This window comes from Saimiri boliviensis, chromosome 1 (genome assembly GCF_048565385.1).
Source record: "Saimiri boliviensis isolate mSaiBol1 chromosome 1, mSaiBol1.pri, whole genome shotgun sequence".
In the NCBI taxonomy this organism is placed as follows: Eukaryota; Metazoa; Chordata; class Mammalia; order Primates; family Cebidae; genus Saimiri; species Saimiri boliviensis.
Window position 1 is genome coordinate 225,472,426 of NC_133449.1, and position 121,896 is coordinate 225,594,321.

The window sequence follows — 121,896 nt, forward strand, 5'->3', positions numbered from 1 at the left end:
AAAGTTGCTAGACTTATAAATCCCAATAGTAAGATCCTCAAGCAAAAATTCAGAAATTGCTCTTAAGGAATATCTAAGTTTTTGAACTTACAATTTTAATGAATTAAATTCTAATTATTGAAACAAAAAATAAATCTTTGGATAGTTTTTTTTTTTTTTTTTTTTGCAAAAACTAAAAATAAGAAAGAAGAAGGAAAAGGAAAGAAAATAAGGATCCTGAAAGACACAAAGACCTTTCACTGTCAGAGACAAGAATGTGACTGTTACACAAAGGATGACAGGACAGGAGGTTCAGAGTTCAAGCAAATGGGCAAGTCATGGGGTCAGAAGGATTTGAGGAGCCAGAAGGAATAAAGTAGGAAGATGCCAAATATAGCAAACACAGGAAGGATCTTGATGACCGCTGAAGTCACCCTTTGTTTTATCCAGGAAACTTAAGTAAGGGTGTGTATGTGTGTGTATGTGTGTGTGTAAGAGAAATAGAGAAAGAGAGGAAGAGAGGGAAGGATAATAAGATTGATTCTATGTAGATTTAGATAATAGAGGCAAGAAACACCACAGCAGTCAGCACTTCTTACTTTTCACTAAGCCAGAGTGTGTGGGATACTGCAATCACATAGCTTGTGAGGGAAAGTGAGAAGCCACAAGAAAAGATTGTACAGGAGTACACTGCTGAAATCCTATAAACCTATCATCATTCATTTTTGGAAATCAACTATTTTGATCCACAGCAGAATGTTAACCAGAGTTTGGAAAATAAAATCTATTCCAAAGTGATAAAGTAAGTAATACCAATAGCGAGATCAATGCAACCTATTCGAGTACTCATTCCTTGAAAAACAAGGAATCCCAGAACATATAACATATAACGTGTACATCCACAGAGCATCTTATCTCTGGTGAGCAAAATACTGTTTTCCCTTTGCCATGAAGGTACTTCAGAAACTTTAAGGGCAATTCTGGTGGGGGCTCAGAAGAAGGGGAGAGCTATAGGGAAAATCTCATTCTTCTTAGAGATTACTTAAGTGACTGTGACCAGAATACTGGTAGAAATATTGACAGTTATTTCTGTCATGGTGACAGTTATTTCTGTCATGGTAGTTCCGATGAGGACTTAGAAATGAGGACTGAGGTCTTCGAAACTGGAGGAGAGTCCAACTCTATTACAAAGTGGCAAAGACCTTGACTGAATTATGTCTATGTCCCAGGACTTCGAGGAAGACAGAACTAAGAAGGATAAAGTGGGATAACTGATGAAGAAATGTTTAATCGGCAAAGTATTCAAGATGCTGTGTCACTTCTTTTAATTGTTTATAATAAAACACAAGAGCAAAGTGATTTAGAGAGGAATTTATAATTAAAAGGGAAGCAGAATGTAAGGTATTGGGAAATTCTCAGGCTGACCATGTAAAGAATAAAAAAGCATGTTTAGGAGAGAAAACCAAGGGTGTGGCCAGGCAACCATTTGATAAGGAGCAGTTCAGCAGGACTGGTTTCACAAGATACAGGTCACAAAGATCCTGCTGATAAATCAGGATGCCGTAAAGAAGCTGGCCAAAATCTGCCCAAAACCAAGATGGCAACGAAAGTGACCTCTGGTCATTTTAGTATGTAGAGAAGGAAGCCAGGTGCTATTCATTCAAGAAAATGGGAGAATGACCCTGAAGATACTTTACAAGCTGTCACAGCCACTCCAGGCCCAGAGTGCTAGGGTCTTACGGGCAGAACATTTTCTGGAAAGAGACCCAGGTCTTCTGTGTGATCTTGGAGCTCACTTCCCAGGGACACTGAGGGTCTCTGCTCTCTGCATTCTGCACAGCACTCCTTCGCCACGGGAGCTCTAGCTCAGCGGGCCCAGGTGTAGCTGGAGTCACCACTCCAAAGGGTGCAAGCAGTGAGCCTTGGTGGCATCCACAGGGTCTAATTCTGCAGATGCATAGAGTACAAGAGCTGAGGAGGCATGGCTACCTCCTCTGAGATTTCGAAGGATGTCTCAGACAGCCTTGGACCTAAGCAGAAAGCTGCCACAGGGGTGAAGCTGTCATAGGGTCAACCCAAAAATTGGGATTCAGCATAGGAGGCCACAAAGATTCTTGGCTTCACACGGAAGGAATTCCAGAGCAAATCGACAGAGAAAAGTGAAAGTAAGCATATTAAGAAAGTGAAGAAATAAAAGGGTGGCTATTCCATAGGTAAGGCAGCCCTGAGGGCTGCTAGTTGGCTATTTTTATGGTTATTCTGGATCTTATACTAAACAGGGGGTTGATTATTCATGAGTTTTCCAGGAAGGAAGCAGGAAATTCCCAGAACTGAGGGTTCCTCCCGTTTCAGACAATGTAGGGTAACTTCCAGATATTGCCATGGCATTTGTAAATGGTCATGGAGCTGGAGGGAGTGTCTGTTGGCAAGGTAATATATTATAATTAGCATATAATGAGCAGTGAGAATGACCACAGGTCACTTTCATTGCCATCTTGGTTTTCGTAGATTTTCCCAGCTTCTTTACCACATCCTGATTTATCAGCAGGGTCTTTGTGACCTTATTCTGTGAAACCAGTTCTGCTAAGCACCTATCTTATCCCCTACCCCCATCTCAGAGATTACATACTACTTACTCCTTCATAATCTTAAGGGGCTATAGAAGGATGAGAGTGTGTTCTCTGTGACTGCTTCATGCTGAACAAGGGCCATTGTCCCTACCTGCTCTGTAGGCACAGAAACTTTTCGTTACTGAATCTAATGACTTCCAGGGATGTGATCTTTTGTGCAGTGGCAAAGGCTGGAAACCTTGGGCCAATTATCACTTTTGTCTGGAACTGTTGCAGCCTTCAAAACATAAACTTTAGCTGTCTGAACCCCTGTTAAATATAGCAAATAATTATTTTTTAAAAAAAATTCAAATAGCTCCTAGTGATAATAAGATGCTTAAGCCCAGATTAGCAATGCTTATAAAAAGAAATAGGGTGCCATTTGAAACCTAAGTGAACAGGCTAGAAAATCAGTCTCCTGTAATCTGAAATACAAAGCAAAGCAGATTCTTAATAAAAGGTTTTTTTTTTTTTTATAATGGAAATAGAAGAAAAACAAAGATTAATGTTGGGCACAATTTATCCAGGTGTTAGAATTAAAGCATCTTTAGTTATAGAGAAGGAAGGCAGTGTCAATCTGTTTCTTGTTTTTCTTACCTGTATCACAAGGAATAAGCTGTAGCTTGCAAGGCCTCAGAAAAAAAGGTAGCAGTAATAATATTGAGTTTAGTCAGAAAGATGGAAGAAAAATTTTAAAATGTTAGTTTGTGGACTTGTAGCCTGGAAGGAATTTATGAGTCAGTCCAATATGCAGAAAATAATAAAAACTCAAAAACAATAGGCCAGAGTAGAATTTAACAAGTGTACTATAATTTTTTTTTTTTTTTTTTGAGACGGAGTTTCGCTCTTGTTACCCAGGCTGGAGTGCAATGGCACGATCTCGGCTCACCGCAACCTCCGCCTCCTGGGTTCAGGCAATTCTCCTGCCTCAGCCTCCTGAGTAGCTGGGATTACAGGCACGCACCACCATGCCTAGATAACTTTTTGTATTTTTAGTAGAGACGGGGTTTAACCATGTTGACCAGGATGGTCTCGATTTCTTGACCTTGTGATCCACCTGCCCCGGCCTCCCAAAGTGCCGGGATTACAGGCTTGAGCCACCGCGCCCGGCCTATAATTTTTTTGAAACATAATTTTTCTCTCTCCTGTCTCTCATTTTTACCAAAGACAAATCATGGTAGGACTGAATTGTCCACAAAATGAGTTTCGTTATTCTTCTTCAAAAATGTTTTCCAAATTCTAGATAAATCAGGCAGGTAGAAAGATATATGCTCCAACATTTTCTTGCAGTAGTATTCTTTACTCAGTTGCTGAAAGCTATAAAGAGCTCAAAAGAAAAAACTTGACTCTGAAAAAGAAAACAGAAAGGATCAGAAACATTTGAAGCAAAAAAAAATTTTTAAAGGATTATTTGATGATTTCAGTCTTTTATTAATTTAGTCCATGCTATCAACTCTTGTTTTGCCCAATATTGGGCCAATAGTTGTTATAAATATATTAGCTTTCTATAAGACTCTTGGAAGTTTTTTTTTTTTCTTTATGCTGATTTTTGGGGTTTTGGAGTTTTTCCCTCTATTTCAATGGCACAATTTTCAAAGTTATTAGAGACTTGCATTTAAGAGTACCCATCAGGCTTAGTGCAGCACTTTATGCCTATAATTCCAGCCCTTTGGGAAGCTGAGGTGGGCAGATCATGAGGTTAGTAGTTCCAGACCAGCCTGGCAAACATGGCGGAACCCCATCTCTACCAAAAATATAAAAAAATAGCTGGATGTGGTAGTGTATGACTGTAATCCCAGCTACTCAAGAGGTTTAGACAGGAGAATCACTTGAACCCCGGAGGTGGAGGTTGTAGTGAGCTGAGATTGTGCCACTGAAATCCACCCTGGGGACAGAGTGAGTCTCCTATAGATAAGTATAAACTGCCTTTTGAAAAGAATTAGAACAAGACAACAATTGTCCCTGGATAACAAAAGCCTTAGTACAGCCATAGTCTTAAGATGTAATTAACAAGGAAATCTGTTGATTTCTGTGGTAAATAACAATTTAACATAACAATGATAAATATTACTGAGACTATATACTGAGACATATCAGAATTATAGAAATTTTATATAATTTTATAATACATACTATTACCATATTTATATAAATATAACTTAAAGAAAGTTAAATGCCATTTTATATTTGAAAATGCTCTTTGTATGATTTTAATATATCAAATAAGCCAAATATTTCTCTTTTGGATGTTAAGGGACCTAATATCAAAGGTGTTAATCAGGTCAAAAAAAACAACTTAATTTAAAATTTGATTTTGGAAAGTTTGTCAAATACTGAAGTTTTAAAACATTTCCTATTACAGAATAGAATCCCAGGTCACTGTAAGTCATTTATTTAGCCTAAATGATAACTCAAAGATTTCAAAAAGTCAAAAATCTTTACTGATTATTAGAGAGCAGGCTCAGCTTTTCAAAGAAGATCCAATAAAAATAGCACAAGCCCAACTGAATCTGTCTCTTTTCCCTCGCCCTTTTTTCCCTATTTAAAAGGCAAACAAGAATATTTTATTGTCTCTCAATATTATGTAATAATCTTATTCAAAAGAGAAAACTGAATTTCATTTTTACATTAGTGCATCATTAATGCTAAAGCTAATTTTTAATAAAATCTTATCAACGAATCTATCCAAGTTTAATTAGTTTACCATAAGATTTTCACAAACCTTTTATAATCCTTTATGATTTTGTATTAAAGAGCAGATCAATGTTCCCCAAAATGCTTTTATTCTGACATATGGGCCCAAATAGTGGACCTGCATCAGTATGCTTTTATTTTAATATTCAATTTATGAAAAAAATGAATAATACTCTTTTAATTTTAGTCAACTTGCTCAAACACAGAATTCTTTAAAATTCTAATTTTTTTCATAAACTTTCTACAACTTGTTTAAACCTTTAGTTTAAATGATTCTTAAACCCTCTAAATTAGACAAAATTACATTTAAAAAAAAAAAAACACATTCTCATACTTTTTTTTTAACCAATAACACACACTTTATATTACTTTTAATGTGAACAATTTTAATTATTTGCCAGGAGCAGAGCCTCTGACTCTTTCCAGATAAGCTCTGACTCTTTCCAGACAGAATTCCAGATGACCTCTGACTCGTTCCAGCATAACTAGGGGGTATTGCTAATCCTATATTTCCCCAGGCCTTCCTTATCTAGTATCTAATGGCTCTAGAGCAGGTAAGTCAAAAATTATCAAAAGTAATAAAAGTGGTTTATATACTTAAAGCATTTAGTAAATCTAATGTGGGACCAGCATAATTTAGACCAAATATCTAAATTTTGAAGACATTTTTATTTTACCAGTAATCTTTAAACTGTCTTTGTTTCTAAAGACTGTTAGAGTCACATGAACTAAAAGACATTAAAGTTTTTATTTTTCTGACAAAATATTTGATTTATGTGATTTTAATAAAAGCCAATTAATTAGCATTCTTTTGTATATTTTGGTAGCAACACATTAAACACACAACACGTAAAAATTCAAAGACAGATGCAGACCTAGTAGATTGATCAGGTTTTTTATTTGCAGTTAAGTTTCTCTTTTTAATTTTAAACCATCAGTCTCTTGATTATCCGTTCCCTGTTCTAAACAACTGTCAGCCAGGTAGTTCCCAATTTATATTTTTAAAGGGGTAAGTTTTAAGGGGAAACTAGTATGGCTGAATGTTTAGTCAAAACAGTCAAGAAAAGTAGATACTCTTACACTTAGAGATTTCCTTAAACATGTAAATTTCTTAATTGGATTATTGATTTTAGGGTGGAGCCTTTTAAGGAACAAGACCAAGAAAGCATGCAGTTTCTGGGGCCTCTTGGTGAGCATAGCTAGAAAACAAAAGGAGATCCCCCAAAAATCATGAATCCCATTTTTAAACTGAATTCTTCGTCCCCGCCAAAGTGGCAAACACCATGGGATAACACAGTGCAATGCTTTCGCTTTTTATTGTAAGGGCATTCCCCCAAGGCTGGTGGGTAACCCAAAACCAGTTAGCCCATTCGATAATTAGCCCATCCCCCATGGGAATCTTACTTCTTGATGGGAACTGAGAATGTTTCCATATTTTCCAGGAGGTCGAAACACACTTTTCTCAGGCAACATGGAAAGTATTCTGTTCTTCAGTAACTGGCATTAGCCATCTCCTAAAGTATATTTTCTGTCTAACTATTATACACCAAGGTTAAAACCTTTTTAAAATGTTAGTTAATTTTTTATGCTCCTGAAAGTAAAAAAGCTCAGATAACACAATGCTAAACAGAGCAAAGCCCTAGATTTGTAGAGGTATCTCTCCAGTCACAATCCCTGTGGTTCTATGAAGAAAACAGAGATTTTTTTTTCCCAAAATGGAGTCTATGGCACCTACACTTTTCTTCCCAAGGAGTCCCAGACTGTCAGAACCTTGGGTTCTCTCACGTGGACCCTGAGGATGGCAAGAAGAAAGACTGCAGAAATAATTCAGTCAACTGGGAAGAAAAACAAACCAAATACATACATATATATATATCTTTTTATCAAAAACACAAGATCCAAGAAAAGAAAAAGCATAAAGATGTTTTAAATATATATACATGGCAGCTTGAATATCCATTTTTAATTAAGCTGGTTTTTAACTATAGCGCTCTTTTTAAAAAATCCATTTAAATCTCTTAATACCAGACTCTTAACAGGACAAGCAGCTGAAAAGCCTTTTTTTTTTTTTTATCTAAAGTATTTTCCCAAGTAAAACCCATAAGCCTTAACTAAGATTATGACTTCACCATAGACACGAGGTGCCTCTGAAGAGATGGCAAGTGGTTTTTACAAGATCTAGAGAGAGCCCAATTACTTTCTCTGCAATTTCCCACCTTGTGTAGCAAAGCATTAAATAAAGTTAAAATAAGAAAAAAATGCTGTAACATAAAATAACTTTGCAGTAGAAAGCAAGAAAAGGAAAGACCAAGATTCACCTTGGGTGGAACTCTTGCCCAAAATCCTAGAGGGAATGCAAATGCTGAAGATACCAGAGCATCCCAGGGGCTGTCAACAGTACCAAAGCCAACGAGGTTCCCCATACCAAATGCCAAAAACCCCAAGGGGGATGGCCAACAGTGACCACCAAAGTTAGTGTAAGACCTAACACAATTTGGGCCACCAAACAACATTGCTCTAGCATGCCAAGGTCAGTAGAACAGGGAACCCCTCATAATCAAGTGTCCTACCTTAAACAAATGCCCAAATAACCAATGCAATGATCACAAACATGACAATGAAATAAGCGTAAGCATGCATTTCAGCACCAAGAGGAAAAAGTAAAATGTCCATTCATTAGAAACTAAAGTGAAAAGGTTCAAGAGATGGACTAACAAGGGGAGTTACAAAAGATGTGACTGACCAGGCATGCTGCTGTCCAGGGTACATAGACAATGGGAGAGGACCAGAGTCTCACATCCCCTTCTTGGTCTGTCCAAAGTCAAAAGAACATAGGAAAGAATAGAGGAGCCAAACTTGAAGGGGAAAAAAGGTAGCTAGTTGAATCTGGACAAAGGGAGACTCATCCTCCTGTCAGATCTAAATGGTGACAATCAGTCATAATCTGGGTTCCTGGTGGAGGTCTCCCTTGTCCCTTTATGGTCACCAAAGAAGATGTCACAGGAGAACCCCATAATTGGTGTTCAGCAAAGGAGGCTACCTGGATTCTTGGCTTCATGCAGGAAGAAATTCCAGAGGAAGTTGATCCAGTAAAGTGAAAACAAGTATATTATAAAAGTAAAGGAATTAAAAAGTGGCTACTCCATAGGCAATACTTTTATGGTTATTTCTCGATTATTTGCTAAATAAAGAGTAGAGTATTTATAAGTTTTCCAGGAAAGGGGTTGGTCATTCACAGAACTGAGGTCCCTCCCCTTTTCAGACCATGTAGGACAACTTCTAGACATTGTCATGACATATGTAAATAGTCATGGCATTGGTAAGAGTTTCCTTTAGTATGATAATTTTATAGTATTAGTCTTGTAATTAGCATATAATAGTATTGTATGTTTTTCATAAATTACCCAGTCTCAGATATTCTGTTATAGCAGCACAAGATGGACTCAAACGAATGGTAACTTGATGGAGGAAGTTGAAAGGCAATTTACATAAAGAACTGGCTTTTAGGAAATGAACATTTATATAAGCAAGAAATAGCTATTTACCAGTCATATATTATTCCTAAAAGCATAGTGAGAAAGTACTTAAACTCTTAAGCCAGAATTATGGGCTCAAATCCACATGCCACCACTTCTGTGATATATAGCATTGAGCAAATTTCTTAAAGTCTTCTGTCTCCATTTCTTTATTTGGTCATATGGGGGAAACAATAATGGTACCAACTTAATAGCCTTGGGAGGATTAAATGAGTCAATGTTAGCACAGAAATTGAGACTATGCCTGATAAAAAGAATTCAATCAGTATAATTAATATAAGCTATTATTGTTATGGTGGTGGTTATTAAAAGAATATGTAGCTTGTTTTTAATTATATTTTTGAAAGTAATAAAAATGCACTTTTCAGAACATGTATGTATTAGTCCTCTCAGACTGTCATAGCAAAATACCATAGATTGTGTAGCTTAAACAACAGAAATTAATTTTCTCACAGTTCTGAAGGCTATCCAAAATCAAAGTGCCAGCCAATTGGATTCTGGTAAGGACTTTCTTCCCATTTTGCAAATGATAACCTTCTTACTGTGTCCTCACATGACCTTTTTTCTGTGCAGATGCAGAGAGAGACAGACATCGTAGTGTCTTCTTCTTCTTTTAAGGTCACCAGTTTTATCAGATTAGGGTCCCCCCTGCCTCGTTGCGGCACTTAACCTTAATTACTTCCTTAAAGGAAGTAATTCTGATTTAATTGTTATATTAAATCAGAATTAATATAATGATTGAATTAACAATTAATATAAATATAACAATTTAATATAACAATTCAGAATTATCATGGGGAGCTTTCTCAAAATATATGTGTCTTTCTCACATGATAATTTCCAACTCAGAAAAGTTGCTTATGGGTATCTTTGAGTACTATTTTTAAATCCCTCAAATTTCTTCCACGCCTTTCCTTTCTTTTCAGAGGAAAATTATACAACTATTTTTCTGCCAGCCCTATTGACTGCCAGAGGAATCAGCTTTCACTTCTCAATGAATATCTGGCATAGCTATTTAGGTTTTTTTGTTTGTTTGTTTTTGTTTTTTTTTGTTTTTTTTTTTTGTTTTTTAACAATTAAGCCAGATACCTCCTTATTCCTCAAGTCTATGATCCAAATTATTTTTCAGAAGATAATTTTAAAAAAATGCATCAGATGGTGTCTAATACATTGACACCATTTTGTTTTAGAAATACTTTGTAAAAATGACTTTATTCCATCTTATGGTTATTATTAGTTTCCACTACTAGTATAAGATCTCTTTGTTCCTTTTCAAAACACATTAAGAAACTGTAATTCTAAGAAAGCAGCTCACTGGCTGTCTTAACATATCAAAATTATAATGATTTAGAAACAGCAAGAAAAGGGGGGAAATTATGTGGATATATGAATGTTGACTGGAGCTGAGAGAGGACACTATTTACTGTTCAATATAATAAATAAGTTACAAAATTAGTTTTGAGAAAGTAGGTATAAATAATAGTACATACATAAAATTAGTGGAGTTGGCTGGTATTGGTTCACCTGAACTGCTAGTCATTTGTTAAACTATGATTAGCTTAAAATTAACCAATCTAGAGGTGTTACACACCACAGAAATCAGCAAATTCTACAAATGGGGACTCTTTCATAAAGTGCTAGTTGTTAAACATTTACCAGCATACCATCGAATGTAACTTATCCACGTTTATGGCTTTAATTATAAACAGGCTATGTGAATACCAGACTTTCCCCCAACTTCCTGCTTATCTATTCATTCTCAGTTCATTCTAGTTCATCTGTGTAGAAATATTCAAAAAACGTTTTCTTAAAGGAGGAAAAGCCTAAATGAAAAGTATATTGGTTTAGCAGATACGTGTTTATTTTGAAGCAGAAATATATTTCTATATTCCTCCGATGAGGAGATATATGCATACCATGGAATTTCTACATCTTGAAATCTATATCTCTGCTTCTTTGCATAAATAAACTCCCATATGTTTGCAAATTAGTGCTACATATAGTACATAGTATTCTGTAAATCAATGATTCTCACATGGTAATGGACCTGAGAATACTACAGTGATTTTAAAAATAGATTCTCAAGCCTCACTCTAAAAGATACTGCTGCTGTAAACTAAGATCAGAATACAGGAATCTGATATTGCAGAGTACTGCAGGTGATTCTGATGCATGTAGTCCTCAGCCTATACCTTGGAATCATTGTCATATGTGGTGTACATGGTAGTGGCAGAGTGTCTGCAGGCTTCTGAAAACATTGCCAAAAATTATGTTCCTGCCTACTGTAAAGAGCAGTATTTGTTTAATCTCCTTAAGTCATGCTCATATCATAGTATCCACTTCTCCCAGTAACCCTGATCAAGTGAACTCATCCTCTAATTTGTCCAGATAACTCTATCCCAACACATTTTCCTCTCTGTCATGTGTACTTTACCTGCCAATTGATAGCCACTAACCAACTACTGTTTTTCTTGGCTAGGGATCAAAGATTTGAGTCTGACTGCTAAGTAAAAGCAAAAGTTTACTGGATTAGGACTTCCCCAAGCACAACTGCTCAGAGTTGTAATTCTCAGTTTGCAAACTTTTCCTCGGAGGCCCTCAGAAATATCAAAGTAGAAATTTAAAACCTTTTGAATTTACTTAGAGGCCTCCTCATGTTTGCCAAAGGAGTAGGGAAAAAATAAATAAACTACTTATCTTCAATCCTTTATTTTCTATTGGGTTAATATTTGCCTAACATCTCCTAAGACAGTGGCTAATCAAAGTAATCTCCTTGCTTATTTGAGTTTGACATCCTAATGGAACACTGTCCATTACCAGTACTAGACCAGTATTTTTCAAAGGTTTGTTTTATACGACTCACTTCAATTAAACAAAGTGATTGTATGTACCACTACTCTAAATGGTTCCAAAATGTTTTTTGCAAATGATTTCTAGTTCATATGGTAATATAATACTTATGAATTTTCATCCGCTTTTGCCTATACACATACTTTCTCTGAACTTAGTGAACTGTTCCATTTGTCCCTCTGGGGACCTTTTCCTCTCCCAAGCACACAAACAGGTAGAAGCAAATCACCTACTGCAGAAACATGAGAGAGAAAGAGAGAGAGGTTTGGAGGCTTATTGGAGAGGAAAATTTTAATTGACACAGTCTATATAGAAGCAACCAGCTGAGAGGAAGGAATAACAAGAGAGACGCTGTGTGGAAAGAGGAAGATTCTGGAGAATGCACAAGCCCTTGGAAGCTAACTTTCCTGGAAGCAAACTCAGTGTGCACTTGTTCCCTTTTAAGGAGCGCTCACTTTAGGGGTCAGCCAGTGATCCATATTACTTTTAGTTTGTATCGACTGGTCTAAACAGCAGGACAGCCCAGAGTGAAATCTTGCTCTGTTTACCTATTTCTCAATTTGTAACACAAAGCACTACCTGTTGACAACCCAGAGGCAGAAACATCCAGATACTTACAAGCTTCAAGAAGAGAAAATAAAGGGCTAAACAACTAACCAATGCTTAGAAAACTTGTGATGATATTAAATAAAGATGATATGAAGATAAATTCTTACCCTCTGACCAATAGCACCAGACTAAAATTACAGTGCTTTTGTATAAATTACAGAAAAGTGCGCCTTCTGAGAAAACAAATATAAAAAGATCTCAATCCTCAACAGAGAAATTATAGAAAGGTGTCTCCTCTGGGCAGATGAATTTCAAAAAAGTACTTGGGTCAAAGTGAAAGCAGCATGGGCTGGACTTCAGAGCATAGCCTGCACAACTGTGCTCAGCATACGAGCCACAGCAGGACTAGAACCAGGCTGAAATTGTTCATGTCTAACTGCCTGAACTACCCCCTGCTTCACTAACTTTTACCTTTGAAGACTCAGTTCAGGTATTAACTTGCCAGACGGGGTCAGTACTCTTTTTCAAAAAAAAAAAAAAAAAAAAAAAAAGCCTTGAATGCTTCTGCCCTAATACTAATGTAAAACTATGATCTTGAAATGATCTCTTTTCTATTTGTCTCCCTAATGTATAAGCTGATCAAAGGCAAAAATCATGTCACGTTGATCTTAGAGCCCCTAACACCTAGCTTAGTGCCTGCTGTATAGTAATATCTTAATAAATGTGGGTTTAACTGTCTTCACCTAGTAAAGCCATGGCACATTTACAATGGTATTTGCTCCTCTGTTAAACACTTCTAAAGAGAAGAGAAAAGCCAGTAGTGCAGAGACTTTAGTGGCATACGGACACACCATTCTACTCAACAGATTCAGTGAAGATCCCGTTTTTAATTAGGCAAATTAGGCAAGGACAAACATAGCATTTTGAATTATTAGTGCATACCACCTGTCCTTTAACCTAAGCACATATTCAGAAGGTAGATTCTTAAATATAAATTCCTCAAACATTAACTCATTTTTGAAGTTGTGTGTTTCAATATATTATTTTGCAATATTATGAAAGGTACTAGCTAACTAGCTAACAATTATATTTACAATGTACATGCAGAGTCTCTGATGATTTTATCCTTTTTTAAAATTAAACTTAAAGTTCTGAGATACATGTGCAGAACATACAGGTTTGTTACATAGGTATACATGTGTCATGGTGATTTGCTGCACCCATCAACCCACCATCTACATTAGGTATTCCTCTTAATGCTATCCCTCCCCTTTTCCACCATCCCCCAATAGGACCCAATGTGTGGTGTCCCATGCATTGTGCCCATATATTTTCATTGTTCAACTCCCACTTATGAGTGAGAACATGCAGTGTTTGGTTTTCTCTTCATGTGTTAGTTTGCTTAGAATAATGGGTTTCAGCTTCACGCATGTTTCTGCAAAGGACATGAACTCAGTCTTTTTATGGCTTCATAGTATTCTACGATGTATATGTGCCACATTTTCTTTATCCAGTCTGTCACTGATGGCCATTTGGGTTGGTTCCAAGTCTTTGCTGTTGTGAATAGTGCTGCAGTAAACATACGTGTGCATGTGTCTTTATAGTGGAATGATTTATAATCCTTTGGGTATATAACCAGTAATGGGATTGCTGCGTCAAATGGTATTTCTAGTTCTAGATCCTTGAAGGGTTACCACACTGTCTTCCACAATGGGTGGACTAACTTACACTCCCACCAACAGTGGAAAAGCGTTTCTATTCTCTACATCCTCCCCAGGATCTGTTGTTTCCTCACTTTTTAATGATTGCCATTCTGGTGTGAGATGGTATCTCAGTGTGGTTTTGATTTGCATTTCTCTAATGACCAGTGATAATGAGCTTTTTGTCATATGTTTGTTAGCCACTTAAAGGTGTTCTTTTGAGAAGACTTCACCCACTTTTTGACGGGATTGTTTGTTTTTTTCTTATAAATTTATTTAAGTTCTTTGTAGACTCTGGATATTAGCCCTTTGTCAGATGGACAGATTACAAAAATTTTCTCCCATTTTGTAGGTTGCCTCTTCACTCTGATGATAGCTACTTTTGCTGTGCAGAAGCTCTTTAGTTTAATTAGATCCCATTTGTCAAATTTGGCTTTTGTTGCCATTGCTTTTGGTGTTCTAGTCCTGAAATCTTTGCCCATATCTATGCCCTCAATGGTATTGCCTAGGTTTTCTTCTAGAGTTTTTATGGTTTTAGGTCTTACATTTAAGTCTTTAATCCATCTTGAGTTAACTTTTGTATAAGGTGTAAGGACGGGTTGCAGTTTCACTTTTCTGCATACGGCTAACCAGTTTTCCCAACATTTACTAAATAAGGAATCCTTTCCCCATTGCTTGTTTTTGTCAGGTGTGTCAAAGATCAGGTGGTTGTAGATGTGTGGTGTGATTTCTGGGACCTACGTTCTGTTCCATTTGTCTATATATCTGTTTTGGTACCAGTACCAAACTCTTTTGGTTACTGTAGCCTTGTAGTATAGTTTGAAGTCAGGTAGCGTGATGCCTCCAGCTTTATTCTTTTTGCTTAGTATTGCCTTGGCTATATGGGCTCTCTTTTTGGTTTCATATAAAATTTAAAATAGTTTTTTTCTTCTTCTATGAAAAAATTAGAAAAATTTCTTCTAGTGGTTGCTTGAAGGGAGTAGCATTGAATCTATAAATTACTTTGGGCAATATGGACATTTTCATGATATTGATTCTTCCTGTGCATGAGCATGGAATGTTTTTCCATTTTTTTGTGTCCTTTCTTATTTCTTTCAGCAGGGGGTTATAGTTCTCCTGGAAGAGGTCCTTCACATCCCTTGTAAGTTGTATTCCTAGGTATTTTATTCTATTTGTAGCAATTGGGAGTGGGAGTTCACTCATGATTTGGCTCTCTATTTGCCTATTATTGGTGTATAGGAATGCTTGTGATTTTGCACATTGATTTTGTATTCTGAAACTTTGCTAAAGTTGCTTATCAGTTTAAGAAGTTTTGGTGCTGAGACAATGGAGTTTTCTAAATATATAATCATATCATCTGCAAACAAAGAAATTTGACTTCTTCTCTTCCTATTTGAATACCCTTATTTCTTTCTCTTGCCTAATTACACTGGCCAGAACTTCCAATACTGTGTTGAATAGGAGTGGTGAGAGAGGGCTTCCTTATCTTATCCTGGTGTTCAAAGGGAATGCTTCCAGCTTTTGCCCATTCAGTATGATATTGGCTGTGGGTTTGTCATAAATAGCTCTTATTATTTTGAGATATGCTCCATCAATATCTAGTTTGTTGAGTGTGTTTAGCATGAAGGGGTATTTAATTTCACGGAATGTCTTTTCTGCCTCTATTGAGATAATCATGTGGTTTTTGTCATTGGTTCTGTTTATGTGATGGATTACATTTGTTGATTTGCATATGTTAAACCAGCCCTGCATCCCAGGGATGAAGCCGACTTGATCGTGATAGATAAGCTTTTTAATGTGCTGCTGAATTTGGTTTGCCAGTATTTTATTGAGGATTTTCCCATTGATGTTCATCAGGGATATTGACCTGAAATTTTCTTTTTTTTTTTTTTTATATCTCTGCCAGGTTTTGGTATCAAGATAATGCTGGCCTCATAAAATGAGTTAGGGAGGATTCCCTCTTCTATTGCTTGGAATAGTCTCGGAAGTAAGGGTACCAGCTCCTCTTTGTAACTCTGGTAGAATTTGGCTGTAAATCCATCTGTACCTGGCTTTTTTTGGTTGCTAGACTCTTAATTACTCCCTCAATTTCAGAACTTGTTATTGGTCTATTTAGGAATTCAACTTCTTCCTGGTTCAGTCTTGGGAAAGTGTAAATGTCCAGTAATTTATCCAATTTCTTAGATTTTCTGGTTTATTTGCATAGAGGTGTTAATTCTCTGAGGGTAGTTTGCGTTTCTGTGTGATCAATGCTGATATCCCCTTTATCAAATTTTTATTGTATCTACTTGATTCTTCTCTCTTTTCTTCTTTATTAGTTTGGCTAGCAGTCTACTATTAATCTTTTCAAAAAACCAGCTCCAGGATTCATTGATTTTTTTTTTTTTTGAAGGGATTTTCATGTCTTTATCTCCTTTAGTTCTGCTCTGATTGTAGTAATTTGTTGTCTTCTGCTGGCTTTTGAATTTATTTGCTCTTGCTTCTCTAGTTCTTTTAATTGTGATGTCATGGTGTCAATTTTACATCTTTCCTGCTTTCTCCTGTGGACAGTTAGTGCTATAAATTTTCCTCTACACACCGCTTTAGCTGTGTCCCAGAGATTCTGGTATGTTGTGTATTTGTACTCACTGGTTTCAAATAACTTATTTATTTCTGCCTTATTTTCATTATTTACCCAGTAGTCATTCAGAAGCAGGTTGTTCAGTTTCCATTAGTTGTGTGGTTTTGATTGAGTTTCATAATCCTGAGTTCTAATTTGATTGCACTGTGGTCTGAGAGACTGTTTCATATGATTTCCATTCTTTTGCATTTGCTGAGGAATGTTTACTTCAATTATGTAGTCAATTATTTTAGAATAATTTCTATGTGGTGCTGAGAAGAATTTATATTCTGAGGATTTCGGGTGGAGAGTTCTACAGATGTCTATTAGGTCCACTTGGCCCACAGTAGAGTTCAAGTCCTGAATATCCTTGGTAATTTTCTGTCTCATTGATCTGTCTAATATTGACAGTAGGGTGTTAACGTCTCCCACTATTATTGTGTGGGAGACTAAGTCTCTTTGTAGGTCTCTAAGAACTGGGTGCTCCTGTATTGAGTGCATATATATTTAGGATAGTTAACTCTTCTTGTTGCATTGATCCCTTTACCATTATGTAATGCCCTTCTTTGTCTTTATTGATCTTTGTTGGTTTAAAGTCTGTTTTATCGGGGACTAGGATTGCAACCACTGTTTGTTTTTTATTTATTTATTTTTTTGCTCTCCATTTTCTTGGTAAATCTTCCTCCATCCTTTTGTTTTGAGCCTATGTGTGTCTTTCCACATGAGATGAGTCTCCTGAATATAGCACACCCATGGGTATTGACTCTTTATTCAATCTGCCAGTCTGTGTCTTTTAATTGGGGTATTTCACCTGTTTACTTTTAAGGTTAATATTGTTATGTGTGAATTTGATCCTGACATTATGATGCTAGCTGGTTATTTTTGCTCATTAGTTAATGCAATTTCTTCATAGCGTCAGTGGTCTTTACATTTTGGTATGTGTTTGCAGCGGCTGGTACCTGTTTTTCCTTTCTATATTTAGCACTTCCTTCAGGAGCTCTTGTAAGGCAGGCTCTTATAAGATGACAAAATCCCTCTGCATTTTCTTGTCTGTAAAGGATTTTATTTCTCCTTTATTTATGAAGCTTAGTTTGACTGGATATGAAATTCTGGGTTGAAAATTCTTTTCTTTAAGAATGTTCAATATTGGCCCCACTCTCTTCTGGCTTATAGGGTTTCTGCAGAGAGATCCACCGTTTGTCTGATGGGCTTCCCTTTGTGGGTACCACAACCTTTCTCTCTGGCTGGCTTTAACATTTTTTCCCACATGTTAAACTTGGTGAATCTGACAGTTATATATCTTGGGTTGCTCTTCTCTAGGAGTATCTTTGTGATGTTCTCTGTATTTTCTAAATCTGAATGTTAGCCTGTCTTGCTAGGTTAAGGAAGTTCTCTTAGATAATACCCTGAAGTGTGTTTTCCAACTCATTCAATACTCCTGTCATTTTTAGGTACATGAATCAAATGTACATTTTCTCTTTTCACATAGTCCCATATTTCTTGGAGACTTTGTGCATTCCTTTTAATTCTTTTTTCTCTAATCTTGTCTTTACACTTCATTACATTGATCTTCAATCTCTGATATCCTTTCTTCTGCTTGATTGATTCTGCTATTAATACTTGTGTATGCTTTATGAAGTTCTTGTGCTGTGTTTTTCAGATTCATGAGGTCATATATGTTCTCCTGTAAACTGGTTATTCTAGTTAGCAGTTCCTGTAACCTTTGATCAAGGTTCTTAGCTTCCTTGCATTGGGTTAAAACATGCTCCTTTAGGGCAGAGGAGTTTGTTATTACTCACTTTCTGAAGCTTCCTTCTGTCAATTCATCGTACTCATTCTCCATCCAGTTTTGTTCCCTTGCTGGCAAGAAGCTGTGATCTTTTGGAGGAGAAGAGACATTGTGATTTTTAGAATTTTCAGCCTTTTTGCACTGATTTTTTTCTCATCTTCATGGATTTATCTACCTTTAGTCTTTGATGTTGGTGACCTTCAGATGGGGTTTTTGCATGGTTGTCTTTTTTGTTGTTGTTGATGCTATTGCCTTCTGTTTGTTAGTTTTCCTTCTAACAGGCCCCTCTTCTGCAGGTCTGCTGGAGTTTGCTGGAGGTCCACTCCAGGCCCTGTTTTCTTGGGCACCAGTGGAGGCTGCAGGATTGCAAAGATTGCTGCCTGCTTCTTCCTCTGGAAGCTTCATCCCAGAGGGACATGTGCCAAATGGCAGCCTGAGCTCTCCTGTATGAGGTGTCTATAGGACCCCTGCTGGAAGGTGTATCTCTGTCAGGACGCATGAGGGTCAGGGATCCAGTTGAGGAGGCAGTCTTTCCCTTGGCAGAGCTCGAGCACAGTGCTGGGAGAGACACTGCTCTCTCCAGAGCTGGCAGGCAGGAAATTTTAAGTCTGCTGAAGCTGTGCACACAGCCACCCCTCCCCCTGGGTGCTATGTCCCAGGGAGATGAGAGTTTTATCTATAAACTTCTGACTAGTGCTGCAGTCTTTTTTTCAGAGATGCCCTGCCCAGAGAGGAGGAATCTAGAGAGGTTGTCTGGCTACAGTGGCTTTGCTGCACTGTGGTGGGTTCTGTACCCAGTTCGAACTTCCCGGCGGCTTTGTTTATGCTATGAGGGAAAACTGCTTACTCAAGCCTCAGCAATGGCAGACGCCCCTCCCCTCACCAAGCTCAAATGTCTCAGGTTGACTTCTTATTGCTGTGCTGGCAGCAAGAATTTCAAGCCAGTGGTTCTTTGCTTGCTGGGCCCTTTGCGGGTGGGATCCACTGAGCAAAGACTCTGGCTCCCTGGCTTCAGTCCTCTTTCCAGGGGAGTATTATGGTTCTGTCTCACTGGCATTACAGGTACCACTGAGGTATTAAAAAAAAAAAATTCCTGCAGCTAACTCAGTGTCTCCCCAAATGGCCACTTAATTTTGTGCTTGAAACCCAAGGCCTGTAGGTGTAGGCACTGGAGGCAATCTCCTGGTCTGCAGGTTGTGAATACCATTGAAAAAGCATGGAATCTTGGCTGGAGTGCCCTGTTCCTCATGGCACAGTCTCTCATGGTTTCCCTTGGCTAGGAGCAGTAGTTCCCCAAGCCCTTGCACTTACTGGGTGATGTGATACCCCACCCTGCTTCTGCTCACCCTCCGTGGGCTGCACCCACTGTCTAACAGGTCCCAATGAGATGAATCAATTCCTCAGTTGGAAATGCAGAAATCACTCGCCTTCTGCATTTGTCTTGCTGGGAGCTGCAGACCAGAGCTGTTCTTATTTGACTATCTTGCCTGAATACCTACAATTTTATTCTTAAGTACACAAAATGCCATCATTACAATCACTAAAATGGCATTGCAATTATGGTGTCAATAATCCTGCATATTCAATTTTTATATTTATAATTTAGAATGTAATAGTCAATAAAGAAATTTTTTAAAACGTCATTATCATTGTTCCAAAAGGATATGTGTTAAGAATTCTTAACGATAGCATCCTTTGAAACCTTAAGATCTGCTACAGTCTATAAAGCCAGGAACATGAGAACCTAGGACTGTTCTGACATTTTCACAGTGTTTTCAGTTTTTGTGAGTAGTCATTTACGACAAAAGGTAATAAACCCTAAACGCTGTGCTGTGGTGGCAGTGGTTTCATAAAACTGCCTCAACAATGAAATTAGTAATATACTGCCTGTTTGATAGCATGTCTTTTTCAGATGTTATCTAAATGCAGCTTTCAAAACCCTGGGGAAAAAGACATTACATTTTAATTTTATGAGTAAACTACAGTAGGATCAGTACACATTAACTGAAATTCCTGTGTGCTTGGTCAACATGATAGCCAATGATTATTCAAACTTAATTTTTTTAAGCTTCGCTTTTTTTTCCTTCATAGACTCTGGGAAGAAAAAATGAAAATATGTGAACAAAAACTTAGTATAAGGTTGATCATCAGATATTGCTCACATAGAAAAAATGGAAAATGTCGTACATGCCCCATAATGGAACATGAGTTATATGAACTATCGTACAGCCATATAATGGAATATACTATGCACTCATGAAACAAATGCTATGAAATATATCTCTCATTTTAAAGGGATATAATTATTTACTGCTCAGTTTTAAAGGCCAGGTTAAGAAAATATTTGTGCTTATATACATAATATGTTTATATGTTAAAAACCTTAGAAATGTAAAAAAAAAAAAAAAAAAAAAGTAGTATTACTAAAAAAGTAAGACCAAGGTGGTTGATAGGAAGTGGGAAAATATATGTGCACCGACTTCCTAATCTCTTACAGCAGTATTTAATAGACACTTTTTAGAGTAAAAGTTTTCTGATTGTCACTGTTTTAAAAATATTTCACTTCTATTTTAGAAGCCTTGAGCAAAATTTACAGGAATAAACTGCATAAACACTCTTTTTATTAATCCCTTCCTGAAATATTGCTTATTTTTACACTCAAATCTTTTAAATTCATGTTTTTTTTCCGATGTTTGTAATTCAACTCAAGGTAATATGTTACTGATATGCTGATATACAAGTCCTGCTAAAGCACCGGTCATAAAGGAATGAAAAAGACCAAAAGATAAAATAAGTAAATAAATGAACTGTAACTACATGCAGAAATAGTTTCAAACTGGCATGAACGAATAGTTTAACAAGGAGATGATACTTGAAATCCTGAAAGGTGTATAATCTGAGGACACAGAATTTTGAAGCCTGTTTAGTTAAGAGGTAGGGGAACCAGAAATAACTCTGCTAGCATGAGCCAAATGTTTCTGCATTTCTTAAAATGCCTTGATTCATTGATTCTCCCCTGATTTGGGCTAGAGGATAAAAATAGTTTGCACAGTACCAATGAAAAAACAGAAATAAAGGGAAGGCAAATCCAGGAAATAAACAATAAATACATAGAAACAAAACTCTATATCACTTGTAATTCAAGGAAAAGTGAATGAAACAGCTAGGCTGAAGCTAAACATTACTGCGAATCTGTGCGGAAGACTATAAACAGAAAGGTAAATTGGGGGTCCATTACAGAAGAAACCTAAAGCTAAGTAGAGTATTAGACTTTAACAAACATGAATAATAACTACTGATTTCTAAGTTATATCTAGATTTTGAAAAGATTTAAATGGTATAAAATAAATTAGAAATACAAAAAGGTAAGTGATGAAACAACCTTTCTGAGCAGTCTACTGTAGTCCAGGCACAGTGTACAGTAATTTCTCATTTAATATTTATAACAACTCCATGAGGCATATATTGTAATTTTCATTTTACAGTTGAAGAAATTGGAGCTCAGAGATGTTATTTTAAAATAACATACCTGCTCCAAGTAGGGAAGAATATTAACTAGTAAAGGACTGTTTAGGAGGCAGGCTTTTAGAATGATAAAGTAAGGACCTCCAAAAATTCACGTCTCCATAAAAGTAATTCACACATTGACAAAATTTTCAGAATCAACTTTGTCAGAACTCTGAAAATGAACTAAAGGCTTGCAAGAATTAAAGGAGTGTCTACTCGAGGAAAATGCCTAAATTTTTGTAAAGACAGAAAGCTTCTACTGTGTTTTAGCTTGCCCTATTTCCATCCCTCACTTCCCAATTCTACAGTAGCCATGAAAATCAGCAGCATTATAACCACGGCAACTATGAAAAACATCAGCCTAGCAGCAACCAGAGGAAGTTGACTAGGTTTGGAGCTCCTTAAAAAGCACTATCCCTTGAGAATTGCTTCTAGTTTTTCTGTCTGCCAGCTCTCTAGAAAATATCTATTCATGGGACTCCATGTTTGGGTCCCCTTCTATGAACACTCTCATGAAAGCCATCTTTCTCTTTCCTAGATTTCCCCTCTGGGGTCCCCTTCCACACTCTCTCGTGGAAGCCTGTCTTCCCCTCCTAAACTCCATCTCTCTCTATTCCCTTCCACTCAGTGTGGAAGCTGCTTTCGTCTCCTGTATCCCATCTTTCTGGATTGTCTCACCTCAGTGTGAGAGTTAGCTGTTTCTATCTCTTTCCTCCTGTTTCTCTCTCTAAATAAATAAATAAATCACTTTCTACCAAAAAAAATAAATAAATAAAAATTTTTTAAAAAAAAGAAAATCTCCATTCACAGGGCTTTTCATTACTTAACTTGACTCAAAACTCTTTCAGTAGGAAAATCCTTATTCATAGAATCTTTGTAAAAAATAATTAGCCACAATTGCTAACAGTGCAACTGCCTGATGTAGTGATGCCTGTTGAAGAGAAGAGGCAGACAAAAAACTTGAAAAAAGTATCTGGGTCATTAAATGCCCATAAGGGTCTTGGAACACCTCCAACATATTCCTGGGAATCTAGGAGGCCATGTTTATGTACAGAGATGGATTCATATCAAGGAAAAAGGCAGAAAGGCACTTATCTCTTACCCCTGGCTGAATTTGGGATCCTGAACTAAAAGTAAATGAAGACTAAGGCAGAGTTGTACATTGCCAAGGCAATGAATATGTAGCCCAACAAACAGACAGCCCCTCAGCAGAGTGGAAACTTATTGGGTAAAGGCAATTAGGGAAACATCTGTATAATCATTGGCTGATCATTAAGCTAACATATCAATGTCTTCAGTGGCTTATGATAGGGAATACAGAATAAGTCCAAGAAGGACATTCAACAAGCAAATAAGAACAACAGCAACAATAACAAACAGCAACAACAATCCAGCAAATGACCAACAACAGCAACAACAGTCATCTATAATGATTTAGTTTTCAAAGATACCAAAGTATATTATTTAAAATGTCTATTTTATAACAAAAATTACAGGACATAAAAAGAAACAGGAAAGTCGGGTGTGGTGGTACACTCCTGTAGTCTCCATGCTTGAGAGGCTGAAGCAGGAAGATTGTTTGAAGTCGGGAGGTGAAAGCTGCAGAGATCCATCATCATGCCACTGTGCTCCAGCCTGGGTGGCAAAGTGAGACTCTGTCTCTAAAAAAAAGAAAAAGAAAAAGAAAGAAAACAGCGAAGTATGCCTATGAATAGAGAAAAAGCAGTCAAATATAAACTATCCATAACAAAGCATAGGTGTTAGATTTACTAGAAAAAAAGATTTTAAATCAGCTATTATAAAAATACATAAAATCTGAAAGAAGCCATATCTAAGGAATTGAAAAAAAAAAAGAATTGAAAACAATGTATTACCAAATAGAGAATATTAAGACAGAGATAGTAATTATTTTAAAAAGCCAAAGATAAATTCTAGAGTTGATTAATACAACAACTAAAATAAAAAATTCATTAAAAGGGCTCAGCATGAGATTTGAGTTGGCAGAAGGAAGAACTAAAGGTAAGTCAATTGAGATTATTTAGTTGGAGGAACAGAAAAAAAAATGAAGAAAAATGAGTACAGCCTCAGAGATCTGTGAGACATAATCTAGCATAACAACATTTTAAGAATGGGAGTTCAGCCAGGTGCGGTGACTCAAGCCTGTAATCCCAGCACTTTGGGAGGCCAAGGTGGGAGAATCACAAGTTCAGGAGTTCGAGACCAGCCTGGCCAACATGGTGAAACCCCATCTCTAAAATTAGCTGGGCATGGTGGTACACACCTGTAGTCCCAGCTACTCAGGAGACTGAGGCAGAAGAATCGCTTGACCCCAGGAGGCAGAGGTTGCAGTGAGCCAAGATCATGCCACTGCACTCTAGCGTGGCGACAGAGCAAGACTCCATCTAAAAAATAAAAATAAAAAAATTTTAAAAAATAACAAAGTGGTTGCTGAAGCCTGGCTGCCTGGGTTTACATCTTGCCTCTTGCCCTTGTTCATTACTAGCTCTGTGATCTTGGACAAGTTATTTAACCTCTCTGCACCACAATGTCTCATCTCTAAAAAGCATATAATAAGATTATCTACTTTATTGGGTTGTCTTGGGGATTAAATGAGTTTATAGGTGAAGCACTTAGATCAGAGGCCCACACAGAAATGCTACTTAAGGGTCTGCCATCATCATCATTATTGAAAGAGTAAGACTGGAAAATTGAGAGCATTTAGAAAGCTTTTGAAATAATAAATACATGATGAAGGCAACCACAGTAAAGACTGAGGCACCTACCACCGATTGAGAGACACTAGGAAATAAATTTGACTGGATTTCAATATGGGGATGATGCAACAGCAGTTCAAAATCATTCTTAGGCTTTCTGGTTAAAGTGAACGGGCAGATGGTGATTTCATAAGCCAAAGCAGAAAAAAAGAAGAGCACATTTGTGATGGGAGTGGTTTGGCTGAGGATGTCCTCCTTGGACATACAGTCAGACAGTTTCCTGAAAATAAAAGGCTGAAATATGGAGATGCAGCTTCAGGAGAGATTGACATATAGATGGTCGTTAAATGGTAGCATCCAAAAGAAATATGTAGAAAGGAAAGAGCAACAGACCAAGGATCAAACCTTAGAAAGCATTAAAGGGATGGCAGAAAAGAGAAAACCTGCAAAATAGACAAACAGTGGCCAGAGATGCATAACAAGGAGAGAATACTCTCATGAAAGCAAATCGAGTGAAAAAATTTAAAAACACATAATGCGATCCTTAGTACCAGAAGCTACAACTATGGACTGAAGATTACCCATTGGCTTAGAGTTGACAGCTATAAATGTCATTAATATCCCCAATGAGAACAGTAAAGTGGATGAGGCAGCAGCCAGCGGCTGGACATTAAAAGGGTACTGCTGAAGGAAAGAAGCCACTGTAAGATTCTAGAGCAATATCTGCAAACAGTGATAAAGTCTGGACTAAAAAACATGAAAAGAAAGAGGTCTGTCTTAATGTGCAAGAAGGAAGTTCAAACAGTGGGTATTTAATTAGTTCTGCCCAGGATAGCTTGTCCGTTGAGCAAATTATCTAGCATGTAGTACTTAAAATTCTCCACAATTATAGTTCAAAGAATTTCTCTAATAACTTTGCGTTAACTTCATGTGAAACATAAACTACTTATGATTCAAATCTTCTAGGAGAGAAACAGGCTCAATAAAATGTCACTTTTGTTACAGATCAAAGGTTTCCTTTTATAACGTATTTGTGCCTGTGAGACAGATATCTCTTATTACAATTGGGAGCCCTCAGGGATGTTGCTTTTGTATAATTACCCATAGTTCAACACCTAGAAGTGTGTTAAACTAGTGTCTCCAAAAACATCTTAAGGATTTCTGGGTCATCATTAATTCTAAGATCATTCCTACTTGACGAAGCTTATGGGGAGGAGAGGGGTGTTTCTCTGAGGAATAACAGCTGACATTTATAGAGCAGTTTGTCAACATGGCATGGGTTATGCTCTCTTCATGCATAAGTTCATTTAACCCTCACATAACGCAGCAGTCAGGAGCCATTATTAACTTCATTTTATAGTGGATTACATTTCAACTTGGAGAGGTTAAATAACCTGCCTGAGGATATAGGAATCAGGAGTGCCCGGATTTGGACAGAAATAGCCACAATCTATACACTATGGTTTGTTCACCCTGGATTCTCCTCTGCATGCACATCATTTATCCATTTAGTGGAGGAAATGTTTCATTAAGAAAACAAATAGAGGGTGGTGGTCAAAGGGTACAAAGTCTCAGTTACACAGGATAAGTAAGTCCTAGAGATCTACAATAGAGCATACTGCCTGTAGCTAACAATATTGTATTGTAAGTACTTATAATTTGCTAAGGGGTAAATCTTAATTAAAAGAAAATAACAGAAATTGACTCAAGTTCTAAATGACTCAAGAATCTGAATACTTATTATGGGAATAACTCGAGTCTATTATTTTCTTTTCTTCTTTCCTGCTTGTGCCTTCTAGCCACTGCAGAACACATTGTCACCTTTGCCAAACACAAAGCAGAAAATAGAAAAGGTGAACTCAAAATAAGAAAGTCATCCTTAAGTAAAATTATGAAACAAGTGAAATCTGTGCCACTCTCAGCTCCGTTTTCCTTTCCTTCCTGACTTAGGTAATGAGCAGATGGTGATCCCATAAGCCAAAGTATCTCTCCTGACAAGGTCTCATTGCTTTGGTGGCCTTTGCGTTGCCAAGCAACTTTCCTTTCTTACCCCCATGTCTTTCCCACACATCACTGCTCATCAAAGTCTAGCCCTGTCATCGTATTTATTCTGTAATCAAAAACATGTAGACTATATTAATTTTCCACATTCCATGGTTCGTCTGTATTTCAGGGATATTTCCTTTTTTCTTTTTTTTTCCTTAAACTTTGCACATAGATTCTCTCTCTCTCTTTTTTTTTTTTTTTTTTTTTGAGACGGAGTTTCGCTCTTGTTACCCAGGCTGGAGTGCAATGGCGCGATCTCGGCTCACCACAACCTCCACCTCCTGGGTTCAGGCAATTCTCCTGCCTCAGCCTCCTGAGTAGCTGGGATTACAGGCACGCGCCACCATGCCCAGCTAATTTTTTTGTATTTTTAGTAGAGACGGGGTTTCACCATGTTAACCAGGATGGTCTCGATCTCTTGACCTCGTGATCCACCTGCCTCGGCCTCCCAAAGTGCTGGGATTACAGGCGTGAGCCACCGCGCCCAGTCTGCACGTAGATTCTAATCACTGATATTGTTTAATCTCTTACCCTCCTATTCTCCTTAAAAAAGTACCTCCTAATCCTTACCTGAAGCTAAACAGATCTTTTTAGAGGTTTATAAGTTTTTCTCTCTCAAATTTTCCAGTTAAAAATCTCTGCCTAGTCAACAAAATAATAGCGCATTGTATGTTATTTTACTAATGAAATGCTTATCTTTCATATAGTAACCCCTAATTACAAGTACTGCCCTATAAAAGGTAAGTCATTTTCTTTCTACAACTACCAGAATAAGTAATCTTAAAATGTCCCCTACCCCCAAGTCACTTTTAACAACAACAACAACAAAACAACTCAGGTGATGGGAATTTAAAATACTGTGGTAGCTAGATGGGACCTGCTTTTGAACAGGCAGGTGTCTTGCAGTTCCTTCAATTATACACTCATGTTGCCCCCTATTCTGTTTATAAGCAGGATCATCCCAGTGCAAACTAATTTAATACAATTTCTTATTAATAGATCTGGAAGAATATTCGTGAGGAGAAATGTGGAGAAAAGGAAAACCTTTTTTTTTCAAGTTTCAATGCCATTCAAAATTTCAATTAAGGAATTTCTGGATGGAAATTCAGTTTTAATGCTGGGGTTTTTACCTTTTAGATTATTTTTGTACTTTGAAAGTATAACTTTATTTTTAAAATATTGCCAAATATTTGTCAACAATTTATCATGCCTCAAGCACCAAAGGCAAAGCAGTGAATTAAAATGGATTTACTAGCTTAAATGCTACCAGAGAAGACAAATATCAAAGAAACAATAAAAATAGACCACGCACAGTGGCTCACGCCTATAATCCCAGCACTTTGGGAAGCTGAGGTGGGCAGATCACTTGAGGCCAGGAGTTCTAGAACAGCCTTGCCAACATGGAGAAACGCTATCTGTACTAAAGATACTAAAATTAGTCAGGTGTGGTGGTGCACGCCTGTAATCCCAGCTACTTGGGAAGCTAAGGCACAAGAATCACTGGAACCCAGAAGGTGGAGGTTACAGTGAGCCAAGATCACACCACTGCACTCCAGCCTGGGCAATAGAGTGAGCCTTCCGCCGCCCCCCCCCCCCCCCCCCGCCAAAAAAAAAGGTATCATTATCTCAAAATCCATTACAGGTTCCACAGTGTATTATTCCTTAAATGAAAAATACCGTAAGAAAATAAGAGTGAAAAATAATTGAGGATATTTTCTGGTTCTTGTTTATCCCTAACTGTACTCTTAATTATAAAAAATGACTAGAATGAGGTATGTAATAATCTTTTATATTACGAATATAATACCTTAATCCAGTTTAAAATATAATTTTGTAGAGACTGAACAGAGATAGCATAACCAACTGTGTTTTATTATCTTGACAAGTGAATGATGTTTCTCAAAAGCTACTTCTTTAGTGCAAATAAAAACAGAAGTGATTGCAGTTGTTTTTGCCTGTGTGCTGGTAAACACATCTTAGGAGGAGAGAATCAAATGATGTCTGAAAATAATCAACAAAAATTTACCTGACAAGGCAATTAGGATTCTGAAGTTACTGCCCCAATGTAACTTTTCCTAGCATCAGTGATAAACGGATCTAAAACTTTCCTTGAAATGACCTGTGTTATGTTGAAAAGGACGATATAAACACTTCTATAATAACTGATTTTACCAATATATAAAAGAATACATGCACACACACACACACACACACTTCAAGTTTAATTATTAGCTTTATCTGCAATGTATGACAAAGAATAAAGTAAATAAGCCCATAATTTTTTATTAATATTTTGTTAGAGGAATAGAAGCTAAATTGATTTAAAACATTAAGAGATTATTGTTTATTTTATTGATCCACTAATTATAGATGCCCAATTCATGCTTTGGAGTAAAATCAGCTTTCACATTGGAATGAAAACCACAAAAACCTTACCCAAGACAGTCATCCCGTCAAAACACTAAACAGAAACAAAACTTTACTTTATCAAAGGATCAGGAATATACTCCTAATACACTGAATGATTTTACCTTAAAACTTTTATTCATATCCTCTTTTTCTGCTTAGCTATATAGAAGCTAGGAAATACATTAAAATATATTTTTGAATAAAATAACATGTATTAAAAGCTCCAAGTTTGTGCTTTTTTTGTGTTTTCTAAGTAGTTGTTAGGACTGTGAGTGTTCATTTGGGATGGGTTATCATGGAAGCCTACTATTAGCATCTTAAATTATCCAGTGGCATTAAAAGTGAAAACTCAGTAAGGCAATGTACACATTTAGGTTTTTTTTTTAAATAAAAAATACTCCGGTTGAGGGAGGGGGCTTCTAAATTCTCTGTACACTAATAATAATATCCAAATGATAAAAAAATACTCAAATAACAGTAACCCTAATAGCTGCAAGAAGATCCAGAGTGATCAGACCATAATACAGTTTCAAGTATATTTTTTACTCTGCAAATATTTGTCTATCATTTCATAAATCTAGATATACAGGAATGAAGCAGAGTGGCTGTCTATGAAATTGGAGTACAAAATTCCATTCAGCAGAGACCTATTTACTTAAGAAGGTTTTATGCATAGTAATTCAGGTAATCAAAAAATGTATTTTAGGAGTTGCCGGAGCCTGATGAACAACTATATTCAATCAAGTTGATCCGAAGATAGTTCCTCCTGCCCCTAAACAGCTTAATTAATTCAAAGAGCAAAGAATGCCATTCTCAGAACAAATATAGTAAAGCAGTGTAGATTTTAACATTTAGGTCAAAAAATAAAATACACATCTCGGGTTTCTTGAGCTCAGCTCTCCAGAAAGTCTTGTCACAGAAGTTTTTCATAAAGGAAATGCTATGTTCAGAGCTAAGACAGAATGAAACAGCCTTATGGGCACGTGGAAGTAGAGCCCCACAGAGGAGAGGAAGGGTCAGGGAAGGCAACCAGGATGCTACTACAAAAGAGTGAGATTCAAGTAAGAACAAAATTTTTTAAATTAAAAAACCACAGGTGTGAGAAACATTCCAGATATCCTTGTGGAGACTGGATTCTGACATGGCAATTTCTAAGTAATAGGATAGGCTAAGCATTTGCATGGCGAAGCATGAAACTGCTGAAAGGGGAAATTCAGAGAAAAGAGGAAAGAACCAAAGGCTGTAAAATGAGTCAAGTTGAGTCCCAAATCAAAACATATTGCAATTTCTTATAGAAGATAAACCTGAACATCTGACTTGAAATCACTTCCCAATTTCTTCGTGCTGACACATATACTCTTATGGTTTTAACGTGATTCAAGTTAACAAATTTGTCTCTGCCCCTCCGTGTATAAGGCACTATGCTTGGATGAGATAAGAAGCAGTGTTCAAAGATTTAAGAATGAATTAGACACGAACAAGCAATATGCTCACAGCATAATGAATGAGACAAATAAATACCTAGCTAATCAATTTAACACTACTAAATTCCATAATATAGATATAATGACTACTTAGGTAGAAAAAATTAACTCCCAGCTACATTCTAGAAGACAAACATCAATTGAAACTTCATTCTAAGTTTTCCAGCATGCAGAAATGGGTGGCTGGGAAAATTCACAGACGTATCAGGATACCAGAGTGACTTTGGAACAATTCTTTAATCTCAGTAGACTCAGTTAATTTATTGGTCTGTTCTCATGCTGCTAATAAAGACATATCCAAGATTGGGTAATTTACAAAGAAAAAAAGTTTGATTGACTCACATTTCCGCATTGCTGGGGAAGGCCTCACCATCACGGTGGAAGGAAAATGAGAAGTCAAGTCACATATTACATGGTGGCAAGCAAGAGAGCATATGCAGGTGACTTCCCACTTATAAAACCGTTAGATCTCACCGGGCGCGGTGGCTCAAGCCTATAATCCCAGCACTTCGGGAGGCCGAGGTGGGTGGATCACGAGGTCAAGAGATCAAGACCATCCTGGTCAACATGGTGAAACCCCGTCTCTACTAAAAATACAAAAAATTAGCTGGGCATGGTGGTGCATGCCTGTAATCCCAGCTACTCAGGAGGCTGAGGCAGGAGAATTGCCTGAACCCAGGAGGCGGAGGTTGCGGTGAGCAGAGATCGCGCCATTGCACTCCAGCCTGGGTAACGAGAGCGAAACTCCGTCTCAAAAAAAAAAAAAAAAAAAAAAACCATTAGATCTCATGAGACTTATTCACCACCACAAGAACAAGAGCAATATGGGGAAAACAAACCTCCTGATTCAATTATCTCCACCTGGTTCCAGGCAAGAGCTCTTGTGGAGGAAGATTCCCATTTATAAAATCATCAGATTGCGGGCAGGGCCAAGATAGTCAAATAGAAGCAGCAGCGATCCGAGGCTCCCATCAAAAAACAAAAACCATAATAAGCATGTCAATCCTTCACTGGCAACCAAGGTATCCAGGTTCTCTCATCAATATTAACTAGAAGGCTGGCCTAACCCAAGGAGAAAAGGAAGAACAGTGTGTTGCAGCGGCCCACCTGAGAGCAACATAAGGGAAGGAAGCCCCTCCCCCAGCCAAGGGAGGCGGTGAGCCAGCTGAGTGGGCTACCCTACCGGGGAGACTGTGCTTTCTCCACGGAACTGTGCACCCCTTGGATCAGTCATCCTACTGCCATCACACTGGTCCCCCTCAAGGTCAGAGGTCCCAGAAGAAGGAGCAGACACCCATCTTTGCTGTTCTCCAGCCTCCTTGAATAACATCTCCAGGCATGGAGTGAGGTCGGTCAGAATGGCAATTATTGAAAAGTCAGGAAACAGTAGATGCCGGCAATGCTGTGGAAAAATAAGAACACTTTTACACTGTTGATGGGAATGTCAATGAGTTCAACCATTGTGGAAGACAGCACAGTGATTCCTCAAGGATCTAGACCCAGAAATACCATTTGACCTAGCATCTCATTACTGGGTATATACCCAAAGGAATGTAAATCATTCTACTATAAAGACACATGCACATACGTTTATTGCAGCACTATTTGCAATAGCAAAGACATGAAACCAATCCAAGTGACAATCAATGATAGACTGGATAAAAAATGTGGTACATAGATATCATGGAATACTATGCACCTGTAAAAAGGAATAAGATCATGTCCTTTGCAGAGCCACCGATGAAGCTGGAAGCCATCATCCTCAGCAAAGATAGACAGGAACAGAAAACCAAACACTGCATGTTCTCACTCATAAGTGAGAGTTGAACATTGAGAATACTTGGACACAGGGAGGGGAACATCACACACCAGAGACTGCTGGGGGGTGGAGGATGAGAGCGAGGGAAGGGAACTTAGAGGATGGGTCAATAGGTGCACTAAACCACCATCACACACGTACACCTATGTAACAAACCTGCATGTCGGCAGAGGTTTCCCAGTTTTTTTTTTTTTTTTTTTTTAGAAGATAAAAAGAGATAAGTATTAAGAGTTTGGCACTTGAGAAATTCATACACACAAAGGAAGTTTTCCCTTCAAGGGTCTACCATTTCTGAGATTTGGAAGAGTTTACATAGTATTTTGATCGTATGAGTTTTCATTGCCAACAACGCAGAGAAACATAGATAAATCTGTGTTTTAAAAAGACCAAAGGATTGGCCTGGTGCCGTGGCTCACGCCTGCAATTCCAGCACTTTGGGAAACCAAGGCAGGCAAATCACGATGTCAGGAGATGGAGACCATCATGGCTAACATGGTGAAATCCCATCTCTACTAAAAATACAAAATTAGCTGGGCATGGTGGTGCATGCCTGTAATCCCAGCTACTAGGGAAGCTGAGGCAGGAGAATCACTTGAACCTGGGAAGCGGAGGTTACAGTGAGCCCAGATCCCGTCACAGCACTCCAGCCTGGTGACAGGTAAGATTCCATGTGAAAAGAAAAAACAAAAAGATCTAGCCTTTCTAGGCAACATGGGACGAGGAAAGTATTCCAGACTTTAGGTTTGATCCCAGCTTTGTCACTCCCTATGTGCATGACCTTTCGTCTCAACTTCTACATAGTGACATGAATGCCATAAAACTTCAAAGCATATCTACGGTAGTACCTACTGAGTGCCAGGTAGTGTTCTCAGTGCTTGCATTAGACCAGTATAACCAAACCAGCCAAGATTTCTGCAGTGTGGAACTTATATTCTGGCGAGCCCTATTTATTTTTTTTCTTCTTTTTCCCTATTACTTTTTTTATTTATATTTTTTTCCATGGTAATTCAAACAGAAAATAGAAAAAAAAAACTGAGACCAATGTTTTCAATCCTCAAATTTGAAAAATGTTAATGTTTTGTCATACTTGTGTCAGAATTTTTAAAAGAAATCAAATATTACAAGGTTTTGTTTTAAAATCCATTGTAGCTACAAACAAAAACAAAAAGCTGAAAAAGGAGATGGAACTGAATCTGTACCCTATTGCAAAATTAGTAAAATCTAGACAATAACGAAATACTCATCAATTTATCGAAGAAATGAAGGGCGAGTTTGGATGTTCGGGACAAAAGAAACATACTGAGAAAACAATAAATTACAAGAAAGATAATGGACGATGCTGTGAACCCAAAACCAATTCAACAGACAAACATGGGGACAAGCAGGCGCTTACTTCTTAGGAGCCAAGGATATTTATCACTCGGTATGATACTCATTTGGCCGCAGTAGCTTCTGGAACAGCTCTGCTCTTAACATTTGAACAATTTATTGCCTAATTATTTAGTGTGCCCTTTTGAAGAGTCTGTCTGCTGGACACTTTCTGAGAGTGAGCACGAAATGTAGGCTCTCAGAAAGTCATCCCCCCCGCCTACATTGCATTAAAAGCAAAATAACCTTTTATCAAATGCTTCGTGACCATTTAGAATATTGAATTTGTATTTTAATCATCGAGTTCAACAGGAATACAGCCAGTGGGAAGGACTTAATTACAAATGATGTCTTTCTCATGTTTATACCCACAATCCCAGGAGGTGCTTTAATGAAGTTCTGAGCCCTCAGACAGGAAAGGTCAAATGACTTTCCTCCCCCCTGCACCTCCAAAATGCACAAAGCTGCACCTTTATCCTAGCAGATGTTCGTCCAGGTATAATATTAGCCTGAGGCAAAAATTCCAGGAAACAAGAGCTCAGAGGGAAGCAATTCTCTGGAATTTAGTGGATAACAGCAGCCTCTTTTGGCGTCTGTAGAGGAGATGAATTTAGATAATCTCCTTTTGATTATAAATGTATATTTTGTAGGGGTGTAATATGCCAGCAAGGATACTATTCTGCTTGGGAATTTATTACATATTAAATATTCATGATATTTTAAATCAATATGTTTTAAATGTTGAAAATGTTTCTGCTACACTTCTGTTATGCACATATTCAAATTTTATAAGGTAAAGTCAGCTGAAATCGCTTATTTGGTAGGTGAAAAAAGGTTGAATATTCCATTTTATCTGGTTCAACCTAATTACTCAAATTGTCTTACAATTAGCAGAAGAATGCAAAGTTGCATTTTATAACACCATTTTGACCTGTTTTCATTCATACAAAATGCTCTTGTATTTTGTTAACAATATAATTTCAAAATATTCTGTATCTATAGAATATGTATATGTATAATTATATGCATAACATTATACATATATCAGCAGATTTTGAAGTTTAACATAAGAGTATTTAAAAAGAATGAGGCCGGGCATGGTGGCTCACGCCTGTAATCCAAGCACTTTGGAGGCCAAGGTGGGCAGATCACCTGAGGTCGGGAGTTCAAGACCAGCCTGACCAACATGGTGAGACTCCGTCTTAAAAAATAAAACAAAATAAAATAAAATAATAAAAAAATAAAAAGAATGAAAAACAAATCCAAATATATTATTGAAAAAACAAAAAGAGCTTTGGTTTTTCTTGTAACTTAAAAAAAAACTGGCTTCTTTGCCTTTTCCAAATTAAAACAAGCAAACAAAACAAAACAAACCTCAAAAAAAAAAAAAAAACTTTAGTAAAATTAAGTTTAAAAGTGTTTGATTAAGCAAAGAACCATTCTGGCAGTCTCCGGAGGCAGAGTAGGCTCAAACACCCCAGCATAGCCACGTGGTGGAAGGTTTACCAGCAGAAAAAGGAAAGCGAAGTACAGAAACCCTGGACTGGTTATAGCTCCGCCTTTGCCTTATTTAAACAGGGTTTGAACAGTTGGCCACATTTGATTGGCCAAAATTCAGTAATTGGCACAAGAGTAGGCCAGAGTCTGTTTACAATTTCATTTGGGTTATAGTTCACAATGTACAGAGAAACCTTTAGGTCAAACTTAAAATAAGTAAGAAAGCAGTTTTAGGCTAAACTTGATTTAACAAATGAAAAGTTATGAGTTTCCACATGAATTATTAATATTAATAAATACAGAGAATCTTTCAATATAGAATACTTTTTTGATATGGTTTTCTTTGAGAAGATATTTTGGTCTTCAAAATTTTTTTTTGCAATTTGTCTCTTTGTAAAATGTTTAAAGTCATGAAAATAGGTTTGTATTTATTCCTGTTTTCACTTGGTTTGATGTTTTTTACCATAGCTTATAATGCCTATGCCCTGATGAAAATTTATAAGAGCTAAAGTAATGTATGTCACCATAAAGCAGAATTTGGCTGAACATTAATTAACTGAACATAAAAATATTTTCTAAAGACTTGTTAAGCTAATTTCAATGTAAATTTCATATAACTAAAAAATCATGTGACCTCAAAACGAACGGAAGTATATATATACACACACACACACACACACACACAGAGGCACACACACATACCGTCAATTAAATTAAGCCTGAATAACACTTAAAACACCCACTACTGACAGGTTAAGTTAAATACTTGTGATTTAAAAGACTGGGGATCTTTTTGGGGAAGGGAAGGTTGGAAATAGGGGAGGAGCAGGAGGGACAGGATAAGTAGCTGTCATTATTTCTGGAAGTCTATCTCAGTGGTTGGAGCTATATATGACATTGAAAAAAATCTAGTGTAGCTTACCATGATATGACTAAGTTGCAAAATAGATTGTCTTGCGTGGTTAATAAACAATTTCCGAAGAGAATACGTTAAATTCTCTTAATGCTTTGCCGGCGTACGTACGTAGAGCAGACCACAAAATAGGGGAACAAGAGCCATCCATGAGCCAGCTGTTAGGATTTATGCTCCAGGCAATCGCCCGAAATTAGGTTGTTAAGCTGAGGGAAAAAGATCGGTATTTAAACTGTCTTTATATGATCTCATAGCCACACACCACCAGCCTCGCCAGCTTTATGGTGCTTTAATGTAAAAAGTGGATATTTGTTTTTAAGTCTAATTCGTTTATGTTCTTTAAAATACACACCACCCTGAACGTTTATAAGAAATATTAATAGCATAAAATCCCTCTTCATAGCTGAAAAGCAGAAATGTATCTTATTTTTATTGGCGGTTCATGTAGAGGCCTACGTAACAGCTGCCTTAATAGCCACTGGATTAGGGACATACAACTGCAAAACCCTTGGCCTGTTCCCCGTGCGGAGAAACAGAAAAATGAGAGAGGCGCCCTCACCCAGGTTTTGGAATTCCAAGAAAGGTGTTGAACTGCCTGGTGAAGAATTCCTTTTGAATGCAACTATCCTCATTTAGGGGGGGTGTGTGAGTGTTCGGTTTGTCTTTAAACTGAAACCTTTCCAAAAGGCACGTGTTGATTTACCGAAGACCTAATGCCAAGGGGAAGTCGAAAGGAAAAAAAAAAAAAAAAAAAAAACCTGGTGAAATCTCTCAGAAGAGGCGGGAAGAAGGCTTTTTTCCCTGCGGTCTCTCCCGCAGGTCTCCAGAGTGCAGGAGGAGGCAGCCCGGCGCCTCGGCTTGATCTTTAAGACAATAGCGCCGCTCGCCGCCACCGCGCGACTCGCCTGCCCACGGCCACCTGCCCCGCCCTCCGGAGCCGCTGTCCCCGCGCTTCCCCGCAGCTCGGCTGCCTCGCGGGTCCTCCCGTCCCACCTGCACCTCCAGGACGCCCGGATCCGCCCGTCCTCCTGCCCCAGTCCCTGCGGCCCACGGGACCCTCTCCCGCGCCGGCGCCCCAGCCCCAGCGGCCGCAGCCCTGAGGAGCCCGTGGTCCCGCCAGCCCCGGCCGCGAGTCCCCGCACGGCCCAGCGCCACCCGGCCGCGCTCGCCTCCACCCCGGCCGCGGGCCCCTCTGGCTTGTTTGCCTGTCCTCAGTCCCCGGGCCGGCCCCGCTCCCTCCTCCCGGCTGCTCCAACAGCCGTTTGCTTCCTGCGGTGTGTTTCTTTTTTTCCCCTTCCTAGACTCCATCAAAGGTGGCTCTGTTATTGAAATATGAAGCCGTTTCCTCTCCAAAACCCTTGGTTACTCAAGGCGGGAATCAATGGACCTATATACTCTCCCTGGAGTTATAAATAAATGTCTATTTGTTCAGGAGGCGTTTTCCCGCGTGTCCCAGCATCTTCCCCAGTGGTTATTTCAGGGATGTGTGTGTGTGTGTGTGTGTGTGTGTGTGTGCGCGCGCGCGCGCGCGCCCTGTGCCCATCTGGTTCTAATCCTGGGTATGGATCTACAGCCTAACCCCACCCATCCCGTCTCCCCCTTGCATTCCTCATTCTATAAATAAATCCAGGTTCCTCGAGCTCTGTCATCCAATGATACAATAGCAGTTGTTTGTTGAGGAGATTTAAACTCAATACCAATACTGAGTCCAGTAAACCAGAAAATACGCTTCTGGTGATTTGGGTGGAAGGCCACCTCCAGTTTAGAAAGCTTTCTGTGGCGTTATCATCATTGTCTGTTATCATTGATCTCCTTTGGGGAGGGGAAGGCGGGAAAGAGAAGACCTCTCCTACCCCTGGATTTTTCTTTTAGGCAGAGGCTAATAAAACAAAGTGAAAACTGACTGTGCTGGGGAGTCTGCTCACACTGCTGCCCCCAGATATCATTCCACAGACCCCTCGTCCCAACCTCTCTGGACAGACCCAGGAGTGGTCAGGGTGAGGGTGCAGGAGGTGTGGTATGGCGGGGGGCTTGTGGCTGCAGCTGTCGGCTTGCCTGAATCCCAAAGCGGGATACTTGGGATTTGAGCAGAAGGGAAAGTCATCTAAGAGGCTGCTGTTTTACAAGGTCTGGGCACAGAGCTGCCCCTCCCTTCCTCCCTGAAGTTTGCATGAAGTGCACGTTAGGCTGTAATTAGGGGATCTGGGAGGAGAACTTTCCTGGTGACGCTTTGCTTTTCTTCTGCTCTTGGTGAGAAAGTGCCTCCTTCTTCCCAGGATCAGGACCTCTGCCATCCAGCGCCACAAAGAGACATTCTGCGCGCGCACACACACACACACACACACACACACTCTCACACTCGCCCAGAGACAAACTTAAGGTGAGGAGAAAGAGCGCTAGCTTCAGTTGATCTCCAGCTTCCAACTTAAGCAGAACTTGAGAGCATCTGAACTCGTGGATGTCAGGACAAGGTAAAACTTGCAAATTTCTTTCCCCTCTTTTGGTTATACCTTTGTGCCTTTAGATTTCAGAGGGCAATACACACGTAATGTATATATACATTAAACAAGTTTTATTCTTTTCTTTTGAATTTAGTTTTCATCTCAATTTAATATGACACCTCAACTTTTTTAAAAGTTTCATATTGTCGGATAAAATATTTCACTACAATAAACAGGCTCAGTCTAGAACTGGAGAAAGAATTAACTCTAGTATCCTGGCTTCTGCGGGCGCTACTGTAAATCTATTAGACTCATTGGTTTCCAAGCGGTGACTTTTCTATCCGTATTTCAACAACCATTTTTATAGTACCCGAGGTGAAAAAAAGGATAGTATAGGCTGAAGGGAAAGATGAGGAATGGGACAGTCCAGCCAGGCTTATGAATTTTGTTTCAGAGAATATATAGGGTTATGTGAAAAAGTAAGTTACTTTAGTCATAGGTAATACCTGTTAGATTAATCATCTTAGAAATGTTGCCTTTTTTGGCCCAGACTTCTCCAGCTAATTATGAAATTAAGATCATAGAATTATGATGCATTTCACATATACAGTGATGCTGATGGATAATTTTAATGCACTGAAGAAAATGTATAGTCATAGTTAAGATTACTTTTAAAAGCTGCTTACAGAAATTATTTGTATGTTGAGACTGTTCACCACCAAGAGCAAACCTAAATTTATTTGGGCTTAGATCAAGTAGTTTTCTTCCATTGAATGTGACTGTTGTGTTCAAAATAAGATGGCTTATTAATCTGAGAATAAGTTGCTTTATTTTCATTTATCACTGGAAAAATACACACAGTGGCCAGTACATTTGGGAATTTTTAGGGTGGAAAGTGTTCGTGTACATGTTCCAGTGTGATGTCATAAAATCAAACATACTGGCTGGCTTCTTGGAAGCTAATAATTCTTAAGAAATTAAGGCCATGGATTAATTTCTAAATGAGTAAGATATTTATTCATTATGAATGTAGTTTCTGGTAACTATTTCTATGTGATTATTTCAGTGTACTAAATTTGCAGAGGTTTTATACACATTTTAGTCATTTCAATATTTTAATGGAATGGGAATGTTGTTCGATTAAAAATTCTCCAAAGGTAACTATACTGTAAAACTATATAAAGGTATTATCATAGTTCTCTCTGGAGAATTTTTAATGTGATATTTCATAATTCTTACATCAGTTAAGAAATTCCATTTACTCACATAAATGAAAGTTTTCCTTCCATTCAGTCAACTATAATGTATGCCAAAGGACTGTTCATATATAAGCTTTAGTCTTGAGTCACTTTCATACTACCCATTCTTAAACATTTAATTGTTTCAGCTAAGAAATGAATCTATATTTTTGTTGATGACCTCTTCACTAAATTGGAAACAGCTTAAAAATAGAACGTAATTTTGCTTAAAGCTAATTAAATGAACAAGAGATAACCAACACCTCAGCAGACACTGGTCTACAGGAGGAATGTACCCAGAGGCCAGTATTCTAGACAGGAATGCCTGATGGACCTGGACCTTCTATGAGAAATAAGAAAGTGGGGGAAGCGTTATGTTCTTATTTATAAAATGAGCCATTTATTTTCAGCAAGGCCCTGTCTCTCAGAGGAATGACTGACACTGTAATTTAGAAGTACTGAAGAAACTTTCACAGAGAAGAATCAATTCATTATATCCCTAGTGGTTTCACTTCCTTTTCCTTCCTTTGGGAGCAAGTAACACATCCAGGATAAATACATTCAGAATACTCAGAAAGACACTTTATGAGTAAACGGTCTACTAAACAATCCTGCCTTTTAGCATCTTGCATGTGGAAAATGGGTATTTTCTGAACAGTTGAAGAAGTCTTTTGAATCTTAAGGTAGCAATGCGCTTCATCTTTGTAGAGATGAACAAGAGTTATATTCAGAAAATGACTCCCTGACTTAGAAAATACGAGTTCCCTTTTTCACTTCTTTTAGCCCCATGCATATTTTATTTTTCAGATTGCGTTTTTAAGATAATGATGTCTCACCAGTTAAAATGTGACGAAATACAAGACAAATTTGAAAAGAACTTTGACCGTGCTTCAAATTAATTTTCCAACATCCTGTAGCCATGATTAGGAACCATAGTACTTAGTCTATGTCATTTAAATGTACTTAGCCTGTCATTTCAAGGTAGCAAAATGCTATTGGGAGAAGTAAGAAAGGATGGAGACCTGAATATCCTAAGGTTTTTAATCAATAGTGTCTAAGGAGGATTCGAGGAAACAGCTGGTTAAACAATTATTAGGAGTAGAGAGGACGAGATGGTATAAATTAATAAGGCATCTCTTTATTTACACTATGAATGGGAGGGTCTGTGGCCGGGAACTGCGGGAAGCATGGTCCCTGTGTGCCACCTAGTGGGTAAGTCGAGGAAGGCTTCCTCACCAGCTGCTTAAAATCCTCCGGTTCCTTTGGTTGACATTTGTTGAACGCTATCTAGATGCCAGACGTTGGAATAGGTGCTCAGAGTGGAAAATAAAGAAAGTGATGTTTATATAAGTTAAATATTAAGATACAACTAAACAGTGTATGAATCACTAGTCGTCGTATTTAAGATCACTTTACTTTTTATTAGATACTTTACCATTCACTTTCTGCCTCCACAAGGATATAGCTTAATAACTGTAACTCGTTTCTAATATAGGACTTATTTTTGACAGACATACCATGGTATAGTTCCAGGAATGGTGGAAACATGAGTCTGACCATCTTAAATCACTCTTCCTCAAATAGAAATCAATTTCTCTAAGGCTTAGTGTTACTGAATATAGTTGGGTAAGTACTAGCTTATAGGTTAGCACACAGTTGCACATTTTGTTTCATATTCTTTGATTTTTTCATTTTGAAAAGGATAGTAGTACAAGTTGCTTTTGAGTAATGGGGTATATTTTATAAACTATTGCTCTCAAACACTAATAATTAGCATGTAAAACAACTTCCTCTGTACTTGTTGTTCGTATGGAGTTTTGAAGCAGGAACCTGGCTTCCAGTAAATTGATCAAATGATGACATGGGAAACCAACACTTGAAGGAAGTATTGGATATCATAAAAGATTAATCCATTTCAGTGTTGCACTGAGAGTTTTAAAAACCTTTTCTCTAAGAGATACATGAATTCTTACTCCAATCGGCTCTTTGCAAGATAAGTGACAATTGCAACAGCGTTCAGGACATCAGCATTAATCCAGACAAGTTGTGAAATTCATATAGAAGGTAGAATGTTTCCGTAGGAAAAAAAATGATGAATTTGTTACTTGGGGAGTTTTGGAGGTGTAATCCACAAATAGTTAGGCCTGCTGTTGTGGAATAGAAATTTCCTCTTTAGAAGAGTTTGGTTTTTGTATGGCAGTGAAACCCACACAACGAAAGAAGGAGACCTGCTCATTAAGTTGTTTTTCATTAATATCACAAAATTATAACCTGTGTTGATTGAATGTAATGTTTGGAATTAGCACCAGTAATCATATAAAATAAAGCAGATTATGTTAATTTTTATTTCCAATAGATCATTATCTACCAGGAAAAAAAAAACAACACATCCCCTTAACAGTTTCATTGGATCATCCTTGTGATTTAGAATGAATTGCATACACATCCCAGTGAGAGGGCTAGTGAGACATTGACTAAAAGTCAGAGGTCCTTAAAGTGGAAGTTTAATCATAGACTTTCTTTTTTTTTTTTTTTTTTTTTTTTTCTTGAGATGGAGTCTCACTCTGCAGCCCAGGTTGGAGTGCAATGGCATGATCTTGGCTCACTGCAACCACTGCTCCCTAGGTTCAATCAATTTTCCTGACTCAGCCTCTCGAGTAGCTAGGACTACAGACCTGTGCCACCACACCCGGCTCATTTTTGCGTTTTTAGTACAGACAAGGTTTTGCCATGTTGGCCAGGCTGGTCTCAATCTGCTGACCTCAGGTGATCCACCTGCCTTAGCCTACCAAAATGCTGGGATTACAGGTGTGAGCCACTGCCCCTGGCCTACTTTTAAAGCTTTCTCTCTTTTTTGGTATTTTTTTTTCTTTTTTTAGTAGAGACAGGGTTTCTCCATGTTGGTCAGGCTGATCTAGAACTCTCAACCTCAGGTGATCCACCCGCCTTGGCCTCCCAAAGTGCTGGGATTACAGGCATGAGCCACTGCACCCAGCGTCTTTTAAAGTTTTCTACCACGTTACAAAAAGTTTTAATGATTGCAGATGAATTAAGGATACCAGACAAGAACAAACTCTACAAGGGAAAATCAGCCAAGCTCTCTAAAAAGGTCTGATGCTTATAGTTATATTGTCTTTGCTTTACATAATAACTTCTCCCACTGATAGAAGCATGGAAGGCGATAGCCGGTATTAAGAGTTTTTAGCTATGTATCTCAGAGACAGCCAAAATTTGTTTTAAGTATCAAATGTTGCTGACTCTTTTGAGACTCCATTGATTGTTTTATGGCTTAACAGGGGTGACATCTGAGATGAGGTTTGCTAGAAGACCAGGAGACTGTTTACAAAACACAAAGAACAATTCAGAGTAAAAATAACTTGGAAAACTTACTGAAGTTAAAGGGCTGTTTCTCAATCTGTTCAAGACAACAGAAATTTTTCCTTCTGCACAATCTGACATCCAAAAAGAGGACAATTTACTCTATTGGCTACTAAGTTCCAATTACTATAATATCCAATTAAATTAAATAATATTCAAATTATGTTTATGATAAGTCTAGATTTCCCTAAGGCTTTCACAAAGTCTTATGGATAATATCTTGGTTTTGTCTTCATACATATTCTGTGAATTTTTTTTTCATTTTTACTCTGTTATTTTGAATTTAGGGGGCTCACCTCATTTGCCCATTCATTGGTTCATTTGTTTATTCAACAAAAACATATTGAGCACTGGCCAATTACCAGCACAGTGTGCTGGTGCCATGTGCTCCTCTTTACATGACACTATGAAAATCCATTCTCAAATAATCAGAAAGTCAAAACTCATGTTATAAACCCGAAGTGTTACAAGATCTTCAAGTGTACTTTGAGTAATAAAAATAACCAAAAAGTTCTAGCCTCATAGTTTTAGTATTAAGAGAATTTTGAGCATGTATTTTTAAAAATTATTCTCCCTTGTGTGCTATCACTGAGCGGAGTGGCTAGAGCTTTGTTTCTTGGTTGTATGGACACAGATGGGCCTTGAAACGTAGCTCTGACACTCCAGAACCCCAGGAGGCCTAGGATTCCATTAATACATCTGCTCGGATGGACAGGGAAAGCAAAAATGCATTTGCACAGGATTGTTGTCCACCAGTTTGAAACTAAAATTCAGACTGAGCAAGAATGATTTAGTGCTTACCATTTGCACCAGGCAAGCACCATGCTAGGTGTTGCATAGTAATTGGCTCAAGGAGTTCACAAGCTAGTGGAAGCGACAGATGGATACACATCATGAATCACTGGAAAAATTTGCCAAGTAGGTGAAACTTGCCTTCCTAATTTCCTGGCTCCCTTTCTTTGCATTTCCTCAAGCCTTCTAACCCCTCTATCTCATAAACTGAGACTCCTGCTCTCTACCCTGGCACCCCAGAGGATCTGATAGTTCTCTGGTTTATTGATTTCTTGACTACACAAAATTGTGAATGAATTTCACTGGTGCATTACACTTAAGTGTGAATGAGTTTCACTCATGCATTTACATTTTAAGTCCTTTATTTCTTTAAAGTAAATGTTTTGTTTTCTGTGCAAAGAATTTAAAACATCTGAGGGCCTTCCCGTCCTTACACCAAAGGGTGTAATTAAGCCTGATTCAATCCCCCACGGGCTTCAGTCTCTCAGTTATCCCCCCTCCCTGTGTGAGAACAGAGGGATTCCCTCAAGGCCTGTTTCCAGAAATTTGAAGGACCGTGTTAACTGCTGGCTCCTTTTAGTTGAGCCTGATCAACCTGTTCTTCTACCTCCCCCAGCGCTTTAGCCAGACCTAGCTCTTCCCTTTGCCCCAAGAAGCATCCAACATCCTTCGCGTTTTGTCATTCCTGTTCACTTTGCCTTAGCCTCCACTCTAGATCCCCTCAGCCCTTCATTGCGGTGCTTCAACTGTGGCACCTGGACAGGTAGCACATCCACAGCTTCTTACGTTCTACGGTTTTCTAGCACTTCTGCTACCCCAAATATCCAGGTTTAGTGGGAGGCAGCAGTGAGAATCCACACATCTAGTCCAAGAATTCCTCAAAGTCGTAGAGATGAAATAAGGAATATGCATAGGAGAAGCACAGGGGTCAGCCACCATGCTGAAAAGACGGGTCAAAGCCAACATCTTTTAAAACTATTTGCTCAGGTACCTAAGTAGAGTGAAATTGGTTCCAGAGACATTTCACCATCGATGCTGATCATAGCTTCTGAAAAACTAACTACAAAAAAACAGACAATAGAGAAAATCTGCTTTGGCTTTCCAAAAGTGACATGAGTCAGAGTCATTTGTCTAAATCTCTTCTCAGCTTATGTTTAATTAGCATACAGCATGATAGCCATATTTTATTAAATATTTCATTAATTCATGTAAGTTTATTTAAATTATACCCCATTAGATTTTGCTACCATCGTTTGGTGCTCTTGTAAGATATTGTTCTGGTCTTACAACATACAGATGTGCCCACGGCTTATTAAGTTTCTAGGACTGTTGACCCTGATGTAGAGAGTTGACTTCCTTCCCTGTCTTTCTGGCAGCCTAGAGGAGAGGGATCATTAGCCTGCGTTACTCACCTGGCTTGGAGATACGAGTGCCTGACATCCTGTTGCTCTTGTGAGTGTCCAGCACAGGGCTGAACATAGGGCTTCAGGGATGTCCTGACGTTCTACCCCAAGCACCTATATTTCAGACGCCTGAAAACCCAAGCCATTTCCCAGCTCTGTTTGTGTTTCCTTGTGTCTCTTCTTACCCATCAATGTTGTTAAATATATAAACTCTTTTGAGATGTAAATGATAATCACTACAGTATAAAATTAATCATGTCTATAAAATTAATTGTTAACCTCAGTATATCTCTGAATTTAAGAAAAGCAAGACTGAAGCTGGGAAATGCGTTTAGAGGTCATTGAAACAGTGTAGACATGCATGAGGGTGCATTGATTGGACATGGACAAGGAGTCTGAGATATGGACAAGTGACTGTTTTAAGGATGATTGATTACCTGAGGAGGGCTGCAATTGTAAGATCGGGAAGATAGGAAGAATAGAAGTTGCTGGGAGAAATGATGAGTCTAATTTCGGAAGAAGTCCCAACGGGACAGCCATGAACTCATAGGAATTGGATGTACATGTCTTAAGTATAGGGGAGAAATCATGGCTGGAAATAGAGATTTGGAAGACTCTGGCCTTAAAATGGTAGCTGAAAAGCATCTGGAAGAGTGAAGGGAATCAATCATCCTTTGGGATACACGAAGAAAGAAGCAGTTAACCAAGAAGTGGAACCGGGGAAAAATTAGTGAGAATTAGTGTTGACATTATTTATGTATAAATTAGTGTTGACATTATTTATGTATAAATTTAACTTTTATTTTATTAACTTTAAATGTCCACTGAGTTAGACAGCATCAGTGTTTATTAATCCTTATACAGTACTTCACAGTCCTGGTCAGGCCTCTGCATATGGAAGGTGCCAGACATGTTTGTTAAATTAAAGGAAATTAAAATGGCATTTCCGTGCCTTGATGCTCTAATGACAGATTTTCATAATAATAACCCTGGGTAAGACCCCAAAATGTCTAGATTATAGTTGTTTATTACATTTTGTCCAATACCGAACTAACTTTAAGTACATGTTCTTGCGTTTTGTTGTTTAGAAATCAGTAATCAATGTGTGGTGTAGATGGTAATTCACCAGGGTACTTGATTCAGCATAGCCCATGTTGTTTAGCTTAACATATAAATGAGTTTGCCACAGAATGCAGACTAATTCAAGTCTATTTATAATTCTTTTTCTAGTTCCTTGATTCTGAAGACTTCCAAATCTTAGGTCAGATTTGTAGTCTGTAATCCTGGATTTTTCTGGTCTCAGAAACTTCCTTTTTTTTTTTTTTTTCCTCCCAGGTTCTCCTCCCTCCCTTTAATAGAATTGCTAGGTAAAATACAATAAATAATTCAATAATTGAATAACTTTAAGTATGCCACCAATATTTCATGGGATGTACTTATACCAAAAAAAAAAAAAATTCTTATTTATCTACACTTCAATTTTAACTTGATATTCTGTGTTTTTTTCCAACTAACCTGGCAACCCTATCTCCTACATGAAGTTACCATAATTAGAATATGCCAAACAAAAAATTTTTAAAGAGACTTCTGAACACTCTCTTTCTATAGGTCAATAAAAAAAGTTACAGATTTTATTTTACTAGTTAGATAAATATAAAGATGATCTAAATAAAATTGTCAAACTAAAATATACTAATCAAGATGCAAACTTACAGAGCATTTGTAACTGTGACATCATATACCCTATGTGCTAATAATTATCTTAAGAATGGCATCAATGTGTATTCATGATCATGTTTTCTACTCTAGCTAACATTTTAAAATAATGTACATATTAGAAAATTAAAGTTTTTATATGTTCCATTTTCAAATCAGCAATAATGATAAAACAAAATAATCCTTTTTAAATTAAGGACCATATATTCAGAATATATATATATATATAGTACAATAGGTATAAATTCTAACTGTAAATACCTGAAAGGATCATGACCCTTGCTAATTACACGTTATATTGTGGTTGTGCTGCCACCTTGTGACACTTTGAGGTATTACTTAATGCAAAACTCCAGTTTGACCATTTGGCCAATGTTACGTGATTCCTCATCCTCACGTGATTAGTATTTTTCACTTTACCCCAAAATGCTGTATACTTTAATGGAGAGAAAGTGGCTTCAAGTATGTAATGCAAATATTTTCTGAGTCTTTCCGCAAATTAGTATACCATTCTTGAGTCAATCACTAAATTATAATTTATTCAGTACTGTCTGAATTTATGTTGAATGGATAAATTTAGTTGTGTCTTTATGTATGTTCAGTTTACTTGGCCACTTAATATGAAGTTCCCATAAGCTTTATGAACTTATTTCCAAAATTGAACTCATTATTTTCCTTTGACCAAGCCTGGTTTGTGTCATCTCTCTTTATATATCAAGACAGTAAAATGCATTAGCCAAACCAGAGCACCTTTAAGAGTAAAAGGGGATGGCTTCCTGATCTTGATAACAGAGATGGCATAAACAAAGACCGTGCCAAGACAACTGGTCAACTGTGTGTAATTTTAAAATAATCACAATACCAATCACACAAACCAGAAAATTTGCTGTTCTCAGCTATGGGTCCAGGGCAGTGAACTGGAATCTTCACCTCAGACTTCCTTCATTTCCCCCACCTGATCATTCCCTTTCATCTTCACTTCTTTCTTTGTTGTCCACCAGGCTTGCCAGCATTTTCCATGTCCTTGTCCTACAAGGAATCCAACAAACAAAATCTTTTTTCATGACGGCTCTGATTGCCCCCCTCCTCCACACTTGCTCCACAACGCAGAATGGAACAACTATAGAGCTTTATGGTATCTGATGTCAGCCGGATCTTTCACACTGCATGGCAGCTCTACATATTTCCTAAAAGTCCACTGCTTCTTGAGTTTCCTGTGGCAGATGTCCAGGCCTCACTAATTCACACTGAAAACAGAAGCCACCCTCTCACTGTCTTGCCTGAAACTAGCCTCCGGTCTGTACCCCCAATATATTCTCTCTTTTTTTTCCTTTCTGTTAGAATTATTTTTTTTTTAAATCTCCTTTACCTTGAAGAGCCCAATGCAGATATTGTCCCCAAGCTCTCGATCTCATTTCCTCCAGTTTTCTTGGCGAAATTCCTATTTATTAGATTTATTCTCTCTTGTATTATCAACCTTTCCCACTCTGGTTATTTTTCACTATTGAGACGGAGTCTCACTCTGTTGCCCAGGTCTTGGCTCACTGCCACCTCCACCTCCCAGGCTCAAGCAGTTTTCCTGTCTCAGCCTCCAGAGTAGCTGGGATTAAGGCGTGCACCACCAAGCCTGGCTAATTTTTGTATTTCTAGTAGAGATGGGGTTTTGCCATGTTGATCAGGCTGGTCTCAAACTCCTGACCTCAGGTGATCCACCCAAACTCGGCCTCCCAAAATCCTGGGATTACAGACATGAGACACCGCACCCGGGCTATTTTTCTTACTAGCATTTAATCATGGTCAAATATTCTTTATCTTAAAAACACAAACCTTTCTTAATGTCACATACATCCTATCACTCTTTCTCCTTTTCATGAGAGCCACATTCTTTCTTCTGAACGAACTATATTCACTGTCTATCTCCTCACCCCCATCCTCTCCTGGACTTACTGTAATGTACTTTTTCCCACAGCCACTCCATTGAAATATTCCTCAGCAGGGTCAACAATGACTTTTTTCAGTGCTTTCTTAGTGGCATTTTAATACTAGTGACCATGTTCCCTTCACAACAGTCTCTACCCTGGGCTTTGTGACCATTCCCTCCTAGATTTCAGGCTTCTTTGGTGACTCTATCTCAGTCTCCATTTCAGGTTTCTAAAGAGAAGTCCACCTGCCTCTTGGCTGTTTGTATTCCAGTGGCTTCTGCCCAGATGCTTGTCCCCCGCTGCATATTCTCCTGTGTGCTGGTATCTCCGCCCATGCATCACACCGCTCTCAGCTTTGTGCTGGCCTCCCAGATCTTGAGATCTATCCAGCCTCTCCTCCCGAGTGTCCAAACCACCTCCACCAGCACATCTCACAAACATGTCAGATTCCACGGTCCATCATGAATTCTTTCTTTCTCCTGAAGTTGAAGCACCCCAATGTTATCTAGTTTAGTAAATTGCACCATATCCTCTCCACTCAGTTTTCAAAACAGGAACATGGGAGTCATCCTGTGGTTCTGTCTCATAAATACCTCTCCAATATGTACACTATTTTCTATCTCTAGTGGCATAAATCCTGCCCTTCATTATCATCCTCTCTTACTGAATTCCTGCAAAAATCTCACCGATCAGTCTCTATATCTCCAATCTTGTTACTTTCTAATTGTTTTGTTTGTTTTTGAGGCTGAGTTTCACTCTTGTTACCCAGGCTGGAGTGCAATGGCACTATCTCAGCTCACCGCAACCTCCGCCTCCTGAGTTCAAGCAATTCTCCTGCCTCAGCCTCCTGAGTACCTGGGATTACAGGCGCTTGCCACCATGCCCAGCTAATTTTTGTATTTTTAGTAGAGACGGGGTTTCACCATGTTGACCAGGACAGTCTTGATCTCTTGACCTCATGATCGATCCACCTCGGCCTCCCAAAGTGCTGGGATTATAGGCGTGAGCCACCGCGCCCGGCCTAACTTTCTAATTTATTCCCTGACACTGAAGCTAGAATAACTGTTCTAACGTAAATATGAAAATATTTCCCCACTTAAAGCTCTTCAGTGTCTTTTCATTGCTGTGACAATTAGGTCCAAATTATTTTAAGTGATTTGCAAAGTTCTTAGTGACCTGGCTTTAGCTTTTAGCTGGAAAGCAGCCTCATCTAAAATTACCCATGACAGTATGTTCACTGTCTGGGTGATGAGCTCAGTAGAAGCCTAAACCTCAGCATCACGCAGCATACCCTTGCAACAAACCTGCACGTGCACTCCTTGAATCTAAAATAGAAATGAAAATTTTGTACAATAAATAACTCAAATAAATAAAATTGCCCGATATACTAGCTGACAGGACTCAATGACCAGGAAAAGCCAAAATAGTAAAACAGAAGATAGAAATAGAACAATGGGACTTATCAATATTAGACTTTTCACACATAGGCTTTACGTGATTAATATGTTTAAGAAATTGGGTTATTTTAGGAAAGGATTTTGACTTTTATTTACCGTGTAAAAAGAACATTTGCCCAATATGAAAATAAGTTAGACAATATGGAAAAATACAAGCATACTACTTACACATGTGGTTAGTTGAATTCCAGTTATCTCTGTAACTTTAGAGAAATACACATGCTAGAAAGATAAGCTGGGCCAGGCATGGTGGCTCACACCTGGAATCCCAGAACTTTGGGAAGTTTGGAGTTCAAGACCAGCCTAACCAACCTAGTGAAACCCCGTTTCTGCTAAAAATACAAACAAAAATTTAACCAGGCATGGTGGCACATGCCTGTAGTCCCAGCTAGTCAGGAGACTGAGGCAGGAGAATAACTTGAACCCAGGAGGTGGAGATGGCAGTGAGCCATGATCATGCCACTGCACTCCAGCCTGGGTGACAGAGACTGTGAAAAAAAAAAAAAAAAAAGATAAACTGATAATTTTAAATATTTTATAGAAATGTTTTCATACTCTTCTTGCTGTTTCAAAGTATAAATATTTTTAATGTCACAAAAGTAAGAGTACCACGTAACTAAAATATTCTAATTCAGAATCTTTATTTTTATTTATGTTTTTTACTTTTATTTTAGGTTCAGGGATACATGCGGAAGTTTGTGATACGTGTACTCGTGTCTCGGGGATTTGTTGTACAGATTATTTCATCACCCAGTTATTAATCCTAGTACCCAATAGTTATTTTTTCTGCTCTTCTCCCTCTTCCCAACCTCCACCCTCAAGCAGACCCGTGTCTATTGTTCCCTTCTCTGAGTTCATGTGTTCTCATCATTTAGCTCCTACATATGTGAAAATATGCAGTATTTCTATTTGGTTTTCTGTTCCTGTGTTAGTTTGCTAAGGATAATGGCCTCCAGCTCCATCCATGTTCCCACAGAATACATGATTTTATTCTTTTTTTATGGCTGCATAGTATTCCATGGTGTATATGTATCACATTTGCCTTATTTAGTCTGTCATTAATGGCCTCTTAGTTTGATTTCATGTCTTTGCTATTGTCAATAGAGCTGCAGTGAACATACGTGCGCATGTGTCTTTATGGTAGAATGATTTATATTCCTCTGAGTATATCACCCAGTACTGAGATTGCTGGGTGAAATGGTAATTCTACTTTGGCTCTCTGAGGAATCATCATACTGCTTTCCACAACGGTTGAACTAATTTACACTCCTGCCAACAGTGGATAAGTGTTTCCTTTCCTCCACAACCACACCAGCATCTGTTTTTTGACTTTTTAAATAATCGCCATTCTGACTGGTGTGAGATGGTATCTCATTGTAGTTTTGATTTGCATTTCTGTAATGACCAGTGATATTGAGCTTTTTTAGCATCTGCTTGCTGGCAGCAGGTATGCCCTCTTCGGAAAAGTCTGCTCATGTCCTTTGCCCACTTTTAAATGGGGTTGTTTTTCTCTTGTAAATTTGCTTAAGTTCTTACAGTTGTATAGTTTGAAAATATTTTCTCCCATTCTGTAGGTTGTTTTCTCTGTTGATAGTTTGTTTTGCTGTGCAGACGCTCTTAAGTTTAACTAGATTCCATCTGTCAAATTTTACTTTTGCTCCTATTGCTTTTTGTGTCTCTGTCACGATATCTTTGCCTGTTCGTATTTCCAGGATGATATTGTCTTGATTATCTTCCAGGATTTTTAGTGTTTGGTTTTACATTTAAGTCTTGAATTCATCTTGAGTTGATTTTTGTATGTGGTTTAAGGAAGAGGTCCAGCTTCAATCTTCTTCATATTGCTAGCCGGTTATCCCAGCACAACTTACTGTCTAGGGAGTCTTTTCCCTATTGCTTGTTTTTGTCAGTTTTGTCAAATATCAGATGGTCATAGGTGGATGGCCTTGTTTTTGGACTCTCTATTTTGTTCTACTGGGTTACGTGCCTGTTTTTGGACCAGAGCTATGCTGTTTTGGTTACTGTAGCCATGTAGTATAATTTGAAGGTGGGTCATGTGATGCTTCCAGCTTTCTTCTTTGTGCTTAGGATTGCTTTGGCTATTTGGGCTCTTTTTTGATTCCATGTGAATTTTTAAATAGTTTTTTCTAGTTCTGTGAAGACCGTCATTGGCAGTTTGATAGGAATAGCATTGAATCTGTAAATTGCTTTGGATAGTATGGTCATTTAAATGATATTGATTCTTCCTATCCATAAGCATGGGATTTTAAAAATTTGTGTATTTTCTGATCTCTTTGCTCAGTATCTTGTAATCCTCACAAGTAAAAGTAGAAATCTTTTACTTCCCTGGTAATAAAACACCTCCTAGGTATTTTATTCTTTCTGTGGCAATTTTGAATGGCATTGTGTTCCTGATTTGGCTCTCAGCTTGGCTATTGACTACAGGACTGTTAGTGCTTTTGTATGTTTATTTTGTATCCTGAAACTTTGCTGAAGTTCTTAGCTGAAGGAGCTTTTGAGCCAGGACTGTAGGGTTTTCTTGATATAGCATCATATTGTCTGCAAACAGAGATAATTTGAGTTCCTCTCTTCCTATTTAGATTCCCTTTATTTGTTTCTCTTGCCTGATTGCTGTTGGTAGGACATCTAATGCTATCTTGACTAAAAGTGGTGAGAGAAGACATCCTTGTTTTGTGCTGGTTTTCAAAGGGAATGCTTCTAGCTTTGCCCATTCAGTTGGCTGTGGGTTTGTCATAGATGGTTCTTAGTATTTTGAAGTATGTTCCCTCAATACTTAGTTTATTGAGAGTTTGTAATATAAAGAGATGTTGAAATTTATTGAAAGCCTTTTCTGCATCTATTGAGATAGACATGTGGTTTTTGTCTTTAGTTCTGTTTATGTGATGAATCACATTTATTGATTTGTGTATGTTAAACCAACCTTGCATCATGGGAATAAAGCCTACTTGAACATGATGGATTAGCTTTTGATGTGCTGCTAGATTGACTTTTCAAGTATTTTGTTAAGGATTTTTGCATCCATGTTTATCAAAAATATTGGCTTGAAGTTTTGTTGTTATTGTTGTTGTTGCTGCTGCTGTTGTTGTTATGCCTCACAGTTTTTGGTATCAGGATGATGCTGGCCTCATAGAATGAGCTGGGGAGGAGTCCTTCTTTCTTGATTTTTTGGAATAGTACAAGCTCTTTCTGGTACAAGTGGTGGAATTTTGCTGTGAATCCATTTGGTCCTGGGCTTTATATTTGGTTGGTAGGTTATTTATTACTGATTTAGTTTCAGAGCTTGTATTTGGTCTTTTCAGGGAATCCATTTCTTCCAGGTTTAGTCTTAGGAGGGTGCATGCTTTCAGAAATGTATCCACCTTTTCTAGGATTTCTGGTTTGTGTGCATATAGGTGTTCATAGTAATTTCTGATGGTTGTTTTATTAAGATTTCTGTGGGGTCAGTGGTAACATCCTCTTTGTCATTCTAATTATGTTTATTTGGATATTCTCTCTTTTCTTCTTTATTAGTCTACCTACCAGTCTATCTATCTTACTAATACTTTCAAAAAAATCAACTCCTGGATTCATTGATCCTTTGAGTGTTTTTCTGTGTTTCAGTTTCCTTCAGTTCAGCTCTGATTTTGGTTATTTTTTGTCTTCTCCTAGCTTTGGGGTTAATTTATTCTTGCTTCCATAATTCTTTCAGTTGTGATGTTAGGTTGTTAATTTGAAATTTTTCCAACTCTTTGATGTGAGCAATTAGTGCTATGACTTTCCCTCTTAACACTGCCTTAAGTGTGTTCCAAGGATTCTGGTATGTTATGTATTTGCTCTCGTAAGTTTTAAAGAACTTCATGATTTCCGCCTCTTATTCATTATTTACCCAAAAGCCATTCAGGAGCAGGTTGTTTAATTTCCATATAATTGCATGGTTTTGAGCAATTCTTTCTTTCTTTCTTTCTTTCTTTCTTTCTTTCTTTCTTTCTTTCTTTCTTTCTTTCTTTCTTTTTCCTTTTTCTTTCTTTCTTCCTTCCTTCTTTTCTTCTTTCTTCCTTCTTTCCTTCTTCCTTCCTTCCTTCTTTCTCTTTCTTTCTTTTTTTCTTTTTCTCTTTCTTTCTTTCTTTCTTTCTTTCTTTCTTTCTTTCTTTCTTTCTTTCTTTCTTCTTTTTAGAGGCAGAGTTTCACTCTTGTCACCCAGACTGAAGTGCAATGGCACCATCTCAACTCACTGCAAACTCCACCTCCCGGGTTCAAGTGATTCCCCTGCCTCAGCATCCCGAGTAGCTGGGATTACAGGCATGCACCACCACACCTAGTTAATTTTTGTCTTTTTAGTAGAGACAGAGTTTCGCCATGTTGGCCAGGCTGGTCTCAAACTCCTGACCTAAGGCGATCCACCTGCCTCAACCTCCCAAAGTACTAGGATTACAGATGCGAGCCACCATGCCTGGCCAAGCAATTTTCTTAGTCTTGACTTCTTTATTTATTGCACTGTGGTCTGAGAGTGCGTTTCGTATGATGTTGGTTCTTTTGCATTTGCTGAGTACTGTTTTATATCTAATTATGTGGTCAGTTTTTAGAATGTGCCATGTGTTGGTGAGAAGAAGGTCTATTCTGTTATTTTCAGATAGGCAGTTCTGTAGAGATCTATCAGGTCCATTTGGTCCAATGTTGAGTTCAGGTCCTAAATATGTTTGTTAATTTTCTGCCTTGATGATCTGTACAATACTGTCTGTCAGTGGAATGTTGAACTGTCCCACTATTACTGTGTTGGAGTCTGTGTCTCTTTGCAGGTCTCTAAGAATTTGCTTTATGAACCTGGGTACTCCTATGTTGGGTGCATATAAATTTAGGATAATTAGATCTTCTTGTCGAATTGAACACCTTATCATTATGTAATGCCCTTATCTGTTAGTTTTTGATCTTTATTAGTTTAAATTCTATTTGACCGAAATTAGGATTGCAACTCCTGCTTTTTCCTGTTTTCCATTTTCTTGGTAGATTTTCTTGCATCCCTTTATTTTGAACCTATGGATGTCATTACCTATGAGGTATCTCTCTTGAAGGCAGCATAGCATTGGGTCTTGCTTTTTAATCTAGCTTGCTATTCTGTGTCTTTTAAGTGAGACATTTTTGCCATTTACATTAGGTTTGTATTGATATATGTGGATTAGATCCAATCACTGTGTTGTTAACTGGTTATTATGCTGACTTGCGTGTTGCTTTATAGTGTCACTTGTCTGTATATTTAAGTGGTTTTCTTTATCAGCTAGTAGCAGTCTTTTCTTGCCGTATTTAGTGCTCCTTTTAAATTCTCTTGTAAGACAGGTCTGGTGGTAACAAACTCCCTAAACATTTGCATATCTGAAAAGGATCTTATTTCTTCTTTGCTTAGGAAGCTTAGTTTGGCTGGACATGAAATTCTTGGTTGAAGTTTTTTTTCTTTAAGACTGTTGACTATAGGCCCCCCAATCTCCCCTTCCATTTCAGGGATGCCAATGATTTATAAATTTTGTTTTTTTATAAAATCCCATACTTCTTGGAGGTTTTGTTCATTCTTCTTCATTCTTTTCTCTTTGTAAGTCTTTATAAGTCTGACTGTCTTATTTCAGAGAGCCAGTATTCAAGTTCTGAGATTCTTCCTTCAGCTTGGTCTATTCTGCTGTTAATATTTATAAAAAACATGCAGGAGCTGTGCTAATCATTCCAGTTCTAGTGTATGTGCTACTGAAGCACAGCAATTAGATATTAAAATAGAGAATTTTAACAAAGAACTGAAAATGATTAAAAAAATCATTTAAATGGAAATTCTAGAACTGAAAACAATGTAATGACTAAAATTAAAAACTCAATACATGAGTTTAGTAACATTTAGAACCATTGAGGAGATGATTAGTAAACTGGAAAATAGGTCTGACCAAAGTAACTAGGCTGAAATCGGAGGGAAAAAAAAAAAGAAACTTCCAGGAGCAGGGGTGGTGGTAGTAAAAGACATGAAATATAGACACTGGCATCTCAGAAGGAGTAAACGCAAATGGGGCAGAAAAAAATATTTCAGAAATAACAGCTGTGGCTATTCACCAAGTCACAGATCCAAAAAGCACTGCAATGCCCCAAAAGGATAAACTCCAAAAAGTAAAACACCTACCCGCAGACATGGCATAAGAAAATTGTTGGCGGCCAGATATGGCTCACGCCTGTAATCCCAGCACTTTAAAAGACTGAAGCAGGCTTATCGCTCGAGGTCAGGAGTTCAAGACCAGCCCGGCCAACATGGCAAAACCCCGTCTCTACTAAAAATGCAAAAATTAGCCAAGTGTGGTGGTGCACACCTGCAGTTTCAGCTATTGGGAGGCTGAGGCACAAGAATTGCTTAAATCTGGGAGGGAGAGGCCGCAGTGAGCTGAAATTGCTCTGCTGTACTCCAGCTTGGGTGACAGAGCAAAACTCCATCTCAAAAAAAAAAAAAAAAAAGGAAAGCCGCTGGAAAAACAAAACAAAGAGGACATGTTAAACGCTTCCAGAAACAAAAGACTCCAGACAAGCTAACAAGTAAGAAAATTAACTAACTGGAAAATTTCCTTTTCTTTCCACTTTAAGAAATGCCAAAAATCAATGGGTTGGCTTGACTCTGTTCTAGGTAGCCCTTATCTTCCTGGCCTGCTCTCTCTGAGAGACCAAACTCTTCAAGCCTGGAGGGATATCAGTGTGCCTAGCTCCCTGAAGATACTGGGCTGAGAAACATTTTAGTGGTGACTCCGTCCCTGCAATCTTTCACAGATGCTGTACAGTCTTATTGCTATCAAGACAAAATTCTGAAAGTAGTTTTCAGATGTTCATATCCATGTTTTTTACTATCTAATGTTATTTTAAATTAGAAAAATGATGACCGAAACACTTATAATTTATACAGGATATTTGACAACGTTATATCTATTTCTTCACTCCGTGAAAGACAGGTCTTGGCAACCAAGGTAAACGCCAAATTTATCACCAAGATTCTAATCATTAAAATCTCTCGGCATATCTATCTTCTCTTCCCAAACATTTATGCCATTCTACTCCTCTCATTCTGAGCTCATACACTTCTCTCAAGCAGGAATCCCTTACCACTTCATCCCTCCCACCTGAAACATGGCTCATGCTTGCATCATTAATATAACACTTCCTCCTGGCAACCTTGCAGTGTACCACTAGCTGGAATTAGTCACCTCTTTCTTAGTTGTCTCTTAAAATTTTATTTGTACCACCATTACTTCATAGGCTTTTTTAAGTGCTGAATATAATTAATTGTTGAAATAGCTTTTATTTATTTATTTATAGTGTCTTTGTTCATGTGTTGTTTTATTCATCTTTATGCCCTTCAAATTTCTGAGCTACAAGATCAGATTTGAAATTATAGAGATCAAAGGACCAAATGTGTTCCAAACTCCCACCTACTCTCAAATCTCCTGTGTAATACAATAGACAGATATTTGTTGATCTGCCTAAACATCTGTGGGGACAGAAAACATTGTGTATTTCACAGGGCAATTCATTTCACTTTTACATGACTTATTAGGAAATTCTTCCTGACATTGTACAAAATTTGATTTCTTGACTTTCACTCATTTGGTCCAGTTTTGCCTTGTGAAGCTACACGAAATAAGTTTAATAGCTTTTCCATATATGGGCCATTTATTTATAAATGCAAAGCATTATGTCTTTCTTGTAAAATTTTGTTATTTTGGTCACATCATTCCAAATTTGCAGACGGTTCTATTCTAGCTTCCAAGTCACATAGAAATTAGTCTAGTATTAGCTTCACAACCCGTAGACAGGCTTTGGGCCTTGAAACTATAAGACTAAAAGGAAAACTCTCATTTATATCAATATCACTTGAAAGTAAACCTCTTGACTGATAGTGTAACAGAATTACAGAAATGAATAAGATAATGTCCTTATCACTGGAAAGGTCTCCTTTTATTAAACTAATAGCTAGTGCACCAGAGAAATGGAAAATAAATGTTAATGCAGACTTGAAAAACTTTATTTTGAAAATAGAAGGCATTAATCATATGCACTCTTTTACTGTGTCCTTATTTCATTACATGTGGCTACTATTTCAAATTAATTTTCAGAGAGCAGAATGAGAGAAGCTTTGTGCCATCATTTACTATCTGCATCCTTAAACTGGTAGGCCATAGCAAAAATTGAAGCCTAACTTAGTCTAATAGTTATTATGAATGATAATACATTAGTTGCCCAAAAGTAAAACAAAATAGTTTGAAGGGAAAGTTTGAGACATACATATTTAAAGGAAAATACCAACTTACTATAGTTGGTATAAAGCAAAATGTGACCTTAATTTATATTACTATACATTCTTGGCAAATTTTTCTCCTCCTTTGCAAAATTTTCTCCTTTCATTATTCCTCCTTGCCTGTCCCGGGGTGACAGTAATCATGGTGAGGGTGAGAGGTGAACAGTGTGTGACTCCTGCATAATAATATTCTAAATTTTGAATGATGATGGCTATTGCCATAAACCAGTAACTATCACCTCAAACTGATGGGTGGGAAAAGGATGCTTCAGGCATGCCACATTGGCAATAATTGGAATCCCGTGCTTTTCTCTTTTTTAAAAAAATCTTTATTTGTATGCAGTATGGTAGTAGATAAGTGTAGCTTTTAAATAAAACAATTGTTTCAGTTTACCAGTGGGAAGCATTTCGGTACTTGGTTTTTTTTCAGTTTGTTGTTGTTGTTGTTTTGAGACGGGGTCTTACTCTGTCACCCATGGTGGAGTGCGGTGGCATGATCTTGGTGCACTGCAATCTCTGACTCCCTTGGTTCAGGTGATTCTCCTGCCTCAGCCTCCCAAGTAGCTGGGATTACAGCATGTGCTACCATGCCCAGCTAATTTTTGTATTTTTAGTAGAGATGGAGTTTCACCATGTTGGACAGGATGGTCTCTATCTCTTGACCTCATGATCCTCCCACCTCAGCCTCCCAAAGTTCTGGGATTACAGGCGTGAACCACTGCACCCGACCCAGTGCTCTGTTTCTAAAGTTTTTTTTTTTTTTCTTTGCTTCTTAAAGGAAAGTATGTTTAATATATATTATCGCACTTTAGGTTCTGGAGTACATGTGCAGAACATACATGACTGTTGCATAGGTACATACATGGCAATGTGGTTTTCTGCCTCCATCACGTCACCTATATCTGGCATTTCTCCCCATGTTACCCCTCCCCATCTCCCTAACCCTCACTGTTGCTCCCCTAGTTTCCCCCCAACAGACCCCAGTGTGTGATGCTCTCCTCCCTGTGTCCATGTGTTCTCATTGTTCAACACCCACCTATGAGTGAGAACATGCAGTGTTTGATTTTCTGTTCTTGTGTCAGTTTGCTGAGAATGATGGTTTCCAGATTCAGCCATGTCCCTACAAAAGACAAGAACTCATCATTTTTTACAGCTACATAGTATTCCATGGTGTATACGTGCCACATTTTCCTTGTCCGGTCTATCATCGATGGGCATTTAGGTTGGTTCCAGGTCTTTGCTATTGTAAACAGTACCACAATGAACATATGTATGCATATGTCTTTATAATAGAATGATTTGTAATCTTTTGGATATATACCCAGTAATAGGATTGCTGGGTCAAATGGAATTTCTGTTTCTAGGTCCTTGAGGAATTGCCACACTGACTTCCATAATGTTTGAACTAATTTATACTCCCACCAACAGTGTAAAAGTGTTCCTATTTCTTCACATCCTCTCATGTGGTTTTGATTTGCATTTCTCTAATGACCAGTGATGGTGAGCATTTTTTCATATGTTTGTTGGCCTCATATATGTCTTCTTTTGAAAAGTGTCCATTCATGTCCTTCGCCCACTTAAGCAAAATTGTAGTTTGCTTCATGCTCTTATTATTATCAGTAGTATAATCGGTTGTTAAGCTTCTCATCAGAAACTATGGAACAGGATTGATTGAATATTCAACATATCAGAGATCAGGTATTTCTTGTTTACACATTTCATTTACGTAGTAGAAGGTTCCCATGAATCACAAATCTGAATTTTTGGCATGTTGGTGAATGGGACAGGAAAGTTAGATTTGAAAGGGTGGTAAAATGCTTTCATCATCGGGGTCTGATACATAATTAGAAAATCATGTAAGCATACATAAAATGCCTTATAGTATATCTACTGTGAAGTTTAAATCTTAACATAATTATATTCCTGCTCTGGGGAACATTTACACCTTCTGATTAAAGATCGCTCAGAAACAGAGCAGCTTTCTAACTAGCCCATAGGATTTCTGCTAGAAGTAAAACCTTGGCATCCTGGGCCTTGGTGATTTACAATCTGAACTGTACATTTCCTTCCTAAGGATACTTTTGCTGAAAGGCATCACTCACAGTGAGCAGCCACTATGTACATTGCCTTAATAAATTAGAGTCACTGTATACTTTAACAAACATTTTGTACACATTTGATCAAAAAGAATCTCCTTTAATAGTTGTTTGATGGTAAAGTACATTGCATTTAATAGTTTATGTTTGGCTATTTACATTTTCAATGCCACTTCATTTTATGAATGACAAACCTAATTTTTTTACTGGCTTAGCACCTTTTTTTCATCAGTGGCTAATAATTTGTACACAACAGTGAATTTGATGCTTCATATCTTGTATACTATGTGGGAATTAAAAACCTACTTAATAAGTTTTTTAAAAATTTAAAATAGCATATTCTCTGCTAAAAATATATTTTTACTTAAGAGATGCTGCTCTTTAAATAGCATTGAGCATCAGGTATAAGATACTGTATTAGAAAAAATTTGGAGAAATATTTTGTAGCCACACTAAAGAAGTTCAAATTGATTTCACTTATTGTAGAGCTTGTACTATGGAATCAAGTAGACCTGTATTTAAATTCCAGTTAAGATTTTTACTATGTATCAGTGCTGTACCTTATATAAATTACTTAAACCTGAGTTTCATTATCTATTATAAAACAGAATTTTTTATAGTACTTGCCTTACAGTGTTTGTAGTCGAGATACTACCAAGATAATATAAGTAAAGTACCATAGAAAATAATGAACAATTGAACAATTGGTAGCTATTTATATTATTTTCATAAACTACTACTAGGGGAAACTATGGGTGGATTTCTTATAATAATAATGGCAGAAGACTTCATTGAGGAAACACTGATAGATTTAGATCCATAAATATCCATTAATTTCTAGATGTAAAAACTATAGATCAAAATAAAGGGAAACTTTTTAAGATATGCCACAGAAGAAAGAAGCAGTATCTTTAATATGCAAAGAAGTTTTTCTGTTGTTGTTTTTTTTGTTTTTGTTTTTGTTTTGAGATGGAGTTTCGCTCTTGTTACCCAGGCTGGAGTGCAATGGCCCGATCTCAGCTCACTGCAACCTCCGCCTCCTGGGTTCAGGCAATTCTCCTGCCTCAGCCTCCTGAGTAGCTGGGATTACAGGCAAGCACCACCATGCCCAGCTAATTTTTTGTATTTTTAGTAGAGACGGAGTTTCATCATGTTGATCATGATGGTCTCGATCTCTTGACCTCATGATCCACCCACCTTGGCCTCCCAAAGTGCTGGTAATACAGGTGTGACCCACCGCGCCTGGCCTATGCAAAGAGTTTTTAAAAATTAGTAGATTTTTGACAAGAATACCAAGAAAATTCGATGAGAAAAGCATACTCTTTACATAGCAGCAAAAGAAAAGAAACAAGTAACATAAAACAGAGCTCCAGTATGCCTGGCAGCAGACTTCTCAGTGAAAGCCTGAGAGGCTGGGATAAGTAGATAGCCACAGACAGAATGAAGTTGGACCCTACGTCACAAAAATTGATTAAAAAAAGATTGGAAACCTACATATAAGAACTGAAACTATAAAACTTTTGAAGACAGCATAGATATAAATATTAATGACCTTTGATTAAGTAGTGGTTTCCTAGATATGATGCCAAAAGCCAAGCAACCAAAGTAAGATTGATAAATTAGGCCTCATTAGTACTTCAAAGGACAACACCAAGAAAATAAAAAGACGTCCTAAAAGATTGGGAGAAAATATTTGTAAATCATATGCTAATATGTGTCTAGAATATATAAAAATTAATAAGTCAGCAATTAAAAAATAAACAGCCAATTAAAAACTGGACAAGAGATCTGAATAGACATTTCTCCCAAAAAGATGTACAAATGGCCAATTAGCACATATAAAGACAGTCACCATCATTAGTCATTAGGGAAATACTTATCATGCCCCAAATGAAATGTCACTTCACATCCACTAGGTTGACTATAATAAAAAAGGCAGATAATAATAAGCGTCAGTGAGGATGTGGAGAAATTGGAATCCTCATGCATGGTTGCATGAACGTAAAACAGTGCAGTGCTTTGGAAAACAGTTTGGCAGTTTCTCAAAGAGTTCAATGTATAGTTACCATATTCCATTGCTAGGTACCTAATGCCCAGAATTCAAAAAATATGTTCACACAAAAACCTGTGCATGGATGTTAACAGCAGCATTATTCATTAAAGCTCAAAAGTGGAAATAACCCAGCTGTCCATCAACTGATGAATGATAAACAAAATGTGGTACCTATATAGATGGAATGGAATAGTATTTACTCATATAAAGAATGATGAAATGACACATGCTATAGAACAAACATTGAAAACATTATGCTAAGTGAAAGAAGGCAGACATAAAAAGATACATATTTTATGAGTCAATTTACATCAATCAATACATCTGTCTCTATGAATTTGCCTATTCCAGATGATTCAATAAAACATCTACAATAGGCAAATTCATAGAGATAGAAAGTAGATTAGTGGTTGCCAGGAGTCCCATTGGGGAGGGAATAGGGAATAATAACTTATGAGTACACAGTTTTGTTTAGGGATGATGGAAATGTTCTGGAAACAGGTAGTAGTAATGGTTGCACAACTTTAGGAAGGTACTAAAAACCACTACATTGTATACCTAAAGAGTGCATTTTATGGCATACAAATTACATTGGCTTTTTAATGTTTCAAAACTGAATAGCAACTAAAAGGCAACAGTTAAAATATGCAAATTAACAAAAGGAGAAATGTAAGTGACTGATGAGCATGGACAAAAATTTTTATGTCATTTGTAATTAGAGCAAAGCAAATTAATACAAAAATAAGCCTACCAAATTTTTGTCTATCAAATTTTTATTTTTAAATAAAATTATATGTAGGCAAGAGTATTTTCTTTATTCAATCTATTGGTAGGAATAAAATTTGAGAACCTTTCTGAAGAGGAGTTTGGCCATATGAATGAAAATCTTTTTAAAATTCTATATCTGATCTTATATACCACAATGCAAATACCATAGTATCTTAATTACTATAACTTTTTTATAAGTCTTAAAGTCAGGTTGCACAGTTCTTTGTGCTTTCAACTTTGTTGTTCTTTTCATAAATTTCTTTTCTAAAAATTTTGGCTATTCCAGGTAAGTTACATTTACATACGAATGTTAAAATTACCTTGTACCTTTCTGTATAAATGTGGGCTAAAATTTTTATTTGAATGTATTGATTATATAGGTCATATTGGGGAGAATAAATCTCTTAATAATATTGAGGCTGTTTCATGAAAATACCGTATGTTGCCATTTATTTATTTCTCATTTAATTTATCTAAACATGTTTTGTAACTTTCAGAGTGCAATTTGTTGACTATGTTTCCCTAAATATTTTTATGCTTTGGTAAATTATATTCTTTAAATTTCAATTTTGGATTATTCATTGCCAGTGTATAGAAATACAACTGATGTTTGTACATGGATCATATATCCAGCAACTTCAAGCTTAGTTTATATGTTTCAGTAGCTTTTCTTGTAGGTCTCATATGATTTTTCTGTGTAGAGAGTAATGTCTTCTGTAAATAAAAATTTTAATTCTCCCTTTCCAATCTGTTAGATTTCTATTTCTTTTTCCTATTTTAATTATACTCCTGGAGACCTCCAGTAGGGCATTTAAAGTAATTGGTTAAAACATAAATGCTTGCCTTTTTTCTGGTTTTAGGAATAAATAATCTAGTCCTTCACCATTAAGTATGATGTCAGCTGTGGGTTATACATAGATCACCTTTATCAGATTGAAGAAGTTCCTTTTTATTCCTTCTTTGTTAAGAGTGCTTAGTTGGAATGAATGCTGGATTTTGTCAAACGTTTTTACTGTATCTATTGAGATGTATATATATAGTTATCTATCTGTCTTATCTGTTGCTCAATCAATTGATCGATGTGTCTATCTATTTCTTAATATGATGAATTACAGCCTGGCATGGTAGCTCACGCCTGTAATCCCAGCAATTTGGGAGGCCAACATGGGTGGATCACCTGAGGTTAGGAGTTTAAGACTAGCCTAGCCAACATGGCAAAACCTCATCTTTATGAAATACACAAAAATTAGCCAGGTGTGGCGGTTGGTGCCTGTAATCCCAGCTACTCAGGAGGCTGAGGCAGGAGAATCACTTGAACCCAGGAGGCGGAGGTTGCAGTGAGCCAAGATCGCGCCATTGCACTCCAGCCTGTGTGACAAAAGCAAAACTGAATTGCAAAAAAAAAAAAAAATTATATATATATATATATATATATATATATATATATATGATGAATTACATTGATTTTCTAATGTAAAGAAAAGCTTAAATTTCTGGGATAATCTCCATTTTATATCATCCATTTTGTATCTTTGGATTAGATTTGCTAAAATTTTGTTAAAATTTTTTAGGTTTATGTTTGTGAAGGGTAATTGATCTGTAATTTACTTTTCTTCAAATGTTTTTTGTCTGATTTTGGTATTAAAGTAATGCTAGCCTCATAGAATAAATTGGGAAATACTCTCTCTTCAATTTAATCTACGAGTTTGTGTAAAGGTGATATTATTTCTTCTTTAAATGTTTGGTGAAATTCCCTGATGAAGTCACCCAGGCCTGGAGTTGGTTTCGTTTTTTTTTGTTTGTTTGTTCATTTCTGTTGTTATTCATGGAAATTTTTAAACTAAAAGTTCGATTTTTTTTTTTAACAGATATGGGGCATTTAGGCTATTTTTTTTTTCTTGTGTGTGTGTTGGCAATTTTATCTTTCAAAGAATTTCACTATTTCATTTAATTCACTTAATTTATTGAAATAAAGTTTCATAATTTCTTATTGTTTATATCTATGGAATTGATAGGGATATTCTTTCATTCATTAGATTGATAATTCATGTATTTTATATTTTATCAGAATAGCTTGAATAGAGATTTATTAATTATATTGGTCTTTCCACAGAACCATCTTTCATTTTCATTTATTTTACTCTGATATTATTTTTTTCTTCTGCTTACATTGGGTTTCATATAGAATTTCTAGTTTCTTAATGTGGAATCTGAGGTCATTGATTTGAAACTTTTCTTCTCTATTATGTGTTTAGGGGAATACTTTTTAAACTAAATACAGCTTCACTGCATCCCAGAAATTTTGATATACTATGTTTTTATTTTTATTCAGTTTAAAATAATTTTAATGACTCTTTTGATTTTTTCATTGACCCTTGGGTTATTTAAAATTGTGTGTTTTTGTTTCCAAATAGATAGAAGTATTCTGAATATTGTTTTTTTTATTGATTTCTATGTTAACTCTATACTTAGGGAATATATGTTGCCTCACCTATATCCTTTTACATTTACTGAAAATTGTCTTATGACTCAGAATATAGTTTATCTTGGCAAGTGGTTGGTATGCACTTGAAAATAATGTGTATTTGGGCTTGTTGAATAGAACGTTCTATAAACATCAGTTAGGTGAGGTTGGTTTACAGTATTCAAGTCTCCTATATATTTCCTGATTTTTCTGTCTACTTGTTCCATCAATTATTGATAAAGGGGTGTTCTAATATTTTACAATTCTATGTCATTTTGCTTCAGGTATTTTGAACCTCTGTCATTGGAAGAATACATTTTTAGTGTTGTAATGTTCTCTTGATGATTTGACCACTTAATCATTATGAAATTACTCTCCTTTCCCCTCCTGATTATTTTTTACGACATTTGTTTTTATATATACTTTAATTTCTGAGATACATGTGCAGAATGTGCAGGTTTGTTACATGGGTATATACACGGGCCATGGTGATATGCTGCACCCATAAACCCATCATCTACATTAGATGTTTCTCCTAATGCTGTCCCTTGTTTAGCCCCCACCTCTCAACAGGCCCTGGTGTGTGATGTTCCCCTCCCTGTGTCCATGTGTTCTCATTGTTCAGTTCCCACTTATGAATAAGAATATGCAGTATTTGGTTTCCTCCTCTTGTGTTAGTTTGCTGAGAATGATGGTTTCCAGCTTCATCCAGTCCCTGCAAAGGACATGAACTCATCCTTTTTATGGCTGCATAGTATTCCATAGAGTATATGTGCCATATTTTCTTTATCCAGTCTATCACTGATGGGCATTTGTGTTGGTTCCAAGTCCTTACTATTGTACTATTTTTTTTTAACTCTTAGGCATTGTCATTTTCATCTCTAAATGTTTTATATAGGTGTTTTGTAAATGTCTTTTTCATGCCTCTATTTAATATGTTCAATAATTCTTTCAGCTTCTTGAACATTTGAAATACAGCATTTTAATGTTCTTATATACTCTTTTTATCATCTGTATCTACTAATTCTATCATTTATATAATTTCTGGGTGTGTCTACTGGCTAAGTTTTCTCTTAATCATTATTATTATTATTGTTATGCTCTGCTTCCTTGCAAGTCCCCTAGCTTTCTATTGGATTCCATATGTTTTAAATTTTACCTCATTTAAGGCTAGATACTTCTTATTCCTACAAATATGACTCTACATTATTCAGAGATATGTTTAAGATACTTAAAAACAAAGTGATTCTTTCAGGTTATTCTTTTAAACTTTGTTAGGTGGTCCTAGAGCTGCCTTTAGTTTAGTATTACTTTTCCCTCCACTGTTGAGTAAAGATTCTTCTTAAGATTTTAAACCTTCTCCAAGAATTATGAGGCTTTTTACACTGCCTGTTGGAAACAGGTGCTATTGCCCATGCTGAGTGAAGACTAATCCTTTAGGATCATTTTTTTGCTTAGGCTTGGATAGATTTCTCATACACATGCACTGATCAGTCCTCAACTGAATATTCTAGGGGAAAACGCTAAACATCCCAAGTTAACTCTTTTTTGTCACTCTCTCCTTTCCTCTTATATTTATTATTCTGCCTTGCAACCTTTAGGAACCATCAATTTTCAGAACCCTTGGATCCCATCTCCTCAACTCAAGTTGTTGAACAGGCTCTAGGTGGGATCCTTCTTCCTGTACTGTATGAAACTTTCTTTAGGCAATAAACTGAGACAATTGCATGACTCCCCCCATTTGTTTCCTATTAATCAGAAGTTACTGTTCTTTGCCTGATGTCTGATATCTTGAGTGTCTTTTTTTTTTCTATATTTTGTTCATTATCTTTTTAGTTGTTTTAGACAGAAGGTAAATACTGTTCCTTTTACTTCATCTTGATCAGAAACAGAGTCTTGGGTGGTTTTATTTTCATAGTTTTTTCTTCATTTTTCTGGTTTCTCTAAAATAATACACACATGCATATAAAACTTAATGATAATAAAAATATGTGACTTATTTCAGTAAAATAGGTTAGTATTAAAGGATTAGATTTGGTAATTGGTCATAATAACATGTCTGAATGTATAATAAATAGATATATAAATGGTTTTCAACATCTTTAACAATATTGAAATTATGTCAGGTATTTTCTTCCCTAATGAAGAAAAATTCAGGGGCACACAAACTTATAAATCAGCAGATAAAACTGGAAAGGCCTTATTTGAAAAGAAAAATATGTGACTCTTTAAATATATGAAACCCATTTAATAAACCATAACATGTTACAATGAAAACTGTGAAAATAGCATTAACGTATCTCCACATATAAACTACCCCAAATCCTAAGTATTCTAGATTTCAACGTATTTCTTTCTTTCTTTTTTTTTTTTTTTTTTTTTTTTTGAGACGGAGTTTCACTCTTGTTAGCCAGGCTGGAGTGCAATGGCGCGATCTCGGCTCACCGGCAACCTCCGCCTCCTGGGTTCAGGCAATTCTCCTGCCTCAGCCTCCTGAGTAGCTGGGATTACAGGCACGCGCCACCATGCCCAGCTAATTTTTTGTATTTTTAGTAGAGACGAGGTTTCACCATGTTGACCAGGATGGTCTTGATCTCTCAACCTCGTGATCCACCCGCCTCGGCCTCCCAAAGTGCTGGGATTACAGGCTTGAGCCACCGCGCCCGGCCGTCAACGTATTTCTTAAAGCATTGTTCATAAAACCTTTTAGTTCCCACTTACAGATGTTTCTCCCATGACCATACAGCTAGTTCTGTGGTTTAAATGCTTCACTTCAAGTAATATCTCACACTTTCCCCAATTTCAAAAATTCATCACACTACTAAAAAACCTGTTTCTACATCTGTAAATTTGCTTCTTATGTTCGCCTTGGGTGGCTCATTTTCCCTGGAATTTTCAAACCCCAGATTATAAAACAATCTTTCTGAAAAAGGTATCAGAAGTTAACTATTTTTTGCCTTGGTTGTTTTTGGTGAGTAAAACAGTCTAGGGTATTTTCAGAATTTAAAATTGTCCTTTGCGTTATATCCAACACAAACAGATAAGACAGAGGAATACTGATGCCAGAAATGAGTCCCATGTTGCCTTCCTATTTAAGTAAGCTGAAGATTGGTTCCTCAATTAGTTGAAACTTCTGGGTGGTCTTCTAAAAAAATAGCTCTTTGAAGAAAGCAGTGCACTAATAATACTGTAAATGTAAAATAACATTCATTCTTTAGCTTTGAAGCCAAGAAAGAATGAATAGCAATTAGATATTTTGTTTGTTCATATACAGTTTCCTATCTCTGACCTTTCAGAAGGAAAAATTCTATATAAATTGAATTAAAAATTTTTTAAGTTTATATATTTGGTCTTAGAATTAGCCAAGTTGAATTCATTTGGGTTGTGTATGTGTAAACTATCTGATTTGTCTGCTTTCATAGGTGCATGCACACACACACACAACCATCTATATTAAAATCACTGTATAATATATTTAAAATATCTAGGGGTATGTAGTAAATAGAAAACTCTCCCTTTCTGAGAAAATAGGCTGTTATTTAGCCTATTCTGCACATTTGATTTCACTTTCAAGTCTAAAATCACCCCATGTGTGCCCTTGATATTATCACTCCACTGTAGCCTGCCCTAGGCAAAATACTAAAGTTGTTGAAGTGGGTTTTGTGGACACTCTAATTCCCCTCCAGAGACTCCTTTTTCCCTTGTATTCTTCTTGTCTGGGGAGTGAAAATAATTGTAGTTCTGTTTTAAGGCCTTTTATTAATGAAAATGTTCATTTAGGTAGCTATCTATTCCAAGGAAACATAGGACAAGCCAGTAATATTAGTAATCTTCATTATGCAAATACCCATAACTTTGATTTTTTTTTAATACAGGAGCTACGTGTATGTAGAAATTTGGCAAAGAGAACAGTTATTATTTAGAGGCTCAGAATATCCATCTTTGGTCTTAGCTAAATCCACTGATCCGTAACCCTCCTTGTTCCACTCTTCCAAATAGGAAGAATAGTCAAAATAATTTATCATGAAAAATGGAAATTTCCTAAGAACAAGAGGCTAATAATTGGGATTGATTGGTCAACGGACTAAGTAAATTTAAATAAGGTAGACTATGCGCCTATTGTAGGCTTTGCAAATCCTTGCAAATGTTATTTGCAAGTTCCCTCTAAATGGAATTTTGCCTGTGCAAATACAATCCATTTACTAAGAATTGTACTTAAGCCTCAACACTGAGCCTTGAATTTAAGTTCCCCCTGGTTCTGCTCAGCCTCATAAAATATGTACCAAATGGGCATTGTTGACAAATGAATATTGACATGGTCTTCAGTTTAGTTTTCTTTGTTAATTAGAAGAATTTTTAGTAGTTCTTTCTCACTGTACGTAGCAGAGGGTAATAGAAGAGTTCTTTTTCTGTCTACCATTGCTCTGAATGCATCATATTCTAGAGTTATTGTCTCTTCTTTCTTCAGTCTGTATTAATGTCTTCCATTTAAATAAGCTTTCCTCAAATACCCATTCTCCAAAGTAAAAAAAATAAAATAAAAATAGAATCAAAAGCTGCATTTGGCAAATACTAGCACAGGAAATTTTCCAAAATCGTGAATGCCCACAAAAGAGGTCAACATCCATTTGCTTTTCATGTGCATTTAATTATTGGAAAGAATTTGATTTGGCAATTACGCTAGTGTTTTGAAGCAACTTCATTTTACGATTGAGAATGAGGACTTCTTAAAGTGGGGACTGTGCCAGTCAGCTCATGCCAGATCTATTGTGGGTACTGAACAGTTTAACATGGGAAGAGAACTAAATAGAAAATGGCAGAAGTTTTGCAGCTTCACAGGGATATGTGGAGCCTGGTGCCTCATGAGAGGCAGCCAAAGTGAATGGTGCGTCAGTGATCACTGGGATGACTCCTCGGACAAAATAGTTCTCTCATGCCTAAAATACACTATAGAAAATAATCCTTTAAATCAAAGGCATTAGTGGAGAAGCAAGAGAGTATCAGAAGACTAAAGGCAAAGGAAATGATGATTTCAAGGGAGGAGAGTCAGGAAGGAGCTAACACTTGGGTCTGACGAGAAATACTGGAAGTGTAGATGCATGAGTAGCTAGAATGTCCTGGATACCAGAATTTTCTAAAAAGAGAAAAGACAACGAGATGGAGACAAAGGAATGGGTAGCTATGAAAGCAAATTTATCTCGTTCCACGTTGCCTATTTTATGTCATAGAAATTCTTGTCTGTCCAATGCTTGTATCTTAAGACAGCCAGGAGAGTGAAAACAGCCTTTTGATGTTTCAGTACAAGAACAGTAACTCAGCATGTTCTATATAAATGCATTTCCGGGATTTAAATATTCTAACACCAAAGAGAAAAAATCAAAGAGATACTCCATCCTTCTGATACTTTCATTTCTTCCCTCAACGTAGAAATGAAGGAACAGGATGTGTCAAAACATTATAATTAACAGATATGACTTGCAAAATAGTTACGAAGATTTTTTCTCAGCATATATGCTGGAGATATAAGGATTAATAATACAATCTGGACATTGCTCTCATCAGGTCTGTTGTATTCTAATTAGCAAAGTTGAATATCTAATCACATTAGTATGACACCACATGCTGAGACTGAGATTTAAAGAGGTCATTCCTTGTTTAGATACTGTAATGGTGAGAGATATTTGGGGACACAGATTGCATTTTATGTACTTGCTCCTAAAACATTGTTGAATGAATGTTTTGAATATGATGCCAGCAAGTATCTATTTATATTGTTTATGCATATGCCCGAACGGAAATTTACGCCCTTGCTGAGAGGCTTATTTTGAAAAGACCTTCCTAAACTATCACTAGAAAAACGCAAATTGTGGTCAAGAGGTTCCTAACTGTAGACTATGTTATATTCCTCCGTGAGAGGAATGGCAGATGTGTCCTTAGGCCATTCACTACATACTGAGAGAAAATTTGCCAAATTTTGCAGTTTTTAAAAATTGATTGTGACTACACCAGCACTGAAATTAAATGAATCAGATGGGATCATTTTCTTTTCGTTATTTCCTGTGGGCTTTGGGGAGGAGTTTCCTTTATAAATACCACTTGCTCTTTTTTATACCAGCTTTGTTTTACATATTGTGTTATTTCTGAGTGCATTTCATTTTGTTTTATATTCCAAAATACCTGTCATCTTCACTTTCAAACAGCCAGTTCACCTATTAAGTTCTGTTATTGTTGTTTATTTTTAGCAATGGCATTTTTACAGAATAAAAATTCTTCCCTTGAAATTCAGGAATGACAAAGCAACACACCCTTCCAGATGTTGAGGAAATAAAACTTATCCTGCTCTTGAACTCCATGAAATTTAAGTGACCTTCTTTTGTTTTCTAGCATTTTGCACTCCCCCTGCTTTTCTGTCTACTCCTAACCCTTGGCCCAGCAGTACAGAGAACTTTTCTAAATTCACTTGCTGTCTCTAAAACGGCAGGTGGGCGGCAGGTGCTGGAGGCTGTACAGGGCAGGGGATGAGGCATGTGTGTTTGTTTGCATTGAATTGGATGTATTACATTTTTAGTCAGTATTAGCAGAATGAAGAGGTGGCATGGTTGTCTCTGAATTAGTTCATCACTAGAACATACTATCTGAAGTCCAGCGACATTGAGCCTTCTTACTTTATTGCTGCTATTACTATTGCCAACTCAGATAAGAATGAACATATGTGGATTTCACTATCTTTATCTCTCAGCCAAGCCAAGGGAAGTTTCCATAAGCCTGGCAAGAAAGGACGAGCAGAATTCAGAAAGCCTCACCAGAACTGATTCTGTTTGACAGGCTGGTCTTGTTCCCTCTTCTACCTTTTCACCTCTAGCAACAGCTGTGTCATTGTTTTACTTGTCATAATTTTCTCTTTTTAAGACAGGTCGGCTAATTATGCCGGGGGTGGATCAAAGGGCACAATCCTTAAGCAAATTTTAAATGAGCGCCTAGGAGGAACTGAGATCGGTAATTTGGCCTCAAGTCTTGACCTTGCCTTTCCTATTTTTTTTTTTTAGTTACATTTTATATCTTTAATTTTTGCTCTGGCTCTATCATTGGTGACAGTACAATTTCAAATAATGTCCAGTGTGCCAGGGTAGAGAAATGGAGTAGGGAATGGTGGTGAAAATCAAAAACGCATATGCTTTGTGTTCTACAAATGGACTTCAAGAACTTTTGTGGAAATATTTGCAAGAAAGCATAGATAGTCATATGCCCTTGGCCAAAACTGGTCCTTTTCTATCCGAGTAATTATTCTTTTCAAATAAGCAGCACATATTTGGAGGATTTGCCCTTGACAAGTTCGGACTGAGGCACCAATAAGAGAGCAAAGGTCACACGAATCAACTCTGATAACGGAGCGGCTGAGTTACCCTAGTAACTACTTCAGATGACTCCAATTACCTCTAGTTCACCCTCATGTGCAGCTATGTTTAGAACTACAGAAATGCCAATCTCCTTATTCATTCATTGGACACCCACTGAAAACTCAAGATTATGAGGACTAATAAAACCGGAAGTATAAAGACAAAGAAAATATGGTCCTTGTCCTCAGGAAGTTTACACTTGTAATATTAGCATGGGATCAAACTGTTTTAGATGTCTCATTAATAATTTAAGAATCAAATTTTTTTATATTTTTATGAAATGTGATGATTTATTCAATAAGGTGTGTGTGTGTGTGTGTGCGCGCGCGTGTGAATGTGTGTATGTATGTGATGTCGAATAACTGTAAGTCTGCAGCATATGGTTGTATAGGTTGTATACTGTACAGTATCTATAAGTCTGCAGCATATGGTTGTGCAGTTTGTACACTGCACAATTCTGGGGGCTTCCATTTATCTTGCAGTGTTAAGTGCAAAGCCACAGAAGCATACATAGCATCCCTGAGCTTCTACTGTGTATCAGAGGACGTAGTGGTAAACATAGTTTCTCCCCTCAGGGAGCTTGCATTCTAGTAGTTATACATGCAGACGATTAGCTGGATTCTGTTGTCAAATCCCATACCATGTTCCCAATACCATTTTAAAGCATGTGCCTTGACAATCTTTTGATATAACCTATTATGAAAATGTGTTAATATTAAATATAAAAATGTTATACATTCACTGATCATTGAATTTATAACAATAGCTGTGTTAATCTGGCCTTACCGAAGAATGAGTGAGAATCCAGAAACTAAAAGCTAGCACGTTGTATTTTGAGATATTTATATTTATTTCTGTAAAAAATTGCAAGTCTTTGAAAAGTGTGTTCTACATGCATCTTCCCTAGTAAACAACACGTGCATGGCATGATTGAGAGGATCCCTCTTTGTATTATGTACTTTGTACACAGTTATATCTTCTTAGGAGATATTTAAAGATAAGGGAAGTAACCTGCAGTGGTGTGGCACTGGCTAGAATGCCTGATAGCACGCGGGGAAGTTCGAATTAATTTTGTATGCAGGACCTTTCTGCCTTGTCACTGACTCCCTGTCCAACCTCACCTCCAACCACCCTACTATCATCACCTCACTCTCCAATCACACGAGCACCATGCAGTCACAGAAGCAAGCCAAGCTCCCTCACAGTTCATTTGAATAAGCAGCAATATCCCTTCCCCTCTTCTCTATCCCCTGTTTGTCTTTAGGCCAGCTGAACGATCACCTTTCTGAAACAATTTCTATACCCTGCCAGCCAGGATGGGTTAGGTGCCTACCAAGGATGCCACTCTCCACAGCTTTAGTGGACACCATTCCTACTGCATGCTGGAAAGCCCCTCCTCTTTTTCCAATAGTATCCTGAGTATGCCTCCACGCACTCGCCACCCTGTTCTTTCATGTTGCTTTGCAGCCCTCTCTTGAGGGCAACTTCTTTGGGATCTGAAGCTGAGCCTTATTTTTACTTACCTGGTGTAAGGTGGATTCTCAACGGATCATTCTTTGAATGGCAGCTTCATATGGCACAATACATAATTTAGGCGGCCCTGAAATATGTAAAACTGGAATTTCCCTCTGTGGCTATGCTCAGATTGTTTACTTAGCCTATCTGGTGGCTTTTTCCCTATTCTAATGCCTATCCTTCAAGTCATTCCTCCCATTTTCAGGGGCCATGCTGCTGGTCTCTGCAGGTATTCATTACCACTGAAGAACACTACTCCTTCGCCTCTTCCCAGTTGCTATCTTCATCCTCCTTCAGCCCCCTCCTCCTCCTGCAGTTTGCTTCTTCCTCTTTCTTTTTGCTCATGGTCTTTTCTGCTTCTTCTCAGCGGTAGGGGCCCCGTTTCTTTGTTTGTTTGTTTGTTTGTTTGTTTGTTTGTTTGTTTGTTGAGACATAGTCCCGCTGCTCCCATTGCCAGGAGCCAGGCTGGAGTGCAATGGCTCCATCTCGGCTCACCGCAACCTCCGCCTCCTGGGTTCAGGCAATTCTCCTGCCTCAGCCTCCTGAGTAGCTGGGATTACAGGTGCGAGCCACTACACCCAGCTAATTTTTGTATTTTTAGTAGAGCCGGGGTTTCACTATGTTAGCCATGATGGTCTCGATCTCTTCAATCTCGTGATCAGCCCGCCTCAGCCTCCCAAAGTGGCGGGATTACAGGTTTGAGCCACCGCGCGGCACCAGGAGCCCCGTTTATTAAGTAATTGACTACTGAGAATGCACACTTTTAGAAGTCCGTCTCAGATCTACATTACACTTCCCATGACATTTATATGGTCCGTATTCTCTCAGTATTTGCAGTATTGTGCTCATCAATACTTACTTTGAGGTTTGTTACTAACCTCTGAGGGTGATGACTGGCAGCTGTGCTTGTGAGATGCTTCTACTTTTTAGACAGCAGTTCCTTTTTGAAGAGGTGTGCAATGTCACCACTTCCCTTGCTTTCCAGGTTCTGTAATTTTAGGATTACACTTCATCACCTAGATCTAAATGCATCGGTGTACCTGCTAAAGTTAACGAGGTGTAAGAGATTATTCAACGGTCACAGCATTCTCAACTGTAAGCATGTTATTTTCTACCGTCATTCGCCCAACACTGATGAGGATTTGAGTCTTTTATGTAATTGCTCGGGGAACTACCATTGCTTTCTAGGAACATTACGGAAGAGAGAAGAACAATGGTAGTTAAAACTTTTATATCAGAATTAGGCTTGTCTTAATACTTATATCAAAAGTTCTTTGTGGCTACCCCTTTCCTCTTAGCTTTGTTAGTACTCACCCAGGAACTCTGCCACCTCTACACTGCTCTCATTACCATAAAACTTCACAAAACCATGATCACATTTGAAATTTAAAAATAAAAAAAAAAATTGGGGAACTATGTATTGGTAACTCTAATTATGGGAATTTGGAGCCAGGGTGAACACGAGGATCTGTGAGAGAGGTGTAGAGCCAGTAATTTAGAATATTGTAAAACCTGAGACTTATTACACCCAGCTTCCCTCATTGTTAGGATAATAGTGCCCATATTGTTATGTAATTCATTCATGTATGATTGTTTAGTTCTGAGTCAGTGGCAAGACTGATACTTACATAAAAGTTTTAAATGCCATTGTTCTTCATAAAAGAAAGCTACAAATTATGTAGATATTTTTGAAGACTAGTAGTCAGTTCTAGCTAAGATTCCATGCCTATAAAAGTTGAATGATTTTGTGTGTTTTCAGGATGAACAAATTCCCCAACCAAAGAAGTTGTAAATGAGAATGCTTTTGTTTTAAAAGCTTAAAAGACACCTTCAAAGATCATTCTAATTTAAAAACCTATTAGGATAAATTCTTGGGCTATATCCTACATCACAAAACCAATTTGGAAACTCAATTTAATGAGCTTATCTGTCAATATTTGCTAAGTTAATTATAAGATATTATATTTTCCCTTTTTTGAGCTGTGTAGACACAGCCCTTTTGGCTGGAACACACTTTGTTACTTATAAATCAATGAACTGAATTCTGATGAGGTGATGTTTTGATGTAGGATGGGGACAAATAGTAAACCTTCTTAAGGATCTTGGAAAATACCTGAAAAGAGGCAGCCAAAAAAGATGAAGACTATATGAAGTGCATTGGAAAGAATGGACGTTTCTGCTGCTAAAATCATGCATACATTTTTTATTTGTATTATGACAGTATAATTAGATAGCACAATAAAGCAATGATCATAAGACTTTCCATTGTATGTAGTCAAAAATCAGAATTGACACATATTTTAAATCTTTCTATACCTTCTCAGATTCTGGTCACCATTTGAAATACGTGTGAGTTGACTGATTCTTGTTGTTCATTAACTACTTTAGAATGACACGTGGGTTGCACTGGTGAGCTTAGTGTTGGATTTTGCAATATGTAGAAAACTTGTTGCTGCCATGTTTATGATGGTACCAAAGATGTCATATAGATGACTTGCAGTGGTATTTTTAGATCCAGTGTTAATGTAATGTGTAACTGACAGCTGTTGAAATTTTGAACTTTTAAAGAGATATTAAGATTTTTAATGAAATAGAATCTTAAAATATTGTTTTGCTGGCTTGACTAGAAACATTTTCTAATGCATTTAGTTGAAAGTGATGTAATAATCAATTTCCTAACCATATAAACCTTACTGCTAGAAGTTTTATTTTAAAAATTCTTGTTTCAAATAATAAAACCTATAATACAAAGTTTGTATTCATTTAGTTGTGTGCATATGAGCTAGAGTCGAAACTCATTTTTATATAACCTACATTTAAAAGCGGTTCTAAAACTTCTTAATTTTATTCATATTTGCACATGGTAATATGAAGAGGAGAGTTACTGTCTATTTTTCAAATGACGTATAGCATGGGCAACATAGGGAGACCTCCACTCTACAAAAAATCAAAAAATTATCCTGGTGTGGTGACACATGCCTGTGGTCCCAGCTACTTGGTGAGCTGCTGTGGGAGCATCACTTGAGCCCAGGAGGTACAGGTTGTAGTGAGCAATGATCGCACCACTGCACTCCAGCCTTGGTGAGAGAGACAGACCCTGTCTCAATAAAAAATTTATTAATTAATTTAAATAAAATGACGTAAAAGAGTAATTTTAAATGAGAGTTGTTTTGTTTTTGTTCATTTTTTTATTTGTGCTTGATAAGAAACAATGAGATAGCAATCTAAGCTGTCGATAATTCCCAGAACATTTCTTTAGAATGTTTTGTACTAAATTTTACATAATTGATTAAAAGGGGCCTTCTGATCACTTTAAAATGTCTCCTTAGGTTCATCCTATTTAAATTGCAATTCACTAGAGAATTAGGCATGTATACCTTTGTAGAGTTCTTAATTTAGTGCCAATTCCTTATCAGTGGTCAAAATTAATTTATTATTACTGATAATAATGATTCATTTGATTTTATACATTAAGGAAAATATCTTAAAGGTTTAGTTTCATATTATTGAAAACTGCTTCGTTATTGATGCTACTCAGATTTTTGATCATAGAATCAAGAACGAGTGAATCTATAAAATGGTATCTCTCCTATATGAGTATGTCTAACAAACATACCCATTAAAGAGTATTTATTATGAAGCCAATATACCATGGCAGCATTTAGCATATTAAACCACAAAGAAATTATGAGTTTGCCTGAGAAGTGGCAGCATTGCTCATTTATATTCTGACAGATTTAATTGTCTTAAGAATTGCTCATGAAGTGATTTTATTTTTGATGATCTTTATGTATAGCAATAGAACATGGATGTCCTCTTCTGCAGCCTATGAAAGATGCATTTTAATAGCATCACAATGTAATATTCATATTGGTTGTCCAGTTTTTAGTGTTCTATGTTAAAATTATTATTTTACGGCATTAAAAAGTAGGATCAGTTTTCCAGAGATAAACACAGGGAAAAATAAGAGGTTTATTTCTTTTTAATGTCACCATCATCATCAAAATTTATTGCTTAATTTTTTTTATTAACTTTTTCTACCATCTGGTCCAGAAACAGACTATTAATTATGGAACACATGCCCATCAAAACCTATATGAAGTCTCACATAACTGAAAAATTTTTGAGTAGATAGTGAGAATACTACAGCAACATGCTGCATACTATCTGTAGGTATTCCAGACTTTTAGTTACTCAGAGGCAAGAAATATGTGGTCCCTGCATTTATTAGTATGTGTATGTACTGCTTTTCCCACATGCCTTAAATATTTGATAAAAAGCTGCAGACATTAGCAATATAAACACAAAATACAATGTGTGCCTTTGCTCAGATATGCGTTTTATATTTGTTTTAGAAAATCAATAAACAAACAAAACAACTGCAGAATTCACTTAAAAAACTGGTTTTGGAGAAGTCTAACCTCCATCTCGAGGATTATCTAAAGCTGATTCCAAGGCACCAGTGAACAGCTTGGGCAAATGCACTTCGTTAGGTGAAGGATTGCTGAGTTTGCCCCAAACTCTGTCAATATTCCCTGAGAGAGAGCTACCAAAAAGCAACAGCCAAAAACAGTAAGTCAATTGAATTTCTACTTAAACAAGCATTATTGATATTACCTCTCTGAAAATCCATGAATTTATTTGCTGATGAGGACAGTCCTAAAATGCATCCTAAGTAGAAGATCTGGTATCTCCAGTAAGAAAAAAATTAAATCATAGTAATAACAACTAACATAGAGCTTGGACATTTGACATCAACTCTTTTAATGGACAGATAAAAAATATTTGACCTTAAAGCAGTTGAATGACTTCTTCAGGAGTCACACAGCTAAAAAGTGGAAGATGAAGAATGAAACTAAATTCTTCCTTTCCTCCACTGGACCCATTGCCAAATTTCCCCATATCCCCAGAATAGCTCCAATTTACATATTACTGTTTCCTAGTATAGTTGTAAGTAGTTATTCTCTTTACTCTGTGCCTGGTTCTACGATAAGTAATCCTATGACCACGTCAAATAGCAAATAATGTAATAAATATGAAATGTAGGGAAAAGAAAAGAAGAAATTATGTAAGAGTGGACTGGAAAGATTTGAAGGTGATGGATAAATAAAAGCATGAAAGTAAAACAAGAGGAAGTTAGAAAAATAATTGAAAATGTGGTGGGGAAACAGGTTAGAAACAGGCTGATTTCAAAAGATGGAGGAGAAAAAGAAATATAAATTATTCATAAATTTAAGAATGCAGATTTCTGAGTTCTGAGGATCCTAGGTTCTGCCTCCCAGTTTTTATATGCATGATACAAATTCATGATTAAGTGGGATTTTTGAGATCTTTAATTAGAAAAGAAACCACAAGTAAATTGTGGAAACATTCACAGCTAAGTGATACTCCAAAAAGCAGTCATTTAAAAATGACTTGGGCTAAATCTAAGCAGTTTCTATGTAAGTGGCTAAGGTATACTTAGAGATTCCTTTAGCAATAACTGCAGGCATTGACAAGTCTAATAAATATTTAACTGAAATATGTGTCCTTATATCACTCAAATATGGTGGTATATATTGCATCCATAAAAGACTGGAAGTCTATGGTTGACTTGCTCATTTTTCTGCCACTGAATCTTTTTCTCCATTCCTGGCCAAATCTCTGCAAGAAAAACTTGATATTAAACTCTGTAACAAATATTGTTCCTAGAGAAGTCATGTTAAGAAGTTTTTGGATCTGAGAATTGTAATTCAGTCTTCATTTTGCTGTGGTGTTTTATTTTCTTCAAACTTAGAGGCAGTATGTCAAATATTCACCATTTATTATTCCTTTGCTACTTTTTTATTGCCCGTCCTCTTATCTTTGAGTAGTCTTTTCTTCCTCTTTATTTCTCCTCTCTTAAAATCCCCTCAAATCTTCTTTCTGTTTTCTACTCCATTTCTACCCAATTTCCATTATCCTTTGATAATGAGCCCATAAGGGCAGTCGTATTGGCTTCAGAGAAGAGCAGCAGGTCCAGAGAGATGCTTTGAGGGACCCGCACTGTCCTGCTGAAATCATCCGAAGTCCACAGCCAGTGTTAGACATTTCTGAGATTGTCAGGAAAATGACAATTATGCTAACCTTAGAGAAAATAAAACATGGCAAATAATCTTCTTTAATAACAAATATATTGTGTAAGTTGTTAACCATTTGTGGATGAGAATCTTTCTGATTATACATATCTGCCTTAATTCTTATAAATGTAACAACAATATATAGAGTTTGTAAAATAAAAAGAAAACACCCATCTACCTATTATTTTTAGAAAATAACTAATATGCTATATGCATTCCTTTCCACTGCTTTAAAGTAACATTTTTAGTTAAAACACACATACATGTGTACTATAGATAAAAAGGAAAATGAAGAAAAGTGGAGAGAGGAAAGATGAACATAAGCAGGGCTTTATTTCCAAGAACTGGGTAGTCTCAGAAGCTCAAACCCACACATAGATGAAGAACACCCAGTAATCTTAAAAACGTAGACCACTGGCTCTCAAATTTGAGCACGCATTAGGATCACTGAGGGAGAAGGAGCTTGCTAAACACTGATGGCTGGGCCCCATCCCCCAGAGTTTCTGATGCTGAGGCCCAGGAATTTCCATTCTCTAACAGTTTCCAAGTGCTGCTACTGCTGGGAAGTGACTCACGAACTCATTCCAAATAGCAGATTTATGGGAGGATTCATCTGTCTCTGAGATGAAGATGTCCTTGATTTGTTATTTATCTCACATTTATCCATAACAATCGATCAAGTTTGAGGTTGTTCATGCCAATTTAATAACAATATCTTAGTCTTTGTGGGGTTTTTGTTTTGTTTTGTTTTGTTTTGTTTTGTTTTGAGACAGTTTCACTCTTGTTACCCAGGCTGGAGTGCAGTGGTGTAATCTCGGCTTACCGCCACCTCCGCCTCCTGGGTTCAAGCAATTCTCTTGCCTCAGCCTCCCAAGTAGCTGGGACTACAGGCGCTTGCCACCATGCCCAGTGAATTTTGTATTTTTAGTAGAGACGGGGTTTCACCATGTTGAGCAGGATGGTCTCGATCTCTTGACCTCGTGATCCACCTGCCTCAGCCTCCCAAAGCGCTGGATTATAGGCATGAGCCACTGCACCTGGCCAGTCTTTGTGGTTTTTATACTTGCTCAAGAATACTTTTAAACCAGGGAGAAGTTGTCATTATTTCTATGTTGTAGGTGAAAAACTGAGAACCGATGTATTGGTTGTGAGACGCAGAATAGAGCTCACTTTTCTTCCTTCTAGTCTATGATTTTTTCCCAGGTTGTCAGATTGCCAAAGGAACATGCCCAGGGTAGAGGAACAATAGGCTGCCCATGTCTAGACTGAAAGCTCACCACAATGAAAAGGTCCTTGGCTGGACATCCAGTCCAGGGCATCAGAAAAGCTTTTTAGCTGACTTGGTAGCTTGAACTTTCACAGAACTATGCAATATGACAAGGAAAATTCCAGCTTCCATGAAGCATTAAAGGAGTTGTAAGACTGGCTAGGAGAGAGCTGAAAGCACTTGTCAGGAGACCCAGGACAACAATAATGGTAGTTGATGATGCGTCTCTGGGATCACACTGCCCAGACTACTAGCTCTTTGCTGTTCATGCTGGGTACCTCACCAGCCTAAGACTCCACTTCTAGAACTGTAAAATGTGTCTAACAACATACCTCCACTGAGTTGTTCTGGAAAATAACAGTTCAGTGTGGGAAGACCAGTGCCTAGCTTGTGATAGCAGTTCATGAAGTATGCAGTGTTAGCTCTCAAGGCACATAAAGCAGCATACACGCCTTTCACTGGGTTGTATCTCCCCATTACCTAATATGATAATGATAATGATAATGTAGTAGAGACTTCCATGTAGCAGTCGATCATCTTGGTATTAGACTGTTGATATTTATATATCTGCATTTCTATCAAACTATCACTCTTTCATGTTGAATAAGATATACTAAATCGTGGTTCAATTATCAACAAAGCAGGACTGTAAAATGACATTCCAATCATCTGTCTTTGACTATGAACATAGATATTTCAGTTTGGATTCATCTTGAAGCTGGCTGCTTGAGCTTCAAGATTTGTAAAAGAGATCTTCAATGTGTTAATTGCAGGTGAACTGAGAGCAGTAATTCAGGAGTTAATAACAGCTGGTTGTGTAAAAGTCTCCCAGATTGCCTAAATTTTAACTCACATCAAAAATGTGAATTTTTACCTAACAAGCCTAGACATTGAGAGGAGGCATGATTACAAAATGCAAATAAGCAGGACTCAGATTCGTTCACTCACATGACCACCTACTATGTCTGAGCTGTCCTTTTCTCCTGGGACCAGAACACAAACCCCTGGCACAGCCCTTGACCTCAGTGGCCTCAGTCTGGTGTGCAGCACCTTGTTTTTGAAGACTGTGACCCTAAAGTACACTTTTCTAGTTTCATATCTACTGATGAGATGGTTGTTGTGCTTGCCAGGGTAACAAAGATCATTTCCAGTCTCACCTACCTGGATTGCATTGATGCCAGCACAGGGTACTCCAAAGTATTCACTGATAGAGGCCTCGAATCACAAAGCACTGCACTTGACCAATATACTTGAATTATTTTTTTCGTTGTTGGGGTGGAATCTTGCTCTGTTGCCCAGGCTGGAGTGCAATGGTGCCATCTCGGCTCACTGCAAACTCCACCTCCGGGTTAAAGTGATTCTCCTGCCTCAGCTTCCTGAGGAGCTGGGATTACAGGTGTCTGCCACCATGCCCGGCTAATTTTTGTATTTTTAGTAGAGACAGGTCACCATGCTGACCAGGCTGGTCTCGAACTCCTGACCCCAGGCAATCCACCTGCCATGGCCTCCCAAAGTGCCAGGATTACAGGCATGAGCCACCGCCCCCAGCCTACTTAAATTTTTCAAAGATGGTATGTATCTATCTTTCTGTGTTTGTGTATCATGTCTCTGTATATGTGTGCACACACATGAGTCACCAAGACATTGTTCACGGTACCAGAGTGGTATTATAAATGAGGCAGGGCAAATCATGTCAAGAAAAATACCATCTGACTGCCTTCTCAATATGTAAAATTTGGGAAAATGTTTATTTTTACATATAACACAAGTCAAAGTTTTAAATTATAGTAGTTAAAAATTAAGGAACTTGAATTTAAAAAGGCAAAAAAAGAGCAAATTAAATATGCTTGAAGGTAAATACAAACTTGGCCGCTTCCTAGGTGTGCACCTTCCAGCAAGATTACTGTCTGTATCCCAAGAAACGGAAATATTTGTCTCACATTGTTGTTTTAAAGAATGCATGAGCCGTTGCAGACAAAATGCTGCACATGGTCCTGGCGAACAGTAGACACCCCATGGAAAGAATTTGTTTTTATTATTGATTGTTGCCTCTACTCCCTCACAAATGCTCAGGATGTTTGCAATTGTAAATTACGTTGTTGGACAGCCAGTACTCTAACTCATCGGAATAAACCTTTAGCGGTATAATTTTAAATACTGTGGTAGGGAATTAAAGGGGATATATCGATATATGTGTCATATATTTTTTAAATGAATGAAATTCAGGGCGGCTGAAGTGGAAGGATGCGCAACTCTACCCTAGTGTGTGTATCATATACAATTCCCTATAAAGTACACTATACATGCACACTAATGTGAACATTTAGCAAACTGTCCACTTTTGCTCATCTTGACTCCTCAGCTACAGTATCTCCTGTAATGGATTATTCAATTACACACTTTCTTTATACTCTCTCCTTTACAACGCCCCCTTCTCTGATTCCTGTTACATGCAGAGAGCACCTCACACCTCTGGTCCTGTTTGCCTATTGTTTCATGTTTGTGTATACAGCTATCTCAATTATATTTCAAACTCCAAAAGGTCACCTTTATATTTGCTCACCCAAAACACAATCCTGGGCTGAAAATAGGTAATATTTTAAACTGTAATCCTATGGACAAAAGTCAGTGACTACAAACAAACACATAAGCGTTTCAAAAAAGTTCTTGGAACAGGGAAGCAAACTTCTGAAAATAAGATCGGTAATTCGGGGAGAATTTTGAAGCTAACATTCTTGGTTTCCTGGACAAATAAATGTTGCGATTTGTTTGCTTATCCACCATCTTCTTTCTGTGATACAACAAAGAAAAAGAAAAACTTTAAAGCAAATGTGAAAGACTAAAGCCACCAGCATCACAGTAGTGCACATTTTCACAGGGGAAAGTGCAGAGACATATTTTAGACTCAGACGAGACTTGGGGAACGTCTGTGAATAAGTGAATTAGGTTCTGGAGTAGAGGCTTGCCTACTAGGACCTCCAGGAACAGACTCAGAGCTCTTTAATAAATATTCCAGGGAGTCAGGCTTTCTTGGAAAAAACAAATTAGTGTGAGAAGCCAGTGCTGTGCAATTTCAGTTTTAAAAATAGCCAGTATTGTTAAGGCTGCTGTGTGCATGAGAGAAAAAGAAAGCCCTTATTAATTTTTGTGTCAGCTCCCACATTAAAACCAAGACACTCCACTGAGAGTCTTCCCTGGCAAATACTGCAAAGGTTATAAGGTTCGTATCACTAAGAATCACTTTTGGTCCTTCCAATGACCAACTTTTGGGAGGGAAGAGGTTATGTCCCCTTTTATCACATCGGTCTTTCAATAAAGGCAAGTGATGGTTCTGCCTCTTTCACTTAGGACTAGAGCTGTGTCTCTGTTCCAGCTTCTCATTTGCCTAATTGCCCTGGGAGGTTGGCAGGGACGTTCCCTGCTGCCGAGGCTCTGCTGACTGCAGAGACCCTACCTGGCACTCTAAGTTGGTGCGTCAGCATTTTAGGTTGAAATGAATGAAAAATCAATCAGGATGACTGCAGTGGTAGCGTACACAACTCTAACCTAGTTTGTTCATAATTTTCAACTATTCACCATAGACCCAAGCAGTATTTAAGATGGTAAGTGAATCTGTGACCAATGTGCTGCTTCTGCTTAATCGGGCACTTTTTTTTTTGTCCTCTTTTCTATTTGGAACAAGCAAGTCTAACCTGCTTAGGAAGCCACATGTAAATGTGACATGAATGATGATGTCAAGTTTCACGCAAATATTATTTGCCCTGGCTTTAGATTCAGTTTCTAATTAGACCAAGTGATAAGTTCTTATATAGAGCTATAACACATTGCTGTTTTATTAACGTATGCTGCAAATTCAGAGGCTTAAATTTTTTTAAGTCTGTGTATGTTTTTGTCACATCTCTTTGTTACTTGCTGTAATTCTCTATATCAAAACTACAGTGTTTTAAATGTCTAGATTTACAATTCTGCAAAGATAGAGTTAAACACTATTTGGACTCTGGCTACATGATGGTAGCTGGAATTGTTCAAAGCTGCCGTCTTCAGCTCTCAAAGACAGCCACAGTAACTTTCTGAACAGATTGGGTTAAATATTTTTACAGACCCATTCTATGATGATAAGGCGGTAATAAGTTGTGCAGTGCAACACTCCAAAGGGTTCCAAATCTCACAAGCCTCTTTGTATGTGATGCTCTCACAGTGAAGAAGATTCTTTGGGCTATAAAGATGAAGAGTCTACTTCTTCTGGTGCTGATTTCAATCTGCTGGGCTGATCATCAATCAGACAACTATACTCTGTATCATGACAGAGTTATTCACATCCAAGGTAAGGAAACACAGCTTCTCTTGTCAAAGTCTAATTAATTTCAAGTTACTTAGATTCGAGGTGCTGGGTTAGTGTTTCTTGATTTCAGTTCTGCTTCATTGCCTTTTTCTTTTCCTTTCTGCTAATTGGCGAAAGTGTTCCCTGGCTTTTGAATACTATTGCATTACAGTAGAGTTAAGAATTGGGGACAATTAAAGTTGAGTAGCTTAAGAATGTCCAGCTGCAGTGAATTGGTATACTCGTTCAAGGCTGTTAAGTGCAGTTGCTATCCTCAAGAAAAATGAAGGGCATAAAGTTCATTTAAATGCAAGTCAGAGGGAGGAAATAGAAAGCAAAACAGGATCCAAGGCTATTTTGTTAGAGTAAATTGTTTAATCATTAAGAGAAACAATATAAATAAAATGAAAATTAAACAAGCTATTGTCCAGGAGAAAGGAGCTTACACTATTACAATCTCCTTCAGTAAAGCCTTAGCTCCTGTAGACCAATACGTTGCCCCTGCACATTTCCGTTCAGCTCAGCTGAATGCTAAGCCTGAAAGCTGTAGCAAGGTTTGAGGCTGCAGTACAATGCAGCTCTTTCCTCAGTCCCAGCTTCAGATGAGGGACATCCTGCATTAAGAAAGCTGAGACTTATGCAATAAGAGGAACTGTTCTCTCCTTGTTCTTGGATGCTAAATAATTAAAACAGGAATATAGAACAGTTTAAACACATGATGATAATTTTAGATAAACTCAATTGTGGTACCAGAGGCACGATAAGTTTGCTAAGAGACATAAAACTCTAAGTTGTATCTTCAAGGTCAAAAGCATAGTCTCAGTAAACTGCATTCACAGTGAAAAGTATGACTTGTGAAGGTCAAATCATAGTGTAAATCTATCTAGAAGTATTTTCCTGTACATATTATGACTACCAAAATAGAATTCTGAATTTGTCTGCGTCTAGCTATTTTAGACACATCTCTTTTAGTTTTGTTTGCTTCCAACAGCTTTTTTCCTCTGTTGAACTGAGAAAAGAAATTGTATAATCATAAATTTTACTCTGCAAGCTGCTGACTCAGCTGTTTCCTTAATATGTAGTAGAATCAGACCTGTTTCTAATGACCATATGATATTTACACATAGAGATTTCCAATGAAGAATAATACCCTTTTACTTTCTAGTGACAGAATTTGATTCAGCCAAAAAAGTAATACCTAGTGATTATTAATGATGCCAGTTTTATATCCCAATGCAATATAAACTTAAGCTGTGGTTTCAAGTTATTAGATGACAGACACCAAAGTTGTAGTATAAACTGTGTACAAACCATTTAATCAAAATTGCACTGAGTATGAGAATAGTATTTTTTAAATGTACTAACATTTGAAAAATTATTCCTGTAAGCCAGACTTAAGTTAGCGGGAAAAACTTCTGTTACCTCAGCATTTCCATTCTCATCTCCTCTATTGAAACTTAGTGCAAAGGGATTTCTGACCAAGAGTATCAGAATTATCAGTGTATTTGCATACACTGTCCAAATTTTTAAAAAGGCTCGACAGTCCACTTCATTTTAATTGTAAATTCATATTCTTAGAAAGTGCAGGCTTGCCTCGAAGAGTTGCTAAAGAGCTTTCAAGTAATAGAGCTATATTTGGCTTGTGGAAATTTAATGCTGAAATGTGATTTGGGTCATGGGATTATGATGTTATGTCCATAAACCAAATACCTGTTCTCATTACTTTTTTCCCAATAATTTTTTTGGTGATAGCATTCAGATTGAATTTTCAAGTCCCATAGTCCTTCAGAGAAACTGCTTCCAAGTAATCTGCCATAATTCCAGTTGTCTTTTACAATGCGAAAATAAATCAGATAGCACAAGAATCAATTCCTTCTGGGCTATGTTTTTTGATTTATAAAACATAGCCCAGAAGGAATTTTAGGGAGCTGAAATCCTCACAGATTTTTTGGAACAATTTAGTCAGATGATTAAATTAGCTGTCTCAATCTAAAATTCTTGAATGGTACTGATAAGCAGTATGAGCTTCTGTTAGTGACAAAATAGTTGAAAATTCACGTTACTGTAAAAACATCTTTACTCTCTCCCATTTTTGATAAAATTTCTATTTTTGTACTCCAAGTTTCCAAGGTCTGAACGATATTGGGAAAATAGTGCAAATCATCCTCCAATTCTTCTTGGCTGCCTTGATACAGACGTTCAACATGTTAATGACACATTTTTGAGTTCCATGTTTATGAGTTAGCTAATTTTTTTTCTGAAGGCTTCCTCATAGTTTTGTTGTGCAAGATTTTATAAAGATATAGACACACACAAAAAAAGTTTAATCTGGATTAAAAAAAAAAAAAAAGGAAAAAAAGGCAGATGGCCAGGAAAGAAAATAGCAAGTGTGGACCCTATGCAAAGTGTTTGTAGTGAAAAACATTTCTCTGGTAATGGAAAATAAATCTCTTCCAGCTTCCCATGGAGAAAGACTTAGCTTTAGATACAAATTTCACATGTACTAATCTATTTCCTTTAATTTTTCATTGAAATAATTTGGTCATACAGGAAAGCAAACTTCATTTGTCCACAAAGTCTACTAAAAAGATGCAATCAAGATGTTAGTTTGTATATAATACACTATCCTGAATGTAGGCAATTGTTATTTTATCAAATATTTCTACATGAAGAAGGTTCACTGTTAATATCCTCTCTATACTCTAAACTAATGGATTTTGTTCCTAATGTCACAATGTGGCTAGTTGACTTTTAAATCCTTTGAAACTTGAGACCATTAGGAAGAGTTTTATATGGAATACCATATCACACAGAAAGAATAATATTTATAATATTTGTATCAGGTCCAAAATCTTCTGTGTAGCCTTTCAACTATGAGCAGAATTTCAGAGATGATGAATGTATTTTTTCATTATTTATTTTTAATGGTATATTTGATATGTAATAAATACCTTGACATTATTGTACAATTAACATAACCATCCATATCCAGAATATTTTTGTTGTTGTTGTTGTTGTTGTTTTAGTTTTTTTAAATTGCCTTTTAGGTTTTGGGGTACATGTGAAGAACATGCAAGATTGTTGCATAAGTACACACATAGCAGTATGATTTGCTGCCTTCCTCCCCTTCACCAGAATGTATTTTTTTAAATACAACTTTTTAGAAGACATTTACAGATAGCAGAGACATTTTATGACCACTTGCCCATTAACCAATAGCTACTTGACCTTCTCAAGGTCAGAGTCAGTGCTTCCTGCCTCTGGTGTTCAAGCAGAGATCTTCTGATGACAAGTTTGAGTCTTTCCTGTAATGCCACTAACTAGCTTAGACCTTGGAAAACTAATGTCTCTAAATCCCAGTTACCTCATCTGTAAAACTGGGCTTATCTGCCTGCTTATTCCATAGAGCTCTGTGAGAATTAAATGAGGTAATAGTACAGTGCCTGGTTCCCAAGAGCCAATAAGCTATCCAGGTAGTTGTTATCATTACGTTTATTGCTTCCTCCCTGTTATGGAAAATTGATTTTTAAACAGAAAACAGACTCTAAATACTGGTCAAAAAAAAAAATCACACTTTTCAAAGTACATTTGTTAACAGAACCATGTCATCGCCTTAGTTCTAATGACGTAAACATTTTATAAGTTCTTTTCTTTGCCTTCTTTAATTTCACAATCTATAATTTCCCCATTCGTATTATTATTATTATTATTGAGATGGAGTCTCGCTCTGTCACCCAAGCTGGAGTGTAATGGCTCAATCTTGGCTCACTGCAACCTCCACCTCCCAAGTTCAAGTGATGCTCCTACCTCAGCCTCCCAAGTAGCTGGTATTACAGGTGCCTGCCACTATGCCCAGATAATTTCTGTGTTTTTAGTAGAAACAGGATTTTGCAATGTTGGCCAGGCTGGTCTCAACTCCTGACCTCAGGTGATCAGCCCACCTCAGCCTCCCGAAGTGCTAGCATTACAGGTGTGAGCCACCATGCCCAGCCTCCCCATTCATATTAAATATTATCTTATCATTTTTACTTTCCTGGTAGAAACTAAAGTTTTCCAAACATAAGTAATATTTTCCCTTAATATACTTACTATGTGAACACAGATCCACTACTTTACATTTTTGTAAAGAAGAACAAGAGGAAATCTCAAAAATGAAAATTGTGTCCTTCTACTTAATAAGTAAAAGTAATTGCACTTTTGTCAACAAATAAAACAGGTAGATTTGCTTAAAGAAGAAATTGCCAGAAGTTTACATCTGTAAGTAGAAAAAAATAATGTCCATCCAGAACTGCTGGCAGAAGTGCAAGTGCTCTCTCAGCTTCACTGTTCCCGTGCCTGCTGTGTGTCCTGAACCCACCTCCCGTTCTTCAAATCTAGCTCAGTCTTCACATGGGCTTCCTGCTAACATGCCTCCCTCCCTCATCAGATTGTTTCTCAGCTTTATAACTAACTCCAATTATATAGCAGTGGCAGACACATAGTAGGTGCTTGATATGTGTTTGTTGAATAAGTGAGTGAACAAATGAATGAAGGATGCAATGAGATATTTCCTTTTTTTTTTTTTTTTTTTTTTTTGAGGTGGAGTTTTGTTCTTGTTGCCCAGGCTGGAGTGCAATGGCACCATCTCGGCTCACCGCAACCTCTGCCTCCTGGGTTCAAGTGATTCTCCTGCCTCAGCCTCCTAATTAGCTGGGACTATGGGCATGCGCCACCACACCTGGCTAATTTCGTATATTTAGTAGAGATGGGATTTCTCCATGCTGATCAGGCTGGTCTCGGACTCCTGACCTCAGGTCATCCACCTGCCTCAGCCTTCCAAAGCACTAGGATTATAGGCATGAGCCACTGCACCCAGTCAAGATACTTCTAAATTGTCACTACCATAATGAGCATTTGTTAAATGCTGTGGTATCATTGCCATTTAGCAGCACATGACACATTGTATGCACTTAATGAACATTAGCTAGATGACTGCTTTCACTCCATAATGTTGGCATAAGCTAAATCATAGTTCACACAATTTTAAGAACGTAAAAGGATTTTGGTAGAGATTGTCTAGACCACTCTTCCAATTCACAAATGAAGAGATCAAGACTCAGAGCTTTGCATTGCTTGTCCCAGGCTACCTGGCTGATAAAAGTCTGTTTATCTGTTTAAACCCTTCCTTTTCTGGGCTCATTTTTCGCCTTTTTAATGAAGTCATCCTGCCTACTGCAATCTGTCCCCTTCTGGTACCCTAATCTCTGTCACCTTTCTTTTCTTTCTCTCTGTAACACTGGCTGTATACTCTACTTATTTTTATGTAATTGTTTGTCTTCCGTCTCCACCTCTAGAATATTCAACAGCTTCATGAAGGCAGGAATCTTTGATGCATCCCAGTCACATAAACCCAATAACTAGCACATAGTAGGTGATCAATATATGTGTGCTAAATAAATGCAGGACCAAAATCCAGTTTGTTTGTTTTTTTCTTATTTTTTCCTAATCAAGTCTGGTTCAGTCTTTACAAATCCCAGAGAAATATTTTCAATTCATGAAATGAGAAGCAGCAGATGAACAAGAGAATTGCGCATTTGGGGAGCAAATTTGTTTGGTCTTGTGCATGGCTCCCACACAGCATGCAGCATCTGATACTCCATGAGAGTCCACCAAAGACAGTTGCAGCAATTTTCCTCATGCATGTGTGCAGCTTTGAAGAGTATTGAATTGACATTTGATCACTGCAATACTATCCTGTTCCTTGTGTAATAACTGCAGAGTTGGGATTTGGTGATACAGAATATATCACAAGGAGTGGGAAAATTTAATAATGTATGATCACAAACCATCTGCAGAGCCAAAGTTTAATGGGAGAACTGGATACGTGTTACTCTGTCTTAATTCTCTCTCTCCCACCTAAAACTCATGTGAATTCTCTGAGTCTGTTTGTAAAAGTTAAATCAATTCACTGTTACCTTTTTGAAGCAGAATATGTTATTTGCAGCCACCAATGCAAAATCTACAAATGCCAGGAAAAATATCTACAAATATTTTATAAATCACAGCTGGAAATATATATGTATATATATATACTGTTAATATTCTATCTAAAAGCTAATAACTATAAACATCAGAGAATTCCATCATGGAATTATAAAAATTAGCATATTATCCATATTAGATAACTAAATTTAAAACTTCTTTTCAATTTACCAGAGGGCGTGAAACAAAAAATGAAAATAAGAACCCACTGCATTAATCATAGGCTTGCCATTTGACCAAACTTAGCATATCACCATATTAATATAATAAATGAGCTCAAAAGCAAAGAACAATAGTACATATGTAGGAATATACATACATACATAAAAATACTCATATTACACTCATGCATATATACACCTATAGACAACTCATTTATTCAACAAATAGGTACTTATGTAGAGGCATTAGAGATATGGTGACAAACAAAACATAGAGTCTCTGCTTTCAACAAGCTTATAGTCTAGTGAGAGAGACAGTCATAACTAAGAATAAAGAGCTATTCATCATGGTAACAGAAATGTATATTTTCTTACCAACTTTGCTTCTGCCAGTATGCATAATTGCTAGTCCATGTCCTAGTCTTTGCATTTGTGTGTCCTTTTGAGAAAACTGAATTCAGACATTTGCTGAACATTGGCCACCTCCACTGAAAACATTGGGTTATTCTAGTGGAAATATACACCATCTCCTCGGTGTGCTTGCTGACAATATTATCAAGGCAACAAGCAGCAAGAAAAAATAAAATAGGTGTTAAATAAAGGTGAACCCATAGGGAAAAGAGTAATTAGTTACCAAACTAAAAGAGCTTACTATTTAGAACTTTGAACCATAGCCATTAAATTTTTAATCACTTAATAGACCTGAACTCATAAAATACATCTTTAGAATATTTCTAAACTTGATATTGAAAATATAGAATGCTGAATTCTATGTTAAGAATAACTATCTATTAAAAATATACAGTTCTTTAATATTTCCAGATATAAAACTTACATTGCAATCTTTTCAGGTAGCAACAAATTCATACTAAACCGACAATGCTTTCTCTGTACCATCCTTTATGCTGAAATCATCAGAGCATATGTGAAGCCAGTGATTCTTTGGAAATTCTCTCAAGTACCAAGAAAACCCCATTAAGTAGTGATGCCTTTCTCTTTGGTTGCAGCTCTGCAAGAACCCTGACTCAGCTAGAGCACTGACTGTAGCTTAATGGCTTAGTGTTACAGTGATTTCAAGATGATGATTCTCTCATCTTACCAAATGTCAAGATATAGTAGCTTTAGATTTCTTTATTGATCACACTCTTTATTTGAAGTGGAAAGTGGAAAATTACCATTTTAGAAGGGTCTTTGGAATACAATCACCAAAATGCTAAGAAATTAGAATAGTCAATAAAGAGGTTATCAAACTAATAGTATCTAGGGAAGAAATAAAATTTTTAAAGCAACATTATTTCCGAATGAAAACAATAAAAACATAGGAAATTATTTGAAATAAAATCACTTCAAAAATATTTTGTATATTTTGTGTTGTCTCAATATACTAGCCCTCGACTTGTCTGCCTTCAAGAAGGATTATCAAGTCGTCAGTACAAATGGTATCATTTTAATCTTGGTTTAATACAACATGTTGGTTACTTGATTTCATTGCTAGTCAGTGACTAGTCACTACATGTCTAAGGTGTATGAAGTAACTTTTTACATGCTCAGGGATTGTACTGTGGAGTGTATTGAACAAAATAAGTTAAGTAAGAATTCTCCTTACCTTTTCCAAACACTGTCAACTCAAAAGAAAAAGACATTTTGGATTTAGAAAACCCAGAAAGGCCATAATCCATAATGTCTAAAATGAATGAAATATGTTAAAACAAAAAGCATATTACTAGGCCGGGCGTGGTGGCTCATGCCTGTAATCCCAGCACTTTGGGAGGCTGAGGCAGGAGGATCACAAGGTCACGAGATCGAGACCGTCCTGGCCAACATGGTGAAACCCTGTCTCTACTAAAAATACAAAAATTAGCTGCACGTGGTGGCACATGCCTGTAGTCCCAGCTACTTGGGAGACTGAGGCAGGAGAATTGCTTGAACCCGGGAGGTGGAGGTTGCAGTGAGCTAGGATCACGCCACTGAACTCCAGCCTGGCACCTGGCAACAGAGACTGTCTCAAAAAAAAGAAAAAGAAAAAGAAAAGAAGCATTTTACTACAGTCAAGTATGGAGATAGGTAAAAAAATGGGAACAAAGTGGAGTCCTATCTTATTTCTAAAGAGGGATTGAAAGTTTAAAATAAAAATACCTTTGAAAACATACCCTTGAAAGGAGGAGATTTCCACGTCTAGCTGATTCTATTTGAAATGCTACTTGCCTCCCTGTTTTAGCTTGTTCCTGGAAAGCATTGGAAATTATGTTTGTCTTTTTGGCTCAGAGTTACTGAGGGTAGAGAAAGAGCAGGTGAAAGGAAAGACATATAAGTCAAAGATATGTGTAATGTAGCCTTATGCATTATAAGATATACGACATAAATTTATTTTCTTGTTAGATGACAATATTTGTTCAGAATGGTTTCACGATTATCTATGACTAATATGTTGCTAACAAAAAACTATGAACACTTATACAAGGCTTTTTGTTCCTTTTTTTCTTTTTTCTTTCTTTTTTTTTTTTTCTTTTTGCTTTCTTCAGCACAGAGAGGTAAATTACAAAGTTTTAAATTTACAAATTTTCTTCTCCGGTATTACATGGGTTATGAACAATTACTTCTTACTTTCTCTTGAAAAATGTTGTCAATTATGCTGTCAGGCATTAAATCTCCAAAAATCTGCATATGATTATTTTTATGTCCTCATTTTACTTTGTCTTTTATCACAATCATTAACAAAGGGTCTTAATTAATACCTTAAAGTACCAAAGTACTGAAAAGCTGATTAGATAGTTAATACTTCATTTAAATGTTTCCATATAAACAGAATACCTTATTCTAACAGATGCATAAAGTAACAGCATTTTATAGACTTTCTACAATACATTAAAATCAAAATGTGTTCCAAAATCCAGCTTCTTGAACTTCAGTCTTTTTTCTTATAACTCATTATTTGGCCTATTTATACAATTGAATAAATAAATGAAACAAATGTACATATAAACAATAAATACAAAAGTGTTTTTTTGGTCAGGCATGGTGCCTCACACCTATAATCCCAGCACTTTGGGAGGCCGAGGCAGGCGGATCACTTGAGGTCAGGAGTTCAAGACCAGCCTGGCCAACATGGTGAAACCCTGTCTCTACTAAAAACACAAAAATTAGCATGTCTGTACTCTCGGCTGCTTGGGAGGCTGAGGCAGGAGAATCACTTGAACCCAGAAGGCAGAGATTGCAGTTAGCCAAAACTGCACCACTGCACTCCACCTTGGACAATAGAGTGAGACTTGCACTAAAAAAAAAAAAAAAAAAAAAAAAAAAAGTGTTTTTAAAGGGAAAAAAATTATGAGAGACAGCACTGAGGGGGCAGTGGGCTCAGTGGTGTTCCTTTGCTATTGAGGACGAGTATGGGGAGGTGCTCTCTAAGCAAGAACATCAAGCTATCAAGCTGAGAACTGAATAATGAGTGGGAGACAGTTACATCAAAAACCAGAGGCAGAGCATTCCAGGTAGAAAAAGCAAAACAATGCAAATTCCCTGAGATTGGAATAAGCTTGATGCTTTCAAACCAAAAGAAGTCCAACAGACTGCAGCCTGTCAGAGAGGAGGTTGTGGTTGCAGAAAGTAGGCAGGAGGCAGACCACAGTACTGTATAAGTGGTCCAGAGTACAGAGTTCAGACTTTATTCAAAACCATTTGAAAATGTTTAAAAGGTTTGAGCAAGGGGTGACATAATATGCTTCACATTTATAAAAGACCATGTGAATAATGGATTATGGTGGGCCAAGAGGAAAGGCGAGGCTACCTTTTAGAAGGATCTTGAGATAGTTCAAGTAAGAAATCATGGTGGCAGGGACCAGGATGATAGCAATAGAAAAGGATGGAGGTGAACCAATTTGGGAGAAAAAAAAAAAAAAGTGAAGGAAGAAATGGCAGCAATTATTGATAGATTGGACGTGGGAATTAAGGGAAACAGACACATCAAGCTCAGATGCTAGAGTTTGGCATGAACCAAAGGATGGATGATGGAGATGTAAACTCAGTTGAGAAAGACTGAGAGAACAGGTTTGGGTGAGGGAGGGGACTCAAGTTAGTTATTTGGCATTCAATGTAGGACCAACAGGAAGATGTGCTTATTAGTTTCATGCTCAGGAAGAAGTATAATGCGAGAATGTTTTGGAATCATCAGCACATAAGTAATATTTATAACTATGGGACCAGATGAGATCACCTAGGAGAGTGGATATGCAGACAAAGGGAAGGAGACGGACCTGGTGTGAGTTTTGAAGACCCTCAATACCGACAGGTGGGATAAAGGAAAATGCAGGGGTCACATATTCACTTCCCAGAGTCTGAACCTTGATCACTGATATGTGGAATTACTTTTCTCATATAATTTTGAAAAATTTAATTGCAAGCATTTGAATATAGGGGAATTTTGCATCAAAAATTGCATTTCTAGCCTCTATTGAAAAATCCAAAGGCCTGCTCTTTTTCAGCCTTTGCCCTCACAGGACTGCATCCCTGGAAACCTGTACCTGCTGTCTGCTTAGAATGGGGCATGTGCTCCCCAAATAGATACAGCCTTTCCATTCTGTAGCATCCTCATCATGCCCAGGTGCTCTCTTCGCTCCCCGCAACCTTGCCCACCTGGGCATTTGTGTTTGATTTATCTTTTGCTTTGTTTCAGGACTCAACTTATTACCTGACCCATTGTAGGCTATTGATTCAAATTGTTTATTAGGTAAAAAAAAAAAAGAAAAAAAAATCAAATTTCCCTTTTTATCCTCTATTGCCTCTGGGATTGACTCTTGTGATGGTATTATCTTGATGTCTTCTTTACTAAGTGAAGATAGTAGCCTTATCACTGTATAAAATTAACAGTGTCATTCTACAAATTACAAATTACTTAATCTTATGCTTCACCACAAAGTGGAAGTGGTCTGAGCAGAGACAAGTAGAGTCGAGCTCTACACCTTTACCACATCAAGGCACATTTCCAGTAATTAAGGAGTGGTAGATAATTACAGCCTAATGAAGAAGAATGACCAGTGCTAATGCTTGGGTTTCTCCATATCCTTTGAAACAAACCTCTAAGATAGTTAAAATTCTAGAGAGTATGTTGATATTAAGAATGTCACTCGAGGCTGGGCGCGGTGGCTCAAGCCTATAATCCCAGCACTTTGGGAGGCCGAGGTGGGTGGATCACAAGGTCAAGAGATCGAGACCATCCTGGTCAACATGGTGAAACCCTGTCTCTACTAAAAATACAAAAAATTAGCTGGGCATGGTGGCACGTGCCTGTAATCCCAGCTACTCGGGAGGCTGAGGCAGGAGAATTGCCTGAACCCAGGAGGCGGAGGTTGCGGTGAGCCGAGATAGCACCATTGCACTTATTACCATAGCCTGGGTAACAAGAGTGAAACTCCATCTCGGAAAAAAATAATAATAATAATGTCACTCAACATATTAGTAAAATATTCTAATTTTATTTCATTGTTTTGTTCTTTAATCGCTCTATAATTATGATAGCTGGTTTGTTTTTTTCTAGGTCTAAAAAATAAGAATTAAATTCTAGTTATTTATCCATAAATCTTTAATAACACAGATAAATTTAAATTCTGAAAAATTACTAACCAGAGCAGACAACTCTAAGTTGACAAAGATCCTAAGATTATTACTTCTATAATGTTACCTCAGAATTAACAATGACAACAATAAATTAATATTAACATTTAAAGTCACTTAGTATGTGTATTTCTCATTTAAAAAAAAAGTGCATTACCTGGGTCATCTCATTGAATACTCACCACAACATGGTGTAAAGATGGTTAACCAGCCAGGTGTAGTGGCTCACGCCTGCAATCCCAGCACTTTGGGAGGCCGAGGCGGGCAGATCACCTGAGGTCAGGAGTTTGAAACCCACCTGGCCAACATGGCAAAGCCTCGTCTCTACTAAAAATACAAAAATTAGCGGGGAGTGGTGGTGGGTGATTAAAACCCAGCTACTTGAGAGGCTGAGGGAGGACAATCGCTTAGACCCAGGAGGCAGAGGTTGCAGTGAGCCGAGGTGGGGGTGGCAGTGAGCCGAGATTGCACCATTGCATTCCAGCCTAGGCAACAAGAGCGAAACTCCATCTCAAAAAAAAATTTTTTTTTAAAGATGGTTAACCTCCTAAATTGGGAGAAATTACATAGCTTGACCTAGATCACATGGTTGTTAGGTGGTGAGCATGAGATTAAACTCAGGCAGGTTGGCTCTTGTGCTCGAAACCCATACAGGAACACACAGCAACATCAAAGCCTTTTCATGGCACCTTTACATGACATGACAGGTAAAAATGGCCCCATTCTATTCCATTCAATTTATATAACTATGTTTCAGAAGAAATAAAATCACTAAGAAAAAGAAAGTTAGATCTTAGGCTTTACAGAAGCTTTTCCGACAGGTCACCATTGCCATTCTTAGCAGGACTAAGAGAAGCAGGGAGTGGTTGGCAGCTGCAAATACACACGTTCCACACCCATCCCAGATGCAGACTGTCTGAAACTCGCAAGGAAATGGAAGAGGGAGCAGACAAGGATTGCAAGCTATAGATATAGGTAGCTATAAATGTAGATACAGGCAGATAGATATGGGCACAGATATAGATATAGATGACAAAGACATAGATATAGACAGAGGTGGAAAGATAGTGATAAGTTTGTTTAAAAAGACTTCTAAGATAGTAGTACTGAAATTCACTCCTGTCTTGTTAAGAACCACTAGATGAGGAGAATCCTCAAGAGTTGATGAGACGTGAATTTCTCAGAAACCAATACTTTCTAGGAACTGCCTTCTGGAAGAGCACAGTAAAGAAGACAGTGTAGAAGATAGAAACACCTGGCACTCTGTGGACAAGCAAATGTTTACTAATAAGAGTCAACATTAGCTGGGCACTTACTGTAGGCCAGGCACCAGGCTGAATTCTCAACATGGATTTAACCCACAAAGAACCCAGGGATGAAGATGACTTACTTCCATTTACTATGAGGATAACTGAAGTACAGAAAGGTTAAGTGACACAGTGTAAGAGGTATAGTCCATATGCTTAACTAATACTCTATAACTGCTGGGAAAAGAAATGAAATAATTAATGTGGAAAGGCAGAAGCCACAAAGAACTTTATCAACAGAACAGAGCTAAACTTTCTCCTCACACTTTACTTCTTCCTGCTAGAAAAAGATTAAGAAAAGGAAATTAAGAGGAGACAGAAGATTTATCAGGATATTGACAGAGTTTCTGGTGTGTGTCTCAGAACAGTGATTTTTTAAACTATGTTCAGTTGACCTCCTAGAGCTCCTTGGGGTCTTGTAATGCCCATCTCAACCAGAGAAGCTCACATTTATAAGATTGTATGGAAAAGGTTTGTCTTATATATCCTTTGCAAGGTGGCGGGTGGGATTCCACTGTTCTAGAAAAACTTTTTTTAAACATTGCCATAGATAAACCTCCAGGCTCCAAAATAGTGATGGTATTTATCTTCATTTTTTACTATGAAACTTAAATACGACCTAACATAGTACCCATTCATGATCAGCATCACTCAAAACGATGCTATATTTTAGAACTGAGCAGTTTCCCAACACATGATCCATTTAGCTCTAAGGAAAGGGGAAATAATGGATTTGGCCAATACCTACAAGGATGCTTCACAGCACATCACATCTGATAATGCAGATCTCAACAGGACAGCAAAACATGCCATTTGAGAAATTATAAAAACAGAATTTAGCTATAGATTGATAGGAAAGAGCAGAGCATTAAGACTATACAGTGGTTCCAGAGAAAGAAGCCCCTGGCAGCACTGGGAGGTGGGCTGGATGGGAGGAGTATGATCTTATAGCCTGTGAGACCAAAAGGCAGGGTCACAGATGATGAAAAATAGCACCAATCACTTTATATCCAAGAGCCATCTCCACTTATCCTATTTTCAGCATACGGATTTTTTCCTTTATGGTTCAAAACTAAACAACAATTAGTATCTTTGGCAATAGTAGCTTTAAAAAATAGAAAAATGACATGAAACATGTATTTCATGTTTTAAATACATGTTTAAAGATAACATTTTTAGTAACACAGCAATAGGTATATAATCCTTTAGTTATAATATAATTGAAGATATAATAGAATATATTATCCTTTAATTGTAATAATATATTACAATTATGGCTACCAGCTTCTTGTGTATGTTTCCAGAGAGACTCTAGATTCAAGTTTTTTGTGTCTGTTTGTTAATTTTATTCCCTCAACTTTAAAATTTATTTTTATGTAATTTTTATTGAGTTTGTGCATGGGTGGTATATTCACATGGTTCAAAATTTTTAAAATATGGAAGTGTACATGTGAAAATCTCCCAAGCATTCCTCTACTCACTTTCCCCCACAACTTCTCATAGCGTACGAAGGCTGTTAGTTTCTTCTGAATCCTTTCAGATATACTTTATGCCAAACTACACAAACTTTTCAATTCTCACAAATGGTGAAAGCACACATAGTCCTCTGTATCTCTGTATCTTCAGGTCAAAGTTTGAACTTCCAGGTGAAAGCAAAGATGGGCCAGAGAAAAAGCCCAGATTTTTTTTCTTGAGACACAGTCTGGCTCTGTTGCCCAGGCTGGAGTGCAGTGGCATGATCTTGGCTCACTGCAACCTCCACCTCCTGGGTTCAAGCGAATCTCAGCCTCTTGTGTAGCTGGGATTACAAGTGTGCACACCAAGCCTGGCTAATTTTTGTATTTTTAGCAGAGATGGGGTTTCACCATGTTGGTCAGGCTGGTTTCGAATACCTGACCTCAGGTGATCCACCAGCCTTGGCCTCCCAAAGTGCTGGGATTACAGGCGTGAGCCACTGTGCTCAGCTCCAGATTTCAAATTCAAATCAAGTAGGTGAGGCACAAGGCAAAAATGAGATCAGTTTTCTACCACCCTTTGTACTATCTTCCCTTCCTGAGGCTCAATATCCTTTGCATTCAAGAATAACTGGGGAAGCAAGCTAAAACTTGGTCTCTGACAAATTAAAAGTAGTGAACTCTTTGAAAGGACAGTAAAGGCTGTATGAGAAGGGAAAGGGTCAGCATTGATGGAGGTGGGTATCTGGAAAGGTTTCTGATGCAATCTGATTAGACACATCAGAATCCTGACCAAAGATAGATTCTTCTGACTCCAGGTGAGCAGTTTCAGGAAAAATTAGATTTCTTCCATTCTGAAGGAAGCAAAATAATTATAAAGTTAAAAGTTAATAAGTAAGGCACTCTTTATTTTCTAAATTACATGTCCTACTCAAATGTAGTGTGTAAAGTACAATGAGAGACAAACATTTAAATTACATATTCTACTTAAATATTTTGTCTTTAATGTGCGTAACTGTTTGTATAAGGTGTTTTTATTTCAGAAAGATAGTAAGGTGTAAAGCAAGCTCAGATATCCACGTTTACTGCCATAACTAAGCCCAAGCTATATGCAGCACTAAAATATGTCAATCCCAGACACTTTTTGCATCAGGCACTATGTTGACACTGGAGAAACAACGTAAACAAGGCAGAGTGATTGTTTTCAGCAGATTATGGGAAGCACAGTGATGGACACAAATCCATGCTGGTTGCTCATTCTCCTGCAGGCTTTGGCTACCTTTAAAAAAAAAAAACAAACAGCTTCCAAAGTGTTAGTCTTACACATCCAAATCTACTAAAGTGTCAATAAATGTCACAAAATAAAGAAGTATTTTTGAAACCTTGTGCTTTTTTTTTTTTTTTTTTTTTTTTCAAATAACTCATTATGGAGCTGACAACTGAGTCTGTGTCTGTCAGTTTGGAATGTCAGAAAAAAATGAACTTTCTGTTTGGGATGATGAAAAAGTTTTGGAAAGAGATATTGCTGATGGTTGCACAACAAGGTGAAAGTAATGAATGACATTGAATTATATATGGAAACATGGTTAAAACAGCAATTTTAAAAATATTTATTTTACCACAATGGAAAAAATAATGATGGTGGTAGGGTTTTTTCTTGGAGAGATAATTTTTAATGTTCATATTTAGCCATCTTTTTTTCTTTTAATTATTGATCTGAGAACTCCAAAAGTCTCCAGTCTACCTCACCCATGCATGAGTGGAGAAAGTAACCAACATCAAGACCGGCTATCTTGCACGATTGTCCATTCATTTGAAAAAAACAAACTTTTTTTTTTTTTTTCATTGAAATTGTATTTGTATCAGGGAGCTTCCCAAGGGCTTCACTTTCAAAATGAGTGATGTAAGGACCATGAGGATGGAGGGATGGAAAAGGCTTTTTAGTGCCAGAGGAGAGAGGAGCGAGGTAGCCCCTGACAACCGATCCTCCTTCTCCTTCTCCAGGAGGGCTCCCAATTTCATGTAATGTTATTGTTTTCTGTGATGATTCATAAAATGTATAACTACAAATGACCTAAATTTAAGGTGTGACTTTGTACAGCTTAAAAACATAAAGTTTGTGGCTCACGCCTATAATCCCAGCACTTTGAGAGGCCTAGGCTGGCAGATCACCTGAGGTCAGGAGTTCGAGACCAGCCTGGCTAACACGATGAAACCCTGTTTCTACTAACAAATACAAAAAATTAGCCAGGCGTGCTGGTGCGTGCCTGTAATCTCGGCTACTCAGGAGGCTAATGCAGGAGAATTGCTTGAACCTGGGAGGCAGAGTTGCAGTGAGTCGAGATTGGGCCGTTGCACTCCAGCCTGGGCAACAAGAGAGAAACTCCATCTAAAAATGTAAAAAAAATAACAAACCACAACAACGTCAACAACAAAATAAACTTTTATCCGTAGCACCCTTTCCTTTTTTCTGTCACCTAGATTTCTGTGGGTATGAACTGCCAAAACAATTGTTATGCTTTTAATAGGATTAAGAACAATAGACAATGGTCCAATGTCATAGTTTTAAATTGTTTTTCTCCAGTTGTTTTTGTCCTATTGTTTAAAAGTCTTCATCTAAATTTCATAGCAAGTATAAAGATCAGTTGTTTGGTCACGCCACTGCTTTTATTACTTGGTGAAACCAAATGATGTCCTCTGGATTTCACAGCAGAATTTGTAAGACAATAACGAGGCCCCAGTGGTTCAGTGAGTCCCCATTAGTGTTCTCACCAGGCCCTGCTGTTTCCCCTGGAGACAACTCTGAGCTTTGAAGGGCATCGGATCTTTCAAGTCATTGTCGCTAATGGAAATGGGAAATTTATTTACTTGTAAATTGCACTTAAAAAAATTTCATTCCTCAATGGACATCTTCAGTTGCCCCAGTTAGCCATATATTTTCAACATACAGTCTCATTTACGATCAAAATTAAGCTCTTCAACACTATGCAAGTGTTTATGTGCACCTTTTCACACTGAAAGGAAAAGGGGAAACGGACACTTGTATACTGTGTAGTTTTAAAAAGAAAATTGTTTTAAAAAGAAAAACAAACAAGACTCATTCTGATGATCAAGGCTTATTTTTATCTTTAGCATTTCAATTGCTATGCAACTGCCTGTTGATCAAACAGTTCCTTTTTTGAGATGGAGTCTCTCTCTGTCACTCAGGCTGGGATACAGTGACGTGATCTCAGCTCACTGCAACCTCCACCTCCTGGGTTCAGGAAATTCTCCTGCCTCAGCCTCCTGAGTAGCTGGCACTGCAGGTACACACCACCATTCCCATCTGATTTTTATATTTTTAAATGAGATGTGGTTGCACCATGTTGACCAGGCTGATCTCGAACTCCTGACCTCAAGTGATCTGCCCTCCTCAGCCTCCCAAAGTGATGGGATTACAGGCGTGAGCCACCACATCCAGCACCAATCAAACAGTTTTGATTCAGACATTAATTTCAAACTGATTCAGGAGTTTAAATCCAATTATCAGATTAAAGACTTTCTCTAGGCAAAAGTGTCCAAAGTTTGTAATCAGCACCCATGGTTCCGTTTTCCTCTGTCTTCGTCCCTTTTCCTTTCCCTCTCTAATTCAGTGTGTTTCCTGGCTGGTCTCTATAATGACAACCTGTGACTTAGCACCTGATGATAACTGCAACAAGCTCAAGGTTCTCATGCGGTAGACTTGTCAGAGTCCAAGAGCTAAGGCATGATAGAGCCTGCAGCAGAACCCAGAGCTCCTGACTCACACCAGAACTCATTCCTCCACATCTTACATGTTCTGCAACAGATCACTTCTCCAGCAATGCTCAGTGCTGTCTAATCTGCAGTGTAGATCTTCTTTAGCAAACAAACAAAAACATTGTTCTCAAAGCCATGTTGGAAATTTAACCTAAGGAACCTTAATGGCCTCAGTCACTAAATATGTTACATCTCTCTGCGAGAGTTCTTTGAATTTCAGCCAGAGACTTCTGGGATCTATTACCTCAACACACACACACACACACACACACACACACACACATACAAATGAGGATGGTAGAATTTTATACATGTTGATAGGTTTGTTAGAAAAACTATTTTTTGTGCAGGTCAGTGGATGGTGGGTGTCTGCTTAATTTTCAACATTACACGACATAAGTCATTCTCTATTCACAATGCTGGAGTAGAAGTAAAACAAAAACATACTCAGAAACCTACACTTCTAAAATACTGCAAGATGGTTTACAGTTAACCACAGAAAAAAATTAGAAGTCTGAGTCCCTTATACAAGGGTTTTGATCTTTGCCTTAACCCTTTAATTTATAAAACGTTTAGACGTTGTATTCATTCTGGAACAGTTGATGATTACACTAAACCTCACAAATTTCCAAGTCTCCTATTTCCAAGTCTCACAGGTGGCATTTTATGTATTTACTTTTTAGTCCACATGATTCAAAACTATAAATAAGTGAAACGATGGAAAACTGACACACGTCAAAATTATGCTCTATTTTGGGCAGTATCTTAGTTGGAAAATACTGTGTAAATCTACGCAGTAGGAACCGGTTAGTAGTTGGTGCACACAGCATCGGTTAGCCATTGTTCTAAATGCTTTATGTGTATTAGGTTAACTGTATATTGTAGATATTAGTCTCTGTAATTCACATATACGGAAATTAGGGCTTAGAGGTAGCACAACTTGCCCAAGGCTACAGAGCTAGTAAATTGAGGAAGTGAGGTTAGGCCAAGGTCAATGTCACATTAAAGCCCTTGTTTGCAACTCCTATAATATTCCCTATACAAGTACATTTGGGTATTAATTTTTACTTTGAACTAAACAACTTGAAAGAATAATGAAACTGTGACCTCTTATAGCTATGTGTCACATCTAAATTATGTTCCAGCATGGAAAGGCCCAGCTCCTGGGGTGTTCGTACCCCCACCCTTGCCCCCCACAAGATACTGGTGAGGAAATGTTCCCTATGACCCTCGGCATTCCCGAGAAAACTTCGTTGACAGCACCTTTTCCTCCTCCTAGAAAGCAGACACTGGAGATGTTTAGGTAGAACTTGGATACAGGCATTGTGGATATTGTAAGGGAAAAATTATATGTAAGGTAGAGTTGCATAGATTTATCTTTTATAGCTTGAAATTCTATGGCCCTAAATAATGAGATAAAGAATGAAATATAGAGGAAATGCTTAATGAGCTGGATTTGTGATTTATCTTAATTAAATAGTAAATGAAGCCATTATCCTACCATTTCATCATCTATTCAAAGTGAGAGGCATTGATGACTTTGCTAAACTTTTCAGCTTTTTGAGGCTTGGAACTCACTATAAATGAAATGATACACTCATTAAAAATATTCACTCTGTTTGCCATATGATAAAAATAGAAATGCTATGTCTATTTTGGGGGCACTTTCTATTTTAAAATCCAAATCCTATATTTTCCATATGTCTCAACATGGCTACTCTTCTCAGGGATTTGGACATCTCAAATGCTTCATGGTGAAGGATTATGCAACACCTATCTCCCCAAGGCAGGAGGTCTGCAGACTTATGTGAAGGGCAGCTTTGGTGGCTTTTGAAAGCTGTATATGGACACAAAGAAATCCGTATCCAGGAGCTCTTATATCCCTTTCTCATTCTCAAATCTTGCACATCCTCAAGAGACACTGTCAAGGTCAAAGCATAATGTGCTAGCCAGGGGGAAACCCCAGAGAAAGCCAAGATCTGAAAATAACAGCTGGTATGTAGAAAACGGCAGACCTGCTGACTTGGCACACTCAGGATAGTGTGGTGCTCTTTGGAAGGCAATAAAGTCCTTGGAGGAAGGACTTGGAGGAAAACAAAAGGGCAAGGAATGCAAAGGTGGAAGGAATAAGATAACTGCAAAATGAGACATAGCAGAAAGCAAAGAGAGAGAATAGGCGGATATTGAAGGGAGTAAAGAAGCAAATAATTATTCAGTTAATCAGAAGAGAAGTAAAATTTTTGGATATGCTTTTGACATTCAAATTTTGAGGAATACATTTCAAAATCTTCTGGAATTTGTCAAAAGCATTTACTAAAAATACCTTTGTCTAGCCTTTCTGTGAAAATGAAATACAGACATATTTCCTGAAATGCTTCAGAATAGCATAACGCAGGTGTATATTTGACTAGAAGCCAGAAATGTAAGGCTATTCTGAGTTCTCTGGCCAAACAGTATAATGAAAGCGCATCATGTTGCTTCATATTTGGCCTGTTAAGTACAATACAAACTTATTGTATTAGAAAGCCCAGCTGGGTTTCTCTTATCTTAAAATATTTGGGTTTATATTGATGAAACAGTCATGCAACTCTCTCACTCTCTTGGTCTTGTTTCTACATTTTTGATATTTAAATGTAAAAGAAAAAAATGGAAACCGTAATAAATGAATTTATTATGAAATCATTGACCTTTAGATGACTATGGAGTCTTAGATCCAATATTTCTTACTGACGATAAGGTAACTTCTTCCCCTTTGGTTTAAATACATGACTACTTTAGAGATACTTTCTAGTTACTATAAGTACCTTTCTGTATGGTTCAAGAGAGCTTACATAGAGAAGCTAATCACCCGAAGCTATCCTTTGTCAGATACCCTGTATATGTAACATATTTCATTTTACAAAAATGTCTGAAGGCATATTAATGGTTACTTTCTTTTTTTCCTTTTTAATTATAGCAGAAAATGGCCCCCGTCTACTTGTGGAAGCCGAGCAAGCCAAGGTGTTCTCACACAGAGGTGGCAATGTTACACTGCCTTGTAAATTTTATCGAGACCCTACAGCATTTGGCTCAGGAATCCATAAAATCCGAATTAAGTGGACCAAGCTCACTTCAGATTACCTCAAGGAAGTGGATGTTTTCGTTTCCATGGGATACCACAAAAAAACCTATGGAGGCTACCAGGGTAGAGTGTTTCTGAAAGGAGGCAGCGATAACGATGCTTCCCTGGTTATCACAGACCTCACTCTGGAAGATTATGGGAGATACAAGTGTGAGGTGATTGAAGGATTAGAAGACGGTACTGCTGTGGTAGCATTGGACTTACAAGGTAGGTATCTGTAAGTCATGTTCAATGGAGAAATGATCACTAGTAGTTGCTTTTTGTCATGAAGAGCAATGTCTAGTAGTTACCACAGTAATAAAGTGAAAAACTCAAAAGTCCATGCCTAGCATATTTTTCTATTCTTTTGTATTCTACAGTCTGCCTATGATTCCAGCTTTCATGTTCGAAATGTACACACAATGCTTATGTGCAAAATTGAAGCTATTTGTAACTAGGAGAAACGTGCGGTGGAACTGAATTACAGTTTTCAGAAACTGCCTTATGCCAGTCAAAATTTAAATTCCATTATATGGTTATTGAGAAAATCAGCTTGCATATTTTTTTAATTATGTTTCTAAAATTATCTCAGTTTCAAAATAATGGCATGTTTTGTAAAGGACATCTGCTAACTAAAATGTATGTATTGTATTCTGTAAAATTACTGCAAAACCTTAATTCAACAAGAAAGTAATTTCTAGATTTCTTTAAACATTCTTCTAAAGAAGTGATTTTGTAATGGTTAAAAGCCTCTTAGTCATTGAATACCAAATGGTCAAGGCATTTTGTGGAAGAATTCTGTTTCTTAAATATGTAAGCCATTCAATAGGTTCAAAAACCAAAGTGTACAAAGCTGTACCACAAAAAGTATCCTTGCCATTCTTGCCTCTCCTCTGCCCACTGTCTACCCTCTAGAGACATTCCTCTCCTTAGTTTCTTGTGTATCACAAGACATCTTATTTTTCATAAATTTCAGCATTACTTTACACTGAAGTGTGGATTTTGGCAGCATTGACAGAATGCCTTCCTTCCTTATCCACATAAAACTCTAAGTGAATGCTTGCTAGAAGCTCCTTTTACCCCCAAGGACAGATTTGTGGCTTTTGGAAAAATATTTGTTTGATTCGCTAGTATATCACTGACTATTTGACCTTTCAAATCCCATACAATCCTATCACATATATGGAGATTTATTTGCTTTATATAGCTAATAAACTGCACAGCATTGTAAAGTATATTTTTGTGACCTTTCCTTGTCTCTCATAGATAGTTCTTGGCCCCTGAGTACATGCCAACTTGTGCTTTAAGTTTTTACTGACTCACATTAATATCCATGAACGTTGGCATCATTCGGGATGGAAGGAGTTGACTTAGAGAAGACAGTCTGTCATCAAATGTTAATTGAGACCATTTATCAAAGGGGCATTGAAGGTTGCCCCTTTGAGAGAGCCTTGAGCTGGTAGTAGTAAGAGGCTTAGGTTCACCTCAACTCTGCCAGTATCAGTTTTGTGACTGGGGCAGGTCACTTATCCTCAAACGAGTTTGAATTCTATTTTCTGCTACTACTTTTTCTTCTAAAACCCTATGTTTATATATTACAATATTTCCTAAACTTAAGTAATTTGCATGCAATATTTAAAGTCTATGTTTATTTTACAAAATGAAACTCTAAATAAAAAGAAACCAGTATAACTTACGAGAAATAGAAGGAAATCATCAAAATAAACATAATAAACATAAGGTATTCTAAATTCTAGCTGGATGCCACTGCTTGATGGTGGCTTCAAACATGAAGCCTGCTCTCATTGTTTAAAAGGAGTTTCAGCATATATCAGAGCTTAATACATTACAGGGTCAAATCAAGGCTCCTCTAAGACACAATTAGAGATGCTGAAAGGAGACTAAGAAAATAATTTTATTTCTCCTAGGCTCTTCACCATTGCAAATGTTCAGATTCTCCATGCTTAGGGAACATTCCCCGCCATATAACATATATGCATATGAGCTAAGTAAATGTGATCCCAGAAACCAGTTTAATTGATACATATTTTTACAGATGCTGTTTTGGTGCCATGAGAGAGAAAGAATTCCAATCTTTGCTCTTTTCATTCAACAATCGTATAGTCCATTAAAGATTCTAAAATAATTTAATGAAATAAGGCAGAAGTCAGTAAAATAAATGGGCACAAATTTCTATAATCATATGTTCTATTCATTTTGTTCATGTTAAGTAAACCTTCTTTACAGATGAAGCTTAAGACACACCTTTTCTAAGATAACAGGCCTAGCTCTAGTAAGAGATCTGGAATTTGATACCAAAGGCATTGGATGAAGCCTATGCTCTAGTTCACTTGAGCATTTGCAAGAAGGGGAAAGTTTCTGTTGGTAGAAGAGAGGCTTTAAAAAGGCAGGAGCATTCAGCAGCTTCAGGCTTCAGAAAATTCTGAAAGGCCCAAAGTTATTGGAGCGATAAGCTAGGACCTCTCCTGTGTTGATGGTAGCTGTTAAATCTCCCTCCTCCATGGTGTTCTCATAGTGCCTTATGTAGACTTCCATTATAGTTCTAATCACTTACTGTTTTGTAAATATTTGTAAACTTCTTTGTCTGTTAAATATGATCTACTTGAGGACATTCAAGTGCCAAGAACAAAATTCATGCTCAGTAAATAGTTTACAAGTAAAAGAACGTTTGATGCAAAGTGTTTAAACTTTCAAATACAAAAAAATGTGCATGTCATGTGGGAGTCATGGAAATTATTCTTAAGAAAGAGACACTTGGCTGGGTGTGGTGGCTCACGCCTGTAATCCCAGCACTTTGGGAAGCCGAGGCGAGTAAATCACTTGGGGTCAGGAGTTCGTGACCAGCCTGGCCAACATGGTAAAACCCCGTCTCTACTAATAATACAAAAATATTAGCCTGGCATGGTGGTGAGCACCTTTAATCCCTACTCGGGAGGCTGAGGCAGGAGAATCGCTTGAATCCAGGAGGCTGAGGTTGCAGTGAGCCAAGATCTCGCCATTGCACTCCAGCCTGGGTGACAGATGGAGATTCCGTCTCAAAAAAAAAACAAAAAAGGAAAGAAAGAGATGCTTGATTTAGACCATGAAGGTAAGCCTTTCAAAGGATAAAGAGCATGAAAAAGCAGGAGAGAGGGCATCACAGATAAGGCAGAGACATTTCTCAAAGCAAAAATGTGAACAACAGATACCACCGACAGCATTCCAGCTTGCATTCAGTCTCAGATTGGTGACAGGGTGGGATAAAAAATTTTAATTTTTCATCGTCGCTAATTTCAAACATTTGGAAAAGTCAAAGGAATGCTGTAATGAATCCATATATCATCATCCAGCTTCAAAAAGTATCATGATACAGCCAAACTTATTTTATTTTGCCTTTTTACTCCCACTACCACTGAATAATTTTCAAAAAAGACTTAGATGGGATATTACTTTATCTAAATATACTTCAGAGTAAGATGAGGATTCATATTTCAAAGTAAAATTACAACAAATTAAGATAGTCATCAGAATAAAATAAAAGTCATAAAAATAGAAAACTTGCCATAAGCTAAGGACAATCTCCACGTATTCTGGGATAGACAATAAGATGCAGCAGATTATATGCATGAGAGTTTGAAATCTGTGGTGAACCACAGATTTCAGAACCAAAAGACCTATCTTCTGGTTATCATTTATTAGCTCTTGTTCCCTCTTTTGATCTTTTTCATTATCAATTACATTCTTACATGTGACTACCAATCAGGCAACTGTCACTCAAGCTCCCTGTCAATCTTCTAACATGCACAGAAAGGCCAGGGAAGCATCTCATCTTACATGCCTTGATTGAGCTGCTTTTCCAACTGTAATTGCACATTATCTTTAATTGTGTTGGTCCTTTAATACCAGGTTAAATGCTATTTACACTAAAGAATGTTACCAATTAGAAAAAAAATATTCTTCGTGATGCTTAAATTGTATAGCTCCTATTTGTATTACAAGCTTTTATTCTGTCTTAGAATCAAACCATATATATATCCAAACTAGATATATTTATTCTGTCTTGGATTCTGTCAAATATAGGAAGAGGCCACACCCATACCTATGTCCTAGTATACCAAGCACAGTGCCTTGCTCTTAGTTGTTGCTTAAGAACTGTTTGTATAATCACACTAACAAAAAAAAAAAAAAAAAAATTGTAAATCCTTAACAAAGACCTACCTCCATGTGAGTTGGAATTAGATGTGGAAACACAGTATTTTCATACAGAATCTTGCATAGGGCAGAACCCTCTGATTGCCACCAATTACCTACCTAGAAATAGCACCCAACAAGCAACAAGATTTATACAGATATAACAAAAGAATGTCACTAGAAATTTAGGGACAAGCTGAGGCTGCAGAATCAGAAATCAACTGGGCTCAGCAATCAATAAATACACAATTAATGATATGCAAAACATGACATTTATGCTTCTAAACTTCCACTGTATTCATCTTCCATTGTTGAAAATGGGGCTAAATATACAAAATTATAGTCTGAGAACTGTCAGAAATAGAAACATAATTTCAGATTCGTGCATAGCACTGATAAGCACTGTGACAGGCACTAAGGGAGGTCATATTATTTATGCTACATGGTCTCTGCCTTTTATTATTAGAAACATTTACATTATGTAATTATTAAAACTTCCTTTAACTTTTGTATGTCCCAGGATGTGGAAACCTTTCATATGTCTAACATACTGATATTTGCCAACAACTAGAATGAATTGGGCTGGGTAATTATAAATCTTGAATAATGTGTTCTCCAAATTTATTTCAACTAACTAAACTCACATTGTTTGGTATTATTCTTTCCTATATAATGTATCATCCTTACTAATCTCCTTTGTAATGAGATTACAGCCCTCCACAGAAAGTTACGAGCTTTTGATTATCTTTTGATATATAAGTATGAAGCATACATCAGTCAGATATTCCTTGGATTAATCATACCACCTTCTTTCTCACCCATAAATGTTTAACTTTTCTTATTTTTGCAACACTGGATAATAGGAACCATTTGCTCCATAATTTAGCTGTAAGAATTACACATTTTTTCTGAAGAGCCAAGAAGGTTTCTGCAATTGGATGTTAAAATCTTAACTAGCCAGAAGTATACTAAGTCAATAAATAAAACAAATAAAATACTAATAGAATGATTATGTAGTTCCAAAAATGGCCCTGCCATTGTTCACATACACATTGTTGAAATGTGTATGTGAAATTTATAGAATACAGGGAAGGTTTTAAAACTTCGAGTAAGGCCGGGCGCAGTGGCTCAAGCCTGTAATCCCAGCACTTTGGGAGGCCGAGGCAGGTGGATCACGAGGTCAAGAGATCGAGACCATCCTGATCAACATGGTGAAACCCCGTCTCTATTAAAAATACAAAAAAAATAGCTGGGCATGGTGGCGTGTGCCTGTAATCCCAGCTACTCAGGAGGCTGAGGCAGGAGAATTGCCTGAACTCAGGAGGCGGAGGTTGCAGTGAGCCGAGATGGCGCCATTGCACTCCAGCCTGGGCAACGAGAGCGAAACTCCGTCTCAAAAAAAAAAAAAAAAAAAAAAAAAAAAAAAAAAAAAGCTTCGAGTAAAGCATAGAGCTTTACCTTGATTTACTTGGGATATGTTCTTTCCAGCATATCAAACAGTAATTCAAATTTGTTAAATAAATCATTTGAGCTGATACAACAGTTAGTTGTATTTTTCTTACAACTGAAAATACCAAAATTTTAACATAAGCTTCACTTTCTAAAAATGATTGTATGAAATTATGTTACATTTAAAAACAACTCAAATAAAAATATACAGCACTGGATTTGGAACTAAATCAATTATATTTAAGTAACGTTTAGTGGTTAATCAAAAACAAATTACTAGAGAAAAGTCTTTCCTGATGCTTATAAGAATCCACCAAAAACACACTACAGTGAATTTAAACCTAAAAGGTTTTCTAGCTCTTTAAAATTAGCATAAATTAAAATATTCTGCATTCTCCATTGTTACCGTCTTCAGCCATTTTGGAAATGGAAGTCAACTCCACTGGTTTCTTTCTCTTTTCAGGTTGAGATACTTTGAGATTTCTGTCACTTAAGATCTAGCAAAAAAGGGAATCTCTAATGAATAAATTGAAGATTTCCCTTTTCATCAGCACTCCCAGGGTGGCTGAGGAAAGAGGATAAAAGACCTGAGGCACCAGAGCACCATAATGGATTTTTCCCAGCACTCACTGGGTTCCCAGCTCAGTGCCTGGGCAGAGTCCTCCTTAGATAGAATCATCTCCAGGCCTTCCCTCCCACTCGCCACAGGAGTTAGTGGCAACCAAGAGAGGCTTTTACTCCTTCCTTTTGGCTCTAATTCAGCTTATAGATCCTTCAGCCAAGAACCTGAGAAGGCAGAATGAGATCAGGAAGCCTTCTTGGAGCTCTGCCTTTCATGGATGGTGCCAGCTGGATCGCCCTACAGGGACAAACGTGTCCTACGGAGGCCTTCAGTGGACGTGACTTGATTTAAGGCCACTGAAATGTCTTCTTGTACAGTCTTTTAGGACAATTTATTAAAGAAATATTTCCTGTGTACCGGTTATGTTATTAGTGGTTTGTATATCATCTTGAATAGCGTCTGCAGTCTCATAAAATAGCACATGTGCCATAACTCACCAAATTACTGTGTCAGTGGGACAAATGTTTGCATTCCACGTGCTAAAATACTAATTACTTCTAATTACATTCAAAAATTTGAGGCAAGCCCTTGCATAATGATTCTAAATTAGTTATCTTTTAATAACCATGAGAGAAATATTTTGACACAGTAGTCCTTTTCAAAGTCCAGCAAGTGACGCAACTTTTCTTTCTTATTTGGTAATCCTTAGCCTTTAAAGAAAATTGTGCAGAGTGTTGTGAGGCAGCTCGGTCACCTCCCATAATTATTTGAACAAAAGAAATGTTTTGGAAAACCATAACATCTTCCCAGGCAAAACAAATGCTGAGTCACACTGTTAACATTTGCTATGGAACTTCCGTCCTCAAAATATTTAACTTAATTATTTGGCATTGGTCAATCAATGGATGTCTATTCTGTACCTACCTTTTATAGGACAAGCTTAGGGAAGCTTTTTTTCTGTTTATAATAAAAATGTTTCAAACCCCTTACTTTCAGTTTGCAATATATAAATGTGGAAGTTGAAAAATAGTAATGGAAATATTTTTAAATAAAAGCCCTTATTTTAGTCTTGCTATTTAAGGGCAGAAAAAAAAAAAAAAGAAGAAGAAAAGCCACATTAAAAGTAAACATATAAGAGTACCATGGTACTTTCTACAGAGGAGTGTCTCACTGTACAAATCTGTCTTATTAATCTGAAATAAAATTGTTTAATTATGTTCTTGTTAGATATACAAAAGAATTCACTTTAGTAGGGGTATCCAACCTTTTGGCTCTCCCGGGCCACATTAGAGGAAGAAGAACTGTCTTAGGCCACACATAAAATATACTAACACTAATGATAACTGATAAGCTACAAAAATAAAAAGTAAAAAAAGGAAATCACAAAAATATCCATGTTGTTTTAAGAGAGTTTACAAATTTGTGTTGGGTTGCATTCAACGCTGTCCTGGGCCACATGTGGCTGGCAGGCCACGGGTTGGACAAGCTTGCTTTAAGAGTTTCGCCAAATAAGAATCCCCCTATATGAAGGTTACTTATCTGCAAGTTATTAGAAGACCGTATTAAAAGACTGATATATCTGCATTTGAATCATTTGTTAATATGCTTCCCTATACATTTAAAAGACTACATAAAACTAAATACTAATTATACAGGAAAAATTGCTAAGAAAAACAGTGTGAATTTTGATAAATACCTTCTCTTTGAGCACTGCAGCCCTCTGCTCTTAGTATTCAACATTGAGTATTTCCGTATCTGCCACCAACTCCTAGTATTCAATACTGACTTTTTCCCTAGGTGACAGGGGCTCAGTAGTAACCCACTGTAGGGCAAGTAAGTGGCAGCAGACGGTATGTTCTCAGGGAGGACTATTTGGAAACTGTAATCTGCGGACAGATCTCTTCAGAAAAGAGAATTTTAAGGCTAGAGTTGAACTCTTCACAAAAGCAATAAATCACTGAAATTATCCAGCAAAAAAGCTGATCATGAGATGTTCAGAACTAAGAGGATGCTTAAAGGGGAAAAGGATCATGAGAAACAGTTGCTAGTTGACAAAAAACTTTTGCTTCATCTGATGGAGGCTCTATTATGGTTTTCACCAGCTAGGTGGGATTTGCTTAGAGTTGTTAGTTTTGGGGCTTCTAATGACTCCTGGCCTTCTCCTTTGGACAGGTGTGGTATTCCCTTACTTTCCACGACTGGGGCGCTACAATCTCAATTTCCACGAGGCGCAGCAGGTGTGTCTGGACCAGGATGCTGTGATCGCATCCTTTGACCAGCTGTATGATGCCTGGCGGGGCGGGCTGGACTGGTGCAATGCCGGCTGGCTCAGTGATGGCTCTGTGCAATATCCCATCACAAAGCCCAGAGAGCCCTGTGGGGGCCAGAACACAGTGCCCGGAGTCAGGAACTACGGATTTTGGGATAAAGATAAAAGCAGATATGATGTTTTCTGTTTTACATCCAATTTCAATGGTAAGATAATAACCGTATTACCTTCTTTACTGTCTCGGAGACCATTCCATACTATACCACTAACTACACTTGGCTTTTAATCTTATCTTCTTAGAAAAACAAAAAAAGCTTTGAAGTTTTACTCTAGTTTAAAAAGATACAAAAAGTTCATGAGTGTCATTATTTTTAAATATCCACGTAAATCAAGCAAAAGTGCATATTCCCAGTACTCCTAGGTTTTATTTCATCCCATTTTTATATGAAATAGTTGAAACTGTCATGTGGCTTGAGGTCTGTTCCCTACTGTCAAAGATGATGCTGCCAGTGTGTGCCCTCCATAGTATATGGTTCTTTCAATCAAAGTAAGCATGCCTTTGTTATTACCCATGCTCTCCCTCTCTCAATCTCGGGTGCATTTATTCATAGATGATCAACAAAACTCAGGACAAAGTGGGGCGTAAGCAAGAAAAAGGAAATAGAACTAACTCTCCAGGTGAAAGCAGAAAGAAAGGTTGCATCGGTGTTGATGACTGATTCATTATATTCATGCACCTCTCAGCCCTTCTCTTGCTGCCTTCAGAGTCAGCCACATAATTTGTGGGGCCCAGTGTGAAATGAAAATGTGGGTTGTGTGCAGTGGCTCATGCCTGTAATCCCAGCACTGTGGGAGGCCAAGGCAGGAGGATTGCTTGAGCCAAGAGTTGGATAACAGACATGGCAACATAGTGAGAATCCCTCTCTAAAAGAAAAAAAGAAGAAGGAAAGAAAATGTGGAGCTCCTTGTTCAAAAATGTTAAAATTTTAAGATGGTGACAGCAGAGCATTGAACTAAATGCAGAACCTTTCTACATGTAGACATGTGGGGCCCTGTGTGGTATCACAGGTCACACATCCATGAAGAAAGCCCTGGCCCCATCATTTATATTTCAGGTCCCTGGTGATATGCTTTGGAAAAAATAGAAAGAGATTAGAGGTCAAGGGTCAACTTTTTTTTTTTTTTTTTTTTTTTTTTGAGACAAGGTATCACCCTGTCTGTCACACAGGCTGGAGGGTGGTGGCACGATCTTGGCTCATTGCAATCTCCACCTTCTAGGTTCCCAAGTGACTCTTCCACCTCAGCCTCCTGAGTAGCTGGGACTAAAGTGTGTGCCACCATACCTAGCTAAGACAGGGTTTCACTATGTTGGCCAGGCTGGTCTCCAACTCCTGACCTCACATGGTAAGGCTGTCTCAGCTTTCCAAAGTGCTGGAATTACAGACGTAAGCCTCCATGCCCGGCCAACAATCTTTTTCTGTACAGGGCCATATAGTAAATATTTTTGGCTTAGCTGGCCATGTGGTGTCTGCTGCAAATGCTCATTGTAAATGTGTATGTTGTAGCACAAAAAACAGCCATGAAAATACTTAACCCAGATGGAGATGGCAGCATTCCAATAAAACTTCATTTACAAAAACAGGTAGGAGGCCAATTTTGACTCATGAGCTGAGTTTGCTGAACTCTGGTATAGATGCTTGTACATAATCTCCAGTTAATGTTCCAATGGCCACTACCCTTTCTCCAAATGACGTCATCTCAGTCTAGTAAGAAATGGCAAGCATTAATTTATACTTCAGTAACCTATGTCTAATGAGGGACAGTAGAACATCGTATTACAATGTCTAATCAGGCAAGAGAGTCTGATTAGGTTCTACCTAAAACTAAGATGCATGAGAAAAATCTTCGGTCAGTGTGTATGTATCACTTTCAGTCAGTTGAAGTGATACCGTATACATTTTACACATATTTAACACATATTGAAGGAATCTCAGTAATTAACACTATTCAATAAGTGGTCGAGACTAATTTGTCTTTCTAGTGAAATCAAGAAATAGGTGCCAGAGTTCAAACCAATGGAAGCTGAAAAAAATAAACAAATTTGTCTCCTTTGCTAGTGAACCAACATAGACTAGGTTTACATTCTGAGTACGTATTATCTTCAGCAAGTGACTTCCTGTATTTTATGCATTTTCATACCGTAGTCTTTGAATGAGAATAATGTCTTATTGATACCTGGAATGAAAAGGACTTGAGGGCTTTTGATTTTTTTTAAATGGACTTTTATGTCAGGAATGTGTTTTGATCCTTTCACATTCAAATTTTGCCTCTCCAGAAACTTGTGCTGGGGTTCAGTCTTGCTACAGCTAGAATTTAAATCGCCCTTGCTTTTAACATGGAATTCTGTCTTCTCTAGTGCCACAGAAGGGCTCTTTTAGTCACTAATTAGCTAACAGAAACTGCATCTGCCATTTCCCTTTTCTTTTTAAAACTGTGAAAGGGGCATGTCTGGACACATATTAAGGGAGAAGGGAAAAAATTAACTTAATGGAAGTGACTTAGGGATACTACATTTAACTGACATTTCTAGGTTACAAAAACTTTCCAAACATTGCTCTATCTCCCCCTTCACTGTGAAACCACCTCCGTTTTTGGCTATTTCATTGAGGTACCACTTCCGGTTTTGGCTCTTTCTGCGTGGCTCAGTTGCAGACCAGCCCACTGACTCTGTCTCCTTCTCTCTACAGGCCGTTTTTACTATCTGATCCACCCCACCAAACTGACCTATGATGAAGCGGTGCAAGCTTGTCTCAATGATGGTGCTCAGATTGCAAAAGTGGGCCAGATGTTTGCTGCCTGGAAACTCCTTGGATATGACCGCTGTGATGCGGGCTGGTTGGCTGATGGCAGTGTCCGCTACCCTATCTCTAGGCCACGAAGGCGCTGCAGTCCTACTGAGGCTGCAGTGCGCTTCGTGGGTTTCCCAGATAAAAAGCATAAGCTGTATGGTGTCTACTGCTTCAGAGCATACAACTGAATGTGCCGCTAGAGCGCGTCAGTTTTAAAGTCATTAAGAACATGTGAAAGGTGGTTTTTTTTTTTCCAATATGAACTCATGAAAGTTACCAAAACTGTGATAACCCTTTTTTACTTACTGTAAAGAGTCATTTTCATAAAGACCAATTCATTGATTTGTTTTTTGTAAAGCTATCATTAAATATATATCATAAATTAATATAAATTTAAGGGAAGCTCTACGTAAGGAGACTTTAGAGTCAAACTGTTTAAGCTGTATCATCCCAACAAAGTATCCTTTCATGAACGGGGCATGCAATAGCTTGAGAATTGCTAGGATTAAATTAAGGAAAGTAAAGCTACTCGGAGCAGCAGCTTCCACAAGCACAAACTTTACACATTTGTACAATTTTGAAATGCACTATAATAAACAAATTAGAGGAACAAATTTGAAATACAGCCTTCTTTACATAAACTGAGTTTATACAAAACTCCGTTTCACAAGGGAGCAATCTATACCTTTCTAAAAGTTAATATTTCAAGTCTCCGATAGACAGAATATTTTACTCTTTAAAATCCTGCCTTTTTCACCAAAAAAGAAAACATTCATATGGACTCCAATGCATAGTAACAAGCACAGTTAAAATTCCTTAATAATCTCATTTATATGACGTATGAGACATAAATAAGCAGATAATATTTAACCAATGAAAGACTTCTGCCTTCCTATAATTAAATTACACATGTCTGAGAAGAATTGTTTTATCTTTTGAGTAGCTTTACTGAGTTGTATTTAAATTCTAAGGGCCATTTGCTAAGCAGCATTTAGCATCTACTCAGGGCAGTTATATAGATAAACTGCTGGACAGAAAAATTGTAAAATTTAGCGGCTTGACTTTCTGTTAGCCTATGAAATGTTATTGTCCTATAAAAATAACTTTAAACTTATTTAATATTTCTTATTTACATTATATGAAAAACAATTACATCATAAAAGAAATGCCTAATTCAGAAACAAAGACCCAACTTTCAAAATTCTTATTATTCTTATTTGTACATACACTAGAAATCCCAACTAGTGCCTATGTTTGGGGGAAAAAAAATCAACAATGCAGTTCTAAACCTTATCCCAAATAGAAAATGTGGTTAATGATGTCACTTTCCTTGCTGGTCATCATTAGGCTTCAATTAAATGCTGAAGCTGTCATCAAAGAGTTTACACTAAAATCTTCAGGGCTTTAAATAAAAGGTTAAGTCCAGCTTCAAAACACAACTATCTACATTAGCAGCTTCAATCTTAAATAAAGCTCTGTTTTCCTATATTTTTATGACTGCTGAGACCCCACAGGGACCAATATTTGTACTCAAATTACGTTTCGTGGTTTCCCATTATTTCACAATGAGTTCTAATAAATGGGATTTACTATAACAATCCAAGTATGACATAGTTGGTATGCTTTCATGAATGTTTTTATGTAGATTTTCCTCCCATGAACATGAGTAAATAAATCTGTTTCCTGAATGGATTGTGGTTGCATTTAAAGCTCTGTAATAATTCTAATAAATTTACTCTATAAATATAGAGTTACGTGTGTGGAAGGTATAGAACAATTGGAAGTCCATGAAACCATAACTATAATCATATATTATTCAGACAAAATATTGTAAATAAAAGTAGATCCTTTCTTTCATCAAAAACAGATCTGAAATTTTCAGATGCTTTACTATTAAAAGATGACAATGTTATGCATGCACATTTTTAAGTTAGGTTGGATATGCAAATTGTAGAAAACTATAAATCCAAAGAGTTCATAAGATTTAAACTCAAACACTCATGGTATAAATAGATTAAAGAAGATACTTAAATGGTCTAGGATGAGGTTATACATTATTTAAAGAGGGGACTATCTCCTAAATAACAACTATTAACACCTCAAATGTGGGGGCTAGCTCATTGGAAGAAGTCCATACTTGAACTATTATTATGTATGTTCCAATAATTTTGTTGGAAATGCAAGTGGGAACAAATTTCTATTGAAGCAAACATCCAATTTTCAGTTATATCCAGAACTCTACCTTTATAATGTTAAATGTAGTGGCATTTCTTAACTTTTAAATACTTACTAGTATAGGAATTGGTGCTGATCAAAATCTCTGCAGTGACTGTTAGCTGATTAAAATCTATATTAATTTACACATCATTTTTTCATTCGTGTAAAAAACAAAAAATCTTAACACAATGAATACTGCTGAGCAGAATTTTTATCTTCTGATTTTGCTCAGAGGATCAGAA

General features: G+C 37.3%; 1 protein-coding gene across 1 annotated transcript; it reads left to right on the top strand.

Moving 5' to 3' along the window:
• The first annotated feature begins 38,296 nt into the window (after positions 1 to 38,296).
• On the top strand, positions 38,297 to 121,125 carry HAPLN1 (hyaluronan and proteoglycan link protein 1). Its single transcript, XM_003920783.4, has 5 exons — positions 38,297 to 38,533; positions 86,568 to 86,693; positions 107,974 to 108,345; positions 116,492 to 116,794; positions 119,336 to 121,125. The coding sequence occupies exons 1-5, from the start codon at positions 38,521 to 38,523 to the stop codon at positions 119,623 to 119,625; spliced, it is 1,104 nt and encodes a 367-aa protein (XP_003920832.1). The 5' UTR covers positions 38,297 to 38,520; the 3' UTR covers positions 119,626 to 121,125.
• Positions 121,126 to 121,896: the final 771 nt, after the last annotated feature.

Excerpts from the sequence above, each read along its gene's own strand:
- HAPLN1 (XM_003920783.4), top strand. Across the intron at positions 86,694-107,973 it reads CAGAGTTATTCACATCCAAG|CAGAAAATGGCCCCCGTCTA; the intron begins GTAAGGAAACAC and ends TTTTAATTATAG. Across the intron at positions 108,346-116,491 it reads GGTAGCATTGGACTTACAAG|GTGTGGTATTCCCTTACTTT; the intron begins GTAGGTATCTGT and ends TCCTTTGGACAG.